The sequence below is a fragment of the Oncorhynchus keta genome, chromosome 7 (genome assembly GCF_023373465.1).
Source record: "Oncorhynchus keta strain PuntledgeMale-10-30-2019 chromosome 7, Oket_V2, whole genome shotgun sequence".
NCBI classification, from domain to species: Eukaryota; Metazoa; Chordata; class Actinopteri; order Salmoniformes; family Salmonidae; genus Oncorhynchus; species Oncorhynchus keta.
Genome location: NC_068427.1, coordinates 30,429,543 through 30,573,721, shown reverse-complemented (window position 1 = coordinate 30,573,721; position 144,179 = coordinate 30,429,543). Strand labels below are relative to the sequence as shown.

Here is a 144,179-nt window from a genome sequence, read left to right as displayed (position 1 = left end):
GAGATGGTAATTTGTCTCCGTTTTAACGCCGACCATGATGACGGTAACGAGTAGCGATAGGGAGCTTATAGTGCCAGTACATGTTTGCGTTGCTATAAATAGTGCACAATCTGTAATATTATATTTTACCTACTGTGGTCACATATTTGACATGGTCTCAAACAGTTTAATTTAAAGACCCTTGCGCCCTTCGGTCTCAACGTAGACTTTGATCTGAAGCCATTCTTGTGATTATTGTGACTTTGCCATTGTAATTGTTTGTAAACTTGTGTAGTTAAATTAATCTATGATCGTATACTGTCCATGTGTTGTTTGTATGCTGTTCTTTGTATGACATTTTAATATTTGATTATTAACCAATGATATTAGGCCACTCTTGACCATGATTACAGACACCTGTGTCTTTTGACACTATATAAACGAGTCATCCCGCAGTGCTTCTGATTATACCCTGATGAAGACAGCTTGGCTGTCGAAACGTTGCTTTTACATTTTTGCATCTGAGCTCCTAGAGTGTGCGGCTCTCTTTTATTTTCAAATGGTCTCAAACAGTATCATCCTACCTGTCCTCTGAGACGCTGATCACCCCGTCCTCCTTTGGAATTATGACCGCTGTGTTCACAACATCTTGGGAAGCTTCGATTTTGTTGAGCAGAACAGGAGTCCGAGTCTGCGGTTTTGGTTGTATTTCTGCCGCCATTCCGGAGGTGTAGGCCTAGCTGGTTTTGGCTATCCGTAACATAACGCCCTAGTCGAGCCGCAAAAGTGTTTTGTAGCAGCACTTTGAACACAGCATACGGTGTGTTGTGACAGCCAAAGACGCTGCTAGTCAGCTGACCACGCAGTTCTTCTTTGGGATTGGGTTGGCAGATTGAATCCAACGTTAAGGTGCAAACACTGCCACCTACTGTACTGGAGTGTAAGCCCAGTCATGGCCAACCTACATGAAATGATCTTCATTATTCCTCTTACTCTAAGTGAAAGAGCCCTAGACACCACCTCTTCCTTTGCTGACCAGTGCAAGCAATACAATTGCCTCCCCTTAATACTAGCATCCCACTCCCTTTGCCAAAGATTGAGCCCTTTTCCCCGGATCAAGGACTTGACTTCCTGCGACCAAGCGGGACCCAAATACCTACCCCTCTCCTCACAGCACTCTTAGCCACCGCATTGGCCTTCTCATTACCCTCCACACCCACATAGGCGGTAACCCAGCAAACGCTTACCACCACTCCCATCCTCTTCAATCCCATTAACAGCACCACCACCTCCACAAACAATTCTCCCCTAAACGACCTGCTCGTCTATACACTACTCGACACTGCAGCCTAATCAGAGCAGATCACCACTCTTGAGTGGCCATGAACTCGGCCACATACATTGACAAAATTAGTTATCCGCTTACATTTCTCTAACATTTAAATCTGGGATATACACCCCTGCCCCCACCCTACCACTGACTGAATCCTTTGAACCATCTGTATATATCCTTAAAAACAAATAAAAACAAATATCCATATACACAAAGGTATGTGGACATCCCTTCAAATGAGTTGATTCAGCTATTTAATCCACACCCGTTGCTGACTGGTGTATAAAAATCGAGCACACAGCTATGCAATCTCCCTTGACAAACATTGTCAGTAGAATGGCCTTACTGAAGAGCTCAGTGGCACAGTCATAGGATGCCACCTTTCCAACAAGTCCGTTTGTAAAGTTTCTGCCCTCATAGAGCTGCCCCGGTGAACTGTAAGTGCTGTTATTGTGAAGTGGAAACAACTAGGAGCAACACAAAGTTGTAGGCCACACAAGCTCACAGAACGGAACCGCCGAGTGCTGAAGCATGTAAAAATCATCTGTCCTCTGGAAGCAATGTCAGCACAAGAACTGTTCATTGAGAGCTTCATGAAATGGTCAAGCAGACGAACACAAGCCTAAGATCACCATGCGCAATGCCAAGCATCGGCTGGAGTGGGACAAAGCTTGCCACCCTTGGACTCTGAAGCAGTGGAAACACGGTCTCTGGAGTGATGAATCATGCTTCACCATCTGGCAGTCTGATGGATTAATCTGGGTTTGGTGGAGGAGGAATAATGTTTTGGGGCTGTTTTTCATGGTTTGGGCTAGGCCCCTTAATTCCAGTGAAGGGAAATCTTAACACTACAACATACAAATGACATTCTAGACAATTCTGTGCCTCCAACTTTGTTGCAACAGTTTGGGGAAGGCCCTTTCCTGTTTCAGCATGACAATGCCCGGTGCACAAAGTGAGGTCCATACTTGTCGAGATCTGTGTGGAAGAACTTGACTGGCCTGCACAGAACCCTGACCTCAACCCCATCGAACACTTTTGAGATTAATTGGAACGCCGACTGAGTCAGGCCTAAATCGCCCAACATCAGTGCCTGACCTCACTAACGCTCGTGGCAGAATGGAAGCAAGCCCCCGCAGCAATGTTCCAATATCTATTGGAAAGCTTTCCCAGAAGAATGAAGATTGCTTCTATAACAAAAGGGGTACCAACTCCATATTATTGAAAATATATGTTCGATGAGCAGGTGTCCACATATACCTTTGGTCATGTGGTGTCTCTCCACCCAGTCTCACATCCTCACCCCATTCTCTCCTGCCCTCAATCATGTCCAAATTACACTTGGTTTCGGAAACAGCCAGAGGAATGTTCCCCAATGCAATTGCCAGCCGCCTCTCTCTCTCCCCCAGTTCATATTCTACCACCTTCTGCCCGATTGTCCACCCGTACACCCTCTGCTTACACACTCCTCAAACCCAGCATTCCCCCAGTTATCTTGACTGCAGGATGTCCTTCTGAACTCCCTTTCAACCTCACCCAGTACGCTAAGTGGCAGTTCCCCACTATCTACCTGCACTGCCTCAACAGGTGTCGTCCTGAATGCACCCACACACAATCTCATAGCCCTTGACTGTATGCTATCCAGGAGCTGTAGTAGCGTTATGGCTGCCGATTGATATGCAAAGCACCCATAATCCAAAGATTACCTGATCAATGCCTGGTACATATACAACCGTGTTTGTTTATCCGACCCCTAATCATATCCTGCCACTGCCCTCATGAGGTTCAGCACCTTCCTACACTTCATTTCAATATGCTCAACATGTCTCTTCCACGTTGGCCTCTCATCAGACCACATAGCTGAATACTTAAACTCAGACACCCTAAATAGACATACCCAAAAGTAACTGCTATTCATGTGTAATGACATGATACTGACATGCAAAAACTTGGAATATTTGGTAAGACGACATCTGGGAGATTATGAGGAAACGATCAGAAGATAGGAGTTACATAGTTCAGAATACATAATAACCGTTGAATTTTTTACATTTTGAAAGTCAACTTTCATTGACAAGCTATAAGAAAATTATTGATGACTAGAGCTGGAAACACAGATGGCTTCCACAACATGTGAACAATATCATACAAAAATGTGATTGATAACAACTAGAAATTGGCAGATGTTTAAGTAAGTGATGTCAGGTGTCGTCACGGGACATTTCCAAGTGTCCCTAGAACTTTCCAAAGTGGCATATGTCTGTAAATTAGATCATTAAAGTGCCATTACATATTTGTAATCCCTAAATGTCATTTGTTCAGTATAAAAACACAATTTCTAACATATCAGCCTCACTAACACATTGTGGTGGTGTTATGGGGGTATCCAGGGTACATTCAAGTGTCTTTTCAACCTCTCCAAAGTGTTCGAATGTGGTAATTGCACTGTTTTTGCACACTGGATGTGGCTAAAAGTTTTGTTCACCATTAAAAAAAAATGGTTGTGAGGTTGCTTTGGGCCCCCAATTCAGCCATTTCCAAAACCAGCTGCTCTCGGAAGGCCAACTGTGAGAGGGGTTTGACTTTTTTGCTTTGGCTATCTGCTTATGCAGAATGAAAGCATTTACTGTATAAATGTCCACAAAGTGGTAAAAAAAAGGTCTTATACCACATCCTGGTCTAGTGGAGGACCTGGTGGTAGCCTATCAGAGCAACATAGGTTGCTCCATGCAACCTCCATGCTGGAATTGTAGTCATTCACAGAAACAGGGACATTCTTCCTCACCCGTGCCCCGTTATTGAATGCCTTATGCTGTGTGGGGAGCTTGGTTACTTCCCTAGTGTCCTTCCATTTCACAAAAAGCAGCGTGTTAGTCCTGATCCAACGGGCGGTCCCCTTCTCCACTCTCTTTGCCATGTCGTTTACCTTGGTCTTGGGGAAACCTATTCTGTTAGGACGAATGATGCCACAAGCCCCCATTTTCTTTTTCAAGAGGTCTATGAAAAGCATGGGACGAGTATAAAAATGGTCCCCAAAGAGCTTGTACCCACTGCCAAGTAAGGTGAAGTCCATCAGCTGCATGACAGAGTCATAACTAAGGCCCTTCCCAGTGGGTGTGATCACCTTGCCTTCATAGATGAAAAGTTCCACGTGTAGGCATAGGCTGAATCGGCTAGCACAAAGAGCTTGTAGCCCCATTTGGTCTGCTTATTTTTCATATATTGCTTCAAGACAATTCAAGCCTTTGAGGCAACCATGCGCTCATCTATAGATTAATTTTGAGCAGGCTGGAAGTACGTTTTGCATGCCCACCATGACTCTTGCAATACAATCATACCCTGCTGTGCCCTTCTTCTGGTCATTCTCCTGATCATTTTGTGAAGAGTACGGTTGATTGCCAAGAATCGGTTTTCACTAATGATGGAGGTGGGGAACTGGCACCAATAATGGGGACTTGCTCCAGTTGTCAACTAGTCTTGATACCTTTACCAGTCCCATGTAAATCACCAAGGAAATGTAGCTGAGCATGACAACCATGGTGACAGGTTTCTAGGACATCTTCCTTCCCCCCTGCTGCAACTGTGGGCCTTCCGGTCTTTAGGGTTTAAACCTAAATTGTTCTGGCTCCTCATCATCCTCAAGGACCGTATGCCACCGGTCCTCAGTTTCTTCTCCCTCTGTTGTGCTGCTTCCACTGCCTCTGGGGGGGGTTGTAGAACCATCAGACGGGTGATTGACATTGCAGTGGGGGTGAAGACCTTGACTGGTGGCAGCACTTGCTGGGGAGGGGTCTCTCCCTAACGTCGTTATCCAAATCCTCTGCATCCTCCACTGTGGTGAATAAAATAATGGGATATTGTTGTAAGTCACAGAATTACAGCTAACTAAATATACAAAATTACATTACTGTAAAGTAAAAACACCAAGCATAAACTTCACCTGTACAGTGACTCACATAGAAGGTGAAGGACACACAATGCAAACAGTAACACTTTGGAGACAATGGCAGAGGTGAGAACCACAAATAAACAATGGCCATGAGAGAGTAGTGGCCTCTACAAAGTTACAATAATGGAACTTAGAACAGGAAACAGTGAACTAATATGAAACAGCCAATAACTACTTTGGAATTATATAACATTAAAATTACTTGTTACATAGGCTGATGTAAACTAAATCCAAAGCACAGAAAGCAGACAACTTATAAAAAACTAAATACATATATGTTACGGAGTCTAGTTGATAGGTAATCGACTAGCCGGACTGTTCCCCGGGGACTCCAGTTGTTTCCATTCGTACAATGCACAAACAAGGCTATTGAACCAGACATTGGTGTCTGTCGTTATTCCTTTATGTAACATATCATACTGAAACATGGTATCAGAAGTGGCTCGGAAAACACACGTTTGTTATTTTTGTAGCTAAGTACAGTATAGGCGCAGTTACGTTCCATATGCGAACACACGCCGTTTCCTACTCACAACACTGATCAACTCGTTATGTAGTGATGCCTAGCTAGCATCACTACCTACGTCGATGACTGAAGGCAAAGAAATCTCATATTCCATTGCTATGGCAGCGAACATTCCGCCACCAAATCCCATGGTTCTCACAGGTTCTCACAGGTTCTCACAGGGGACTGGAATACTAATTGGGACAACTTCAGGGATGAATTCGAGGACTATGCGCTGGCGACCGGTCTACATGAGAAACCCAACGAGGTACAAGCGGCAACTCTGAGGAGTTTAATGGGCAGCGAATGCAGGCATATCTACCGGCACAATCTCACCCTCACAGCACGTCAACAGTGTGATGCAAAGGCTATATTGGATGCATTGGAGAATTACTTCAAACCCGCCAGAAACGTCATTTATGAGCGGTTCGTTTTCGGAAGCTGTAAACAGGAAGAGGGTGAGTCAGTACACAACTTTGTAACCCGTTTGGAGAGAAATCCGCCACTTGTGAATACGGGGGATTGAAAGTTGAATTGATTTCGTGACAAAATAGTGCTGGGAATTGCAAATGAGGATACACGCCGGCGTCTACTGAGAGAGAGAGACTTAACATTAGTAACTGCCATTGAAATGTGCCGCACTGCTGAAGCCACTGACATGAGAATGAGAGCAATGGAAATCGAAACCCCACGCTCCGACGTTGATACCGTTCACGCTGTTGCTAGGCAGACATTCAGACTAAACCAATCGAGGCAGAGCAATTCACCACGAACGGTGAACACAGAGAGCCCCGTAGCATGTAAATACTGTGGGAATACACACACACGTGGCAAAGAGCACTGCCCTGCCTACGGAAAACCATGCAGAGCTTGTGGAACTAATAATCATTTTGCAAAAGTGTGTCTCAAAAGCAAAAGAAGGGTGAGTGAGGGCAAGATTCACTGTGTTGATGATGTCATTCAATGTTCAGAGCTGAAAAGTGAAAGTGACATTTACATGCATGAATCCATTGGGGCTGTACACTCAAGAGGGAAGAAATGGTTTGTGACACTACGATTACACAACAATCAACAACAATGTCAACTGGATTCTGGTGCTACATGCAACGTAATGAGCTACAAAGAAAAAATCAATCTGGCACCTGACACACATCTATTGCCCAGCGATACTAGACTAAAGCTCTACTCAGGAGAGCTAATGAGCTCTATGGGCACCTTTGAGACCGAATGTGTTATTCGGGGACGCAAACACAAGCTGGAGTTTGAGATTGTAAAAACCAGTCAACATCCTCTCCTCTCAGGCTCTACATGCGAACGCCTGGGACTGATGCAGTTCACTGTACCAAATGACCTGCACATTGTGGATCATGTGCAGCATGGACCACTGTCCAAAGAACAACTACTTAGCAGATATGACGATGTATTCAACATGCCCGTTGAATCTGTGCCTGGGGAGGTACACTTTGAAGTGGATGAGAGCATTACTCCAGTCCAGTGTGCTCCTCGCAATGTGCCCATTGCAATGAAACTGGCTGTGAAGGCCCAGCTGGACAAGTATGAGGCCGATGGCCACATGACATCTGTGACTGAACCAACTGACTGGATCAGCAATATGGTCATAGTGAAAAAACCAGAGAAGCTGAGGGTCTGCATCAACCCAAAGCATCTGAACCAAGCACTGAAACGATCCCACTACATCATGCCGACACTAGAGGATGTCCTCTATAAGCTTCCCAAGGCCAGGATTTTCACCTTGGTGGATGCCCGAGATGCATTCCTTCAATGCAAGCTGGATGAAGAAAGCAGCCTCATGACTACCTTCTGGACCCCCTGGGGTCGGAAACGCTGGCTCAAGCTCCCGTTTGGTGTCTCGGTGGCGCCTGAGATATACCAACGTAAGCAGCATGAGTTACTGGCTGGGCTCAAGGGCATTGAACCCATCGCAGATGATGTCCTGATCATAGGCTGTGGTGACACAGATGAAGAAGCAGTACGCGACCACGATGTGAAGCTCCTGGCACTGATGGAATGCTGCCGATCAGTTAAGCTTCGCCTTGGCCTGAAGAAGCTGCAGTTCAAGGTGAAAGACGTCCACTTCCATGGCCACATTCTCTCGGCAAAAGGCCTGAAGCCGGACCCAGACAAGGTCAGAGCGATCCTCGACATGCCAAACCCGTCTGATGAAAAAGGAGTACAGCGTCTCATCGGCTTTGCAAACTATCTTGCAAAGTTCATGCCACACCTATCAGCAGTCTGTGAGCCTCTGCGCCGGTTGCTGGACAAAGACACACCATGGCACTGGCTACCCAAGCACGAGGCCGCAGTGCAGGAGATGAAATCTCTGGCTTCATCCATGCCAGTGTTGCGCTACTACGACGTCATGAAGCCTGTCACAATCCAGAGCGACTCCAGCCAAAGGGGACTTGGATGCTGCCTTATGCAGGAAGGCCAGCCCGTTGCGTTTGCCTCGAGAGCGCTCACCCCCACCGAACAAAACTATGCACAAATTGAGAAAGAGTGCCTCAGCATCGTCTTCTCCTGCCAGCGATTCCATCACTACTTATATGGGCGAGACCTGGTCATCGCTGAAACTGACCACAAACCACTCATTGCCATATTCAGTAAACCTCTCCTCAACGCGCCCAAGAGGCTTCAAAGCATGCTCCTGACTCTGCAAAACTACAGCCTGAAGGTCATTTACAAGCCAGGACCAGAGATGTACATCAGCGACACACTGAGCAGGGCAACAACACAATGTACAGGCAGAGGCACTGTCTATCAGCGGCAGGCCATCTGTTCGCTACAGCAGGAACAACAAGACGTTCAACAGATCAATCAGGCAGACTACTTAAACGTCACAGATCACCGCCTAGCCCAGATAAGGCAACACACTGACAAGGACGAATGCCTACAGTCACTGAAGTCCATGGCTCTCGCAGGTTGGCCATACCTGAAAGAGGAGACACCTTTCACAGTGAGAGAATACTGGACCTTTCGAGATGAGATCAGTGTGCAAAATGGCATCTTGTTCAGAGGTCAGAAGGTCATTATTCCCAAATCACTACGTCCAGAGATGCTTACCCACATACACTCCAGTCACGTTGGAGGTGATGCATGCTACCGCCAGGCTCGTGAAACATTATACTGGCCAAACATGCAAGCAGAAATTAAAGACTTTGTCAGCAACTGTACCACATGCAACGAGTACGCTCATGAACAGCAAAAGGAAACCATGATGTCACACGAACTGCCCACAAGGGCCTGGCAAATCGTCAGCATGGACTTATTCAGCCACAGACAAAAGGACTATCTTCTCATCGTTGATCACTACTCTGACTTTTGGGAAATTGAACTGCTCCCTGACTTGTCTGCAGAGACGGTCATAAAGCGCTGCAAGGCGCAGTTTGCAAGGCAAGGTCAGCCTGACAAGGTAATCACGGACAATGGCCCACAATTCACTGCACAGTTCAAGCGTTTCGCCTCAGAATGGGAGTTTGACCACGTGACCTCCTCTCCAAGACACCCAAAAGCAAATGGCAAGGCAGAATCAGCTGTCAAGATTGCAAAAAAACTGTTAAGCAGGGCCTTGCACGACAGCAACGACCCATGGAAAGCGATCTTACAATGGAGGAACACACCCACTGAATACATGGACAGCAGCCCAGCACAACGCCTTCTGTCCAGACGTCTGAAGACTACCATCCCCGTAGCTAACAAGCTACTTGAGCCCTGCGTTATGGTTGGCGTCACGGACAAACTGTGTCACAGAAAGCAGCTCGCTAAGTGCTTCTACGACCGGACTGCTCGGGACCTACCAGAGCTGGAGGTGGGTGAAACAATAAGGATGAAACCGCTGCCGGGAGACCACACAGGACTTTGGAGGCTGGGCACATGCCTGCAGAGAGTTGCACCACGTTCTTACCTGGTGGATGTTGGTGGCTTCCTCTATCGTCGCAATCGGGTGGATCTGCGCGTAGCAGAGCAGACAAACCAGAACACGCCATACACTCACCTAGATGAGCTGGATCACAGTCCAGGCCTAAGGGTAAGGGGTGCAGAATTGAGACATGGGCCAACTGAAGGTGAGGCTTCTACCCCACCAAGCTCTCCAGCTCGTGCCCCTAATCCTACCCCTGTCAGAACCAATACTTACTCACGGGTGGGTCGGCTGTGCAAGCCACCGGACAGGCTTACTCTGTAAGCAAGGGACTGTTAACTTGCCCTCGGTTAATTCAAATCTATATTTGTTCTTAAATAATTAAATTGAAATTAAAAAAGGAAGATGACAACTGAAGTAAAAAAGAAAATGTAATGCTTTTTCTATTGTTATGACTTGCCCTCTATTGTTAAGAATTTAATGTTATGCCTTTATGTTTGCACTTTCTATTGAAAAGGATGATGTTACGGAGTCTAGTTGATAGGTAATCGACTAGCCGGACTGTTCCCCGGGGACTCCAGTTGTTGCCATTCGTACAATGCACAAACAAGGCTATTGAACCTGACATTGGTGTCTGTCGTTATTCCTTTATGTAACATATCATACTGAAACAATATAGTAAATTAGCTATATAATGTCATGAAAATAAGTGTGGATCGCCACTTTTATTAGAAAGCAATCTTCGTCGGCCGAGTCGAAATCCTTATTGTCCAAATCGCTCCCCTGATCCGAGTCCGACTCTAGGTTTTTATTCAAAACTTCTATGTCGGTATTCTTATTCATAGCTGCCTTCTTTTAAGGTTCCGGTTCAATATTCTTCGTTTTTAACTTCTCCCATTTGAGAAGCCATCTTTTATGCTAAAGCAATTCAATTAAAGAGATTAAATCTGTTTACAATTTAAACAATGTATGTCAATGTAGCGTGCTCAGTGTGTCTCGTCTCTGAGCCAGGTATCAATCATTTGCATTACGAATAAAGGTTCTAAGCCTTGCTTTGTCCCACCCAGGTCAACTATATATCCCTGGAAAGCTTATCTCATTGGCTACAAGACTGTCAATATGCCATAGTAGCCAATCCCCTGTGTAATGGATACCTACAGCGCGTAAGCAGACAACATCATTTTTGATGCGCATTAAGTCATACATAATCAGATAACACTGGCAATAGCCTAGATTTGTTCCTACCAACCTAAGGATTAATTTGATACCCCCCGTGTAGCTATAGCTGAAACACAGAGCAAATCGAAGCTTACCTTGCAAGATGTTTGCTGTTTGGTGAAAATGTAAAATAAACATTTTGATTCTCGGGGCTGGTGATCAATAACGGTAGGTCACAAGCAGACAAATAAGATATCCTCATGATCTGTGGAGTCCCGGCTTTCAGTGTGTATCAACGTATTTTGTGTTTATTTCGTTTGTTCTTCACAACGCTAACCTGAATGTAGTTAGCAACCATCTTGAAACGAGGTCATTGGTTTGGCCTGCCTTTATACAGTTGCATGCCCATATATGGTAGTAAGTCACACCAACGATTTGAAAGCACCGATCAATAGCCAAGATACTCAGCTTTCCGCAGACACCCTGTTTTTGCAGATAGGGGTTACCGTTCTCATACCGGACTGAATTGAATAAAACAAATACAATCAAATAAGGTATTTTATATTTAAGAGGTTAAAACCTTCCTCCTAGAATACACCATAAAGCAAGACTTGGCCACAGACATCCTAAACCCGCTTATCAGAGACCAATCTTCCACAACTCCCACAGCTTCTTGCATCTTCCTCATTGCATACTTCCCTTCCCACCTCTCTCCCATTTATCCCCATCATGACATTCAAGGCCACACCCACTCCCTGTTCCATCTCCTTAAATATGTAATATATCATCAGGGAGAACATAATCAGACGAACCACACTTCCCTGAGGAGTAATGTTGTCCATTTCAAACCCCATTGACAATTCTGACCCCACCCTCACCAGTATGACAAGATCAAACAGGATTTCCATGATCCAGTTATACAGACGACCCTTAGTGCCCAATGCACTCAACTTGATCAACAATCCTTCCCTCCACATGGTATAGTAAGCTTTCTCAATGTAGAAGAAAAATACCATACTCATTACCTCTTTTATTTTCAGGGCCTTGGCGAGATCTCTGTACTAACTGTCACCAGGGCATCCATGGCAGACCTCCCTCTCCTGAACCCACTCTGTGCTACGCTCATCAAACCCCTGACTTCCAAGAGATACATCATCCTACTCACTATAATCTTTTCCATCAATTTACACATGTTCGATGTCAGCGCTATAGGCCTATAGCTGCCCACCCTAGCGGGATCTTTACCTGGTTTTACAAACGGCAACACAACCGCACGTTTCCACCCAGAAGGTATCAATTCAATTCAAGCGGATTTATTGGCATGGGAAACATATGTTACATTGCTACAAAAAAAAAGTTAAATAAACAATCAAAAGTTAACAGTAAATATTACATTCACATTAGTTCCAAAATAATAAAGACATTTCAAATGTCATATTATGTCTATATACAGTGTTGTAACGATGTGCAAATAGTTTAAGTACAAAAGGGAAAATAAATAAACATAAATATGGGTTGTATTTACAATGGTGTTTGTTCTTCACTGGTTGCCCTTTTCTTGTGGCAACAGGTCACAAATCTTGCTGCTGTGATTGCACACTGTGGTATTTCACCCAATAGATATGGGAGTTTATCAAAATTGGATTTGTTTAGAATTCTTTGTGGATCTGTAATCTGAGGGAAATATGTGTTTCTATTATGGTCAAACATTTGGCAGGAGGTTAGGAAGTGCAGCTCAGTTTACACCTCATTTTGTGGGCAGTGTGCACATAGCCTGTCTTCTCTTGAGAGCCAGGTCTGCCTACAGCGACCTTTCTCAATAGCAAGGATATGCTCACTGAGTCTGTACATAGTCAAAGATTTCCTTAATTTTGGGTCAGTGACGGTGGTCAGGTATTCTGCCACTGTATACACTCTGTTTAGGGCCAAATAGCATTACATTTTGCTCAGTTGTTTTGTTAATTCTTTCCAATGTGTCAAGTAATTCTCTTTTTGTTTTCTCATGATGTGGTTAAGTCTAATTGTGTTGCTGTCCTGGGGCTGTGTGTGTGTATCATCACCCTAGTCCTCCACATCCTTTTATACAACCGTAACACTGCTTCCATCACACTGACCGGTGCATGCTTAAACATCACATAACACACTATCTTCTCCGGGAGCAGTACGCCCGCAGGTTACAACGCCCTTGTCATCTCAAACATATAGAACGACCACTGAGTTATTGAACGTGGCAATAGATATGTGAGGAAGAAAAACTAGTATGGCGAAGCTGCAACATTGAGTGCGTTCGAGCAGATCACTTTGTCAAAGTCGCCTTGCAGAGTGTATTGCATTATGGGGGATAAAAAAAAGTGTGACTTTGGCCTACATGTACTACATGTATATCTACCGCTGCCGATAGTGAAAGTGTCTGCCGACGGACTGATCTACAAAGAACCTTGCATCATAATAACTACTCATTATTATTATTTGCAGGGGTGAAAGTAGAATTCAACTCTTCCCAGTACAGGTCCTCCTAAATCTGCATGTACTTAACGTGTGCCCCAACATTATTTATGGGTGTAACGCTCGAAGAGTGATGGGTGTGGAGTCAGGCACAGAGAGCAGAGGATTCAGGAAAAACACTTTAATGTCCAACAGAAAAACATACAATGGGTGACGCCAAACACAGGCGTAAATACACATACCCAACTACAAACTGGTACCTCACCGGACAGCGGAAAAACCCAACAATCATCAATAACATTTCTTGGCACCTCTTGACATAAACGGTAACAAGCCCGCACAAACACAGACGGGCTAACCGAACTAACCCCAACCCCAAAACCCCAACAAGGAACAGGTGAAACCATTTAGACAAAAAAGGGAAAAAAGGGATCGGTGGGAAGGGGAGCCACCTTCGGTGTCCCGCAGCGCTCGGACATCGGCCTCGAGGATGACCCGGAGGGCAAGGCGCAGGGCGATCCAGATGGAGGCGATGGAAATCCCTCAGCATAGATGGATCCAATATGTCCCCCACCGGGACCCAGCACCTCTCCTCCGGCCCGTACCCCTCCCAGTCCACGAGGTACTGCATGCCCCTCACCCGGCATGTCGAGTCCAGAATGGCCCGTATCGTGTACGCCGGGGACCCCTCGATGTCCAGAGGGGGCGGAGGGACCTCCGGAACCTCACCTTCCTGCAGGGGACCAGCTACTACCGGCCTGAGGAGAGACACATGAAACGAGGGGTTAATACGATAATACGAAGGAAGTAATAATCGATAACACACCTCGTTTATTCTCCTCAGGACTTTGAATGGCCCCACACACTGTGGACCCAGCTTCCGGCAGGGCAGGCGGAGGGGCAGGTTTCGGGTCGAGAGCCAGACCCTGTCCCTCGGTGCGAACACGGGGGCCTCACTGCGGTGACGGTCAGCGCTCCTCTTCTGCCGTCCACTCGCCTGACGTAATGATTCCTGGACGGCCCTCCAGGTCTCCTTAGAGCGCTGCACCCACTCCTCCACCGCAGGAGCCTCGGTCTGGCTCTGATTCCATGGTGCCAGGACCGGCTGGTACCCCAAAACACACTGAAACGGTGACATGTTGGTAGAGGAGTGGCGTAGTGAGTTCTGGGCCATTTCAGCCCAGGGGACGTATCACGCCCATTCCCCCAGCCGGTCCTGGCAATATGACCGCAGAAACCTACCCACATTCTGGTTCACTCTCTCCACCTGTCCATTACACTCCGGGTGATACCCCGAAGTCAGGCTGACCGAGACCCCCAGACGTTCCATAAACGCCTTCCACACTCGGGATGTAAACTGGGGACCCCGATCAGAAACGATGTCCTCGGGCACCCCGTAGTGCCGGTAGACATAGGTGAACAGAGCCTCCGCAGTCTGTAGGGCCGTAGGGAGATCGGGCAACGGGATAAGACGGCAGGACTTAGAGAACCGATCCACAACAACCAGGATAATCGTGTTTCCCTGAGACGGGGGAAGATCAGTGAGAAAGTCCACCGATAGATGGGACCACAGCCGTTGTGGAACGGGGAGGGGTTGTAACTTCCCTTGTGGCAAGTGCCTAGGAGCCTTGCTCTGGGTGCACACCGAACAGGAGGAGACATAGAATTGCATGTCCTTAACTAAGGCCTTAACTGGGCCACCAGTACTTCCTCCTAAGTCCCCGCCCTGTCCTCGAAATTCCCGGGTGAACCGATGAGGGTAGACTATGAGCCCACCGAATCAATTGATCACGAACAGCGAGCGGCACGTACCTACAACCCTCCGGTTACTGTGGAGGTGCAGGTTCCTCCCTTAGTGCCCGCTCGATGTCCGCGTCCACCTCCCATCTAAGAATCTAAATCTGGTGAAATACATGGCCCACCTTGCCTGACGAGAATTCAGTCTCCTAGCTGCTCAGATATTCTCCAGGTTACGGTGGTCAGTCCAGATGAGGAAAGGGTGTTTAGCCCCCTTGAGCCAGTGTCTCCACACCTTCAGGGCCTTAACCACAGCCAACAACTCCCTGTCCCCCACATCATAGTTGTGCACAGCTGGCCCGAGCTCCTTCGAAAAAAAAGCACAGGGGCGGAGCTTCGATGGCGTACCCGAGTGCTGTGAGAGCACGGCTCCAAGCCCAGCCTTGGATGCGTCCAACTCCACTATGAACGCCACAGAGGGGTCCGGATGCGCCAACACTGGCGCGTCGGTGATCAGTGCCTTCAAATGACGGAAAACTCCGTCCTCCTCTGCCGACCACTGCAAACGCACAGGCCCCCCTTTCAGCAGTGAGGTAATGGGAGCCGCCACCTGACCAAAACCACGGATAAACCTCCTGTAGTTATTGGCAAACCCTAAGACCCGCTGCACCTCCTTTACCGTGGTCAGAGTCAGCCAATTACGCACGGCCTTGACACGGTCACACTCCATCACCACCCCCGAGGTGGAAATGCGATAACCCAGGAAAGAAACGGCTTGTTTGGAAAACTCACATTTCTCCGCCTTCACGTACAGGTCATGCTCCAGCAGTCGCCCAAGAACCTTGCGCACCAGAGACACATGCGTGGTGCGTGTGGTGGAGTAGATCAAGATATCTTCAATATACACCACCACACCCTGTCCGTGCAGGTCCCTGAGAATCTCATCGACGAAGGATTGAAAGATGGCTGGAGCATTCTTTAACCTGTACGGCATGACGAGGTACTCATAATGGCCAGATGTGGTACTAAATGCGGTTTTCCACTCATCTCCCTCCCGAATACACACCAGATTATACGTGCTCCTGAGGTCCAGTCTTGTGAAGGAGACGGGTGACATGGAGGGCCGAATGTACCCCTATCCCAGAGCTTCCGTGACATATGTCTCCATAGCCAACGTCTCCTCCTGGGACAAAGGATACACGTGACGCCTGGGCAGTGCAGCATTTACCTGGAGGTTTATCACGCAATCCCCCTGTCGATGGGATGGTAATTGGGTCGCCTTCTTTTTACTGAAGGCGATAGCCAAATCGGCATACTCAGTGGGAATGCGCACGGTGGAAACCTGGTCTGCACTCTCCACCGTCATCGCACCGATGGAAACTCCTACATACCTGCCTGAACACTCATCAGACCACCCCTGGAGAGCTCCCTGTCTCCACGAAATCCTAGGATTGTGAATAGCCAGCCAGGGGATCCCCAACACCACTGGAAACGCAGGTGAATCGATAAGGAACAGACTAATACGCTCCTTATGCCCTGACCCTAATGGTCGACTATCTAAGGAGTGCACGGGGAAGGGGGGGTCTTCCTGTACTAAAGGAATCCTCAACCTCTGGGCGAGTCCGCGATCTATAAAGTTCCCAGCTATGCCTGAATTGACTAGCGCCTTATGCTGGTGAGAAGGAGAAAACTTAAGGGATCAAATTAATAAAAACCAACTGGAAGCATGTGACCAACTGGAAGCTCTGGGTGAGTGTGGTGCTGACTCACCTGGGGTGACGTGTTCTGCCTGCCCTCTCGACTCCCAGATGGACTCCTCCAGCACCGACCGGAAGTGTGCCCTCTCCGGCCACAGCTGGTACAGGAGGAGCCTCCTCCTCCGGTCTCCCTAGATGCAGCCCCCCCTAGCTCCATAGGTATGGGAGCGGGAGGGCCAGGAGGTGGAACAGACAGGACCCTTTCAGAACGTCCGCGAGCAGCCAGCAGATTGTCTAGCCGGATTGACAGGTCTATGAGCTCGTCCGGGGTGAGCGTAGTGTCCCGACAAGCCAGCTCCCTGCGGACGTCCTCTCTCAGGCTACACCTGTAATGGTCTATCAGGGCCCTGTCGTTCCACCCCACTCCAGCGGCCAAGGTCCGGAACTCCAGTGCGAAGTCCTGCACGCTCCTCGTCCCCTGCCTGAGATGGAACAATCTCTCACCCGCCGCTCGGCCTTCCGGAGGGGATCGAACACGGACCGGGTGAACTCCAGGTAGTGACCCCTCGCGGAGTCGGGCCTGTTCCAGACGCAATTGGTCAACTTCAGGGCTCTACCCGTCAAGCAAGAGACGAGGACACTCATGCTCTCCTCGCCCGAGGGAGCCGGCCGAACAGTGGCCAGGTAAAGCTCGAGTTGGACCAGGAATCCCTGGCACCCCGCCGCCGCTCCATTGTACTCCCTCGGAGGTGCAATACGCAGGGCGCTGGTACCGGATAGCGTTGGAGGAGATGGTAGCGTTGCAGGTGCGAGGGTTGGAGGGGAAGTAGGGAGACCACTCCTCTCCCAGCGGTCCATCCTCTCCATCATCAAATCCATCACTGATCCGATGCGATGGAGGATGGACGTGTGATGAAGGACACGCTCCTCCATCGTAGGGAGAGGGGTGGTCGCTGCTCCTGCTGACTCCGTACTTTTGTTGGTGCAGGCTTCTGTAACGCTGGAAGAGTGATGGGTGTGAAGTAAGGTGCAGAGAGCATAGGATTTGGGAAAAAAGCTTTAATGTCCAACAGAAAAATGTACAATGGGTGACGCCGAACACAGGCGTAAATACACATACCCAAGTACAAACTGGTACCTCACCGGACAGCATGAACACAATCACTTCAGAGGGCTCCTTTAATAGGGTACCCGCGCACATTCATCCACTGGCAACATATTTCCAGCTTCCAAACCTTGGTGAATGGAAAGTGACATCTGTTACACAAGACACCAAAAATTGTAATGACATTTGGCGATTGTCATTAGGGCAGAATTTATGCGTCCACTGCAGTTTGTGTGTGTCTCTGTGTAGGCCACTCATCTCTGCCACTCATCTCTGCCTTGTCAAAATGTCAGTGTTGAACCACATCGCATTTTTGAGTGTAGGCTGTACCACCCATTTCCAAGTCCATTCGCTAATTTTTCATGCTTCTGACATGCGGTAATGATAGAAAGTGGTGTAATAGTTTAAAGTTTTCTTGACATTTTGTTTGAATTATTGTGAGAGGCTCATGTTTTACCGGACCGTACCGCCTTACTTTGACCTCTGATTATTTGTAGTCAGTCAGTCACAATTTACTCATGATAAATTACAGTTTTGATCCTCTTGAACACAGCCAATGACTGCATAAACTTGACATAAATCATGTGATCAAACATGAAGTTTTGACTGCAGTTGACTGCAAGTTTCTGCAGTTGCTCTTCACCAGCTTAATCCTGCATCCAATGCCTGCATTGTGGGAGCAGTATTGTCAACCAATCATTAAGGTGTTTTTGTTTGACCCACGTGATTCATGCATACAATGGATAAATAAAAATGTATGTGATATTTTAGGCTCTTTCTCTCACTCTCTCAATTGACTGTATAATGTACACAGGTACAGATGAATACATCATAGGCACTGGGTCGGGAGAATAATGGCCTTTTAACTGCCAAAAGAAAAGGAAACACTTTGAGGGATATAAATAATATGTTATGGGGTGGGTGCATTTTCCTGCCATGGTTTAGGTCCACTTGTAGAATCTTGGCCAAGGCGCATTGAAGCTGTTCTGGCAGCTCCTGGTGGCCAAACACCATTTTAAGACACTAAATTGGTGTTTCCTTTATTTTGACAGTTACCTGTATGCGCTTGTGATCCACAGTAATGTAGAAACAATGGATCCTCTGTGGCCAAATATTACTCTCTGGTGTATTTTGAACATTGAAAGCGGGCTCCTGTTGTTGGATAAAAAAATAATAATAATGAATTTAAAAAACATACATCCTACCTCCTCTACTCTCCCCATCGGATGACTAGCAGAGAGTCAGTAGGCTGTCTACACTCATTGTGGGCTCCTGAATCCTCCTGTGGTTGGCAGTTGTAGTAAAAATATATAACATATATATTACATATATAATATATACACAATATATTCTGTATATATTTCGTTTTATTTATACATTTTTTGCTTCCTCTTGGGCCTCCCACAGGCCTGGGCCCAGTGGCTTCAGCCCTGGTAAGCCTCTGCATTAATCTGGCCCTGAATGTAAACACACATATGATTTCAGTGTGTGGTATGGGGTTGGAGAAATGTTTGTTTCGACATTATAAAGAAAAACCTTCATAAACAATGGCAATACTGCCATGTTGATCTGAACCTTGGTGTTGGAAAATCACTTTAGACTTTCGGCTGTCGCAGATGCAGCTCCCCAGACTTCACTCCTCTATTTTTGGCTACAGTTGGTTGCTTAGCCTTGGCACTCAAACAAGTACATTATCATCTTCTTCTTCATGTAATTCTCCACCAGACTAGACACTTTGTTGCGTATTGCTGCCTTTCACAGTTCAGAAAGTGCATTGCAAATTTGTTCACAAAAATGGGAAAAGGGAAATTGGGGAAAATAAGAAATTGCACCACCACCTACACTGAGTATACCAAACATTAGGAACACCTTCCTAATATTGAGTTGCACCCCATCCTTTTGCCCTCGGAACAGCCTCAATTTGTAGGGGCATGGACTTTACAAGGTGTCGAAATAGTTCCACAGTGATGCTGGCCCATGTTGACTCCAATACTTTCCACGGTTGTGTTAAGTTGGTTGGATGTCCTTTAGGTGGTGGACCATTCTTGATGCACACAGGAAAATATTGAGTGTGAAAATACACTTCGTGTACAAAACATTAAGAACACCTGCTCTTTCCATGACAGATTGACCAGGTGAAAGCTATTATTGGTGTCACTTGTTAAAAACCACTTCAATCAGCATAGATGAAGGGGGGGAGACAGGTAAAATAATGATTTTTAAGCCTTGAGACATGGATTGTGTGTTAGTTTCATTCAGAGGGTGAATGGGCAAGACAAAATATTTAAGTGCCTTTGAACGGGGTATAGTAATAGGTGCCAGGCGCACTGGTTTGTGTTAAGAACTGCAATACTGCTGAGTTTTTCATGCTCAACAGTTTCCCGTGTGTATCAAGAATGGTCCACCACCAAAAGGACATCCAGCCAACTTGACACAACTGTGTGAAGCATTGGAGTCAAAACGGGCCAGCATCCCTGTGAAATGCTTTGACACCTTGTAGAGGCCATGCCCCAATGCATTGAGGCTGTTCTGAGGGCAAAGGGGAGGGGGCTGCAACTAAATATTAGGAAGGTATTCCTAATATTTGGTATACTCAGTGTATATACCCTTGCAAATATCCAGCAAACACTCTGCACCAAAACTCTAAAGGACAGACAGGCTATCCTCAGTCTGTTGCAACATTATTGTGGAAATGATCATAAATAAGCGCTTGGTATTCAAAGGTTTTGTCAAGAAGAGCTTTTGTCAAAATTGACTTTTCGTAGTAGGTTTAGGAGAACTTACGCAGCAGGTTAGGAGAATTAACGTAGCAGGTTAGAATAATTAGGTTTAGGTTAGAAAAAGGTTTTGGTTGGCTAAAATGCAAAAACACATTTGATGTCAATTTGACAAAAGCTGTATTCCATCTAGGCATTATTATAGGGTAAGCATTAGAATAAGCCGCCTCAATATTTGCAGCCATGGGTGATAATATCTTTCTAGAAGCTGGACCGTCATCCGTATTGTGGAATAATTCTACTGTTAAGATAAGATTTGAATGGAGAAAGCTGATCCGAGAGTAGCCTTGCCTTTCTTTCGATCCTATCAGTATTTACACATGCCTCAACGATGCACTTAGCTCTGCGTGGTGTTTTGGGAAACGTTACATCTTTCGGCCATTGTAGAAAAGTGCATTGTTAAAACACTCATAAACTTAAGTTCCATCGCTATCGGAAACTGAGCCCATGCCAATTTATTTGTATTAGCCAAATTCTTATACACAAATGTGGATTTTTGAAGACTACCCACTTATTATTGATTTTTGAAGACTACCCACTTATTATTGATTTTTGAAAGAGAGCTTCATATTTTTATGCAGTCATTAAGATTTGTTAAAAACAAACATGCCCTGAAACTCATTGCTGCTGTCACGCCCTGGTCTAAGTATTTTGTGTTTTTCTTCATGTATTGGGTCAGGCCAGGGTGTGGCATGGAGTTTTTGTATTGTGGTGTGTTTTGTCTTGGGGTTTTGGTGTGTATGTATTTGGGATTGTAACTAGTGGGGTTATCTAGCAAAGTCTATGGCTGTCTGGAGAGGTTCTCAATCAGAGGCAGGTGCTTATCGTTGTCTCTGATTGGGAACCATATTTAGGCAGCCATATTCTTTGAGTTTGTCGTGGGTGATTGTCCTGAGTGTCTTGATGTCCTTGTTTGATGTTAGTTGACACAAATATAGGCTGTTTTCGGTTTTCGTTTCGTTTATTTGTTTTGTAGTGCATGTATTGATTCGTGTAACGTTGTTTAAATAAACATGGATCGCAATCGACACGCTGCAGTTTGGTCCGACTCTCCTTCACCATATGAAAACCGTGACAGAATCACCCACCGTAAACGGACCAAGCAGCGTGTCAACAGGCAGGAGCAGCCCAAAGAGGAGCTGCGTATTAAGGATTTCTGGACATGGGAGGAAATCCTTGACGGGAGAGGACCCTGGGCTAAACCAGGGGAGTGTAGCCGCCCAAAGGTGCAGCAGGAGAAGAGGAAACAGGAGCAGCCCAAAGAGGAGTACAGTATGGACTATACTTCTTGGGAGGAGATAGACAGGTGGGCGGTCGACCCAGGGAGAGTGCCGGAGCCCGCCTGGGATTCGATGGAGCAGTGCGCGGAAGGTTACAGGAGAATGAGGTTGGCGAAGCAAGCACGACGGCGCAGACGGAAGCCCAGGGAATCAGCCCCAAAAATTTCTTGGGGGAGGGCTTACAGGGAGTATGGCAACGCCAGGTAGGAGACCTGCGCAAACTCCCTGTGCTTACCGGGGGGCTAGAGAGACTGGGCAGGCACCGTGTTATGCAGTGGTGTGCACGGTGTCCCCAGTGCGGGTGCATAGCCCGGTGCGGTATATTCCAGCTCCACATATCGGCCGGGCTAGATTGAGCCTCGAGCCAAATGCAAAGAAGCCGGCTCTACGCATCTGGTCCCCAGTGCGTCTCCTTGGGCCGGCTTACATGGCACCAGCCTTGCGCTCGGTGTCTCCGGTTCGCCTACATAGCCCAGTATGGGCTATTCCACCTCGCCGCACTGGCAGGGTGACCGAGAGTATTCAACCAGGTAAGGTTGGGCAGGCTCGGTGCTCAAGAGCTCCAGTGCGCCTGCACGGTCCGGTCTATCCAGTACCACCTCCACACCCCAGCCCTCCGGTAGCAGCTCCCCGTACCAGGCTTCCTGTGCGTGTCCTCGGCCCAGTACCACCAGTGCCAGCACCACGCATCAGGCCTACAGTGCGCCTCGCCTCTCCTGCGCTGTCGGAGCCTTTCTCCTCTCCTGCGCTGCCAGAGTCTCCCGCCTGTCCGGCGCCGCTGCCGGAGTCTCCCGCCTGTCCGGCGCCGCTGCCGGAGTCTCCCGCCTGTCCGGCGCCGCTGCCGGAGTCTCCCGCCTGTCCGGCGCCGCTGCCGGAGTCTCCCGCCTGTCCGGCGCCAGAGCCCCTCAGCCCAGAGGCGCCAGAGCCCCTCTGCCCAGCGCCGCCAGTCTGCCCAGCGCCGCCAGTCTGCCCAGCGCCGCCAGTCTGCCCAGCGTCGCCAGTCTGTCAGGATCAGTTAGATCCACCAGTCAGCAGGGATCCACCAGTCTGCCAGGATCCGCCAGAAGTGCCAGTCAGCCAGGATCCGCCAGAAGTGCCCGTCAGCCAGGATCTGCCAGTCGGCCAGGATCCGCCAGTCAGCCAGGATCCGTCAGTCAGCCAGGATCCACCAGTCAGCCAGGATCTGCCAGATCTGCTAGTCAGCCAGGATCCGCCAATCAGCCAGGATCTGCCGGAACCACCAGCAAGCCAGGATCTGGTAGATCCATCAACCTGCCTGAGCTTCCTCTCACTCCTGAGCTTCCTCTCACTCCTGAGCTTCCTCTCACTCCCGAGTTTCCTCTCACTCCCGAGTTTCCTCTCACTCCCGAGTTTTCTCTCACTCCCGAGCTTTCTCTCACTCCCGAGCTTTCTCTCATTTCCGAGCTTTCTCTCACTCCCGAGCTTCCCCTCAGTCCCGAGCTGCCTCAGTCCAGAGCTGTCCTTCAGTCCCGATCTGCTCCTCAGTCCAGTGGGGTTCTGGGTGAGGACTACTAGGCCATGGTCGGCGGCGAGTGTGGTCTATCCAGGGATGCGAGGAGAGGGGACTAAGACATTGACTGAGTGGGTTCCACGTCCCGCGCCGGAGCGCCACCATGGACAGACGCCCACCCGGACCCTCCCTATTGTTTTGAGGTGCGTTCGGGAGTCCGCACCTTAGGGGGGTTCTGTCACGCCCTGGTCTAAGTATTTTGTGTTTTTCCTCATGTATTGGGTCAGGCCAGGGTGTTGGATTGGAGTTTTTGTATTGTGGTGTGTTTTGTCTTGGGGTTTTGGTGTGTATGTATTTGGGATTGTAGCTAGTGGGGTTATCTAGCAAAGTCTATGGCTGTCTGGAGAGGTTCTCAATCAGAGGCAGGTGCTTATCGTTGTCTCTGATTGGGAGCCATATTTAGGCAGCCATATTCTTTGAGTTTGTCGTGGGTGATTGTCCTGAGTGTCTTGATGTCCTTGTTTGATGTTAGTTGACACAAGTATAGGCTGTTTTCGGTTTTCGTTTCGTTTATTTGTTTTGTAGTGCATGTATTGATTCGTGTTACGTTGTTTAAATAAACATGGATCGCAATCGACACGCTGCAGTTTGGTCCGACTCTCCTTCACCATATGAAAACCGCGACAGCTGCCTTTGAAACATACAACCTATTATACCATGGCATTGTTGAATACTCATTTCTGACTTGCTTGAAGGGCATTCTTGAGCTGTGCATTATTTCACTATAATGCATGGTTTATTGGCACAGTAGAATTCAATGGCTATAGAATTCTATGATGAATTCAAAAGAACACAAAAAAAACGTTGATTTTAAAGAAAAATATAGCTAACAGTAGCTGGTACGGTGGAGGATTTTGATATATCTTTTGATTTATTTTGCGAGGATGATGATGATCAACCTTTAACCAAGAGACATTAAACTGTCAGTGACCAGGAAGTTGATGAGATAGAGGATTGAAGACATGACAACAACACAACGAACAATACATCATGGGCAATCGGTGCCCTAAAAGACTGGCTGCAGAAGAATCAACAAAACATCACTTTGCCTGCCGAAGCAGAACAGCAATCAGATTCCCTGTGCATTTTGGCAAATGTCCAGTCACTCGAGAATAGATGGATGAGCTTGTTGAAAAGCTGCTATATTATATGCCTTGCAGAGGATGTAGCTGGATGACTGTCTACAGTATGTAGAACTCAGTGGTTTCTCCATGCAGCGGTACAATCGGACGAAAGCGGCCCCGGGCAAGTCCAAGGGGGAGGAGTGTGCAACTTCATGAACAACAACTGGTGCGCTGCATCCAATGTGATGGAAATCTCTAGCTTTTGCTCACCTGATACAGAACACCTCATGGAAAGCTGCGCATCCTTTTATCTACCAAGAGTTATCAACTGTAATTATCACGGCTGTCTACATCCCTCCACAAACCAACACCACTTTAGCACTCAACAAACTGAATGGGGCCATAAACAAACAAAGGCAGCGTTTTACCAACACAACGTTCTACCAGCACATCTCCTACGCCGCTATGGGCACTAAAACTCTAGAACACTTTAATTCTACCCACAGAAACACATTCAAGGCCCTCCCTCATCCTCCCTTTGGCAAATTTGACCACGGATCTTTTCTCCCCCCACTCCTCGTATGTGGCAGGGCTTGCAGACGATAACAAATGACAAATGGAAACCCAGCTGTGAGATGCCAAGTGAATCAGAACTCCCAAACGAGCTAAATGCCTTATATGCTCGCTTCGAGGAATACAAAGGGTCTTACAGCTGAAGTCATAAGTTTACATATACCTGAGCCAAATACATTTAAACTCAGTTTTTCACAATTCCTGACATTTAATCCTAGTAAAAATTCCCTGTCTTAGGTCAGTTAGGATCACCACTTTATTTTAAGAATGTGAAATGTCAGAATAAGTAGAGAGAATGATTTATTATTTCAGATTTTATTTCTTTAATCACATTCCCAGTGGGTCAGCAGTTTACATACACTCAATTAGTATTGGGTAGCATTGCCTTTAAATTGTTTAACTTGGGTCAAACGTTTTGTGTAGCCTTCCACAATAAGTTGGGTGAATTTTGGCCCATTCCTCCTGACAGAGCTGGTGTAACTGAGTCAGGTATGTAGGCCTCCTTGCTCGCACACGCTTGTTCAATTCTTCCCACAAATTTTCTATAGGATAGAGGTCAGGGCTTTGTGATGGCCCTCCAATACCTTGACTTTGTTGTCCTTAAGCCATTTTGCCATAACTTTGGAAGTATGCTTGGGGTCATTGTCCATTTGGAAGACCCATTTGCGACCAAGCTTTAACTTCCTGACTGATGTCTTGAGATGTTGCTTCAATATATCCACATAATTTTCCATCCTCATGATGCCATCTACTTTGTGAAGTGCACCAGTCCCTCCTGCAGCAAAGCACCCCCTTAGCATTTTGCTGCCACCCCCGTGCTTAACGGTTGGGATGGAGTTCTTCGGCTTTGTCCTGAATACAAATCCAATACAACATATGAAATCAAATAAAATAAAATGTATTTATATAGCCCTTCTTACATCAGCTGATATATCAAAGTGCTGTACAGAAACCCAGCCTAAAACCACAAACAGCAAGCAATTCAGGTGTAGAAGCACAGTGGCTAGGAAAAACTCCCTAGAAAGGCCAAAACCTAGGAAGAAACCTAGAGAGGATCCAGGCTATGAGGGGTGGCCAGTCCTCTTCTGGCTGTGCCGGGTGGAGATTATGACAGAACATGGCCAAGATGTTCAAATGTTCATAAATGACCAGCATGGTCAAATAATAGTAATCACAGTGAACAGGTCAGGGTTCCATAGCCGCAGGCAGAACAGTTGAAACTGGAGCAGCAGCACGGCCAGGTGGACTGGGGACAACAAGGAGTCATCATGTCAGGTAGTCCTGAGGCATGGTCCTAGGGCTCAGGTCCTCTGAGAGAGAGAGAGAGAGAGAGAGAGAGAGAGAGAGAGAGAGAGAGAGAGAGAGAGAGAGAGAAATAAAGAAAGAGAGAATGAGAAATAAAGAAAGAGAGAATTAGAGAGAGCATACTTAAATTCACACAGGACACTGGATCAGACAGGAGAAATACTCCAAAAATATAACAGACTGACCCTAGCCCCCCGACACATAAAACTACTGCAGCTTAAATACTGGAGGCTGAGACAGGAGGGGTCAGGAGACACTGTGGCCCCATCCGACGAAACCCCTTGACAGGGCCAAACAGGCAGGATGTAACACCACCCACTTTGAAAAAGCACAGCCCCCACACCACTAGAGGGATCATTTCAACCACCAACTTACCATCCTGAGACAAGGCCGAGTATAGCCCACAAAGATCTCCGCCACGGCACAACCCAAGGGGGGGCGCCAACCCAGACAGGAAGATCACGTCAGGGACTCAACCCAATCAAGTGACGCACCCCTCCTAGGGAAGGCACGGAAGAGCACCAGTAAGCCAGTGACTCAGCCCCTGTAATAGAGTTAGAGGCAGAGAATCCCAGTGGCGAGAGGGGAACCGGCCAGGCAGAGACAGCAAGGGCGGTTCGTTGTTCCAGAGCCTTTCCGTTCACCTTCACACTCCTGGACCAGACTACACTCAATCATATGACCTACTGAATAGATGAGTCTTCAGTAAAGACTTAAAGGTTGAGACCAAGTTTGCGTCTCTCACATGGGTAGGCAGACCATTCCATAACAACGGAGCTCTATAGGAGAAATTCCTGCCTCCAGTTGTTTGCTTAGAAATTCTAGGTACAATTAGGAGGCCTGCGTCTTGTAACCGTAGCGTACGTGTAGGTATGTACGACAGGACCAAATCAGAAAGATAGGTAGGAGCGACCCATGTAATGCTTTGTGGGTTAGTAGTAAAACCTTGAAATCACCCCTTGCCTTAACAGGAAGCCAGTGTAGAGAGGCTAGCACTGGAGAAATATGATCATATTTTTGGCTTCTAGTCAAGATTCTAGCAGCCGTGTTTAGCACTAACTGAAGGTTATTTCGTGTTTTATCCCGGAAAGTAGAGCATTTCAGTAGTCTAACATAGAAGTGACAAAAGCATGGATGAATTTTTCTGCATCATTTTTGGACAGAAAGTTTCTGATTTTTGCAATGTTACGTAGATGGAAAAAAAGCTGTCCTTGAAACAGTCTTGATATGTTCGTCAAAAGAGAGATCAGGGTCCAGAGTAACGCTGAGAGTTTTATTTATACTTCACAGTTTTATTTGAGACGACTGTACAACATCAAGATTAATTGTCAGATTCAACAGAATATCTCTTTGTTTCTTGGGACCTAGAACAAACATCTCTGTTTTGTTTAAAAGTAGAAAGTTTGCAGCCATCCACTTCCTTATGTCTGAAACACAGGCTTCTAGCGAGGGCAATTTTGGGGCTTCACCATGTTTCATTGAAGTGTACAGCTGTGTGTCATCCGAATAGCAGTGAAAGTTAACATTATGTTTTCGAATGACATCCCCAAGAGGTAAAATATATAGTGAAAACAATAGTGGTCCTAAAACGGAACCTTGGGGAACACCGAAATGTACAGTTGACAAACCATGCACAGAGACAAACTGATATCTTTCTGACAGATAAGATCTAAACCAGATCTAAAGATCTAAACATTACTGAGTGCCACTCTCCTTTTTTCAAGCATGGTGGTGGCTGCATCATGTTATGGGCATGCTTGTATTTGTTATGGACTGGGGAGTTTTTCAGGATAGAAAGGGAAAGGAATGGAGCTAAGCACAGGCAAAATCCTAGACGAAAACCTGGTTCAGTTGGCTTTCCACAAGACACTGGGAGATGAATTCACTATGAATCCACTATTGAATTATTAGATGAATTAATATAACTGCACTGTCCGTTTTACACTGGCCATTACAGCGAAAGTATGCCATGCAATTGTTTGACGACGGTGCCCCACATCAAATATTTTTCCACCGGCACAGGTTTCATAAATTCACAAATAGCGATTAAATATTAACTTACTTTTTGAAAATCTTCCTCTGATTTGTCATCCACAAGGTCCCAGCTATAACATGAAGTTTCGTTCTGTTAGATAAAATCCTTCTTTATATCCCAAAGAATTTCATTATTTCCTTATACTTCCCATTGTAAGAGCATGGGCTTTCTCAAACAAAAATTCTGGTTGGTTTTTCTTTGGATTTTCTCCAACCATATCTGTTGTGTTATAGTCTCCTCCATCATTTTAACATTTCTACAAACTTCAAAACGTTTTATTTCAAGTGGTACCAATTCTATGCATGTCTTGGCTTCAGGGCCTGAGCAACAGGCAGTTTACTTTGGGCACGTCCGTCAGGTGGGAATTGAGAAAAAACGACCCTAGCCTTCTGAAGTTAAACAATTTAAAAGCAATGCTACCAAATACTAATTGAGTGTATGTAAACTTCTGACCCACTGGGAATGTGACAAAAGAAATAAAAGCTGAAATAAATCATTCTCTCTACTATTATTCTGATATTTCATATTCTTAAAATAAAGTGGTGAGCCTAACTGACCTAAGAAAGGGAGTTTGTACTAGGATTAAATGTCAGGAATTGTGAAAAACTGAGTTTAAATGTATTTGGCTAAGGTGTATGGAAACTTCAGACTTCAACTGTATGTTTTATTGTGTACAGGCTTCCTTCTTTTCACTCAGTCAATGAGGTTAGTATTGTGGAGAAACGACAATGTTGTTGATCAATCCTCAGTTTTCTCCTATCACAGACATTTACTCTGTGACTGTTTTAGTCACCACTGGCCTCATTTTTTATATTATTTTAATTATTTTGTTTACCTTTATTTAACTAGGCAAGTCAGTTAAGAACAAATTCTTATTTTCAATGACGGCCTAGGAACAGTGAGTTAACTGCCTGTTCAGGGGCAGAACGACAGATTTGTACCTTGTCAGCTCTGGGATTTGAACTGGTGAAATCCCTAAGCAGTTTCACAGTTAGGAAGGAGACCTTTATCTTTGGTGACTGGGTGTATTAGGTGTATTTATACACCTTTCAAAGTGTAATTAATAACTTCACCATGCTCAAATGGATATTCAATGTCTGCTTTTTAAATGTTTACCCATCCAGCAAAAGGTGCCCTTCTTTGCGAGGCATTGGTCTTTGTGATTGAATCGGTGTATGAAATTCACTGCTCGACTGAGGGACCTTACAGATAATTATATGTGTGGGGAGATGAGGTAGTCCTTTAAAAATCATGTTTGAGTCAATGCAACTCATTTTGGGAATTTTTACTCCTGAATTCCTGAATTTAGGCTTACCATAACAAAGGGGTTGAACATTTATTGTCTCACTGAGTAAGGCAGTGGTCAAAGGCACTGCATCTCAGCACTAGAGTTGTCACTGCAGTCCCTGGTTCAAATCCAACCTGCATCATACCTGGCTGTGTTTGGGAGTCCCAATTGGCCCAGTGTTGGCCAGGGAAGGCTCTCATTGTAAATAAGAATTGGTTCTTAAACTTGCCTAGTTTATGCAGTATTGTGTGTAGGCCCCACCCCTTCCATTGCCTCCAACCAATGTTGCAGTAAAGAAAAAAACGTACTTTCATTCCCAGCCAAAGGGGGGTGGAATACTCAGTAGGGTCTCTGCTCTACTAACTAAATATTTTGTTTTTGACGGGAACTGTATCGTTTTTACACTGCCCCCTGCTCCAATGCAATAGAGAGCAATAGTTATGTCATCTTTTTGTAGGCACTAACTGGTTCATTGGACAGTTCATTGTTATATGAGAAAATCTCATCAGCTAACATCACATTTTGTGAAATTTGAAGAATTTATGTAATTTTAAAAAACACATAAAGGCTTTATTTGTCATAAAGTTCATGTTAACAAACCATATAAGATCTCCTCAACCTAAATTAACCTTAGAGTTTATACTCAGCATTTATTCCAAAACTCTACTATTTTTCCATTCATTTTCCTAATAGGAATGGCTGAATAAACCAGAGGTAACAAATTTCAGTTTTTTAGGACTACAAAGCTGGGTCCTTGCTATCAGAGCTCCTTGGAACTCGACCCCAATTGAAGTTGAAATGTAAAATGGTTACACAAGGGTTAAGGTTCGGGTATGGGTTAAGTCTTGGGTTAGCGTTTAGGGTAGGAACGTCCCAAGCCCAAGGATATGTGATAGCACTAACACCCCCCCCCAAAAACGTACTACTTGTCTCAAGCTAAAGTGTAAAGGTCAAGTTTATATTTCTATGGCCCCTGTTTTATATGCCTCTGATATAAAAACATAAAGATTAAGTAGCTGATGTGTTTATAAAAATAAAAAAAGAATTGTATGTTAAATGCAGAGGGCTTGTCACCTCTGAGTTGTCATGGAGATAATTTCCGCTCGCAATTTGCCGCCCAGCAGGGCATTCTGGGATTACGGGGTCCCCCAAACTGTCATGGCGTCCTAGGAAGATGGCGACTGCCATACAACAGGCTTTCCTGGAGTATCTAATAATTTAAATTCAAGGCATTGGAGACATAGCTAGGTAAGAAAACGGTGTAAATGTGTGTTATACAACAACTATTGGTTGTCTATAGATATATATATTTTTTCAGATTAATCAAGACAAATGATCTATAGACGGCTAGCAATCTGGCTAACGTTTGTCGAGTGAGGCCGGGTGCTGATTACGGCGTGTCTTTGTTAGCTAACCTGAATTGGCTAGCCAGATTGCATTTTAATTTTCACACAATTATTAAAAGTAGTTAAGCTAAAGCTAGCTAACTTGTTGTTGGACCCTCGTTGATAACTAGAAAGCATTAGCGAGCTACGTTAGCTATATGAAGTTAACTTGATAGCACTAGCGATCTGACGTTACTTAACTACTTTGGTTGCTATGTAGTTAGCTAAGATAAATCGTAGCCAGTGATCTGCCTGGTTAACTATCAAGTGTTATTGCCAGTTGAGATGGGCGATTACAAAACGGTTGCCTGGCTCTGTAAGTGGGCCATTGGTTATGTAATGCTGCAGCAGAGTGTTTTTATTTTTGTTCTGTACCTATACTTAATGTAACCTTGTGGACACTCATAGCAGTTTTTTTTAACGGTAACGTTAGTATTTCATGTAATTAATCTGTATTGTCTTGACATTCGAGAAACAAACTGTTGAGTGCCCTGGAGTAACTGCTTTGTTTTTCCCAATAGTGACAGAGGGCCAAGGGAACAGTGGACTGACTGCCAGGGGCCAGCGATTTTTAGGCCATCAATCACCCCACAGAGCTGATAAAATGGAGTGTGCAGTTGACACACAGCCAGGTTTGTGATCATGATTTGCAGAAATATCCCTGTAATGTGAGGGATAGTTATTCTCATGTAGATGGTTATACCTAAATTTGGAAAATTCATGGACTGAGACATTTTCAGCTGACCTTTACTTGGCGATACTTAATTAATGATCATTTGGAAGGTACCAGTGAATTATAAAATGATGTTTGTGGTTGCTGGTGGAACTCTGAAAAACAAGGAAATATTCAGAAACATATTAAGAAGATATCCTCTTTCTGTGGAGTCAATATTTTTCTGAGTATTCTTGACAATTAGCATACTTCCAAATTGAGAATTAAGGAAGTATGCGCAAGTAAAGGTTTGTTGGAGGTTTCTTTACCATCCTTTCAATAGACCATCGGCTCAAACATAAACTAGCTATGTTGCTGGAAGTTCATGCTGGATTGGCTAGATCATGATATGCCAATGACACACACACCAGAGATTGCCATGCCTCTGCCTGGCCACTCTTTCATTAGGAATTGCTTTCACATGTTGTCCATGTGAACTCCCCATATTCCGAATCTAGCATAACAAAGAAATGTGATTGGTTAATCTGTGACTAAAGAATATGGTTGGCTAATCTTTAAATGAGGAATGTAATTTATTAATCCTTGCAGGCGGGGACGAGGCTGCAGAGCAAGAACACACTCTGGAGGAAACATCTGCAAAGGAAGGAAGTGAGACGCCGCAGAAGAAGAACAAGAAGCACAAAAAACACAAGAGCAAGAAGAAGAAGAAGAAACGTGGCAAGGGAGAGAGAGAGACGAGCTCAGAGTCGGCCCCAGAGTCCGATGTAGAAAAGCCGCCAATCAGAACCAGAGCAGGGTGAGGCTCCTCCCATTAGAACCAGAACTTGGTTTGACTCATCCCATGAGAACCATAACTGCTAGATTCTGCCCATTACAACCAGACCAGGGCTGCGTTCAGTTTGCGTGAACATTTGCTACTTTGCAGAAAGGCTTGTACTGAACGACACATTTCCCCAAAACTTTGTATGTTCTTGAACAGACTCTGATACGTTTGCTCCATTTGGTGGGTGTGCCGGGGTGTGGCTTGGCGCAATGATTTATGTGTTTAAAGGGAAAGGTGAATTTTGAAGCTACAACCCAGCCCATCCCTGTTTTTTAACTGACTTCAGTACAGCATCGTTTCTGTTCAGTTAAACGTTCTATTACGTTTTTATGTACTGAATGCAGCCAAGTGTTAGGCAGAACAGGGTCACCTCTAGATGGTTTCCACACTGGAATATAGGAGGTAAAGCAGCAGAAATGTAAATCCAACAGGCTCTTGTTTGTTTGGCTCTCAACCATTGGGACAATTGTGATTATAGTATTCATTATATTTGCGGCTATAATTAATATATTTTCTGTTTTTAGCTTGAGGAGTGCTGGCCCAGTGGCCTCCGATGCAGGAGTAGACACGAAAGAGGAGGCAACAAAGGACTTGATCACAGGTAAGGAGTTTGGGCCAGGTGTCGGAAACAAACCGATGCAAAGTGATTTTAAAAAAAATAATAAAAAAAAATTGATTTTTGTGTACCTGTCCACACAGCTATACCTGAGGTAGAAGGTGACGCTAAAGCCAGAAAACACAAAAGACATGCTGGGAAAAAGAAGAGAAAAAGGAGGAGAAAAGGGGAAGAAAAGCAGGAGAAGAACTCTTCTTCACACTCTCTATCAGAGAGCGAATCTATGTCAGGAACAGATTCTGAGTCTGAGGGGAAGCCAGCTGGCATGGTAGTGCAGGCTGTTCCCATGCAGTCTAAGGCCAGGCAAGAGGAGCGAGTTCCCTCCCTATGCATCACTTTGGCCCAAAAAGAGGAATCTCTGAAAGTGATGTGTCAACCCTCAGATAATGAGTCCGCGGATACAGGAGGAAAGACAGAAGAGAAGGTTTCCCCTGCTAACAGGGAGAACCAAACCATCTCTGTCACAAAGCCGGAAGATCCACGGAGCGACGGGAGCTTCAGCCACACCCAGGAGCTTCCTGACATCATCCCCAAGCAGGATGGCCAGAAGGAGGAAACCAACCCAGAGCAGAGGTCAAAGGTGAAGAACCAGGCTCCCTCCAGGTCAAGGTCAGGGTCGCTGACAGACACTAAGATGGCTAGATCGAGTCTTAGTCGTTCGCCCAGCCCTAAGCGGTCCAGATCAAGTCGCAGTCGTTCACGAAGCCCCGTGGGATTGTCTAGTCAGCCAGTGTCTGGCAGGGGCAGGTCTCGATCTGGCTCAAAAAGCATGACTCCCAAGAGGAAGCAGTCCAAGTCCCCCAAAAGGACAAGACGCAAGTCCCCATCTCTGTCCCCCAGGACAAGACGCAAGTCCCCATCTCTGTCCCCCAGGACAAGACGCAAGTCCCCATCTTTGTCCCCCAGGACAAGACGCAAGTCCCCATCTCTGTCCCCCAGGACAAGACGCAAGTCCCCATCTCTGTCCCCCAGGAAGACGCAAGTCCCCATCTCTGTCCCCCAGGAGAGGACGCAAGTCCCCATCTCTGTCCCCCAGGAGAGGACGCAAGTCCCCATCTCTGTCCCCTAGGAGAGGACGCAAGTCCCCATCTCTGTCCCCCAGGAGAGGACGCAAGTCCCCATCTCTGTCCCCCAGGAGAGGACGCATGTCTCCATCTCTGTCCCCCAGGAGAGGACGCATGTCTCCCAAGAGGGGACGCAAGTCCCCTTCTCTGTCCCCTAAGAGACGACGTATGTCTCCTCTGTCCCCCAGGAGAGGACGCAAGTCATCTCCTCTGTCACCCTGGAGAGGACGCAAGTCTCCTTCTCTGTCCCCTAGACGAGGGCGCAAGTTGTCTCCTCTGTCCCCTAGACGGGGGCGCAAGTTGTCTCCTCTGTCCCCTAGACGGGGGCGCAAGTTGTCTCCTCTGTCCCCTAGACGAGGGCGCAAGTTGTCTCCTCTGTCCCCTAGACGAGGGCGCAAGTTGTCTCCTCTGTCCCCTAGACGAGGGCGCAAGATGTCTCCTCTGTCCCCTAGACGAGGGCGCAAGTTGTCTCCTCTGTCCCCTAGACGAGGGCGCAAGTTGTCCCCTTCTCTGTCCCCTAGGAGAGGGCGCAAGTTGTCCTCTTCTCTGTCCCCTAGGAGAGGGCGCAAGTCCTCTCCTTTGTCCCCTAGAAGAGGACGCAAGTCTCTGTCTAAATCCCCTAGGAGAGGACGCAAACTGTCTCCATCTCCCAGACGAGGGCGGCGGTCTGAGTCCAGGTCACATGGCTGTGTCAGAAGGTCGAGGACCAGAACCCCCCCCCCTCGTCGAGGTAGACGTCCATGGTCCCGCTCGCCTGTGAGGCAGACTCGCCGTTCACGATCCAGATCTAGACGGCTCCATCGCTCCAGGTCAATGAGGAGAGGACGGCATTCCCAGAGCAGCTCCCCGTCTCGCAGAAAGAGGTCCCCCCCAAGGACACGACGGTCCCGGTCTCCGGTCAGGAGAGGTAGGCGGACTCGTTCCCGCTCCGTTGTGATCCTGAAGAGGAACAGGAAAGGTTCAAGGTCCAAATCCCCACGGGGCAAGGACAACAAGTCCCGCTCCCGGAGCCGCAGGATATCCAGGTCACCAGTTAAGAAAATATGTTCTCGATCACCGAAGCGGAGCAGGACAAAGTCCAGATCCCCAGGACGCAGTAAACCATCAACATCACGATCACTATCGCCGCGTAACCAGTCCAAGTCTCATACTCCTAAATCCAAATCCCAGAAAATAAACAAGCGTTCAATGTCAAAATCACCCACCAGCGACAAATCCAAGTCTGTCTCAAGCGACAGGCAATCTGAGAGTGTATCCCCAGAACGCTCAAGATCCAGGTCTACTGCCAAGGACCTAAAGTCTCCAAAAATGGCTGACAAGCATACTACAGACACGACTGTGAATAATGAAGCGTCTACTAAGCCTGTTGGGGAAGCTGTAGCTGCAGCAGAGCCCTGGAAGCCCCTCGCTTTGGCTGCTGCCTCCAGATCTACCACACAGGGCAAGCCAATGGCTGGGCATGCTGAAGAGAGCACCTCTGAGATTCCATCTGAAGACCATGACTCTGCAGAAGAAGAGCCAAAGGTGGCAAGAAGCCCAACAAGCTCATCTGAAGAAGAACCGGATGAGCATGCAACGTCCAGGTCTGTTTCACCAGAGACTGTTCCTGCTGATCGCCGTTCCAGGTCCTCACCTTCTAAATCTCCCATTAAGAAGACATTTTCAAAACAACGGCAGTCCTCAACTTCAGCGTCTCCTAGTAGGAAGTCCCGATCACCTGCTGGTAGGAAGATGTCTACCTCTCCCTCATGGAGGTGCTCCCGGTCCAAGTCCATCTCTCCCTCTCAGTCCAAGTCTGCCTCCAGAAGGAGACGTTCCAAGTCCCCAGCCAGGAAAAGGAAGTCTGTCTCCCCGCCTACCAGACGGAAGAAGAGGTCTAAGTCCAGAAGTCCGGCCCGGCGCAGGAGATCACGATCTAAGTCACCGGTACGGCGCAGGAAGTCACGTTCCAAGTCCAGAGTCAGGACCAAGCGCTCTAAGTCCCGCTCCCCAGCCAGAAGGAAGAGGTCCAAGTCTGCAGACAGGAGCAAACGCTCCAAGTCTCGTTCTCCAGGCCGGAGGAGAAGGTCCCGCTCCGGGTCGCGGCGGCGTCGGCCCATCATGCGGAATCGCTCGTTTGACCGACGCGATCGATGGAAACGGGAACCAAGCCACTCGCCAATCCTCATCCTCCGCAAACGCCGTTCCACATCTCGAGGCCGCCGCAGTGCCAGCAAGACCCCTCCTCGTCTCACTGAGCTGGGTAAGACTACACCTATATATAATCAGGGTTTGGCGGATTAATTGAAACTTGTAATCGGTTAGTGATTAGTTGCATGAAAAATAAAGTAATCGGTAAGGTAATCCTTTGATTACTCAAAATAGTAACAATCAATTTACATTGATTACTTTTGGTTTACTTTATCTTCTAACACTTAGGGCCCTATAAAATAGTTTACATTTTTTGTCCGATTTTGTTTCAGGATTTTCCAAAATTCAGTATTATTCCTTTTGTTTTTCTCAGGTTTGTTTTGTAAAAAAAATATAATTATCGAAATTGTATGTTCTAAGTTCACAACAATGCTTAAACCACACCAGGAGACTAGATTTTAATTTATTTATTAATATATAAAAAATAAATAAAAAATTGTGGGTGTAGAAGCACTTTTATGCAAGTGCGCCAGCCAGAGACCATTGTTTGGTTAGCAGTGTTTCTGTAGAGCTCATGTGATTGTCGAGTTGCGCTAAATAAATGGTAACTCTGTTTATGCAAATAATAATATCATTCTGCCAGGTAGGTATTGTCTACTTTGTTGTTAAAATTTAATTGAGAAGGTTTTTGGGAACGGCTTTTAATTTACCAGTAGACTCTCATTAGCATTATCGCTAACGGCTACACAGTGTAGACTACACATGCGAGCACAACACACACAGACAGTCATTCCTGTGCCGTTTCAGACTGTTTCAGGGTAATCATTTGTTGTTGGGCAAATTAATAAATTTTCTAATAAGTTCAATACATATTTTATATTGTTGAATTCCATTTTAATGTCTGGATACCGTCCGTGTTTACCGCCATGCAGCTTAAATAGCACCCAGACATATTTTAAAACGTTAAATTTTTATAAAATCTAATCTAGCATTTTTTTCATTTAGTAACATGATTATTTCCAAATTGGAACTAGTGTGGGAGCATGGCTTAAAAAACCTGTAATTCACATGTTCTATTTTATGTGCAAGAGCATAGTCACAGTACTCCGTGTAAAACGTTTGTTTCAATCGTCTTATAAAGTATTGCCTAAATCAGTGATGGTCATGGATGTGTGGTTTGACAACTAGGAAATTATTATTTTATATCAAAATAGGGTTCCAGATTCTATATTTTTTTAAATATTATTATTATTATTATTATTATTATTTTGTGTCTAAATCTTTTGGGGCAGTAATATCACATGCCTGGTTATTCTTTTAAAGTGTTTTCCTCACCATCTTAAATAAGCATGCCCCGTTCAAAAAATGCAGAACTAAGAACAGATATAGCCCTTGGTTCACCCCAGACTTGACTGCCCTTGACCAGCACAAAAACATCCTGTGGCGTTCTGCATTAGCATTGAATAGCCCCTGCGATATGCAACTTTTCATCCTGTAGCACTAATTCCAAAAATGTTTGACACTGTAGTCCATGGAGAGTAAGAGCACATCCTCCCAACTGTCCACTGCACTGAGGCTAAGAAACACTGTCACCACTGATAAATCTACGATAATCGATCATTTCAATAAGCATTTTTCTACGGATGGCCATGCTTTCCACCTGGCTACCTCCACCCCGGCCAACAGCTTTGCACCCCCTGCAGCAATTTGCCCAAGCCCCCCTTGCTTCTCCTTAACCCAAATCCAGACAGCTGATGTTCTGAAAGAGCTGCAAAATCTGGATCCCTAAAAATGAGCTTGGCGAGACAATCTGGACCCTCTCTTTCTAAAATGATCTGCCAAAATTTGTTTCAACCCCTATTATTAGTATGTTCACCCTCTTTCGTATCGTCTGAGATCCCCAAAGATTGGAAAGGTGCCGCGGTCATCCCCCTCTTCAAAGGGGGAGACTCTCTAGACCCAAACTGTTATAGACCTACATCCACCCTGCCTTGCCTTTCTAAAATCTTCGAAAGCCAAGTTAACAGATCACCGACCATTTTGAATCCCACCGTACCTTCTCCGCTATGCAATCTGATTCCGAGCTGGTCATGGGTGTACCTCAGCCACGCTCAAGGTCCAAATAGATATCATAACCACCATCGATGAAAGACCGTCTGTGCTGGTGTCTTCATCGACCTGGCCAAGGCTTTCGACTCTGTCAATCACTACATTCTTATCGGCAGAGTCAATATCCCTGGTTTCTCAAATGACCGCCTTGCCTGTTTCACCAACTACCTCTCAGACCATTCAGTGTGTCAAATCGGAGGGCCTGTTCCGACCTCTGCCAGTCTCTATGGGGGTGCTACAGGGTTCTATTCTCAGGCTGATTTTTTCTCTCTCTGTATATATCAATGTCGCTCTTGCTGCTGGTGATCCACCTCTACGCAGACGACAACATTCTGTATACATCTGGCTCTTCAATGCCACACAGCACTCCTTCCGTGGCCTCCAACTGCATTTAAATGCTAGTAAAACTAAATGCATGCTCTTCAACCGACTGCGTCCCGCACCTGCCCGTCTAGCGTCACTAATCTGGACGGTTCCGATTTAGAGTATGTGGACATCTACAAATACCTAGGTTAGACTGAACTTTCCTTCCAGAAAAAATTAGGTTGAGAATCGGCTCCTTCACTCATGCTGCCAAACATACCTTTGTAAAACTGACTATCCTAGCGACGTCATTTACAAAATAGCCTCCAACACTCTACTCAGCAAATTGGGTGGAGTCTCACAGTGCCATCCGTTTTGCCACCAAAGCGCATTATACTACCCACCACTGCGACCCGTATGCTCTCTTTGGCTGGCCCTCGCTACATATTTGTTGCTAAACCCACTGGCTCCAGGTCATCTATAAGTCTTTGCTAGGTAAAACCCTGCCTTATCTCAGCTCACTGGTCACCATAGCAACACCCACCTGTAGCACGTGCTCCAGCAGGTATATTTCACTGGTCATCCTCAAAGCCAACACTGTACCTGTACACAACCCATCTGTAAATAGCCCACCCAACTACCTCATTCCCATATTGTTATTTATCTTGCTCTTTTGCACCCCAGTATCTCTACTTGCACATCATCATCTGCACATCTGTCACGCCAGTGTTAATGCTAAATTGTAATTATTTTGCCTCTATGGCCTATTTATTGCCTTATCATCGTAATCTTCTACATTTGCACACACTGTATACAGATTTTTCTATTGTGTTATTGACTACGTTTGTTTATGTGTAACTCTGTTGTTTTTGTCGCACTGCTTTGCTTTATATTGGCCAGGTCGCAGTTGTATATGAGAACTTGTTCTCAACTGGCCTACCTGGTTAAATAAAGGTGAAATAAAATAATATGCAGTCCCTTAAGAAATATACACTTCTTGACTGTTTCCACATTTTGTTGTTACAGCCTAAATTTAAAATGGATTCAATTTAGATTTTTAGTCACTGCCCTACACACAAATACCACCTAATGTCAAAGTGGAATTATGTTTTTAGAATTTTTTACTTAAACAAATAATACAAGCTGAAATGTCTTGAGTCAATAAGTATTCAACCTAAATACGTTCAGGAAACATGTTGTTCTCTAGTTGCATGGACTCCCTCTGTGTGCAATAGGGTGTAACATGATTTTTGATTGACTACCTCGTATTTTTATCACACTCATACAATTATCTGTAAGGTCCCTGAGTTGAGCAGTAAATTTCAAACAAAGATTCAACCACAAAGACCACGGAGGTTTTCCAATGCTTTACAAAGATGTTCATATGGGTTAAATAGACTTTTTACAACCCAGGTGTGCAAAACTCTTAGACTTACCCGGAAAGACTCACAGCTTTAATCTATGCCAAAGGTGATTCTAAAATGTATTGACACAGGGGGTTGAATACTTACCTAATAAAGAAACATTAGTGTTTTATTTTTCATACATTTTATTTTAATTTTTTACAAATGTTCAAATTTTCAGTGTATTTTGTGTAGATTGTTTACAAAAATTGACCATGAAATCAATTTTAATCGTACTTTGTAACACAACAAAATGTGGAGAAAGTTGAGTTGTATATCCTTTTTGAAGGCATTATATAACAGTACAATTTATGTATAGGTTTATGCACCCACCTTCTATGTGCTAGAGCAAAAACCAAAACGTGCACCCGGGGGGGGGGGCTCCAGGACCGGGTTTGGGAAACGGGTCCAGATGAGTGTGATTGGGCCAGTTGTAAATGTTTTGGAAGTCTTATCTATTAATTCAATCACAAAAGAAGCTGTCCACCCTTGATGGTCGATCAGTAGAAACTCTGAGAGCATGTGAGAAGTCTTGATGGTGTGCTAAATGACAGCGTCGAGTTTTAATCAAATTTTCCTCTTGATATTAGAACATCATCCCAAAAGAAATCAGCCGTATATGCTTTTCAAAATTAACCAGAGTTGCTCAATTACTTCATTTGATCAGATTACGTAATCCCAGTTACATGTAATTCATTACTACCCAACCCTGGGCATATTATCCAATGTTCTGTTATTGTTTAGTACCCTCAGTTTAATGGTGGCTGTTCTAGAAACCTTTACAACAGATTAGGTAGTCTGAAATTCCGCTGTTGACAGATGTCTGTTCCCTCCTCTCTCTTTCCTCTCCCCTTTCTCTATTCCCAGACAAAGACCAGCTCCTGGAGATAGCGAAGGCCAATGCAGCAGCCATGTGTGCTAAGGCAGGTGTGCCCATCCCAGAGAGTCTGAGACCCAAGGCCATCCTCCAGCTGCCCCTGCCCAACCCAGCCCCAACTCCCCTGAATCTGCCTCTTCCCCTGCCGTTGCCTCTCAACATGCCCGGCATGGGCATGCCCAATATGCCCAACATGAACATGCACATGCCCAACATGCACATGCCCAACATGCACATGCCCAACATGCACATGTCCAACATGCCCAACATGCACATGCCCAACATGAACATGCCCAACATGAACATGCCCAACATGAACATGCCCAACATGAACATGCCCAACATGAACATGCCCAACATGAACATGCCCAACATGAACATGCCCAACATGAATATGAGTATGCCCAATATGAATATGCCTAATATGGGCAATATGTCCAATATGGCCATGAGTGCTGCCATGGCCAGTATGACAGCTGCCACCATGACTGCAGCCCTCACCAACATGGCCCAGATGTCAAACATGCCCCAGATGGCCCCCCTCCCCACTATCACCAACAAGCCCCAGATGGCCCCCCTCCCCACCATCACCAACAAGCCCCCTCCTAGCCAGGTTCCCCAAACAACCCTTCCCCCCCTTAACCTGGACCACATAGAGGAAGTGAAGAGGAAGGTGACTCAGCAGGCCAACATATACAGCATCAAGGAGCTCACTGAGGTAAGACTTATAAGAGGCTTCACTTGCAATGTATGTTTTAACAAAGATCTACTTAATGCATTGTCTATGTAGACTCCCCATATGGATTACAGCAAGCATTAAACTTTAGTTCAGACTCCTAGTCTTTGGTTTATGTAGTTGGGTATTTGAGGTTAGAAACAGAAGACTAGACTGTTTTTTGGGGTTCTATTGTACTACTGACTGTTCACATCACAATGATTTGTTTTTGTTTTAAAATCAATCTGTGTGTATATGTGTTTAGAAATGTAAGATGATAGCGGCGAGTAAAGAGGAGATGGCCATAGCGAAGCCACACGTGTCTGATGACGAAGATGAGGACAGGAAGCCACGCGGCAAGAGCTTCCTCAGTGTAAGAACTCCCATCCTTCATCCTAACATTCATCCAACATTCACACATATTAGATGCATAATGAGCAGAGTGATGACATTTTAACTTAGACTTTTCTCTTTATTCCGCAGTAACTTTTATTTTGGGCGGATCACATGAGGCGAAAGGCTCCCCATGGAAACATCACCGGGCGGACAGAAGTGCGGGTTGTTGTGGTTACAGAGAAGGAACAGTGTCAGATACTGCCAGCCCCTTTTCCCTGGACAATCATTCCCTCCCATCATGCTCTAGTTGTCTGGGTTTCCACATGCTTCCAAAGCCACGGTTGGATTCCAAAGCTACAAAGTAAAAATTGGCTACAAAAATTAGCTTTTTGGTCTTCATTTAGGATTAGGCATAAAGTTAGGAGTATGTTTCAAATCAAATTTGAAGAAGAAATTGTACAAATGCGTGGGGTTTAGCCATAATTATGACTTAGTGGCTATGGAAGCTAGTGACGACCCATTGGACAGATTAGAGTGTACAGTGTGCTTACTCCTAGCTTCTACACATTGGTCAGACAGCTGTCTGGACAATGACTGAAGATAAATGAAAGAAGGAACACACTTTCAAATTTTGTCGACTCTTTCTAATGTTAAACTTTTTGTGTTTAGTTTTTGTGTTCAGTGATTAAATTACCAGCTCACGGTTCCTTTAGTGACATTTTAACCTGTGAGTGAACTGCTAGGACTGCCCTCAGTGCGCGCACCCACAGACGTCAGTAATATGATGGTCAGCTGTTTTTGTAGTGATGGGCAGACTGACCAGGTGTCTCCATTGAGAAGACAAACTGATCAGGGCTTTGGAGGATCCACTCTTAATGTTTTGTCACTTCTAGTATTTCTCTATGGTGTTTTTCTGTTAAATACCTGATGTAATCTTTAGCTATTTTAATGACTTAAAATACATTTTAGGATTTCCTTGGTCAGTAGGGTATTATTTGGCTGGCTTTGTACATAATGTATTGATGATTATTAAAGGAAACCAGAAAATTACCTTTCTTGTGTTCTTTATGTAGTAGCTATTAAGGTCAGAAGTACTGATGTATATTATTTCATTCTAATCGGAGATTGGTTCAGACCTGGGACACCAGGTGAGACTTCTCTCTGACCTCTTACAGATATATGACTAACTATGAGCCATGTGACTAAGTTTTTAAGCCCCCTCCCATTCATTCCACATGGACAGAACCCTATTGACCTCAGCTAGAGTTCTACTGGGTCCTGAGGCACTGGAGCTCCTGCCTGGCACTTTGCTGGGTCCTAAAGATCCCACTGTTGAATATTACTTACACTTATTTGGGGTGGCAGCGTAGCCTAGTGGCGGCAGCGTAGCCTAGTGGTTAGAGCGTTGGACCAGTAACCGGAAGGTTGCGAGTTCAAACCCCCGAGCTGACATGGTACAAATCTGTCGTTCTGCCCCTGAACAGGCAGTTAACATCTGTCGTTCTAACCCACTGTTCCCAGGCCGTCATTGAAAATAAGAATGTGTTCTTAACTGACTTGCCTGGTTAAATAAAGGTAAAACAAAATTTGGGCTTTTCAGACTGCACGTTCTGTGCCTGCTATGATCATGACCATGGTGGCCCAAAGGCTCATCAAAGCTCTTTAGCATTGGAAATCAATGATGGGAGATCGATGGTGGAATGTTTTTGACAGCCGGACCATAGTGCTAGGAAAAGGGGTCATGCAATCGTTAGTCTGGTGAATTCTGGTGGAGAGATCAGAGCTGAACTGGTTTCAGTTGAAAAGTTGGAGGGGAGAAAATGCCAGACTTTTCTGAGGAAGGGCTGGACCACTACCTACTGAATCAAGTGAGGCTCATATGCTGCTACATAGTGTGTGGGTGTTGTGGTTATCCTGTGTGTCGATTGTCGTGTATGTGTGTAATTGTGGTTGTGTGTGTGAGGTGGACCTGCGGCACCGTACAGTCAGCAGGCGTGTTGAGGAGGTTCTGACGGTGCTCAGAGATCTGACCACTGAGGTCAGCAAGAAAGACGGACGCTTCCAGTCCATCGCCCACGCTGGAGTCAACAACGAGAACATCAAGGTAACACAACAACTTTAATGTCTTACACAGATGGGCATTCAGTATATCTGTCAATCTACAGAATTATGGGATCTTAGTGTGTTTGTGTGTGTGTGTGTACAGGACCAGCCTGCCATGGTGTCTAAATGGGCAGCCCTCCTGAGAGGCAGATGTTCCTTCAACCCAGCCATCCAGGTAAGGCCCACTGTGCTCTGTGTATTAATATTCTGTGTGTGTCTGTGAGGGATCTAATGATTGTGTGTGTGTGTGTAGGTCCTGACTTCCAGCCTGGTTTTGGTCAGTGTTCCGGTGAGGGGGTTGATTGGATATCATCAGCATGTGGCTCGTCAGTGGAGGTACTATTCTCTGACTGGCTCCATTCTCCCCACTCCTGTCCGCGAGCCAGAGAAACTCCACCAATGGCTGGAGCTGGAGAGCTTCACAAGCCCCGCCCAGGACTGGCAGGTGGGATATCATAGAGCAGTGAAAATAGTTAGCCAGTTAAATGTCCTAAATATTCTTAAATAACACTATTTGGTGTGTATGTCTTTTACAGCAGTGGTCATTAGTCGATCTTCAAACATTTCTGTCGCCAACGACAAAAACTTGCACTCCTATTTATATACAACTATTTATTGTGCAATTGGCAGTAGGTGCACTTGATTCAGAAGCCCTGCGTACTGGGTAGGCAAAGTGTTCCCATTTTGAACCATTTAATTTGTCAAGCGCCGCCTACCTGAATGACCAGGAGAGCTGTGGCTAAATCAAGTACTCCTACTGCGCCGGCCAATCGAATAGCTCAAATCACAGTGCTGACCGCTTCCCCCTACCCCACAGCAAAGTTTGATACTGGCCTATGTGAGATTTGGTAACTTTTAAAAACCATGACCAGAGAGACTGTCGAAGAATACATCAAAGAGCTGCTGTTTGAGTGAGTTAATGTTTTAAGGTTTTATTCAGCACGGTCAACATCGTTTTTATTCAACACTTACAAAACATAAAATCTGCTTCCCTCGACTTCCACTCACACTGCAGCTGCAATGAATGAGTAGCCAAGTGTATCAATAGGCCTGCATTTTTATTATTAGCAGCTCATCATGTCTATTTTAATATTGAGGATAGTTTTTTTTTCTGGTCATATAAACAACATTAATTTGTACATAAGCAGTGCGACTTGAGTTTCCCCATCAGGTGAAAGACTGTTTTCCAGGCCTCCCGGGTGGCGCAGTGGTTAAGGGTGCTGGAGCGCCAGCTGTGCCATCAGAGTCCCTGGGTTCGCGCCCAGGCTCTGTCGTAACCGGCCGCGACCGGGAGGTCTGTGGGACGACGCACAATTGGCCTAGCGTCGTCCGGGTTAGGGAGGGCTTGTTCGGTAGGGATGTCCTTGTCTCATCGCGCACCAGCGACTCCTGTGGCGGTCCGGGCGCAGTGAGCGCTAACCAAGGTTGCCAGGTACACAGTGTTTCCTCCGGCACATTGGTGCAGCTGGCTTCCGGGTTGGATGTTAAGAAGCAGTACAGCTGGTTGAGTTGTGTATCGGAGGACGCATGAGTTGGGGAGTTGTACGGGAGTTGTAGCGATCAGACAAGATAGTAGCTACTACAACAATTGGATACCACGAAATTGGGGAGAAAAAGGGGTAAAAATCCACAACAAAAAAAAGAAAGACTGTGTTCCCCTCTCTCTGATCAGTCTCACTGGAGGAAAAGAGTGAGCAGGGACCTTATGAGGCAGACCCTGCTCTCTCCCTCCCTCTGACGCAGGTATCATCAGTCCAATCAAATAAAGAAGCTAATTATTAACATTTATGCTCAGTAGTTCCTCGAAAGTTCTACATTTACATTTAAGTCATTTAGCAGACGCTCTTATCCAGAGCGACTTACAAATTGGTGCATTCACCTTATGACATCAAATCAAATCAAATCAAATCAAATTTATTTATATAGCCCTTCGTACATCAGCTGATATCTCAAAGTGCTGTACAGAAACCCAGCCTAAAACCCCAAACAGCAAACAATGCAGGTTTAAAAGCACGGTGGCTAGGAAAAACTCCCTAGAAAGGCCAAAACCTAGGAAGAAACCTAGAGAGGAACCGGGCTATGTGGGGTGGCCAGTCCTCTTCTGGCTGTGCCGGGTAGAGATTATAACAGAACATGACCAAGATGTTCAAATGTTCATAAATGACCAGCATGGTCGAATAATAATAAGGCAGAACAGTTGAAACTGGAGCAGCAGCACAGTCAGGTGGACTGGGGACAGCAAGGAGCCATCATGTCAGGTAGTCCTGGGGCACGGTCCTAGGGCTCAGGTCCTCCGAGAGAGAGAAAGAAAGAGAGAATTAGAGAGAGCATATGTGGGGTGGCCAGTCCTCTTCTGGCTGTGCCGGGTGGAGATTATAACAGAACGTGGCCAAGATGTTCAAATGTTCATAAATGACCAGCATGGTCGAATAATAATAAGGCAGAACAGTTGAAACTGGAGCAGCAGCATGGCCAGGTGGACTGGGGACAGCAAGGAGTCATCATGTCAGGTAGTCCTGGGACATGGTCCTAGGGCCCAGGCCAGTTGAAACTGGAGCAGCAGCATGGCCAGGTGGACTGGGGACAGCAAGGAGTCATCATGTCAGGTAGTCCTGGGGCATGGTCCTAGGGCTCAGGTCCTCCGAGAGAGAGAAAGAAAGAGAGAAGGAGAGAATTAGAGAACGCACACTTAGATTCACACAGGACACCGAATAGGACAGGAGAAGTACTCCAGATATAACAAACTGACCCTAGCCCCCCGACACATAAACTACTGCAGCATAAATACTGGAGGCTGAGACAGGAGGGGTCAGGAGACACTGTGGCCCCATCCGAGGACACCCCCGGACAGGGCCAAACAGGAAGGATATAACCCCACCCACTTTGCCAAAGCACAGCCCCCACACCACTAGAGGGATATCTTCAACCACCAACTTACCATCCTGAGACAAGGCCGAGTATAGCCCACAAAGATCTCCGCCACGGTACAACCCAAGGGGGGGGGGGCGCCAACCCAGACAGGCCGACCACAACAGTGGATCAACCCACCCAGGTGACGCACCCCCCCAGGGACGGCACGAGAGAGCCCCAGCAAGCCAGTGACTCAGCCCCAGTAACAGGGTTAGAGGCAGAGAATCCCAGTGGAAAGAGGGGAACCGGCCAGGCAGAGACAGCAAGGACAATTAGGAGGCCTGCGTCTTGTGACCGTAGCGTACGTGTAGGTATGTACGGCAGGACCAAATCAGAGAGGTAGGTAGGAGCAAGCCCATGTAATGCTTTGTAGGTTAGCAGTAAAACCTTGAAATCAGCCCTTGCTTTGACAGGAAGCCAGTGTAGAGAGGCTAGCACTGGAGTAATATGATCAAATTTTTTGGTTCTAGTCAGGATTCTAGCAGCCGTATTTAGCACTAACTGAAGTTTATTTAGTGCTTTATCCGGGTAGCCGGAAAATAGAGCATTGCAGTAGTCTAACCTAGAAGTGACAAAAGCATGGATTAATTTTTCTGCATCATTTTTGGACAGAAAGTTTCTGATTTTTGCAATGTTACGTAGATGGAAAAAAGCTGTCCTCGAAATGGTCTTGATATGTTCTTCAAAAGAGAGATCAGGGTCCAGAGTAACGCCGAGGTCCTTCAGTTTTATTTGAGACGACTGTACAACCATTAAGATTAATTGTCAGATTCAACAGAAGATCTCTTTGTTTCTTGGGACCTAGAACAAGCATCTCTGTTTTGTCCGAGTTTAATAGTAGAAAGTTTGCAGCCATCCACTTCCTTATGTCTGAAACACATGCTTCTAGCGAGGGCAATTTTGGGGCTTCACCATGTTTCATTGAAATGTACAGCTGTGTGTCATCCGCATAGCAGTGAAAGTTTACATTATGTTTTCGAATAACATCCCCAAGAGGTAAAATATATAGTGAAAACAATAGTGGTCCTAAAACAGAACCTTGAGGAACACCGAAATTTACAGTTGATTTGTCAGAGGGCAAACCATTCACAGAGACAAACTGATATCTTTCCGACAGATAAGACCTAAACCAGGCCAGAACATGTCCGTGTAGACCAATTTGGGTTTCCAATCTCTCCAAAAGAATGTGGTGATCGATGGTATCAAAAGCAGCACTAAGGTCTAGGAGCACGAGGACAGATGCAGAGCCTCGGTCCGATGCCATTAAAATGTCATTTACCACCTTCACAAGTGCCGTCTCAGTGCTATGATGGGGTCTAAAACCAGACTGAAGCATTTCGTATACATTGTTTGTCTTCAGGAAGGCAGTGAGTTGCTGCGCAACAGCCTTCTCTAAAATCTTTGAGAGGAATGGAAGATTCGATATAGGCCGATAGTTTTTATATTTTCTGGGTCAAGGTTTGGCTTTTTCAAGAGAGGCTTTATTACTGCCACTTTTAGTGAGTTTGGTACACATCCAGTGGATAGAGAGCCGTTTATTATGTTCAACATAGGAGGGCCAAGCACAGGAAGCAGCTCTTTCAGTAGTTTAGTTGGAATAGGGTCCAGTATACAGCTTGAAGGTTTAGAGGCCATGATTATTTTCATCATTGTGTCAAGAGATATAGTACTAAAACACTTGAGCGTCTCTCTTGATCCTAGGTCCTGGCAGAGTTGTGCAGACTCAGGACAACTGAGGTTTGGAGGAATACGCAGGTTTAAAGAGGAGTCCGTAATTTGCTTTCTAATAATCATAATCTTTTCCTCAAAGAAGTTCATGAATTTATCACTGCTAAAGTGAAAGTCATCCTCTCTTGGGGAATGCTGCTTTTTAGTTAGCTTTGCCACAGTATCAAAAAGGAATTTCGGATTGTTCTTATTTTCCTCAATTAAGTTAGAAAAATAGGACGATCGAGCAGCAGTAAGGGCTCTTCGGTACTGCACGGTACCGTCCTTCCAAGCTAGTCGGAAGACTTCCAGTTTGGTGTGGCGCCATTTCCGTTCCAATTTTCTGGAAGCTTGCTTCAGAGCTCGGGTATTTTCTGTGTACCAGGGAGCTAGTTTCTTATGAGACATTTTTTTAGTGACATCCAGTGGAACAGCCACTTTACAATAGTGCATCTAAATCGTTTAAGGGGGGGGGTGAGAAGGATTACTTTATCCTATCCTAGGTATTCCTTAAAGAGGTGGGGTTTCAGGTGTCTCCGGAAGGTGGTGATTGACTCCGCTGTCCTGGCGTCGTGAGGGAGTGTGTTCCACCATTGGGGAGCCAGAGCAGCGAACAGTTTTGACTGGGCTGAGCGGGAACTGTACTTCCTCAGTGGTAGGGAGGCGAGCAGGCCAGAGGTGGATGAACGCAGTGCCCTTGTTTGGGTGTAGGGCCTGATCAGAGCCTGGAGGTACTGAGGTGCCGTTCCCCTCACAGCTCCAACTTTCTACACCAACTTCTACACCAACTGATCTATTTTGTTATCAAAGGTTCCATTTTGAAACATAATATAATCTGAGAAGAAAACAATTGTCAATTGTTGGCATATAGCCAACATGCTTGTTGCTGTATTAGGCCTACTGTACAAACTTCATTCTTCATTCTTACAAAACTGTTTTTATAAGGGTAATGTTGTATAGGCTTGTTTAAAGTCATGTTTTTGACTGCGAACGTGATCTTCACTCTAAAGGTTGGTGACCACTGTTTTACAGGATGCCAAAGTGTGTGTTGAGGGAGACATTGTACCGGCCAAGGTGGTCAGTCTCTTCAGAGAACAACTAGAGACCGCCATACTGACCTGCAGCTTCAGTGGTGAGTGTGTGGCAGGGCAGGACAGGCCGTGGATTTGACTGATCAGATTTCCCACACACTGGAAAAACTTTCTGTCACATTGAATACCTCTACAAGCAACCTACACACACCCACACACTGGCCACAGTGTTGATAGGTGTTGATAGGTGTTGGGCCAGAGTAAAATCTATAAACTGACCGGGCCAAAGGCTTCCCTCGTAGCAAAGGTCAAAACACGCACACATTCTAACCTGATCGTGTGTGTGTGTGTGTGTGTGTGTGTGTGTGTGTGTGTGTGGTGTGTGGTGTGTGGAGTGTGAGCGAACGCAGGTAAGGTCAGCATCTTGGAGTCTGTGGGTTCGGTAGTGCGTGTTGCCATAGAGACGGTGGAGGGTGTGATGGAGGCAGAACTTGTTCCCACTGTGGAGCTGATCAACTATTGGCCGAAGAAGGCCCGCTGGCCCCGCCTTCTGCAGCGCTGGCCAACCACAGAGAGAGCTCGCTGCATCAAGGTCTCAGCTGGGAAACATGCTTAATAACCCTTATAACCTTCTACACCCTAACTTACTTTCTCTCTATCTCTCCCTCTCTCCAGTCGTTTGGGTTTAACCTCATGGCAACGTCTAATTACCACTGGCTGTTGTCGTTCTCACGGGCGGAGCAGGCATTGCTAGTGGCCGTTGATGAGGACGGTGGTTGCCGTAGGAAGTGTTACCGTGTTGTCAGACAGCTGAAGGAGGACACTTGGTGTCCCGGCACCAAGCCTGTCATCACAGCCTTCCACCTGCAGGTACCCAATCACAACGCAATGTCCCTGCCCAATGACTGCCCCCTTATCATACATCCTCAGTTAACCAATCAACTCTCACCCTTTCAGATGTTCAAGGCTATATTATATATTTCTGGTGTACATAGTCATCTCTCTCTGCGTTTATCCTTCTCACTCTCTGCAGACTCTGTTGTTCTGGTGCTGTGAGAAGTTTCCATGTGGGCGTGACTGGCGCTGTGTAAAGGAGTGTGTGCTGCGTGTAGCCAGGAAGCTGTTGAAGTGTGTGAGCCAGCGCTACCTGAGACACTACTTTGTCCGCTCCTACAACCTGCTGAAATATAGTAACACCACAGAGTTAGACCACACAGCCCAGAAGATCAATGACTTTATAGCCAACCCCAGCCTCTATGTCCACTAAACACTGATTATTAACACCAATTATAGCATGATGTTTTTATTGCTACTATTCTTGTCTATCCTAATGTTGCAAACATAAAATGAATACAAGGTTGTGTTCAGTTGGGCACAGCCTACCAAAACATTTGTAGCAGTAGTTTTTTACTTAGTCAAATTCCTGTACATGCAAATGTCTTTGGTGAATAAAGATGATTCTGATTCACAGCATAGTAAAACATTTTACATCAGGTAATGAACATCCTTATTGAACAAGTCAAATGTTTTTTTTAAAATTCTGTACCTAAATAAAGTAGTTTTCTTATATTGCATGCATTGTTGCTTCTGTTGAAATGGTGTTTTCCCCCAAAAAACAGTGAGAACTGCCTCTACCTTTATGATCCAGCAGAGGGCAGCATAGCTCCACTACCTGTTTGTGTGTCCTGCAGATGAGACGAGGGTTACTAAAAAGACCACAGGAGAGAGTTAGTCCTCACATTGCTTCACAGGTAGGGTTGCAAACGGAGGGTTTATTACTGTAAACTTTTTACATTTACCAGTAAACTACCAGAAATTTGGTCACTAAATGTTTTTTTGGGGGGGGGATTATCACGTGACATCTAGTGGCCTTTTGGTTACTTCAGATTATCACAGGTGTCTAATTATTGCTGGCCCCCTGTGTGGTCTTATCACATGTAAAATATATATATGTTTTTAAGAACTTTTGGACAATATGGGCACAGATATAAAAAATGAATGCTATATGAATAGTTTTAAATAAATTTGCCATAGATTAATTTAATTAACAAACTTACTAAATTCTGGTAATTTTACCGGTAGCGTTGCAGCCTTACTCCCAGAAGACACCTGATGCAGGCTTTATATTGGAAGACATACAGTATCTGACTGAATGGCAAGGGCGGCATGGTCCTCCTAGGCACCCGTTTTATGGATTTTATTAACTTGCCCTCATGCACTGAACTGTATTGGGCTGATGTATACATACCCAGTTTGTTTTGTTTTCCTGAGAGGATGGATACAACATCTGAAGGAAAATAAATGTCTGTAGCCGCCAGTTGATGTGATGAATGACTGCTGAGTAGGGGTCTTCATTGGTCCAATAACTGAATAACCGGGACGGGTCCTGTTTGATTGTCATCGGTTTTCGGGTCTATGTAACTACAGCTGATAGACCCGAATGGACCCGGCCACGGCTCTGAATAGCCTACAGCATATTTATTTTACGCTCATAAGGAATTTATTGACCTTTAGAAAGCTTAGCCAACATATTTTGTATTTTATTAGGATCCCCATTAGCTATTGCAAAAGCAGCAGCTACTCTTCTTGGGGTCCACATGAAACATTACATAGTACAGAACATTAATAGACATGAACGGCTCAGTTTAAAAGGCACACTTAGCCTACATATCAATACATACACACAAACTAACTAGGTCAAATACAGGGGAGGCATTGTGTCGTTGCTTTATCTGTTTTTTGAAATCTGTGGAAACAAATGCTGTTCATTTGAGCAATATGAGATGGAACAGTGTTCCATGCAATACTAGCCCTATATAATACTGCACGCTTTCTTGAAGTTGTTCTGGATTTGGGGACTGTGGAAAGACCCCTGATGGCATGTCTGGTGGGGTAAGTGTGTGTGTGTGAGAGCTGTGTGTGTAAGTTGACTATGCAAACAATTTGGAGTTTTCAACACAATATTTCATAAAAAGAAGTGATGCAGTCAGTCTCTCCAACTCTTAGCAGAGAGAGATCGGCATGCATAATATTTATATCAGCCCTCTGATGACAAAGAGGAAGACATGCTGCTCTGTTCTGGGCCAGCTGCAGCTTAACTAGGTGTTTCCTTACAGCACTGGACCACACGACTGGACAATAATCAACATAAGACAAAACTAGAGCCTGCAGGACTTGATTTTTGTAGTGTGGTGTCAATAAAGCAGAGCATCTCTTTATTACGGACAGACCTCTCCCCATCTTCACCATGACAGTTTACAATCTAAGGTAACGCCAAGTAATTTAGTCTCAACTTGTTTAACAGCCACACCATTCATTACCAGACTCAGCTGAGGTATTTGTATTTATTATGGATCCCCATTAGCTTCCTGGGGCATGACAAAATTAAGGCAGTTATACTATTTTAAAAACATTACAATACATTCATTACAGAATTCTCAACACACTGTGTGCTCTCAGGCCTATACTCTACTACCACAAAATCCGTGTGTACAGTTGAAGTTTACATACACCTTAACCAAATACATTCCTGACATTTAATCCTAGTAAAGATTCCCTGTTTTAGGTCAGTTAGGATCACCACTTTATTTTAAGAAGGTGAAATGTCAGAATAATAGTAGAGATAATGATTTATTTCAGCTTTTATTTATTTTATCACATTCCCAGTGGGTCAGAAGTTTACATACACTCAATTATTATTTGGTAGCATTGCCTTTAAATTGTTTAACTTGGGTCAATGTTTCAGGTAGCCTACCACAAGCTTCCCACAATAAGTTGGGTGAATTTTGGCCCATTCCTCCTGACACAGCTGGTGTAACTGAGTCAGGTTTGTAGGCCTCCTTGTTCGCACACACTTTTTCAGTTCTGCCCTCAAAATGTTCTATAGGATTGGGCTTTGTGATGGCCACTCCAATACCTTGACTTTGTTGTCCTTAAGCCAATTTGCCACAACTTTGGAAGTGTGCTTGGGGTCATTGTCCATTTGGAAGACCCATTTGTGACCAAGCTTTAACTTCCTGACTGATGTCTTGAGATGTTGCTTCCATATATCCACATAATGTTTCTCTGATGCCATCTATTTTGTGAAGTGCACCAGTCCCTTCTGCAGTAAAGCACCCCCACAACATGATGCTGCCATCCCCGTGCTTCACGGTTGGGATGGTGTTCTTCAGCTTGCAAGCTGCCCCCTTTTTCCTCCAAACATTACAATGGTCACTATGGCCAAACAGTTCTATTTGAGTTTTTATCAGATCAGAGGACATTTCTCCAAAAAGTACGATCTTTGTCCCCATGTGCAGTTGCAAACCGTACTCTGGCTTTTTTATGGTGATTTTGAAGCAGTGGCTTCTTCCTTGCTGAGCGGCCTTTCAGGTTATGTCGATATAAGACTTGTTTTACTGTGGATATGGATACTTTTGTACCAGTTTCCTCCAGCATCTTCACAAGGTCCTTTTCAGTTGTTCTGGGATGGATTTGCACTTCTCGCACCAAAGTACGTTCATCTCTAGGAGACAGAATGCGTCCCCTTCCTGAGCGGTATGATGGCTGCATGGTCCCATGGTGTTTATTCTTGCATACTATTGTTTTTACAGATGGACATGGTACCTTCAAGCATTTGGAAATTGCTCCCATGGATGAACCAGACGTGTGGAGTTCTTGACTCATTTCTTTTGATTTTCCCATGATGTCAAGCAAAGAGGCACTGAGTTTGAAGGTAAGGCCTTGAAATACATCCACAGGTACACCTCCAATTGACCCAAATGATGTCAATTAGCCTATCAGAAGCTTCTAAAGCCATCAAATCATTTTCTGGAATTTTCCAAGCTGTTTAAAGGCACAATCAACTTAGTGTATGTAAACTTCTGACCCACTGGAATTGTGATACAGTGAATTCTCAGTGAAATAATCTGTAAACAATTGTTGGAAAAATGACTTGTGTCATGCACAAAGTAGGTGTCCTAACTGACTTGACCAAACTATAGTTGTTCACAAGAGATTTGTAGAGTGGTTGAAAAACAAGTTTTAATGACTCCAACCTCTGTGTATGTAAACTTCCGACTTCAACTGTACATGGGTATGTTATCATGTGTGTGTATGCATGTGTCTGGGCCTATGTTCGTGTTGCTTCACAGTCCCCACTGTTCCATAAGGTCTATTTTTAGTAGTCATGGCTCTATGTAGTACTGTACGCCTCCCATAGTCTATTCTGGATTTGGGGACTGTGAAGAGACCTCTGGTGGCATGTCTTGTGGGGTATGCATGGGTGTTTGAGCTGTGTGCTAGTCGTTTAAACTGACAGCTTGGTGCATTCAACATACCTCTCACAAATACAAGAAGTGATGAAGTCAATCTCTCCTCTACTTTGAGCCAGCAGAGATTGACATGCATATTATTGTTTGCAGTAAAGGCCTCTTTTACCACTCTTGGGTAGCGGAATTACTTTAGCTTCCCTCCAGGCCTGAGGACAAAGACTTTCCTCTAGGCTCAGATTAAAGATATGACAGATAGGAGTAGCTATAGTCAGCTACCATCCTCAGTAGCTTTCTATCTAGGTTATCAATGCCAGGAGGTTTGTCATTATTGATCGATAACAAAAATAATCCACCTCTTTCACACTAACTAATTTGTTTTTTGTATGCATGAATATGATGTCTCACTGTTCATTGTTGGCATTTCCTGCCTTATTTTGCCCATTTTGCAAATTAAGTAATCATTAAAATAATTGGCAACATCACATGGTTTTGTGATGAATAAGCCATCTGATTAGATGAAATATGGAGTTGAATGTGTCTTTCTGCCCATAATTTCATTTAAAGTACTCAAAAGTCTTTATATCAGTGATCTTGGCTTTATAATACAGTTTCTACTCATTTTTGTTGAGTTTAGACACATCATTTCTACATTTGCAGTAAGTCAGCCAGTCAGATGCGTAGCCAGACTTAGTCACTCCTTTTGTCCCATCTCTTTCAACCATACAGTTTTTCAACTCATCAATCCATGGAGCCTTAACAGTTCTAACAGTCCGTTTCTTAACAGGTGCGTGTTTATCAATAATTGGAAGAAGCAATTTCATAAATGAATCAAGTGCAGCATCTGGATGCTCCTTATTAATCACATCAGACCAACAAATATTTTTAACATCATGAAGAAGGAGTGGACCAAAGCGCAGCGTGGTACGTGTTCATGGTATTTATTTAAACTGAACACTGAAACAAAAGAACAAAGTGGAACAAAACGAAACAGTTCTGTCTGGTGCAGACACAAAACAACTACCCAAAAAAACACAGGTGGGATAAAGCTGCGTAAGTATGATTCTCAATCAGAGACAACGATAGACAGCTGCCTCTGATTGAGAACCACACCAGGCCAAACACAGAGAAATAGAAAACATAGAACTAAAGAAACTAGAATGCCCACCCTAGTCACACCCTGGCCTAACCAAACTAGAGAATAAAACCCTCTCTATGGCCAGGGGGTGACAGTACGGATACAGCTTTAGAACAAAGTTCTACAGTATTAGTAAAAATGTGAGCGATACATGTGGACGATCTTGTTCCTGTAGTGTTTGTAAACACCCTGGTAAACTTATTAATAACCTGAACCAGATTACAGGCTCTGGTTACAGTGAGAAGCTTCCTTTTGAAGCAGACAGCTTGATGAAAACCAGTCAATATTCAGGTCCCCAAGAAAGTCTCTGTTTACATCACATACACTATCAAGCATTTCACACATATTATTTAAATACTGACTGTCAGCACTTGGTGGCCTATAGCAACACCCCAAAATAAAAGGCTTTAGATGTGCCAAGTTAACCTACAACCACAACACTTCAATAACACTTGACATAAGATCTTCTGGATATGACTCTGAATATATACAGCAACACGTCCCTCATAAGTATTTCTATCTTTTCTATGAATCTTATATCCTTGTATTGCTACTGCTGTATCATCAAATGAATTATCGGAGTCTCAGAAATGGCTAATAGATTAATGTTATTTAATGTTTGCTCATTTTTGATTTCATGAACGTTATATCGAACGCTAGATATATTAATATGGGGTATTTTCAGCCCTTTCCTGTGTAGCTTATCAGAGATAGACATAATATGGAAAAGATCAAACAAGCAAGATACAAAAAATATATTCAGCAGTCCATTAATCAATTGGTGTGTGTGTGTTGTGGGGTTGGAGCTACGAACCCATAGACTTGGCTCTCTCATCCCTTCCAGGCTTCTGCTATAGTGGATGTAAGCAATGTATCTGCGCGCTGTCACACCCTGACCATAGTTTGCTTTGTATGTTTCTATGTTTTGGTTGGTCAGGGTGTGAGCTGAGTGGGCATTCTATGTTACATGTCTAGTTTGTCTAGTTCTATGTTTGGCCTGATATGGTTCTCAATCAGAGGCAGGTGTTCGTCATTGTCTCTGATTGGGAACCATATTTAGGTAGACTGTTTGGTGTTGGGTTTTGTGGGTGATTGTCCTTGTTATGGTCTCTGTGTTACTTTGCACCAGTATTAGGCTGTTTCGGTTTTCGTGTTACGTTTATTGTATTTGATTCGTGTTTACTTTGTTTCATTAAACATGGATCGCAATAGCCACGCCACATTTTGGTCTGACTCTCCTTCACATACAGAAAACCGTTACACGCTCTCTGGCAGCTTTCATGGCCGGGATGAGTTATTTTGTCTTCTAGGGTACAGCTTCAGGATAGTCCTCGTTGATAAAGATATTGTAACAATGTGCGCTGAAGCAAGTCGAGAAGCAAGTTCAGGGAGTGAGTGTTTTAATAAAATAAATGGAACATAATACCAAACAAGAAACACGAACATCACACAGACATGAAACAGAAACAATGAGGCCTGGGGAAGGAACCAAAGGGAGTGACATATATAGGGAAGGTAATCAGGGAAGTGATGGAGTCCAGGTGAATCTGACGAAGCCCAGGTGCGTGTAACGATGGTGACAGGTGTGCACGATAATGAGCAGCCTGGTGACCTAGAGGCCGGAGAGGGAGCACACGTGACAGATATACGTTCCTCTCAAGTTCTTTGCTCTTTCCACAACAGCTACCTTGTCCTTGAACCTCAGGAACTTGGACCTGTCACCTGGGCCGGTGGTGGGTTTTACAGTCCTGTGGGCGTGTTCCATCTAAATCTTCCTGTGGTCCATCTTCAATTTCTCAGAGATCATTTCCCTCACTTTATCTTTAGAATCTGTCCAGGTCTCATGTGGAGATTCTGCAATTCCGTCCATGTTGTTCCACCTTGATTATCCCTCGAGTCTGATTTAATCGTCATTGTTATCATGGATTCACACACAGAACTGATGTCCTCTCTCAATGACTTACAGATTGCTGTCATCTTGTCATTCTCCTGTTTCAACTTGAGCTGACCCTGGGAAAACTGCAAACTGTTCATCAGGTCAAGGACCTCTCTGGTCAGGTTGCCCATTCTTTTATTAGTTGAATCCACCAGTATTTGGACAAAACACTTGAAGCTATTTTCTTGTTGTTTTAACAACTGCTTGTGTAACTATTTTTGTTTGTTTAAAAGATCCTTCACCTGTGATAGAGAGACACTGTCACGTTGTATAAATGATTGGAGACAGGCGCAGGAATACGTAATAGGGGGTTTTAACCTGTCTGGGAACAGGGTTCCGCTAACAGCCAATGAAATTGCAGGGCGCCAAATACAAATCAACAGAAATCTCATAAATCAAATTTCTCAAACATACACGTATTAGCCACCATTTTAAAGATAAAATTCTCGTTAATCCAGCCACAGTGTCAGATTTAAAAAATGCTTTACAGTGAAAGCTCCACAAACGTTATGTTAGGTCACCACCAAGTCACGGAAAAACCCAGCCATTTTTCCAGCCAAAGAGAGGAGTCACAAAAAGCACAAATAGAGATAAAATGAATCACTAACCTTTGATGATCTTCATCAGATGACACTCGTAGGAATTCATGTGTGTTTTTTTTAATAAAGTGTATATTTATATCCAAATATCTCATTTTACATTGGCGTGTTATGTTCAGTAGTTCCAAAACATGCAGTGCTTTTGCAGAGAGCCACATCAATTTAACTGTTATGCATGGAACTTTAGATAAACCTCTCCTTAATGCAACCGCTGTGTCAGATTACAAAACAACTCTAAGGAAAAAGAATACCATGCAATAATCTGAGTACGGAGCTCAGAGCCCAAATCAGCCAAAATAAATATCCGCCATGTTGCGCAGTCAACATTAGTCAGAAATAGCATTATAAATATTCACTTACATTTGATGATCTTCATCAGAATGCACTCCCAGGAATCCCAGTTCCACAATAAATGTTTGATTTGTTCGAGAAAGTTCATAATTTATGTCCATATACCTCCTTTTGTTAGGGCGTTTGGTAAACAAATCGAAACGTGCATGCAACTTCCAGCGGAAAGGTCGGACGAAAATTCCAAAAAGTTATATTACTCGACGTAGAAAAATATCAAACGATGTATAGAATCAATCTTTAGGATGTTTTTATCATAAATGTTCAATAATGTTCCAACCAGAGAATTCCATCTATAGAAAAGCTACCTCTTATGTGAATGCTCGTAACTGCTGGCATACCTCTGACTCATTCCCCTCTCATTCAGCCCCCCTTCACAGTAGAAGCATAAAACAACGTTCTAAAGACGGTTGACATCTAGTGGAAGCCTTAGGAAGTGCAATCCCACTGTATCTTCAATAGGGGATGAGTTGAAAAACTACAAACCTCCTGTTTGGATTTCTTCTCAGGGTTTTGCCTGCCATATGAGTTCTGTTATATTCACAGACATCATTCAAACAGTTTTAGAAACATCAGAGTGTTTTCTATCCAATACTTCTAATAATATTCATTAGCATCTGGGACTGAGTAGGAGGCAGTTTACTCTGGGTACGCTTTTCATCCAAAAGTGAAAATGCTGCCCCCTAGCCCAAACAGGTTTTAATAGTCCTCCCAAAAATACAACATGTCATGAAAAGGCACGGGACAATGCCCCCCCAAAAAACACGTATATAAAAACACAGGGATGTAACCAAAACAAAAGAGAGAGGGATGAAAAAACACAGGATGAAACCCGTAATAACAATACACGGGACAAGACCTGTAATAACAAGTGCACAACACCAGCAGCGGGACGACATCGGCCTTGAGGACGACCACAAGGACGTGGTACGGGTCGGTCAGGGCCAGTTGCAGCTGCCGAAGTTGTGTCGTCGTCAGATGGACCAGTTGCAGCTGCCGAAGTTGCGGCGGCGTCGGACGGACCAATTGCAGCTGCCGAAGTTGCGGCGGACGTGCCAGTTGCAGCGGCGTCGGACGTGCCAGTTGCAGCTGCTGAAGTTGCGTCGGACGGGCCAGTTTCAGAGAGCCTATATAGCCATAGACCTCCGGACATGATGCACGGAATGAGCAGCAGTACCGGAGGAATCCGTGACAGACACCACTGTCCTCAATGGTACTCCCGCTGGCTTTGGTCTTTGTTATGGTAGCTAGCAACGTAGGTTACACTGTTACTACTCGCAGTTCCAGACAGGGCAGGTCACAATGAAGATTGAAAACAACAAACAGCAGGGATCTAGGACCTATTTGTTAACCAGAAGAGCAACTTGGCTGACACACATTGTTTTGTCACTCAGGTCCAATCGGTCTGGATGTTGTCGTGTCTGGGTCTGATTGTTCTCGGGTCCGTTCGGGTCTGGGTCCCCCTTTTTCTTAAATGATCAGGTCCATTCTGGTCTGGTTCTGTTTGTCCTCGGGTCCAGGTCCAACTTTTTGGACCCGAAAATACCTTCATGGGCCATTTCACATATCCACTTTGGGGTGGCAAAGGGAGAATCATCTTTGTTGCGTGGCATCATTGGTACAGTTAGGGTTAAACTGAGCTGACATTGAGGGCTAAGGATTTGAGGTAATTGGGTGAGTCATGTGTCACAGTCCAGCTGGAATGGCCCCAGGAAAGAACACAGACATAGGTGGAGACAGAACACACTAATGTGATGTTATCTTGTGACTCAGTCATTTGATTGTTTTTTTAAGGTTGTTTGTCATGAAGCTGTTTGTGTGATTTAAAAAACAACATTCATACAGTATGTATTTTACCATGGTGGTGCTATCGAGAAAATGTGTGGTTTTGGCGAAGGCTGCTTTATCCTTTTTGTATCAAATAGAAGAAAGGTATTATGAAGTTATCACATCCCATTTATGTTCCATCTTGCCTGAGACACAGTTCTCCCAACTTGGATCCAGAAGCTAAGATGAGCTGTGCTGTGATTACTGATAGCCTGACACGTGTGTGTGTGTGTGTGTGTGTGTGTGTGTGTGTGTGTGTGTGTGTGTGTGTGTGTGTGTGTGTGTGTGTCCAAGCTGATGAGGGTGCAGGAATCTATTGGCTGCAGGCTCAATTCAACACTTTCCATTAGCATCTTTTGAGAGGGAGAGACAGAGAAAGAAAGACAGAGAGGGGAAGGGAGAGGGAGATGTGAACATCGTGTTTTTGTTATTAATTAACAATAACCACGTCTAGTACCGTATTCAGTTGCGGGGTTCGGACAATAAATACATAGGCTATTCCCCGGAGCTCACGGCGGAATATACCCCAGGCACGTCGCTGGCGCACGAGGCTCTGCAGTCCAGTGACACACGGTCCCGGGATTTCTCTCACCGCTCTCCTGTTCTCTCCCTCCTTCTTGTCTTTTCTTCGCGGTGAAGGATGAAATGCTCTGCCAGCTGACATTTTTTTACCGCAGCAGCCACATGAACAGACCAATGGAGCTATGACGTGTGTATCGGTGAGTCTCATTTATCACCCTGTTCTTCTGTGTGTGTGTGTGTGTGTGTTTGGTGTCCTGTAGGCTGTAACACTCATTACTATTCATCGGATGTTGCACTTCACAGTGAAAATGTTGTGACTAAAACCCGCTATAAAATGTATTTCACTATAGGCTGTACATAGATAATATAGCTGGATAGCAGATGGATAATGTTGCTTTTTTTTAGATATGTCCGGAGTCAAAGCGTCATGATCTAAGCTGCACAACCTGTGTCATGGCCACTGTAGCACCTGGGGGGTGTCACTGCAGCGAATGGAGAGGAATGGGCTCTGATTAAAATATACAGCCATATGCAGCTGATACAGGCCCAGACATAGGACGTTGCAGCTGCAGTAGGCCTACCAGTCACAGCTAAGAGATACATTTAGATGCAATTTGCTGTACAAAAATATTGACCTCCCCCCAAAAAAAAAAAAAAATTCCATTCAAATGGCATGTTTTGTCATGAATGGAAAAACCAATACAATATCACTACAATAAGAAAAATGACTTGTCCTAAACATTTTAATGCGCATGGGGTGGGGGGTAGAAACCAATAATTTAGAAACCAATAATTACAATGAGGAAGTAGCTAAGGAGTAACATTGGCGTATTTTGTATCTGTTTTTCCCACCTTAATTTGTGACAGGTTGTTGTCACATACTATGCTGCCAGCTCTAAGATTGTTGTCATGTTGATTTTGAATATAGGCAGAAAAGATTATTCCTCTGAAACAATAACGTAATTACACCATGCTATTGCCATGTTATTACCAGTTTATTCTGTGCTGTAGCCTGTAGTCCAATGTAAAATGCTACCAAGATTACTCTAGTTTACTTTGTAGTTGGGGCATGAGAGGAGAGCATGTCTCTCAGTTTCTATCATTCATTTTCAACTGGCAGTAGAAGTAGGAATTTGCCCAGTTCAGCCCACATGCTAAGTAAGAGGAGTCTCAATGTACAGTTGAAGTCGGAAGTTTACATACACTTAGGTTGGAGTCATTAAAACTAATTTTTCAACCACTCCACAAATGTCTTGTTAACAAAGTTTTGACAAGTTGGTTAGGACATCTACTTTGTGCATGACACGAGTCATTTTTCCAACAATTGTTTACAGACAAATTATTTCACTTATAATTCACTGTATCACAATTCCAGTGGGTCATTAGTTTACATACACTACGTTGACTGTGCCTTTAAACAGCTTGGGAAATTCCAGAAAATGATGTCATGGCTTTAGAAGCTTCTGATAGGCTAATTGACATAATTCGAGTCAATTGGAGGTGTACCTGTGGATGTATTTCAAGGCCAACCTTCAAACTCAGTGCCTCTTTGCTTGACATCATGGGAAAATCAAAAGAAATAAGAAGACCGCAGGAAAAGAATTGTAGACCTCCACAAGTCTGGTTCATCCTTGGGAGAATTTTCCAAATGCCTGGTACCATGTTCATCTGTACAAACAATAATATGCAAGAATAAACACCATGGGACCACGCAGCTGTCATACCGCTCAGGAAGGAGATGTGTTCTGTCTCCTAGAGATGAATGTACTTTGGTGAGAAATGTGCAAATCAATCCCAGAACAACAGCAAAGGAACTTGTGAAGACGCTGGACGAAACGGTACAAAGGTATCTATATCCACAGTAAAAGTCCTATATCGACATAACCTGAAAGGCCGCTAGGCAAGGAAGAAGCCACTGATTCAAAACCTCCATAAAAAAGCCCGACTACAGTTTGCAGCTGCGCATGCAGAGGGAACACCCCCTATCCACATCGATGGAACAGTCGTGGAGAGGGTAGTAAGTTTTAAGTTCCTCGGCATACACATCACAGACAAACTGAATTGGTCCACTCACACAGACAGCATCGTGAAGAAGGCGCAGCAGCGCCTCTTCAACCTCAGGAGGCTGAAGAAATTCGGCTTGTCACCAAAAGCACTCACAAACTTCTACAGATGCACAATCGAGAGCATCCTGGCGGGCTGTATCACCGCCTGGTACGGCAACTGCTCCGCCCACAACCGTAAGGCTCTCCAGAGGGTAGTGAGGTCTGCACAACGCATCACCGGGGGCAAACTACCTGCCCTCCAGGACACCTACACCACCCGATGTTACAGGAAGGCCATAAAGATCATCAAGGACAACAACCACCCGAGCCACTGCCTGTTCACCCCGCTATCATCCAGAAGGCGAGGTCAGTACAGGTGCATCAAAGCTGGGACCGAGAGACTGAAAAACAGCTTCTATCTCAAGGCCATCAGACTGTTAAACAGCCACCACTAACATTGAGTGGCTGCTGCCAACACACTGACACTGACTCAACTCCAGCCACTTTAATAATGGGAATTGATGGGAAATGATGTGAAATATATCACTAGACACTAGACTAAACACTGCTACCTAATATAATGTTACATACCCTACATTATTAATCTCATATGCATACGTATATACTGTACTCTATATCATCTACTGCATCTTTATGTAATACATGTATCACTAGCCACTTTAACTATGCCACTTTGTTTACATACTCATCTCATATGTATATACTGTACTCGATACCATCTACTGTATCTTGCCTATGCTGCTCTGTACCATCACTCATTCCTATATCTTTATGTACATATTCTTTATCCCCTTACACTGTGTATAAGACAGTAGTTTTGGAATTGTTAGTTAGATTACTTGTTGGTTATTACTGCATTGTCGGAACTAGAAGCACAAGCATTTCGCTACACTCGCATTAACATCTGCTAACCATGTGTATGTGACAAATAAAATTTGATTTGATGAGGACAAAGATCGTACTTTTTGGAGAAATGTCCTCTGGTCTGATGAAACGAAAATAGAACTGTTTGGCCATAGTGACCATCTTTATGTTTGGAGGAAAAAAGGGGAGGCTTGTCAGCCGAAGAACACCATCCCAACCGTGAAGCACAGGGGATGGCAGCATCATGTTGTGGGGGTGCTTTACTGCAGAAGGGACTGGTGCACTTCACAAAATAGATGGCATCGTGAGGATGGAAAATTCTGTGGCTATATCGAAGCAACATCTCAAGACCTCAGTTAGGGAGTTAAAGATTGGTCGCAAATGGGTCTTCCAAATGGACAATGACCCCAAGCATACTTCCAAAGTTATGGCAAAATGGCTTAAGAACAACAAAGTCAAGGTATTGGAGTGGCCATCACAAAGCCTTAACCTCTATCATATAGAAAATCTGTGGGCGGAAATGAGCAAGGAGGCCTACAAACCTGACTCAGTTACACCAGCTCTGTCAGGAGGAATGGGCCAAAATTCACCCAACTTATTGTGGGAAGCTTGTGGAAGGCTACCCAAACGTTTGACCGAAGTTAAACAATTTAAAGGCAATGCTACCAAATAGTAATTGAGTGTATGTAAACTTCTGACCCACTGGTAATGTGAAGAAATAAATAAAAGCTGAAATAAATCATTCTCTCTACTATTATTTTGACATTTCACATTCTTAAAATAAAGTGGTGATCCTAACTGACCTAAGACAGGGAATTTTTACTAGGATTAAATGTCAGGGATTGTGAAAAACGGAGTATAATGTATTTTGCTAAGGTGAATGTAAACTTCAGACTTCAACTGTATATATTCAGTGGGGCAAAAAAGTATTTGGTCAGCCACCAATTGTGCAAGTTCTCCCACTTAAAGAGATGAGAGAGGCCTGTAATTTTCATAATAGCTACACTTCAACTATGACAGACAAATTGAGAGAAAAAAATCCAGAAAATCACATTGTAGGATTTTTAATTAATTTATTTGCAAATGATGGTGGAAAATAAGCATTTGGTCAATAACAAAAGTTTATCTCAATACTATGTTATATATACCCTTTGTTGGCAATGACAGAGGTCAAACGTTTTCTGTAAGTCTTCACAAAGTTTTCACACACTGTTGCTGGTATTTTGGCCCATTCCTCCATGCAGATCTCCTCTAGAGCAGTGATGTTTTGGGGCTGTTGCTGGGCAACACGGACTTTCAACTCCCTCCAAAGATTTTCTATGGGGTTGAGATCTGGAGACTGGCTAGGCCATTCCAGGACCTTGAAATGCTTCTTACGAAGCCACTCCTTCGTTGCCTGGGTGGTGTGTTTGGGATCATTGTCATGCTGAAAGACCCAGCCACGTCTTCAATGCCCTTGCTGATGGAAGGAGGTTTTCACTCAAAATATCACAGTACATGGCCCCATTCATTCTTTCCTTTACACAAATCAGTCGTCCTGGTCCCTTTGCAGAAAAACAGCCCCAAAGCATGATTTTTCCACCCCCATGCTTCACAGTAGGTATGGTGTTCTTTGGATGCAACTCAGCATTCTTTGTCCTCTAAACATGACGAGTTGAGTTTTTACCAAAAAGTTATATTTTGGTTTCATCTGACCATATGACATTCTTCCAATCTTCTTTTGGATCATCCAAATGCTCTCGAGCAAACTTCAGACGGGCCTGGACATGTACTGGCTTAAGCAGGGAGACACGTCTGGTACTGCATGATTTGAGTCCCTGGCAGCGGATTGTGTTACTGATGGTAGGCTTTGTTACTTTGGTCCCAGCTCTCTGCAGGTCATTCCCTAGGTCCCCCCGTGTGGTTCTGTGATTTTTGCTCACCGTTCTTGTGATCATTTTGACCCCACGGGGTGAGATCTTGCGTGGAGACCCAGATCGAGGGAGATTATCAGTGGCCTTGTGTGTCTTCCATTTCCTAATAATTGCTCCCACAGTTGATTTCTTCAAACCAAGCTGCTTACCTATTGCAGATTCAATCTTTCCAGCCTGGTGCAGGTCTACAATTTTGTTTCTGGTGTCCTTTGACAGCTCTTTGGTTTGGGCCATAGTGGAGTTTGGAGTGTGACTGTTTGAGGTTGTGGACAGGTGTCTTTTATACTGATAACAAGTTCAAACAGGTGCCATAAATACAGGTAACGAGTGGAGGACAGAGGAGCCTCTTAAAGAAGAAGTTACAGGTCTGTGAGAGCCAGAAATCTTGCTTGTTTGTAGGTGACTAAATACTTGTTTTCCACCATAATTTGCAAATAAATTCATAAAAATCCTACAATGTGATTTTCTGGATTTTTTTCTCTCATTTTGTCTGTCATAGTTGAAGTGTACCTATGATGAAAATTACAGGCCTCTCTCGTTTTTTTTAAGTGGGAGAACTTGCGCAATTGGTGGCTGACTAAATACTTTTTTGCCCCACTGTAATTCAAGGTTTGTCTTTCCATCTTTGTCTGTCTCTATCTCTCTCCCTCCAGGCAGAGCAGTGTGACTGTGCGGAGAGAACTGGGAGGTGAGTGGCTGACCCAGGGAGGAGAAAGACATATTCTGAGACCATCGCTGTTTGAGTGTGTGCTAGACTCACAGTCGGAGTCCTGATCTAAACCAAACACCAACGCTCCCACCGTCCCTCCCACATGTCTCCCCCGACTCCCCCCATCCCTCTCCTCTTTCTCCCCTCCTCTCTACTGTGTGTCCTCTCCATGCTTCTGTCCCTGTCCAAACTGAGGGGCATCCTCCTCCCTCTCCTCTCCCTTATCCTGTCCCTCCCCCCTGCTGCTAGCCAGTCAGTCATCACCATGTCCCAGGGCAGACTGAGGGGTCAGTTAACCCCCATGCCCTCTGACCTGCTGGGCCCTGTGGTCCAGTACTTGGGGGTCCCCTATGCCCGCCCCCCCACCGGGGAGAGACGCTTCCAGCCCCCCGAGCCCCCCCTGTCCTGGCCGGGGGTGAGAAACGCCACCCAGTTCTCCCCCGTCTGCCCCCAGCCTATAGAGGAACACAGCCTGTTGACAGAGATGTTACCTGTCTGGTACTCTGCCAACCTGGACATAGCCAGCACATACCTGGCACAGCAGAGTGAAGACTGCCTCTACCTCAATATATACGTCCCTACTGAGGAAGGTATGTAGTATGTACAAACACACACACACCAATGCACTGCATCTACCTCAACTTATATTATGCATGCACCCACATGTTTCTTTACTATCTGCAAGAGCTGTTTAGCGCTCTGGAAATATGGCTTGTGTGTGTGTTTCCAGACATCCATGATGAGGGCGGTCTGCGGCCGGTGATGGTGTATGTCCACGGAGGTTCCTACTCAGAGGGGAGCGGAAGCATGATGGACGGCAGTGTCCTGGCTAGCTATGGAAATGTCATCGTCATCACAATCAACTACAGACTGGGAGTACTGGGTTAGTCACTTTCATCATCATCATTGTCATCATCATCACCATCATCACGTCGTTGTCATCATCATCATCATCAACATCGTTAAATTCTGCCTAATCACCTTTCTGTTACTCTCTCACTGGTTGAAATGTCACATTTCTGTGTTAACACTGGAAATCTAGCAGCCTGTACACAGCCAGATTCATCTCTTGTGTGTGTGTGTGTGTGTACGCCTGGTTAGAGGGGAGACATCAGCTCTGTGTTTATGGCTCACAGTAGGTGGAGTTCAATTAAACTTATGAGAGAAGGATGAGAGAGGAGAAGTAGGGGTGAGAGAGTAGAGGAGAGAGAGAAGAGAGGCAGGGTGAGAGGCAAGAAGGTGAAGGGAATGGGAGAGAGGGTGAGGGAAGGGGGAGAGAGGAGTGGAGAGGAAAGTATAAACTGAAAGAGGTAGTGAGGGAGTGGAGGAGGAGGAAAAGAGGGGCGGAGGAAAAGAGGGGAGGGGTGGGGTGGGGAAGAGGGGGAGGAGGAGGAAAAGAGGGGCAGAGGAGGAAAAGAGGGGCGGAGGAAAAGAGGGGGAGGGGAGGAGGAGGCAAAAGAGGGGCGGAGGAAAAGAGGGGAGAGGGGGAGGAAAAGAGGGGGAGGAGGAGGAAAATAGGGGCGGAGGAGGAAAAGAGGGGAGGGGAGGAGGAGGAAAAGAGGGGGGAGGAAAAGAGGGGGGGAGGGGAGGAGGGGAGGAAAAGAGGGGGGAGGGGAGGAGGAAAAGAGGGGAGGGGAAGATGAGGAAAAGAGGGGAGGGGAGGTGGAGGGAAAGAGGGGAGGAGGAGGAAAAGAGGAAAAGAGGGGAGGGGAGGAGGAGGGAAAGAGGGGAGGAGAAGATGAGGAAAAGAGGGGAGGGAGGAGGAGGAAAAGAGGGGAGGGGAGGGAAAAGAGGGGAGGGAGGAGGAAAAGAGGGGAGGAGGAGGAAAAGAGGGGAGGGGAGGAGGAGGAAAAGAGGGGCAGAGGAGGATGAGGAAAAGAGGGGAGGGGAGGAGGAAAAGGGGATGGGAGGAGGAGGAAAAGAGGGGAGTGGAGGAAGAGGAAAGAGGGGGAGGGGAGGAGGAGGAAAAGAGGAGGCGGAGGAAAAGATGGGAATGGAGGAGGAGGAAAAGGGGGAGGGGAGGAGGAGGAAAAGGGGGAGGGGAGGAGGAGGAGGAAGGGGGAAGAGGAAGGTGGGGAGAGGAGGGTTGAAGTGATCTGACATGATCATTTAAGGTCACATGTATCTTGTGGCACAGCCCTCAGTGACACCCACACGCTCCAGCTCATCATGTATATGTCTGTTAGTGACACACTCATGTCCCTAGTGTGGTGTGTGAATTAGTGACACACTCATTTTGCGTCTGTGCATGTGTTCAGTGACACGCAGATGTTCTGGTGTCCCAGGTCTACCCCAGGTCTGACTGAGGGTGGTGAGCCACGGTCACATGACATCATTAGTCACTGAGTCCTCAGGGTTTGGCTACACTGCAAAACATGTCTGTCAATCTCACCAAGTTTTTTCTTGTGTTAAGACAATGAATATTGTCTACAGTAAGGCTTCACAACTGCAGCCACATACTGGGTTAGCGTTAGGCTTAGGTTGTAACAGCATACTGTAATACTTGTTATTATTGATTTATTAAAATCATTAATGAGAGATTTATAAGTATCTGCCTTAGTAGCCAATCCCTAGTGAGCCGACTACATGTAGTCCCCGTAAGGAATAAAACCTAGTGTTTCCGTTTAGGTCCTAGCCCATATTTACATCCTGCTGTTCATATCATTGATGAAAAGTATTTTTAAACATGATATTCCTGTTTGATGTGTTATTTTTAAATATAATTTTACTTTTGATATTTACTAGACTTTCCTTTTATATTTTTGTGTATTTCTATGTGTTATTTCTTCAGGTTTCCTCAGTACGGGTGACCAGGCAGCTAAAGGCAACTATGGTCTGTTGGACCAGATCCAGGCTCTGCGCTGGGTGAAGGAGAACATTGCTGCATTCAGCGGAGACCCAGACAGAGTCACTGTGTTTGGCTCTGGGGCTGGAGCCTCCTGTGTCAGCCTACTAACTCTGTCCCACTACTCTGAGGGTAAGTAACCTCTTACCCCTGAACCCAACCTCTGAACCCTTACCCTTGACCTCTTAACTTCTGTCAGCCTGGTCACACTTCTCAAAGAGTCACCTCCAATTCCTGACCTATAACCTCTGAACTCTAACCTCTGTCAGCATGCTGTGTATCAGATCTGTTCCAGAAGGCAATCATCCAGAGTGGGACAGCCCTGTCCAGCTGGGCGGTCAACTACCAGCCAGGGAAGTATGCAAAGCTGCTGGGGGACAAGGTGGGCTGCAGCCTGGAGGACTCATCAGAGCTGATCGTCTGTCTGCAGGGGAAGACCTACCAGGAGCTGCTGGAACAGAACATCACCCCAGCTAAATACCACACCGCCTTCGGACCTGTCATCGATGGTGATGTCATCCCTGATGACCCCCAGATACTCATGGAGCAGGTGAGAAAATATAAAACACTCTATGGTTTATATACACTGTGTATACCAAACATTAAGAACACCTTCCTAATACTGAGTTGCATCTTGATACACACAGGAAACCGTTGAGCAGTTGCAGTTCTTGACACAAACCGGTGCGCCTGGCACCTACTACCATACCCTGTTCAAAGGCATCTTTTGTCTTGCCCATTCCCCCTTTGAATGGCACTCATACACATCTACACTGATTGAGGTGGATTTAAGTGATATCAATAAGGGATCATAGCAGTCACCTGGATTCACCTGGTCAGTCTATGTCTTGTAAAGAGAAGTTGTTTTTAATGTTTTGTATATTACTCAGTGTAGATTATACATGTATTACAAGTTACATGGTTTATTTGTTTTGGCAAGATTTCATTTTGGGTTCTGAGATGAGGGTTAAGGATGCATTATATATATATATATATATATATATATATATATATATATATATATACAGTGGGGAGAACAAGTATTTGATACACTGCCGATTTTGCAGGTTTTCCTACTTACAAAGCATGTAGAGCAAGTGTATCATAGGTACACTTCAACTGTGAGAGACGGAATCTAAAACAAAAATCCAGAAAATCACATTGTATGATTTTTAAGTAATTAATATGCATTTTGTTTTAAGGACATAACTCTACCATTCCAATTTACAATATCATTTAAGAACAAAATACCCTTTTCAAATATCTTTCCCATAAATACAGGTATTTTATCAACCAGCACATTTGAGTTCAGCCATAATATTTGTTCTATCTTTTCAGGGGGATGAAATTGAAATTGTAGCCAGCTCTGCAATAATTGTTTGAAAAAGAGAGATACTTTGAAAAAAGTATTATTTTCAATTAATCGAAAATGAGACATGGCAATCTGCACAAAATGGATGAGCTTTTCTTAGTAATCTACTTGAGAACCATTTAGGGTTCAAATAAAACTTTTGAATGAATAAACTTTTGAGTGAAGCTTTTAGAGAGAGGTTTAGTGCTTTTGTCACGATTGTTGTTGTATGAATCGGACCAAAATGCAGCGTGGTATGGTTCCATCATCTTTTATTAGAAGTGAAACACACAGAAAACAGTAAAGCGCAAAAACGAAACGTGAAGCTAATGTAGTGCTCACAGGCAACTATACATAGACCAGATCCCACAAAGCACAATGGGGAAATGGCTGCCTAAATATGATCCCCAATCCGAGACAAAGCTAAACAGCTGCCTCTGATTGGGAACCATACCATGCCAACATAGATATATAATAACCTAGATAACCCACCCTAGTCACCTAACCAACATAGAGAATAAAAGCTCTCTATGGTCAGGGTGTGACAGCTTTTATATTTTATAATCTCAACCCACCCAATTCATATTCATTATATAGATAGGCACGTTATATTTGATCTGGTTTAGCATTCCAGATAAAGCAAAATAGTTTTCGCTCATATGATTTGAAAAACGAATCCTCAGGAGTAGGCAGCACCATAAGTAAGTGATTAAACTGAGATATGACTATGGAGTTAATCAGGGCAATTTTTCCATAAATAGACAGGTATATATACACCTCTCCATTGTTGCAGGAGCTTGAGTATTTTTTTTACAAGTTTTCTATTGAAATTCATTGTGGAGAGCTTATTTATATATTTTGTGATATGAATACCGAGTATGTCTACTTCACCATCAGGCCATTTTATAGGTAAACTGCAGGGTAATGTAAAAGTTATATTTTTTAAGGATCCAATACGTAATATTGCACACTTGTCATAATTAGGTTTTAGTCCAGAGAGTACAGAAAAGTTATCTTCAATGAGACATTGCAGGGATCTAGCTTGCGGACTTAATATAAAACTTGAGTCATCAGCATACATGAACACCTTTGTTTTCAAGCCTTGGATTTCGAATCCTCTAATGTTGTTATTGGATCTGCTTTTAATAGCTAGCATTTCGATGGCCACAACGAATAGATATGGTGACAGCGGACACCCTTGTTTAACTCCTCTTGGCAATTCAAAACTCTCTGAGAAGTAGCCGTTATAAATCAAATCCAGTCCTACTTTATCAAATGCCTTTTCAAAATCCACTATAAATACCATTCCTGGCTTCTTATATGTTTCATGATGTTCTATTATTTCTAGTAGTTGTTGTATATTATCGTCAATGTATCGTCCATGTAAAAAACCTGTCTGATCAGGATGAACAATACCTGTTAAAACCGTTTTTAATTCTGAGTGCTATGTATTTTGCTAGTATTTTTGCATTACAACATTGAAGTGTTAGGGGCCTCCAGTTTTTTAGATAGACTGGAAAAGACCCATATCCGCCATCTGGGTCTTGTTTTAATAATAGAGAAATGAGACCTTCCTGCTGAGTACCTGACAGACTACCATTTCTATAGGAGTAGTTAAAACAATCTAACAATGGAGCTTTTAGTATATCAAAAAATACTTGATATACCTCTACCGGTATGCCATCAAGCCCTGAGGTTTTTCCAGACTGAAAGGATTTAATAGCCTCAAAAAGTTATTTCTCTGTAATTTGGTCTTCTCAGTGATCTTTCTGTACATTTGTTAATTTTCCATTTTTTATGTTATTTGGGAAGAATTCCTTACCATAATCTTCATTCAGTGGGAAAGGATGAGACGGAAAAGAGAACATCTGCCTAAAATAATTATCTTCCTCTTTTAAAATATCATTCGGAGAATCATAGATGACTCTGTCTTCAGTAACGAGTTTCTGCAAATAATTTTTTGTTAGCGTCCCTGTATTGGAGATTCAGGAAGAATTTAGTCCATATTCCATCCAAGTTTGCTTTATTTTTGTAATAGATTACATTAGATCGTTCTTGAATAAGTTCCTCAAGTTCTTTTTGTTTTTCCTCTAACTTATTTTGTATCTCTGTAGTATTGTTTTTATTGCTATCTATCTGTACTATTAGTTCATGGATTTCCCTTTAGCCAGAAACTGCTTTTTTATTATTGATGAATATTGAATTGAATGACCCCTGAAGGTACATTTAAAGGTATCCCAAACAATAAGGGGATTTGCTGAACCTATATTATAGGTTCAGTTATAAATTATTTTGTCTTAGTTAAAAATAAGTTGTTCTCCAGTAAACTTTGATTAAATTTCCAATATCCCCATCCACGTTGAAAATCTATAAGAGTTATGTGAATGCCAATTAGATGATGATCCGATTGCATTCTGTCTCCTATTAAAACTATTTTAACCTTTGATGCAAGAGAGAAAGAGACAAGAAAGTAGTCCAGACGACTAGCTTGATTAACTCTCCTCCATGTATATCTCACTAGGTCTGGGTTTTTTAGTCTCCAAATATCCACTATTTCTAATGTGTCCATAATATTTGCGATTTCCTTAAAGGCCCTGTGATGATAGTTTGTAGAGTGATTACCTTTACGGTCCATTGAGGTACTTAACACTGTGTTATAGTCTCCTACCATAATGATTAGATCATTTGTTGCCTGTAAGTTCAATAAATTGGTATACATTTTTTCGAAGAAGTGTGGATCATCCTGGTTTGGATCATATAGATTAATGAGCCAAATCTCTTTTTCATCCACTTGCGAATCATGACTATTTGCACATTCAATTTTTGTTAATTAATATCATCACACCTTTTGAGTTCCTTTGTCCATGACAGAAAATTATTTCACTACCCCATTCCCTTTTCCATGCAACTTCATCTCAGGATGTAGAGTGAGTTTCCTGTAAACAGTACAGTATATGTTATATTCCTTTTCTTTTAGCCATGTAAAGACTGATCTTCTTTTTTTATAATCTGCTAAACCGTTACAATTATAACTGGCTATACTTATTTCTCCCCTTACCATAACTAGATACTATTCTCAGTCTAAATTGACCATAATTAGTGCTTGTAAAGTTACTGCCATCAGAGGTATTATGAAGGTCAAAACTAGAGCTTTCAAATGTCTGATATTTAGAATTCAAGAAATAGGTTCTAGCAATATTTGTTTTATTCCCTTGCCTGTTTGCCTGTGAGCCAATGCCACAGATGTTAGAACATTGTGACAATATATTATGTGTGTAGCAAATCTGAATCTGATGTGTATGATATTGGATGTGATATAGGGAGAGTGTGTACGATGTCTGTATAAGTGTAAGACTATAATGTGTGATGTCCAAATAAATAATAACTCTGCCAATTTGCATGTTTGAGTGTCTATGTGTGTAACATGTAGTGCGTAGAGCCTTAATATTCATGATGATAATTGTAATCCATATCGTATCACCATCATAGTTGCATCATAATTATCTTTAACATAATTGAAAAACACATCCTAGCATTTCCATAGCAATTGACGTTTCACATGATCATGAAAAAGACCTTGCATTACTCTGGAGACGGCTTCACTACAGTACAAATGTGTTCCGTACAATATGTCATTATTCCCCAATGCCCCTATTCTGATATCTTCCCCTTGCTTGTTGTAAACAAATAAACTTGTAGACAAATACATAAAAAAGATAGACAAACAATAAACATATTAATGGGGCGGCAGGGTAGCCTAGTGCTTAGAGCGTTGGACTAGTAACCGAAAGGTTGCAAGTTCAAATCCCCGAGCTGACAAGGTTCAAATCCCCGAGCTGACAAGGTACAAATCTGTCATTCTGAACAGGCAGTTAACCCACTGTTCCTAGGCTGTCATTGAAATAAGAATTTGTTCTTAACTGACTTGCCTAGTTAGAAAAAAATAGAGGAGTGAAAGGGAGAGTGAGATCAGGTGTGTGTGTGTGTGTATGTATAAGTCCCTATGTGTAAGCAATCAGGTAATTGAGTATGTGTGTGTTCATATCCACTTCATAATGTTCTGGTATTTTTACAGTTTCCATTCCTTCTTTTTTTTTTCGTAACCTGAAGTCTCTGTAGAATTTAGTACAGCCACGGTGTTATGGAGCTGTCTGGGAATAGCTGTACATCTATAAAGAGTTTGTTCACAATGATAAGGCACGCCTACCATCCTCCCTTTGTTGTCTTTGTACCGGATACAGTCTCTTACGAAGTTCGTTTATCTCCCTTGGAAATTGGTAATTGAGACCGAATTTGGTCCCTTTAAGGTCCCTTCCCCTGCTTTTGAGCAGCTCCTTTTGTAGGTAGTGTTCAAATGATCGGTTGGGGACCCCTGGTCTTGTCGCTCTGAGCTCCAAATCTGTGTACTCGGTGGAAAGCCACCTTGTTTACAGTCTCTGTAGGAAGTTTCAAGTCGGATTGCATGAATGTTCTGATCGCGCCAGGATTATTGGATGCGTCCTCAGGAATCCCAGAAAAAAAAGATTTTCATGCATGCCACGACTTTGTATGTCTACTAGTGACTCCTTCATCACCCTGTTTTCCCTGAGTAGACAATCCATGTCGGAATCCTGTATTTTTACCTTGGCTGTGAGTGTCTTGTTTTCTCTCTTTGGAGCGTGAGAATTTCACTCTGTCTGAACTCCTAACTCCCCCTCAGCCCTGCTACCTCCTCACACAACTTCTCCAGTGTTGCATGGATTCCAGCCCTGCTACCTCCTCACACAACTTGTCCAGTGTTGCATGGATTCCAGCCCTGCTACCTCCTCACACAACTTTTCCAGTGTTGCATGGATTCCAGCCCTGCTACCTGCTCACACAACCTTTCCAGTGTTGCATGGATTCCAGCCCTGCTACCTGCTCACACAACTTTTCCAGTGTTGCATGGATTCCAGCCCTGCTACCTCCTCACACAACCTTTCCAGTGTTGCATCCAGCCCTGCTACAACAACTTTTCCAGTGTTGCATGGATTCCAGCCCTGCTACCTGTGTTGCTGGATTCCAGCCCTGCTACACACTTTTCCAGTGTTGCATGGATTCCAGCCCTGCTACCTGCTCACACAACCTTTGTTGCCAGTGTTGCTCACACAACTTTTCCAGTGTTGCATGGATTCCAGCCCTGCTACCTCCTCACACAACTTCCAGCCCTGCTACCTGCTCACACAACTTTTCCAGTGTTGCATGGATTCCAGCCAGAGCACTAGCCTCTACCTCAATGGTAAATCGTCCGTGTCTGTAGATTAATCTGTTTTTCTTTTTTGTCTGGTTAAAGTTATTTTGTGAGGTGGTCTTTCCATGATGGAGTATGTTGTTCCTCCATAGCGTAAAGCTGTTGGTACCTGTCGATTTCCCTCAGGATCTGCTTGGTATCCAGATTGGCTCTTTACTGCAACCAGTTGTTGAAAAGATAACAATGAGTCTTTCCCACGACAACGACAGGTGTCTGTAGTACAGCCATCTAGCACTCGCGGAATCCACGCAAAAAATGAACACAAACTTGCAGTCCCAGCCGTAAAGGCTAACCGTGTCGTGGAATCCTTAGCAACAAAACTTTAGTTCGGATTAAAATCGATTTAATGAAAATGTTTTAATATAAACAACAAACCAAGTGTAGACAGTACAATGTTCTGTTGCGCATAATATTGCATAATATTGTTATTGACAACCCTGTTCTTCACACACAGGGGGAGTTCCTCAACTATGACATCATGCTGGGTGTGAACCAGGGGGAGGGGCTTAAGTTTGTTGACGGGATGGTCAATGGGGAGGATGGCGTCTCCGGCGACGATTTTGACTTTGCAGTGTCAGACTTCGTGGACAGTCTCTACGGCTACCCGGAGGGGAAGGTAGGCTGCAGGAAAATGTCTATCCACATCCAGTGCTTCTATGCAGTTGCTGGAGGGCAAAGAATATGTTCAGCAAAAAGTAAAAATAGACTCTGCCTACTGCAATCCATCTATGCTCCCATGTGCTTTATTGACAAGGTATTTTTTATCCTTGCGGTAGGACACGTTGAGAGAGAGCATCAAGTTCATGTACACAGACTGGGCCGACCGGGAGAACCCTGAAACCCGGCGGAAAACGCTAGTCGCTCTGTTCACTGATCACCAGTGGGTGGCGCCGGCGGTGGCCACAGCAGACCTCCACGCCCAGTATGGATCGCCAACATACTTCTACTCCTTCTACCACCACTGTCAGAGTGACGTGTCGCCCGCCTGGGCTGACTCCGCCCATGGAGATGAGGTGCCGTATGTGTTCGGTCTGCCGCTGATCGGCCCCACGGACCTCTTCAACTGTAACTTCTCTAAAAACGACGTGATGCTCAGCGCCGTGGTCATGACATACTGGACCAACTTCGCCAAGACAGGGTGAGATAAATGTCTTGTATAACTCTTTCTCTAAGAAACATCTCTTACTTTCCTCTAATGAATGGTAAAGTAACTATGATTAACCTTTAAGATAACTTTTCCTGACTGTGTTTTTCTTCTCTGTCTCAGAGATCCTAACCAGCCAGTGCCCCAGGACACCAAGTTCATCCACACCAAACCCAACCGCTTTGAGGAGGTGGCCTGGGCCAAGTATACCCCCAAGGAACAGCTTTACCTGCACATCGGCCTGAAGCCACGCGTCAGAGACCACTACAGGTAGATACGATAATCACAGACCATTACAGACCACTACAGGTAGATACAATAATCACAGACCACTACAGGTAGATCAAATTATCATAGACCACTACAGCTAGATCAGATCATCACAGATCACCACAGACCATTACAGACCACTACAGGTAGATCAGATCATCACAGACCATTACAGACAACTACATGTAGATCAGATCATCACAGACCACTACAGGTAGATGAGATCATCACAGACCACTACAGGTATATCAGATCATCACAGACCATTACAGACCACTACGGATAGATCAGATAATCACAAACCACTACAGGTAGATCAGATCATCACAGACCACTACAGGTAGATGTTTCCCTGCCTGCTTTTCTTGCTGCTGCCATATCTTGTTGAATAATGTATAATGAACCACTTTGCACTATTAGCACTTCATGCTAGCAGCACTTGCCACTTTCCCCTTCTATCTGTTTAATGTATAATAACTATAATTTATAATGTACGATGTTATCTTATGTTATTGGGTATATTTTGTCAGATTCCTTGTGAAATGTAGTTTTTCTTTTTATGGATGATGATTCTGCTGCAAAACAAAATACTTTTCTCTACCTCCAGAGCCACCAAGACAGCGTTCTGGCTGCAGCTGGTTCCCCACCTACACAACATCAACGAGTTGCTGCAGTATGTGTCCTCTGCAACCCACAGCCCTCCCCAGGACACAACTCCTCACTCCTACACCAAGCGGCTGTCTAAAGGCCTGGGCTTGGGAAGCACGCGCCACCCCAACCCCCCGTCCACGCCCCAGGCTCCGGCACTGCAGGGGGAGGAGCTGCAGGTCCCCCACCCTGTCATGGAGGACTACTCCACTGAGCTGAGCGTTACCATCGCAGTGGGAGCCTCACTCCTCTTCCTCAACATCCTGGCCTTCGCTGCTCTGCTCTACAAGAAAGACAAGCGCAAGATGGAACATCGCAGGCCGCCACGCCCACCTCCACGCCATGATATCATCAATGCTGACATCACACACCAGCTGCAGGGGGAGGGGCTTCTGAAGCAGCTGGAGGCTGAGGCCCTGCATCAACACAACACCCTGGAGATACACGACACACACAACATACACCACACGCTGGAGGCTCTTGACACGCTGGACACACAGGACATCTACAACACTCTGGACACCCTGCGACTGACCTGTCCACCTGACTACACCCTGACCCTGAGACGCTCCCCTGATGATGTGCCCCTGATGACTCCCAGGTCTCTGCCCATGACCCCTGGCTCTCACCCCGCCACCCCCATGACCCCCATGACACCTGGATCTGTTGTGGGGATGCAGCCCATGCAGGGCTTTAGTCCTTACAGTAACACCCACTTGCCCCATACGCACACGCACACACACCCCAACACACACACACACTCCACCACACGCGTATAACCACAGACAGAGATGGAGCAGGACAGTTTCTCCAGTCCAACTAAGACGACGATCCAGTCTGCCGTGTTGCATGTGTAGAACACTGAGGGAGTGGAAGTGATGAACTCTGAGAGAGGGAGTAATGTGCATCAGTAAATGGAACATTATAAATGGGAACATCCAAAATGGCTGCCAATATGGTCCATACATCATGGAAACATTGCTTGTCTATAAGCTGCATCAAAAATGGTCTGGGTTGCCGTGTGACTTGCTCTGGAGTGGTGCTTCTGGGTTGTGCAGCTCAGATCAGACTACTGACTGAACCACTCTGGGAAGAACCAGTGAAATTTGAATGTAGACATTTTCAATTGCAATGAAATCCTTCAGAGGCTCAACGTTCCCTGCAGCTCTGTGCTCAGCCTGGCCATAGATGTGGTCTGAAGGATAGGAAAAGACAGACAGTGTGAACAACAGACAGACGGGGAAAGATTCCGACTCTATTCCTGGCCTTTAGGTCAAAGGCCTCTGAAGGGTTCAACAATAACAAGTTCAACAGTCCAAAGGTCACATCTACCAACCAGCAGTCTGTTCAAATATGTAAATAACTTGTAAACATGATGGAGAAAAGATTGTAAGATTTAAAGGTTTTACTGTTTTATCGCATCAAAATATGTTATTTAAGGCTTTAATTTGAGTTGATTATAAATGTATAGGTCCTCAGAACAAGATGTCATTTTACGCTTACTTCTGACATCTTAACCCTGACCCTAATCCTAACCCTGATTATATCTATGCCCACCCCCTTCTCTGATCCGAGACTTGTACTTGGACATGGAACTGGGTCTGTCCTTGGCCCTCTCTCTGTCATGGTCCCTTACCTTTGTCCTTAGGCTAAAGGCGTCAGCATGCTTTAGTTCGAATGAGGGTGCTCGCATAATCCCTTAAAATACCTTTGTTTGAAAAATAAAAAATAAGCGGCAATAGTATTGTTTGTCCATTTTGAGATGCCGTAGCCACTTCCCCAAAATAGTCAAGAAATCTTTCATTAATTTTGACGTTTTTTGTCAAGGAGATCTAATTCACGCAATTTGACACCTAACTAAAATGTATGGTGCAGTATTTCTCAAGTGAAACAATCTGCATCAGAATGAGTCGTTTCGAGTTGAATGACAACAGGCACTTCATTGAACAATTCCGACGAGGGGACGTAGGCTTCGGCTTGCCTCGCGGAAAACATTTAGTGTGCCTGAACAGTTGAAGAAACCCTTGCCAAAGTCCAAAACAAACAAAAACATTGCAGTGTTGTTATAATATATGTACAAACTGTTCTGAACTGTTCTGGAAGCATGCGGACGCCTTAACCCCTGACCTGTAACCACGGACCCTGACTTCTAACCCTGATCCACATTCTAACCTCGATCCTCATCCTAACCTCAACCTGTCTATGAACCCTTATTTCAGTCCCATACCCTAGACCCCTTACCCGAAACGCTGACTTCTAACCCAGAAACTTAACTGATCAGTTGACCTGAAACCGAAATTCAATCATGCTGAAGTATAAAACGTTACGATTGAATTCCGTCCCGACACATATTCTGCATTTGTGAGCTTTTTGAACCACAAACGTAACCTAAGTAATATCATATACTGTATTGTATTTAAAGAAAGCTGAAACAGTGGATCTGAAACGAGGAATCTTATTTGAAATGCTACCATAGGCTAGATTAGAAGATGTCTTTTTATAGAATTATTTTCAGTTTCTGCGTAAACGGATGGAAGGAGTCTTTGCTGTATGAGAACTTTCTGCTGCATTTTGTTAAATAAAATATATCTGTATCTGACCATTTATATGCTTCTCATATACAGTGCCTTCAGAAAGAATTCACACCCCTTGACTGTTTCCATTTTTTTGGTGTTACAGCCTGAATTTAAAATAGATTAAATTGAGATGTTGTGTCACTGGCCTACACATAATACCCCATAATGTCAAAGTGGAATTATGTTTTTAGAAATGTTTACAAAATAATTAAAAATGAAAAGCTGAAATGTCTTGAGTCAATAACTATTCAACCTCTTTGTTATGGCAAGCCTAAATAAGTTCAAGATTGAAAATGTGCTTAACAAGTCACACAATAAGTTGCATGGACTCACTCTGTGTGCAATAATAGTGCTTAACATGATCTTTGAATGACTACCTCATCTCTGTACCCCACACATACAGGGGCTTCTGAAGCAGCTGGAGGCTGAGGCCCTGCATCAACACAACACCCTGGAGATACACGACACACACAACATACACCACACGCTGGAGGCTCTTGACACGCTGGACACACAGGACATCTACAACACTCTGGACACCCTGCGACTGACCTGTCCACCAGACTACACCCTGACCCTGAGACGCTCCCCTGATGATGTGCCCCTGATGACACCCAGGTCTCTGCCCATGACCCCTGGCTCTCACCCCGCCACCCCCATGACCCCCATGACACCTGGATCTGTTGTGGGGATGCAGCCCATGCAGGGCTTTAGTCCTTACAGTAACACCCACTTGCCCCATACGCACACGCACACACACCCCAACACACACACACACTCCACCACACGCGTATAACCACAGACAGAGATGGAGCAGGACAGTTTCTCCAGTCCAACTAAGACGACGATCCAGTCTGCCGTGTTGCATGTGTAGAACACTGAGGGAGTGGAAGTGATGAACTCTGAGAGAGGGAGTAATGTGCATCAGTAAATGGAACATTATAAATGGGAACATCCAGAATGGCTGCCAATATGGTCCATACATCATGGAAACATTGCTTGTCTATAAGCTGCATCAAAAATGGTCTGGGTTGCCGTGTGACTTGCTCTGGAGTGGTGCTTCTGGGTTGTGCAGCTCAGATCAGACTACTGACTGAACCACTCTGGGAAAAACTTGAAGAACCAGTGAAGTTTGAATGTAGACATTTTCAATTGCAATGAAATCCTTCAGAGAATCAATGTTCCCTGCAGCTCTGTGCTCAGCCTGGCCATAGATGTGGTCTGAAGGATAGGAAAAGACAGACAGTGTGAACAACTTCAACAGTCCAAAGGTCACATCTACCAACCAACAGTCTGTTCAAATATGTAAATAACTTGTAAACATGATGGAGAAAAGATTGTAAGATTTAAAGGTTTTACTGTTTTATCGCATCAAAATATGTTATTTAAGGCTTTAATTTGAGTTGATTATAAATGTATAGGTCCTCAGAACAAGATGTCATTTTACGCTTACTTCTGACATCTTAACCCTAACCCTAATCCTAACCCTGATTATATCTATGCCCACCCCCTTCTCTGATCCGAGACTTGTACTTGGACATGGAACTGGGTCTGTCCTTGGCCCTCTCTCTGTCATGGTCCCTTACCTTTGTCCTTATGCTAAAGGGGTGAGCATGCTTTAGTTCAAATGAGGGTGCTCGCATAATCCCTTAAAATACCTTTGTTTGAAAAATAAATTGAGATGCCGTAGCCACTTCCCCAAAATAGTCCATTTTGAATGACTACCTCATCTCTGTACCCCACACATACAAAATCTGTGGATTTCAAACACAGATTCAACCACAAAGACCAGGGAGGTTTTCCAATGCCTCGCAAAGAAGGGCACCTATTGGTAAATGTGTAAAAATGTAAAAAGCAGACATCGACTTTGAGCATGGTGAAGTTATTCATTACACTTTGGATGGTGAATCAATACACCCAGTCACTACAAAGATGCAGGCGCCCTTCTTAACTCAGTTGCCGGAGAGGAAGGAAACCGCTCAGGGATTTCACCACAAGGCCAATGGTGACTTTAAAACAGTTACACAGTTTAATGGCTGTGACAGGAGAAAACTGATGATGGATCAACAACATGTGGTCCTTCTGTGGCTCAGTTGGCAGTTGGTAGAGCATGGCGCTTGTAACGCCAGGGTAGTGGGTTCGATTCCCGGGACCACCCATACGTAGAATGTATGCACACATGACTGTAAGTCGCTTTGGATAAAAGCGTCAGCTAAATGGCATATATTATTATTTATTATTATTATTATTGTAGTTACTCCACAATACTAACATAAATGACAGAGTGAAAAGAAGGAAGCCTGTACATCATACAAATATTCCAAAACATGCATATTGTTTCCAAAAAGGCACTAAAGTAAAATGTAACTTTATGTCCTGAATACAAGGCATTATGTTTGTGGCAAATCCAACACATCACTGAGTACCACTCTTCATATTTTCAAGCATGGTAGTGACGGCATAATATTGTGTGCTTATATTCGGCAAAGACGAGGGAGTTTTTTTGGATTTAAAAAATCAGAATAGAATTAAGCACAGGAAAATCTGTTGCTCAAGGTGATTCTAACATGTATTGACTCAGGGGTGTGAATACTTATGCAAATGGGATATTTCTGAATTTAATATTCAATACATTTGCAAACATGTCAAAAAAACATGTTTTCACTTTGTCATTATTATGTGTAGGTGAGACTTAAAAATTTTTTTTTTTGGAATTCCGATCTGTTTCACCTGTCCTTGTGCTTGTCTCCATCCCCTCCTCCCCTCCCATCTTCCCCACTTATCAACCAGCGTTTTGTGTTTCTCAGCTCAGCCCTTGCCTGTCTTGACCCTGTACCCACCCGCCTGACCACTCTGCCTGTCCCTGACCCTGCCTGCCTGCAGTCCTGTGCCTTTGCTCCACCTCTGGATTACCGACCTCTGCCAGACCTGACTCTGAGCTTGCCTGTCGTCCTGTACCTTGGCCTCTACTCCGTATTATCGACCCCTTCCTGCCTTGACCTGTTGTTTGCCTGTCCCTGTTGTTACAATAAACATTGTTACCTCACACAGTCTGCACTTGGGTCTTACCTTGATTCCTGATAGTACGAACTGGCCATGACTGACCCAGCAGACTTGGACCAGCTCCGCAATATCATCTCCTCCCAAGGAGCCACCATTGGTAGGCACGAGGAGTTGCTTTGCGATCTGATGGAAGGGTTCCAGGACATGGCCGAACGTCACGACGTAGCCTTGGACGCATTGTGGGAACAATTTCGTGGGTTGCTTAAGACGCAGCCTACCACGATGGTAACCTCCCAACCCCTCAGTTACCCAGCTGGTAGCGGCGCCGTCACCCCGGTTTCCCGGGAACCCCGCTTACCTCCCCCGGAGCGCTACGATGGAGATTCCAGAACCTGACGGGCCTTTCTCTCCCAGTGCTAACTCGTTTTTGAGCTGGAGCCTTTTTCGTTCCCCTCGGACTGCTTGAAGATAGTGTATATTATTATGCTGATGTCCGGGAGGGCACTCGCCTGAGCCACGGTGGTGTGGGAGCAACAGTCTGCCTCAGTCTGGAGGTATTCGTGGCGGAGATGAGAAGTTTTCGAGGCTCCGGTGTCCGGGAGAGAGGCTGCCTGGAAGTTACTCCAGCTTCGGCAGGAGGCCCTCAGTGCGGCAGACTATGTGGTGGAGTTCCGCACGCTAGCAGCAGAGGGTACCTGGAACCCGGAAACGCTGTTCAACATGTTCCTGTACAGATTATCGGAGGAGGTAAAGGATGAGCTGGCAGCCAGAGAACTACCGACGGATCTCGACTCACTCATCGCTTTAACCATCCGGATCGATGGTCGGCTATGGGAACATAGGAGGGAGAAGAGGACCGATTGCGGTCCCAATCGCTCACTCAGGGATCCCACCTTGCATCTGATGAACCCAGGCGTCTATGTCCCCGTGAGAATCCAAGCTTACCCGAGTCCCTCCAAGAGCCTCCGGAGACTGCCGATTCACCTCTTCCCGAGCCGATGCAGCTAGGCTATCTCCATTCAACCGTGTACGCAGACATGAGACCCAGAGTTGCCTGTATTGCTGTACTGCCAGTCATTTTGTATCTACCTGTCCCTTCAAGAGACCTAGCTCATTCGTTGGAGTAGTACACTGGTGGGTCTTAAAGATAATTGTTATTCTCCCCTTACTCGCCCCTCTCTCCATACCACCTTGCTGTGGGGCGACCAGTCCAAGTCTCTCCAGGTACTGATTGACTCGTGGGCCGATGTGAGTCTCATGGATGTTACCCTTGCGTCCGACCTGGGCATTCCTACTCAACCCCTCTCCATTCCCATTGGTGTTAGAGCGCTATAGGCCAGGTCACCCACCAGACCACCCCTGTCGACCTACGAGTGTCGGAGAACCACAGCAAGACAATCCAATTCCTGCTGGTTGAGTCTCTGCAGGTTCCTGTGGTATTGAGATTCTCTTGGCTCCAGCGATACAATCCCTCCATTGACTGGGCTACTTGTGCCATCGTGGGCTGGAACCCATCCTGCCACACTCACTGCCTGAAGTCAGCTCTGCCTGCCCAGGGACGTCTTCCTGGGGGCTTGGAAATTGCCCCGGACCTGTCCGCCAGCTCCGCAGAGTACCATGACCACAGGGAGTAGTTCAGTAAGGCCCTGGCCACTTCGCTTCAACAGCACCGACCAGTATTCAAGAAGGTCAAGCCTGAGGTGCTGGCACGCCGCTATAGTGCCGCGGCTACACCCACGGAAGTCGAGACCTTCACTCCCCGCTCCAAGATCATTAGCCCCTCTACTGTTCGTCCTCTGTTGCCAAAACCTTCCGTATTCCTCCAACTTTTTCTGTGTCTAGAGTCAAAACCATGTCTGACTGCCCCTTGTCTTCTGTTTCTAGGCCCACCCCCCCTTATCATCGATGGCCAGCCAGCGTACACGGTGAGACACCTCCTGGGGGTTCGACCACGGGGCAGGGGTTTCCAGTACCTGGTTGACTGGGAGGGTTATGGCCCAGAGGAGAGGTGCTGGGTGTCCCCTGAAGACATCCTGGACCTGGCCCTCATTGCCGGCACCCCAGTCAACCAGGTATTTGCCCAGGCGTCCTTTTAAGGGAGGAGTGTGTTTTCTGTCTGTCTGGGCCAGTTCTTCTTGTTTGTTCAAGTCAACCAGTGTTTTGTGTCTCAGCTCCTGTTTTTACAGTCTCTCTTTTCTCGCCCTCCTGGTTTTGACCCTTGCCTGTCCTGACCCTGTACCCGCCCGCCTGACCACTCTGCCTATCCCTGAGCCTGCCTGCCGTTCTGTACCTTTGGTCCACCTCTGGATTACCGACCTCTGCCTGACCTGACCCTGAGCCTGCCTGTCATCCTGTACCTTGGCCTCTACACTGGATTATCTACCCCTGCCTGCCTTGACCTGTCATTTGCCTGCCCCTGTTACAATAAACATTGTTACTTCATTGTACACATTGTACACATTCTGTACTTGGGTCTTACCTTGATTACTTATAGTTCACTTTAGATCCTCATGGGGAGTTATGAGAAGAAAATCATCAGTGCTCTTTCTGGTGGAAATTAAATTGTCGTTCTGGAGAGGAATTTTGAGGGAAAATGTGAAGCTGGAGATTAAGTGATTAAGCATTCGCTCTACATCCAACGAACAATAGCTCACAAGGGCTGAATTACAATGACTCTCTTCTCCTCTTTCTCATTCATCACTAGCCACCCCACCCCCCTTTTTGCATCGCTATTTTCGGATTGTGCCCTCCTTTGAATGGGAGCATGATGCTGTAACCTTGCAGAATAATACCTTATTTTCCTTCTGACACACTAAAGGGGAGTTTTTCTATTTACAGAGATGAAATAATAGGAGGCTTTTCACAAGGCACATTTTCCTGCTTAGGCCAGATCTAAAAGCTAAGCTGCCCTGGTCTGGAGCAGGGTCACTGTCTGTTTGGTGTTAGCCCCAGAAATCTCCCCAAATTTCCAGTGTGAAATGTAAAAATATTTAGTAGGCATCAACATTTATTTAGTTTCTCGTGGACGTAACTGGTACCGTAGAATCTGTTAATTATGGAATGGAATGCGTGGGATAACAAGCAGCAGTAATTCTTGTGTATGGGTTTTTCTTCACTGGTTATTTGGACAAATCATAATTTTGCAGGTGTTAGCATCTTTTTAATTTCTGAAGGGGAGGGGATATTCACCCGTAAGTTGCAAAGAGAGAGGGTGAAGCTCCTCATTCTGGTTCCGGTCCTTGTTCTAGCATTTCTTGATCCCCTCTCTTAACATGTATAGAGCCACAACTTAATTGAGAAGCTGACCAATTACGTGAGACTTTAGTTCTGGGTTAACCCGAGATTAACATTTATTCTCCAATTACACTGCATCACCATTACTACATTTGTATATTTTTTCTAAGTAATTTGTTTGTTCTGGTGCCTAGTAAGGCTGGAGTTGTCACAAAATACTCAAAAACCCAATATAGAGTTCTTGAAACTTCACGATTTATACTTCTTTCTTTCTCTCTATCCATCTCTTCCTTCTCTCACATCCTGGCAACAGTAACTACACTAAGGGACCTGAACAGAATGCCTTTTCCCATGGAGCCCTTCTCTGCCCTAGATAGATACTGTTGCCCATGCCGCACGCATGTGCACGCACACACACACACACACACACACACACACACACACACACACACACACACACACACACACACACACACACACACACACACACACACACACACACACACACACACACACACACACACACACACACACACACACACACACACACACACACACACACACTATATATATATACAGGTCGGGTGAAGGTGCTGAAAGTTTTCTGAGAACCGAAGTGAAACTCGTAAATGCGTTATTATATCTGAGATTACATTTTCATTATGTATGAAATGGTAATAGAGTAATTCCATGTTAAATCCTTTAAGAAGCCTTATTCCCTTATTCTGAGTTTGTGTTTAATTGTTGCCTGAGGCTTAGTGACCAAGCTGTGCTTTGATGCTGGAGTTTGTTTATCTTTAAAACTGCATCTCTGTTCTATTTCTGTTCTGCTGCCGCAGCTGATACAAGAACTAAACAGATTTTTTAAAGATGAAATGAAACTGCAGCCAAAGCTCTTGGTGCTGTGCATCCGGCTTGTAGGGCCTTTATTGAGATACTCAATAGTCCATCAGGTCTACAGACAATTTTATTAACATAGGCATTAGTCCTTCAAAGCTAACTCAGTAGTTATGACATTTATGAACCATTAGGCCATCAGAAATAATCTTTCTGCAGGGATAATGTAGTTTATTAGTCCATTAGAGACAAATCCACCAAATAGAAATACACAAAGACAGAAAATGTAGGTCTGAAATAATATCCTTAAACAGCGACTGCCTTTAAAAAGCAACCAATCCCTTTGAAAACGGCCTATGTGGCATTGACATGAGTTAGAAAACACTTATTCCAGTGTCAAAATTGACTACAAAGTGTAAATAGGATAATTTTGGTCATAAAGTCAGTCTCGCCTAAAACTGAGTTTGGAGCATCTGTGAGTCACGACAAATAAATAAAGGCTGGGTTTTGATTCGAAGATGTTAATTTGCCCACTAATATGGAGTGAACAGCTGCAAGATTGCCTTTTTTAGTTGAGAAATACTACACCAATGAAAGATAGATGTAGAACTGCACAGCTAAAATGTCCAAATTAATTACAGATTGCTTGAGTTATCTTAGAGTCATTCTGGGGATTTTGAGGAAGTGAAATAGGCTTCCGCGTGCGTCTACAGTGTCTCATGGGGGACAAACATCATTAACCAAACATGGAATAGGTCAAGAAACACTCCTCCAAGACTGAAATCTCATTTTTCAAATAAGCAACAGAAAAACACACGTAACAATTGGCGTGTTCAGTGGCTCTTTAACTGTACTGTACATAACAATCCCCAACTCTCACACATTGAGAAAAAGCTCCATAGTCCAAATATGTAGGGCTAAAGTATACTCTATTGTATTAACAATGTATGAGGGGACACTATGGTCTAACTGCTATATGTTTGGACTTCGGAGTCAAAATGAATGAATAAACCATTCAAGTGGTTGTCCAACTATCTGTGTGCTTCTAATATCAACAAATGCCACTAGGTGTCCGTCTTGCTTCATAATCCCAAGAGGATAATAATAAACCAGGTGAAATGTAGCCTGATGACTCACACTAAATTATTCTGTTGCTCTGTCTGAGACTGCCATCATTGGTCGTTTGTGGTGACCAGGGGCGTTGTACAAAACAAAGTCATCAGCGATTGGATCGGCTCGAACCAATCAGAGTATTAAAGCCAATGATGAATTTTCAAACTACCGCATTACCAAACTTTGTTCTGGCTATTGACCAACCCATCGTTTTGTGGACCAATCAGACGGCTCTGAATGTGTTCGTATTTGGTGAAGGGTCAGGAAGGTACTCAGATCCAGACTCATTGCAGAGAAGAAACAAATGTTTGCGGGTGTGGCGTAGCATTTGACCGGAGCAAGGAGTCTGGGTAGCCAGGCAAAGTGAAATGTTGAATAAACGGACAATTGCACAAGAGTACAATATAAAAAATCTGTGAAAATATTTTTTTATTTTTTATTGTACCCTAAATCTTTCCAGCTGAGCCTAAATGTTTGATAACTATTCAGTAATAGGTCACACTCTATACAAATGAGCCCAAAAGGGTTTATATATAAAAAAAGTACAGTAGGATTTACTGCTTCACAGATCATGTGTGTCTATGTTCAGTTCACAGGGCCCTGTGTGGGTGTGACTGATGTGTGTGTGTGTGTTCTGGCTGGTGTACGTGTGTACCATTCACATTGCCTGTCCTCTGGTGGATGAGTGTGTGTGTGTGTGTGTGTGTGTGTGTGTGTGTGTGTGTGTGTGTGTGTGTGTGTGTGTGTGTGTGTGTGTGTGTGTGTGTGTGTGTGTGTGTGTGTGTGTGTGTGTGTGTGTGTGTGTGTGTGTGTGTGTGTGTCATTCAGGAAGTTTGGCTTTAAAAGCTTTTACTGTTCTCAAGGCAAACACTCACTGTCCAAGTGAAGAAACACACACTTCCCATCTGAATAAAGAGAGTGGACCTCTACAGCAGTGGGGAAACTGTCAGTGAGGAAGATAGAGTAACTGGGTTTACAGAGATCAGAGGTGACGACCTCTAGACAGACAGAGTAACTCCACCCATTGAGGTCAGCCTCTATAACTTCCACCTCTTTGATGTCTCAGCTACGTGTGTGCGGGTGTGTGGGTGTTTGTGTGTGTTTGTGTGTGTCAGTCAGTCAAGTCAGTCAGTCAGTCCTCTTCTCCTAGGGCCCCTTGGTTTAGTGGGCTGCTCACCCACTCTGGAGGGGCTGTGGCATTAGGGGTAGTTTTAGTGTTAGGGGTCCTGGAAAGTGGTCAGCTCTAATGTGGGGCATCATTCAGATGGTGTGTGTTGCAACTTTACTAAACAGCTGTAAACAGAGTAACTGTAAGTGATTATATTACTCACTAAATCACCACACACAGTCTTGTGTGTACAGTAATCTTCTAGGGTCAGGACTCAGGAGAGGAGAGAATCACTCTCCTTGCTCCAAAGACATACGACAGCTGTAGCAGTAGAGAGAGTCGGTGTGTGACATGTGCTGACAGGTCCTGCAAAGCCTCTGGTTGTTTTTATCTTTTTACCGTCAGTGACCAGCAGCCCTCCTCTTCTCCTGCAGACACCCTCCTCTTTCACCTGCAGAAACCATCCTCTTTCTCCTGCAGACACTCTCCTCTTCCTCCTGCAAACACCCTCCTCTTTCTCCTGCAGACACTCTCCTCTTTCTCCTGCAGAAACCCTTCTCTTTCTCCTGCAGACACCCTCCTCTTTCTCCTGCAGACACCCTTCTCTTTCTCCTGCAGACACCCTCCTCTTTCTCCTGCAGAAACCCTCGTCTTTCTCCTGCAGACACTCCCCTCTTTCTCCTGCAGACACCCTCATATTTCTCCTGCAGACACCCTCCTCTTTCTCCTGCAGACACCCTCCTCTTTCTCCTGCAGACACTCTCCTCTTTCTCCTGCAGACACCCTCCTCTTTCTCCTGCAGACACCCTCCTCTTTCTCCTGCAGAAACCCTCCTCTTTCTCCTGCAGACACCCTCCTCTTTCTCCTGCAAACACCCTCCTCTTTCTCCTACAGACACTCTCCTCTTTCTCCTGCAGCAACCCTTCGCTTTCTCCTGCAGACACCCTCATCTTTCTCCTGCAGACACCCTCCTCTTTCTCCTGCAGACACTCTCCTCTTCCTCCTGCAAACACCCTCCTCTTTCTCCTACAGACACTCTCCTCTTTCTCCTGCAGAAACCCTTCGCTTTCTCCTGCAGACACCCTCCTCTTTCTCCTGCAGACACCCTTCTCTTTCTCCTGCAGACACCCTCCTCTTTCTCCTGCAGAAACCCTCGTCTTTCTCCTGCAGACACTCCCCCCTCTTTCTCCTGCAGACACCCTCCTCTTTCTCCTGCAGACACCCTCCTCTTTCTCCTGCAGACACCCTCCTCTTTCTCCTGCAGAAACCCTCCTCTTTCTCCTGCAGACACCCTCCTCTTTCTCCTGCAGAAACCCTCCTCTTTCTCCTGCAGACACCCTCCTCTTTCTCCTGCAGAACACCCTCCTCTTTCTCCTGCAGACACCCTCCTCTTTCTCCTGCAGACAACCTCCTCTTTCTCCTGCAGACACCCTCCTCTTTCTCCTGCAGACACCCTTCTCTTTCTCCTGCAGACACCCTCCTCTTTCTCCTGCAGACACTCCCCTCTTTCTCCTGCAGACACCCTCCTCTTTCTCCTGCAGACACCCCCCTCTTTCTCCTGCAGACACTCTCCTCTTTTTCCTGCAGAAACCCTTCGCTTTCTCCTGCAGACACCCTCATATTTCTCCTGCAGACACCCACCTCTTTCTCCTGCAGACACCATTCTCTTTCTCCTGAAGAAACCCTCCTCTTTCTCCTGCAGAAACCCTCTCTTTCTCCTGCAGACACCCTCCTCTTTCTCCTGCAGACACCCTCCTCTTTCCCCTGCAGAAACCCTCCTCTTTCTCCTGCAGACACTCTCCTCTTCCTCCTGCAAACACCCTCCTCTTTCTCCTACAGACACTCTCCTCTTTCTCCTGCATCAACCCTTCGCTTTCACCTGCAGACACCCTCATATTTCTCCTGCAGACACCCTTCTCTCTCTCCTGCAGACACCCTCCTCTTTCTCCTGCAGAAACCTTCATCTTTCTCTTGCAGACACTCCCCTCTTTCTCCTGCAGACACACTCATAATTCTCCTGCAGACACCCTCCTCTTTCTCCTGCAGACACCCTTCTATTTCTCCTGCAGAAACCCTCCTCTTTCTCTGCAGACACCCTCCTCTTTCTCTAGCAGACAACCTCCTCTTTCTCCTGCAGACACCCTACTTGTTCTACTGCTGACACCCGCCTCTTACTCCTGCAGACACCCAGCTCTTTCTCCTGCAGAAACCCTCCTCTTTCTCCTGCAGACACCCTCCTCTTTCTCCTGCAGACACTCCCCTCTTTCTCCTGCAGACACCCTCCTCTTTCTCCTGCAGACACTCTCCTCTTTTTCCTGCAGAAACCCTTCGCTTTCTCCTGCAGACACCCTCATATTTCTCCTGCAGACACCCTCCTCTTTCTCCTGCAGACACCATTCTCTTTCTCCTGAAGAAACCCTCCTCTTTCTCCTGCAGAAACTCGGTGCTTTTTCCTGCAGACACCCTCCTCTTCTCCTGCAGACACCCTCCTCTTTCCCCTGCAAACACCCTCCTCTTTCTCCTACAGACACTCTCCTCTTTCTCCTGCAGCAACCCTTCACTTTCTCCTGCAGACACCCTCATATTTCTCCTGCAGACACCCTTCTCTTTCTCCTGCAGACACCCTCCTCTTTCTCCTGCAGACACCCTCCTTTTCTCCTGCAGACACCCGCCTCTTACTCCTGCAGACACCCAGCTCTTTCTCCTGCAGAAACTCTCCTCTTTGTCCTGCAGACACTCCCCTCTTTCTCCTGCAGACACCCTCCTCTTTCTCCTACAGACACTCCCCTCTTTCTCCTGCAGACACACTCCTCTTTTTCCTGCAGAAACCCTTCGCTTTCTCCTGCAGACACCCTCATATTTCTCCTGCAGACACCCTCCTATTTCTCCTGCAGACACCCTCATATTTCTCCTGCAGACACCCTCCTCTTTCTCCTTCAGAAACCCTCCTCTTTCTCCTGCAGAAACCCTCCTCTTTCTCCTGCAGAAACCCTCCTCTTTCTCCTGCAGAAACCCTCCTCTTTCTCCTGCAGACAACCCTCCTCTTTCTCCTGCAGACACCCTCATAATACCTGCAGACACCCTTCTCTTTCTCCTGCAGACACCCTCCTCTTTCTCCTGCAGACACCCTCCTCTTTCTCCTGCAGACACTCCCCTCTTTCTCCTGCAGACACACTCATCTTTCTCCTGCAGACACCCTCCTCTTTCTCCTGCAGACACCCTTCTCTTTCTCCTGCAGAAACCCTCATCTTTCTCCTGCAGACACTCCACTCTTTCTCCTGCAGACACCCTCCTCTTTCTCCTGCAGACACCCTACTTGTTCTACTGCTGACACCCGCCTCTTACTCCTGCAGACACCCAGCTCTTTCTCCTGCAGAAACCCTCCTCTTTCTCCTGCAGACACCCTCCTCTTTCTACTGCAGACACTCCCCTCTTACTCCTGCAGACACCCTTCTCTTTCTCCTGCAGAAACCCTCCTCTTTCTCCTGCAGACACCCTCCTCTTTCTACTGCAGACACTCTCCTCTTACTCCTGCAGACACCCTTCTCTTTCTCCTGCAGAAACCCTCCTCTTTCTCCTGCAGACACCCTCCTCTTTCTCCTGCAGACACCCTCCTCTTTCTCCTGCAGACACCCTTCTCTTTCTCCTGCAGACACCCTCCTCTTTCTCCTGCAGAAACCCTCGTCTTTCTCCTGCAGACACTCCCCTCTTTCTCCTGCAGACACCCTCATCTTTCTCCTGCAGACACCCTCCTCTTTCTCCTGCAGACACCCTTCTCTTTCTCCTGCAGAAACCCTCCTCTTTCTCCTGCAGACACCCTCCTCTTTCTCCTGCAGAAACCCTCCTCTTTCTCCTGCAGACACCCTCCTCTTTCTCCTGCAGAACACCCTCCTCTTTCTCCTGCAGACACTCCTCCTCTTTCTCCTGCAGACAACCCTTCGCTTTCTCCTGCAGACACCCTCATATTTCTCCTGCAGACACCCTTCTCTTTCTCCTGCAGACACCCTCCTCTTTCTCCTGCAGACACTCCCCTCTTTCTCCTGCACACACCCTCCTCTTTCTCCTGCAGACACTCTCCTCTTTTTCCTGCAGAAACCCTTCGCTTTCTCCTGCAGACACCCTCATATTTCTCCTGCAGACACCCACCTCTTTCTCCTGCAGACACCATTCTCTTTCTCCTGAAGAAACCCTCCTCTTTCTCCTGCAGAAACCCTGTGCTTTTTCCTGCAGACACCCTCCTCTTCTCCTGCAGACACCCTCCTCTTTCCCCTGCAGAAACCCTCCTCTTTCTCCTGCAGACACATTACATTACATTTACATTACATTTAAGTCATTTAGCAGACCTCTCTTTCTCCTGCAGAGCCCTCCTCTTTCTCCAAATTGGTTCTCAGACACCTTATTTCTCCCAGTGGAACAGCCACTTGCTCTAAATCTTGTTCTCCAGACACCCTTCTCTTTCTCCTGGGGGGTGAGAACCCTCTTACCCTTTCTTACCCTATCCTAGGTATTCCTTGAAGAGGTGGGGTTTCAGGTGTCTCCGGAAGGTGGTGATTGACTCCGCTGTCCTGGCGTCAGGAGTTTGTTCCACCATTGGGGGCCAGAGCAGCTCCTGCAACAGTTTTGACTGGGCTGAGCGGGAACTGTCATACTTCTCTCAGTGGTAGGGAGGCGAGCAGGCCAGAGGTGGATGAACGCAGTGCCCTTGTTTCCTGCAGAAGGGCCTGATCCTGCAGAGCCTGGAGGTACTGAGGTCCTGCAGACCCCTCACAGCTCCTGCAGAAACCCTCACCATGGTCTCCTGCAGATGCGAGCTTCTCCTGGAAGCCAGTGGAGAGAGCGGAGGAGCCCTCCTCTTTCTCCTGAGAGAACTTGGGAAGGTTGAACACCAGACACTGCTCGTTTCTCCTGAGAAACCCTAGGGGTTTAATGGCTGCAGGCAGGGAGCCCAGCCAACAGCTTGCAGTAATCAAGACAGATGACAAGTTCCTGGATTAGGACCTGCCTCTTTCTCCTGTGACAGGCAGGGTCTTTCTCTGCGGATGTTGTAGAGCATGAACCTACAGGAACGGGACACCGCCTTGATGTTAGTTGAGAACGTCAGGGTGTTGTCTTTCTCCTGCAGATCACTTTCCAGAGGTTCTTAGACAACGCTCTGGGAGGAGACACAATGGAGTTTCTCCGTGAGACGAGATCATGGAACCTGCAGACAGTCCTTTTCCCTGGAGGAAGAGGAGCTCCGTCTTGCTGAGGTTCAGACTTGAGGTGGTGATCCTCCTGCAGACACACTGATATGTCTGCCAGACATGCAGAGATGCGATTCGCCACCTGGTCACCAGAAGGGGGAAAGGCAGAAGATTAATTGTGTGTGCAGACACCCTCTGCATAGCAATGATAGGAGAGACCATGTGAGGTTATGACAGAGCCAAGTGACTTGGTGTATAGCGAGAATAAGAGAGGGCCTGCAGAACAGAGCCCTGGGGGACACCTGGTGAGACACCCTCGTGGTCCTGAGACAGATTCTCCCACGCCTCCTGGTAGAGCGACCTGTCAGGTAGGACGCAATCCAAGCTGGGCCCCTTACTCCTGCAGAGATGCCCTTTCTCCTGGAGAGGGTGGAGAGGAGGATCTGATGGTTCACAGTATCGCAGAAAGCCGATAGGTCTCCTGCAGAAGGATGAGAGCAGAGGAGAGAGAGTTAGCTTTAGCAGTGCGGAGACACCTCCTTGATACAGAGAAGAGCAGTCTCAGTTGAATGACTAGTCTTGAAACCTGACTGATTTGGATCAGAAGGTCATTCTGAGAGAGATAGCGGTAGAGCTGGCCAAGGACTGCAGACACGCTCAAGAGTTTTGGAGAGAAAAGAGAGAACCCTCCTCTGGTCTGTAGTTGTTGACATCGGAGGGATCGAGTGTAGGTTTTTTCCTGCAGAAGGGGTCTTTCTCCTGCAGACTCCCTCGCTCTCTCCTGAAGACGGGAGGGACGTCCCAGCGGTCTTTCTGAGTTGAGAGCGAGGTGAGGTAAGGGAGAAGGTCTCCTCCTGGAAATGGTCTGGAGAAGAGAGGACACCCTCCTCTTTCTCCTGCAGACAAGCGGGCAGGTTGTTTCTCCTGGACCGGCCGTCACAAGACGCCCCTCTTTCTCCTGCAGATTTCATCTGGAGAGAGACCCTCTCTTTCTCCTGGAGAAAGAGGTCAGAGCATAGGGTAGGGCAGTGTGGGCAGAACCTGCAGACACCCTCGTTTGACTTAGCAAACGAGGATCGGATGTCATCGAGAAACTCTCTTTTCCTGCAGACCTCCTCTTTCTCCTGCAAATGGTTTTCTCCCTGCAGAAGTCATCTGCAGAGAGACACCCTCCTCTTTCTCCTGGGAGGATTCAGGAGGGAGGAGAAACCCTGGCAAAGAGCTTCCCTGGGTTAGAGGCAGATGCTTGGAATTTAGAGTGGTAGAAAGTGGCTTTTCTCCTGCAGAGACAGAGGAGGAAAATGTAGAGAGGAGGGAGCAGAAGGATGCCAGGTCTCCTGCAGACACCCTCATATTTTCCTCCAGAAACCCTGCTCGGCTCCTGCAGAGCCCTCCTCTGTGAGCTCGCTGCATGAGTCGTCTCCTGCAGCCACGGAGCTCCTGCAGGGGAGGACCGAGCCGGCCTGGAGGATCCTGGACATAGGAGTCAAAGGATGCAGTAAGGGAGGAGAGGAGGGTTGAGGAGGCAGAATCAGGAGATTTCTCCTGGAGAAACCCTTTGAGCAGAGGGAAGAGAAGATAGGATGGAAGAGAGAGACCCTCCTCTTTCTCCTGCAGAGAGAGCGAAGGTTGGGACACCCGCGATACCATCCTGCAGACACCCAGTGTGGGAAGTGTTGGATGAGAGCGAGAGGGAAAAGGACCAAGGTAGTGGTCGGAGACTTGGAGGGGAGTTGCAATGAGGTTAGTGGAAGAACAGCATCTAGTAAAGATGAGGTCACCCGTATTTCCCTGCAGAAACCCTTGTTTCTCCTGGGGGAAGGTGAGAGGGTGAGGTCAAAGCAGACAGGAGTGGAAAGAAGGAGGCAGAGAGAATGAGTCAAAGGTAGACACCCTCCTCTTTAAAGACGCCCAGAACTGTGAGACAGCCGTCCTCAGGAAAGGAGCTTATCAAGGCATCAAGCTTTCTCCTGAGAACTCTCCTTTCTCCTGGAGGGCGATAAATGATAAGGACCCTCCTTAAGCTCCTGAAACCCTCTGGTAACTCTGACAGCATGGAATTCAAAGGAGGCAATAGACAGATGGGTAAGGGGAGAAGAGAAAAGACCACTTGGGGAGAAACCCTCCTCTCTCCTGGTGCCACCACCCCGCTGACTCCTGCAGAAGCTCTCGGGGTCCTGCAGAGAACACGTGGGCTCCGAGGAGAGAGCAGTAGGAGTAGACAGTGTTATCTGTGGTGATCCATGTTTCTCCTGCAGACAGTGCCTCCTGAAGTCAAGGGACTCCTGCAGGGAGGCATAGGCTCCTGAGATGAACTCTGCCTTGTTGGCCGCAGATTGGCAGTTCCAGAGGCTACCAGAGACCTGGAACTCCACGTGGACACCCTTCTCTTTCTCCTGGGACCACCAGGTTAGGGTGGTCTTTCTCCTGCAGACACCCTCCACGCGGTGTGGAGCGTTTGTATGGTCTGTGCAGAGAGGAGAGAACAGGGATAGACAGACACATAGTTGACTCCTACAGAAAAGGCTCTAATGCAAGGAAATTTTCTCCTGACAAGCGGACTACACGTCTCCTGTTCAGAAAGTTAAGCTCTCCTAGCAAGAATCTTATTGACTAAAATGATTAAAATGATACAGTACTGCTAAAGTAGGCTAGCTGGCAGTAGCTGCTTTCTCCTGACACTACACTAATCAAGTCTTTCTCCTGCAGTGTAATAATTTCTCCAGTGCTGCTGTTCCTGGGGCTAGCTGGCTAGCTCCTGCAGTGTTGTTTCCGTTACGTTGAGTTAAAAGAACAGACAATAGCTGGCTAGCTAACCTAGAAATCGGTCTAGACTACACAATTATCTTTGAAACAAAGACGGCTCCTGTAGAAACCCTCTCTTAGCTAGCTACGATCAAACAAATCAAACCGTTGTCTCCTGTAATGAAATGAAAATGTGATACTACCTGTGAATGCGACCGGGTTGTTGGGTTCTATTCAGTAGACGTTGGCTAGCTGTTAGCTGTTAGCTGTTGGCTCCTGCAGAGTCTCCTACGTTAAGGACGACAAATAGCTGGCTTTCTCCTGCGAACCTCAGTGAATTAAGATAATCACTCTCAAGGCTACACACACTAAACTACACAATTATCTTGGAAACAAAGACAGCTATGTAGCTCCTGCTAACACTGAACTAATCAAGTCGTACAGTTGAGTGAATAGCCTACAGTGATGCTAATCTGTGTGCTTAGCTAGCGTTGCTAGCTCCTGGGCGAATAGCAGTGAAGGCTACGTTAGGGCAGACACCCCTCCGATAATTAATGCAATTATCTCCTGAGACAAGGACGGCTATGTAGCTAGCTAAGAAGAATGGCTAAGATTATCTCCTAGCTAGCTAACAGTAAACTCCTGCAGAAAGTCCTCTCCCAGAACCCTGAGTGAATAGCACTACAGTGATGCTTCTCCTGCAGCTAGCGTTTCTCCTGCAGACACCCTCTCTTTCTCCTGCAGAACCCTCTGAAGGCTCCTGCAGAAACCCTCCTCTTTCTCCTGCAGAACCCTCCTCTTATCTCTGCAGACACCCTCCTCTTTCTCCTGCAGAAACCCTCCTCCTATCTAGCTCCTGAAGAATTGCTAAGATTCTCCTGACAAATCAACCTCCTGTTGTACTATAATGAAATGCAGAAACCCTCCTCTATACAACCTGCAGACACCCCTCTTTTCCTCCAGACACCCTCATCCGCTCCTCCTCTTTCTCCTGCAGACACCCTCCTCTTTCTCCTGCAGACACTCTCCTCTTTCTCCTGCAGAAACCCTCGTTTTCTCCTGCAGACACCCTCCTCTTTCTCCTGCAGACACCCTCTCTCTTTCTCCTGCAGACACCCTCCTCTTTCTCCTGCAGACAACCTGCAGACACCCTCCTCTTTTCTCCTGCAGACACCCCTCTTCTCTCCTGCAGACACCCTCCTCTTTCTCCTGCAGACACCCTCCTCTTTTCTCCTGCAGACACCCTTTCTCTTTTTCTCCTGCAGAAACCCTCCTCTTTCTCCTGCAGACACCCTCCTCTTTCTCCTGCAGACAACCCTCCTTTCTCCTGCAGACACCCTTTCTCCTGCAGACTCCTGTTCTCCTGCAGACACCCTCCTCTTTCTCCTGCAGACACCCTCCTCTTTCTCCTGCAGACAACCCTCCTCCTGCAGACACCCTCTCCTGCAGAAACCCTCCTCTTTCTCCTGCAGACACCCTCCTCTTTCTCCTGCAGACACTCCTCCTCTTTCTCCTGCAGACACCCTCCTCTTTCTCCTGCAGACACCCTCTTTCTCCTTTCTCCTGCAGAAACCCTCCTCTTTCTCCTGCAGACACCCTCATTTTCTCCTGCAGACACCCTCCTCTTTCTCCTGCAGACACCCTCTTTCTCTTTCTCCTGCAGAAACCCTCCTCTTTCTCCTGCAGACACCCTCCTCTTTCTCCTGCAGACACCCTCTTTTCTCCTGCAGACACTCCTCCTCTTTCTCTGCAGCAGACACCCTCTTTCTTGACACCCTTCTCTCCTGCAGACACCCTACTCTTCTACTGCCACCTCCTCTTTCTCCTGCAGACACCCTTCTCTTTCTCCTGCAGAAACCCTCCTCTTTCCTCCTGCAGACACCCTCTTTCCTTTCTACTGCAGACACCCTCCTCTTTCTCCTGCAGACACCCTCTCTTTCTCCTGCAGAAACCCTCCTCTTTCTCCTGCAGACACCCTCCTTTCTTTCTCCTGCAGACACCCTCCTCTTTCTTGCAGACTCCTGCAGACACCCTTCTTTCTCCTGCAGACACCCTCCTCTTTCTCCTGCAGAAACCCTCCTCTTTCTCCTGCAGAAACCCTCCTCCTCTTTCTCCTGCAGACACCCTCCTCTTTCTCCTGCAGACACCCTTCTTTCTCCTGCAGACACCCTCCTCTTTCTCCTGCAGACACCCTCCTCCTGCAGACACCCTCCTCTTTCTCCTGCAGACACCCTCCTCTTTCTCCTGCAGACACCCTCCTCTTTCTCCTGCAGACACCCTCCTCTTTCTCCTGCAGAAACACCCTCTCTTTCTCCTGCAGACACCCTCCTCTTTCTCCTGCAGACACCCTCCTCTTTCTCCTGCAGACACCCTCCTCTTTCTCCTGCAGACACCCTCATCTTTCTCCTGCAGACACCCTCCTCTTTCTCCTGCAGACACCCTCCTCTTTCTCCTGCAGACACCCTCCTCTTTCTCCTGCAGACACCCTCCTCTTTCTCCTGCAGACACCCTCCTCTTTCTCCTGCAGACACCCTCCTGCAGACACCCTCTCCCTGCAGACACCCTCCTCTTTCTTTCTCTGCAGACACCTTTCTCCTGCAGACACCTTTCTCCTGCAGACACCCTCCTCTTTCTCCTGCAGACACCCTTTCTCTCCTGCAGACACCCTCCTCTTTCTCCTGCAGACACCCTTCTCCCTCCTCTTTCTCCTGCAGACACCCTCCTCCTGCTTTCTCCTGCAGAAACCCTCCTCTTTCTCCTGCAGACACCCTCCTCTTTCTCCTGCAGACACCTCTCTCCTGCAGACACCCTCCTCTTTCTCCTCTTTCTCCCTGCAGACACCCTCCTCTTTCTCCTGCAGACACCCTCATCTTTCTCCTGCAGACAGACACTCCCCTGCAGACACCCTCTTTCTCCTGCAGACACCCTCCTCTTTCTCCTGCAGACACCCTCCTCTTTCTCCTGCAGACACCCTCCTCTTTCTCCTGCAGAAACCCTCCTCTTTCTCCTGCAGACACCCTCCTCTTTCTCCTGCAGACACCCTCCTCTTTCTCCTGCAGACACCCTCTCTTTCTCCTGCCTCCTCACCCTGCCACCCTCTTTTCTCCTGCAGACACCCTCCTCTTTCTCCTGCAGACACCCTTCCTCTTTCTCCTGCAGAAACCCTCCTCTTTCTCCTGCAGACACCCTCCTCTTTCTCCTGCAGACACCCTCCTCTTTCTCCTGCAGACACCCTCCTCTTTCTCCTGCAGACACCCTCCTCTTTCTCCTGCAGACACCTTTCTCCTGCAGACACCCCCTCTTTCTCCTGCAGACACCCTCCTCTTTCTCCTGCAGAACCCTCCTCTTTCTCCTGCAGACACCCTCCTCTTTCTCCTGCAGACACCCTCCTCTTTCTCCTGCAGACACCCTCTCTTTCTCCTGCAGACACCCTCCTCTTTCTCCTGCAGAAACCCTCCTCTTTCTCCTGCAGACACCCTCCTCTTTCTCCTGCAGACACCCTGCAGACACTCTTTTCTCCTCTCCTGCAGAAACCCTCCTCTTTCTCCTGCAGACACCCTCTCTTTCTCCTGCAGACACCCTCCTCTTTCTCCTGCAGACACCCTCCTCTTTCTCTCCTGCCTGCAGACACCCTCCTCTTTCTCCTGCAGAAACCCTCCTCTCTTTCTCCTGCAGACACCCTCCTCCCTTTTTCTCCTGCAGACACCCTCCTCTTTCTCCTGCAGACACCCTTCTCCTCCTGCAGAAACCCTCCTTTCTCCTTCTCCTCCCTGCAGACACCCTCCTCTTTCTCCTGCAGACACCCTCCTCTTTCTCCTGCAGACACCCTCCTCTTTCTCCTGCCTCTTTCTCCTGCAGACACCTCTTTCTCCTGCAGACACCCTCTCCTGCAGACCCTCCTTTCTCCTGCAGACACCCTTTCTCTTTTCTCCTGCAGACACCCTCACTCTCCCTCTTTCTCCTGCAGACACCCTCATCCTCCTGCAGACACCCTTCTTTCTCCTGCAGAAACTGCTTTCTCCTGCAGACACCCTCCTCTTTCTCCTGCAGACACCCTCCTCTTTCTCCTGCAGACACCCTCCTCTTTCTCCTGCAGAAACCCTCCTCTTTCTCCTGCAGACACCCTCCTCTTTCTCCTGCAGACACCCTCCTCTTTCTCCTGCAGACACCCTCCTCTTTCTCCTGCAGACACCCTCTTTCTCCTGCAGACACCCTCCTCTTTCTCCTGCAGACACCTCCCCTCTTTCTCCTGCAGACACCCTCCTCTTTCTCCTGCAGACACCCTTCTCTTTCTCCTGCAGACACCCTCCTCTTTCTCCTGCAGAAACCCTCCTCTTCTTTCTCCTGCAGACACCCTCCTCTTTCTCCTGCAGACACCCTGCAGACACCCTCCTCTTTCTCCTGCAGACACCCTCTCTTTTACTCCTGCAGCAGACACCCTCCTCTTTCTCCCCTCCTCTTTCTCCTGCAGACACCCTCCTCTTTCTCCTGCAGAAACCCTCACTCCTGCAGAAACCCTCCTCCTGCAGACACCCTCCTCTTTCTCCTGCAGACACCCTCTCTTTCTCCTGCAGAAACCCTCCTCTTTCTCCTGCAGACACCCTCCTCTTTCTCCTGCAGACACCCTCTCTTTCTCCTGCAGACACCCTCCTCTTTTCTCCTGCAGACACCCCTCCCTCTTTCTCCTGCAGACACCCTCCTCTTTCTCCTGCAGACCCCTCTCTTTCTCCTGCAGACACCTCTTTTTCTCCTGCAGACACCCTCCTCTTTCTCCCTGCAGACACAGACACCCTCCTCTTTCTCCTGCAGACACCCTCCTCTTTCTCCTGCAGACACCCCCTCTTTCCCTGCAGACACCCTCCTCTTTCTCCTGCAGACACCCTCTTCTCCTTCTCCTGCAGACACCCTCCCCTCTTTCTCCTGCAGACCCCCTCTCTTTCTCCTGCAGACACCCCCTCTTTCTCCTGCAGACACCCTCCTCTTTCTCCTGCAGACACCCTCTTTCTCTTACTCCTGCAGACACCCTTCTCTTTCTCCTGCAGAAACCCTCCTGCAGACACCCTCCTCCTTCTTTCTCCTGCAGACACCCTCCTCTTTCTCCTGCAGACACCCTCCTCTTTCTCCTGCAGACACCCTCCTCTTTCTCCTGCAGACACCCTCCTCTTTCTCCTGCAGACACCCTCTCTTTCTCCTGCAGACACCCTCCTCTTTCTCCTGCAGACACCCTCCTCTTTCTCCTGCAGAAACCCTCCTCTTTCTCCTGCAGACACCCTCCTCTTTCTCCTGCAGACACCCTCCTCTTTCTCCTGCAGACACCCTCCTCTTTCTCCTGCAGACACCCTCCTCTTTCTCCTGCAGACACCCTCCTCTTTCTCCTGCAGACACCCTCCTCTTTCTCCTGCAGACACCCTCCTCTTTCTCCTGCAGACACTCTCCTCTTTCTCCTGCAGACACCCTTCTCTTTCTCCTGCAGACACCCTCCTCTTTCTCCTGCAGACACCCTCCTCTTTCTCCTGCAGACACTCTCCTCTTTCTCCTGCAGACACCCTCCTATTTCTCCTGCAGACACCCTCCTCTTTCTCCTGCAGACACCCTTCTCTTTCTCCTGTAGAAACCCTCCTCTTTTTCCTGCAGAAACCCTCCTCTTTCTCCTACAGACACCCTCCTATTTTTCTGACTCTCCCTCTCCTCATTTTTTACCTCACACACATGAACAGTCCCATTGTAAGGGTTTATGGCTGGAGCTGACACACAACACACACACACACACAGACGGATAGACACACACACACACACACACACACACACACACACACACACACACACACACACACACACACACACACACACACACACACACACACACACACACACACACACACACACACACACACAGACACACACAGACACACAGACACACAGACACACAGACACACACGTCAGTCAGATGTTTCCAGACTGGAATGTCTGCGTGTCTTTCCAGCGAAAGGTTTTGCTTTCAACTTCAGTGAGAGCCATCACACATGGAAAGGTGCTTTATATGTTGGACAGTTTAGATGATTGGCAGATGAAGCCCATCCTAAATAATTCTGCCTATCCTGTCTGACCTATCCAGAGCCAGAAGTCACAACGCACGTGCATGTGTGTATGTGTCATGCCAATCCAAACCCTACCCCTTGGCTTGTCTTTGTCACATTTTGAAATGGGGATGTACTTCCTGAACTTGTCCAATAAGAAACCCACAGTTTTCAGAGTCTGTGTTAATATGCAGGGTTTTGGACCTCCCCAGGTCGAAAGTGCTACCTTGTGTGAATCATTAGATGTTGGTGGTTGGCAGGGTTGTCCAGAATACCATTATGTTTTCTATAGCCACATCTGCCTGGGCTAATATAATACTATCTGGGGAGTGAGTTTAATAACAGTTAAGCAGAGCCTCTTACTAACAGGCTAATAACCCTCTGCCTCTCAGTAACACTGGCCTCATTCATTCTCCTTTCTTCTCCTCCAGTGACTTCTACTGTTTCTCTGATTTTCACTGGCTGAGTAAATTAAATTACTTGATTTACTACGCTTAACATTTCTGAAAATTCAATCTGAACTCAGTTAGAAAACCATAAACAAGTAACAGACACATAAAATGACTGTAGTTGTTCAAATGCTGCAGCCATCACAGCATAGAAACCCAGGGAGGAGCCCACAGCCTAAATTACTTTACCATCCTCAAGTCTAGTCTTCATCCACTGCCACCACAGATGAATTATGCTCAACATTACAACCAATGCCATGTCTCTCTGAGCACCAGCAAAACTGATGTTGGAGTGTTGTAACAGGGTTCTAACCGTGATGTGAATGTAAGTGGCTCTAAGTAGTGATGTCATTCATACATAGCTGCAGGTGAGGCCTGATTTCCTACCACTTCTGTGTTTAAATTAGCACTATCATGTGCTATTAGTGGTATTAACTAAAGTAATATGGTGTTAGTGGTTATAAAAACTAAACTGCTATTTAAGTGGCTCCACGGTAATAAGTTTGAATGTACAGATTTAAAGAGGAAAAATACTAATAAAAGACCTGGCAGACTACAATCAGATTACAATGAATCTAATTCAGTATGTGTGTGTGTGGCTTTCATTTTGTGTTTGTTTTTCTCTTCATTTTAAAAGCTTCCACATTAACTGGATACACATGTCAACAGCTAGCCTTGTGTCCCCTCACAACCCCTCTCTCTCTCCTCCTCTTACCCTCTTCTCAATCTCCTCTCCTCTCTCTATACTCTTAGAATTAGTAGTGACTCGAGGAACCCTGGATATCCTCAGGGAACCCCTGGAGTTCCTCAAGAAACCATTTGCATCTTCGGTTAGTTGAGGGGTTCTTGGAGGGACATTCAATGGTTCAATGTAGCAACGTGTTCATGGAGAAATCCTGGAGTGGAGGCGTGACTTAGTCGGGGCGAGGCTTAGTGGAGGCGTGACTTAGTAGGGGCGAGGCTTAGTGGAGGCGTGACTTAGTCGGGGCGAGGCTTAATGGAGGCGTGACTTAGTAGGGGCGAGGCTTAGTGGAGGCGTGACTTAGTAGGGGCGAGGCTTAGTGGAGGCGTGACTTAGTAGGGGCGAGGCTTTAAGATAGATATATTTTCCCCAACCATTTGACTAAATGTCATTCTTGTTAATCTGTTCTGTTGTATTGTTTTTGCATGTTAAGGTTGAAAACTGACAGTGTTTTAGCTTCAATGAGGCTAACAGAGATGTATGAGTTCCTCAAGAGCCTGTGCAAATCCTAGAGTTGGAACAGTTACCACTTTATTACTGTATGTAATCAGCAATGTTACAACTATTCATATTATATTAGAATATGTAATACGTATAAATATTCAAGGAACATTTTAATTTGCAGTGTACAAACTTAACATGATGAACAAGAATTACATTTATGCTTACAGGTGACCAAAAATGTAACCCCTCCCATCACAAAAATATTCAGTTTTTAACATTTACACTGGGGTTCCTCAAAGACCCTTTTCAGAGGAGTTCCGCAAGGAACCTTTTTCAACTGGAAAGGTTCCACCATTTTGGCAACCCAAAAGGTTCTTCCAGGCACCTTCATTTCTAAGAGTGTCGTCTGAAACAGAGCTGATATAGTGTATATCAAGTATAAAGTATAATCTGGCCCAGAGGAGAGAAGACACAGCAGGAGGAGGAATGTGAATGGATTTGGACAGAAAACTATTTTCCCCTGGAGAACATTTTACACTATAAACGTCCATTCCATCAGGATTAAGTAGTTTAGATATCTCAGTCCATGCAATCTCTGGGCTCTGAGAGGCCAGCAGTGGCTGTGTAAAAACAACCAGGATAGAAACACAACTGCTTGATTATTATTGTTCTCTGCACTTCCTGTCCACTGGAACATTTTTCAGACTTTAGAAAGCCATGAGAGACTGTCCCTCGAGGTAACTCCCTAAAACACCCTCTCGCTTTTTTTTTACACACACACACACACACACACACACACACACACACACACACACACACACACACACACACACACACACACACACACACACACACACACACACACACACACACACACACACACACACACACACACACACACACACACACACACACACACACACACACACACACACACACACACACACACACACATATTCAAAGCAAGTAAAATAGGAATGGTAGGGATGGAAAGTGTAGTGAAATATCCAGGGTTGGGTAGGTTACTTTCTAAATGTAATCTGTTACAGTTGGTAGTTACCTGTCCAAAATTGTAATCACTAACACACGTTTTGGATTACCCAAACACAGTAATGTAATCTGATTCGTTACTTTTAGATTACTTCCTCTTAAGAGGCATTAAAATAAGACAAAAATGTATGTTACCAAGTGAACAACATCTATTGCAGGATAAATCAATGTTAAAGTTTACATAGCTGGCCATATATGGATGTTACATTTTAATTTATGTGTTGGTTATGTAGACTTCTAATCCATCGCTTTCTACTACATATAACAACACGATTAAATTATATCTTTACATTAAAAACCAAAGTTTATCAGAATTCCAGTCATTCCAATAAATGTTATACCCCTTGATCTTCAAGAATAGGACTTGGAAATATGGAAGTATAGGTTAGCCAAATTGTTTTACCTGAGCATAACCCCAAAACTAAAGATTTATTAGCCAGCCCTAATCAGTTGTTTATGATTTTGTTGTTTTATTGACGTGTCCCTTTCTGTGTATAGATAGTGGCATCCCCCTCTCCCTCTCACTCTCTCCTACACCCAGGTTCTGTTATCTCAGGCCATACATTCCTGGTGGAGACTCTCTCCTACACCCAGGTTCTGTTATCTCAGGCCATACATTCCTGGTGGAGACTCTCTCCTACACCCAGGTTCTGTTATCTCAGGCCATACATTCCTGGTGGAGACTCTCTCCTACACCCAGGTTCTGTTATCTCAGGCCATACATTCCTGGTGGAGACTCTCTCCTACACCCAGGTTCTGTTATCTCAGGCCATACATTCCTGGTGGAGACTCTCTCCTACACCCAGGTTCTGTTATCTCAGGCCATACATTCCTGGTGGAGACTCTCTCCTACACCCAGGTTCTGTTATCTCAGGACATACATTCCTGGTGGAGACTCTCTCCTACACCCAGGTTCTGTTATCTCAGGCCATACATTCCTGGTGGAGACTCTCTCCTACACCCAGGTTCTGTTATCTCAGGCCATACATTCCTGGTGGAGACTCTCTCCTACACCCAGGTTCTGTTATCTCAGGCCATACATTCCTGGTGGAGACTCTCTCCCCCTGGTCATACAAAGAAGAAGACGTAGAGAGAACAAATGATTTCACGTGGCCGAACTCTTAAATCCCCAAAATGGGAAAATGAAACAAAATGCCCACTTGTGAGGTGGTAATGGAACCTTTTAGGGAGTTTTATTCCTCTGCTGGTAGCGTGACTACAGCTCAAGCTCATTACCATAACGCACAATGCGCAAAAATATTCCAAAAAATATTTAACCTCCACACATTAACAAGTAAAATAGCTCAAATGAAAGATAAACAAGTTGTTTATCTAGCCAGCAAGTCAGATTTCTAAAATGTTTTACGGCGAAAACATAGCACATATGTATGTCAAACCACCACCGCAGACATAGCTCATTAGCATAGCCAAGTAGGAAAAAATATGCAATCAACAAACGCAGGATTAAAAGAAAAATCATTTCACTAACCTTTTGAAATCTTCATCAGATGACAGTAATATAACATGTTACACAGTACATTCATTTCTTTTCAATAATATGCTATATATATCCATAAATCTCTGTTTACAATGATGCATCGTTCAAAAAATGCTACCCAAATGTCCTGAGAAATGACGATAGCCCCGGCAGATAACGTCAGCTAACAAGGAATACACATCATAAACTTTGACTAAATATGCATGTTTTACATATGTATAGCAAGATACACTTCTTCTAAATGCAATTGCATTGTTACATTTAATTTTAACGTTACATTTTGCGTTCACTAGACTATAATATGGAGTCGGCGCTCCCACAGTAGCATAATGACTCCTCTATCTTGGAGTCGACAGAAACCCAAAATTAATACATTAAATATTTCCTTACCTTTGTTGTTCTTCCATCAAACGACCTGTAAGGGATTATACTCACCAAATTAGCGTTCAGTTTTCAAGTCTGCGTCTTTCGGTTCTCAAAATAGCCTGATTTTGGTAAAAATGTAGTCAAAATTGAAGTGGTTGCGCACCAAAACTTCGAAAGTATATATAATATGTTGAGTAAACTTGTCAAACTATGTTCATAATTAAGCTTTAACATGTTATAAAGGTCTACAGCAATTGTGAGGACTAAGCGAAACGCACACGTCTTTTAATTGATCCTGAGGGAAAGAGAGAAAATCTACAGAGCGCGCTTTCAGGGCACTGTTTTTTTGGCGTGACCGAGACCTTTCGGTACGCTCAACGTCTCGTGAGCGCGCGATTCACACACTGACAAGCCCCATAGAAGGCAGCCTTCACGCTGAACACGTAGAAACTGTTCCCAGAGCGGTAGCCTTTTGGGAAGTGCGTTAAATATGACGTCAAAGCAGAGGCAACTTTTTCCATTACAAGAGAGATTTTGGGAGAATGCATGCCCTGACACTTCTGTTTTACATAGAGACAAAATTTAAACGGATTTAGAATTGTTAGAGTGTTTTCTATTCGATAATATTTTTAATATGCAATTATTAGCAACTTTTGAAAAAAATGTATCCTGTTTTATATGGGTACCCAAATCCTCCAGAAGGGGCAGTAAACCGTGGTATCCTGAACAGGTTAAGGAACGGGTATGATGAGTGTGTTTCATTTGGTGACCTCAGAGAGTTCAGGAAACACACATAACTATATCTCTGAATGTGTACATTTCTCAATTATGGGTTTGCATCTAATTCTTGTATAAAATGAATGAGTAAAGATGAAACTATTTGTGAAATGATGTAATGTGATGTTAAACCTTAATGTGACAGAATTGTATTCCCTTTAAAGTTTAACTATGTCGTTGGCCCGCCCCCCTGAACACAGGCGTCATAGAACTGCCTTTTCTACTGTTATGAATAAAACACCCTTCGGAGGAAATCCTCTTCAGACCACGCATACCTTGGTGTAAACTGAGGTGGCACAGGTTTGAGTTTAGACTAAGCAAACCCACAACGTGAGCTGTGATTGCAAATAGTTATTGAGTTCCTAACCATACCACGTGGAGCATTGGCTACACTGCTATTATGTAAACCTGAGACGAGAATACCGACAACCGCCGAAACATATTAAAATATCTGAAGTTATATTAGGAAAATTATAACTTTGTAATCTGAAGATTTACCTTGGTGCCCCGACTTCCTAGTTAATTACATTTACATGATTAGCTTAATCACATAATAATAATTACAGAGATTTGATTTGATTAAATAACAGTCTTCACTTTTAATGATGCCAAAGACACAACATTGTCATAGAGGACTGATCGGATCATTGACTCGAGTTGAAAAAAAATGCTGCGCTCATGCAATAGCATGCTTTGATCAATAATAAGTGATATCCATTTCGCCATAGACTACACCACTGCTGTCATGCTTGCCTCCAAACGTTTATTCAAGTTAGGTAATCTTTGGATGCCGACAGCAGTTGCACCATTGGAAGAATAGCTTGGACTGTAGCCTACAAAAGCCTATTCCTACTCTTTTCCCGCGATCCATCAAACACATTTGGTGTTTCATCATAGTGGTCTCTGACTTGTGGTCAGACTCGCTCAGGTGGAAAAAAATTAAACTTGCACCTTTTTTCAACGCTGATTTGAATGTCATTGAGAAAACAGAGAAGTGTCAAAGATTTATTTCCGCAAAACATCCTTTCTGATTTTAAAAGTATCTGTAATTTGATTACAATATTTTTTTCTGGTAAGGTAACGGATTACAGTTACCGTTTTTTAAATAATCCCTTACATGTAATGGATTACATATAATTCGCTACCTCCCAACCCTGGAAATAACATACTCAAGTAGAAGTCCTGTTACTTTAATGAAATTTTACTCAAGTAGACTTTGAAAAATACAAAATAAAAGTACAAGTACTCGGAAAAGCTACTCAATTACAGTAACGAGAGTAGTTGCAATTAGTTACTTTACACCTCTGCACACACACCCTATCCTTATCCACAGCTCAATCACAGTACAGGCAGACCAGAGAAGATGATCTTCAAAGCTGTGCGTTTAGCTTTCACTGCTGAGGAGAACGGAGAGGAGAGAACGGGAAAGGAGAGAACAGGAAAGGAAAGAAAAGGAGAAGATTAACAGAGTTAAAAATATATATATATATTTTACCTTTATTTAACTAGGCAAGTCAGTTAAGAACAAATTCTTATTTTCAATGACGGCCCAGGAACAGTGGGTTAACTGCCTTGTTCAGGTGCAGAACGGTGGAGGAGACACTTTTAAGAGTACAGTATATAATGGCCATGGCCCCAAAATGTAATTTCCATGTGCTCTCTTTCCTCCCTGCTCTCCCCTCTTTGCTCTCCCTATCTCTCTGTCTCCCTCGCTCTCTGATCTCCACCTCTTCTCTCCTTTCTCCCCCTCTCTACTCTCCCTCTCTGTCACGGTTTTCTAATGGTGAAGGAGAGTCGGACCAAACTGCAGCGTGTCAATTGCGATCCATGTTTATTTAAACAAAACGTAAACACGACTAAACACGAACACTACAAAACAATACACAAAACGAAAACCGAAACAGCCTATACATGTGTCAACTAACATCGAACAAGGACATCAAGACACTCAGGACAATCACCCACAATACAACCAAAGAATATGGCTGCCTAAATATGGTTCCCAATCAGAGACAACGATAAACACCTGCCTCTGATTGAGAACCACTTCAGACAGCCATAGACTAACCTAGAACACCCCACTAAGGTACAATCCCACTATCTACACACCACATACAAAAACCCATGTCACACCCTGGCCTGACCAAATACATGAAGAAAAACACAAAATACTACGACCAGGGCGTGACAGAACCCCCCTAAGGTGCGGACTCCCGAACGCACCTCAAATCGATAGGGAGGGTCCGGGTGGGCATCTGTCCATGGTGGCGGCTCCGGCGCGGGACGTGGACCCCACTTCACAATTGTCTTAGTCCGCCTCCATGGCTTTCTCACCATGGCCACCCTTATCAATGACCCCACAGGACAGAGGGGCAGCTCTGGACAGAGGGGCAGAAGCTCTGGACAGAGGAGCAGAAGCTCGGGACAGAGGGGCAGAAGCTCGGGACAGAGGGGCTCTGGCGCCTCTGGGCTGAGGGGCTCTGGCGCCGGACAGGCGGGAGACTCCGGCAGCAGCGCCGGACAGGCGGGAGACTCCGGCAGCAGCGCCGGACAGGCGGGACCACCTGCAGGGAGGAGACAGAGAGACAGCCTGGTGCGTGGGGCTGCCACAGGAACCACCAGGCTGGGGAGACCTTCAGGAGGCTTGGTGTTAGGAGGAGCCTGAAGGACCGGGCTGTGGGGGAGCACTGGAGCTCTGGTGCGCAACCTTGGCACCACTTCCCCAGGCTGGACAACTACTCTAGCCCGGACCCTCCAGAGCGCAGGCACAGGTTGAACCGAGCTGTGGGTAACCACGGGAGATCTAGTGCTTACTACACGCACCTCTCCCTTAGGCTCCACTCCCACATTTGCCCGGCACGAGCGGAGCGCAGGCAGAGGACGCACTGCACCCTCCCAGCGCCCCGGAGACAGAGCACGCAGAGCCGGCGCAGGATAACCTGGACCAAAACTGCGTACCGGCGACCAGACCCGCTGAGCAGGCACCATACGCCCTGGCTCAATGCCCACACTCGCATGGCACTTTCGGGGGGCTGCCCTATAGCGCACCGGGCTATGGGCATGCACAGGCGACACCGTGCGCTTAACCGCATAACACGGTGCCTGACCAGTAATGCGCTGCTTATAATAAGCACGAGGCGTGACCTCAGGTCTGCTACCTGGCTTAGTACCACACCTCGTCTGCCCCTCCAAAAAAATGTTTTGGGGCTGCCTCTCGTACCTGTTGCACTGCCGTGCTGCCTCCTCATATTGCCGGCTCCTCTCTCTGGCTGCCTCTGCTCTCCTAGCTGCCTCCACCTGTTCCCATGGAAGGCGATCCTTTCCTGCCAGGATCTCCTCCCAGGTGTAGCAACCCTTGCCGTCCAATACATCCTCCCATGTCCATTCCTCCAGTGATGCTGGCCGCTGTTGTTGTTGCTGCTGCTGCTGTCGTCGCTGCTGTTTACCACTCCGCTTGGTCCGAGTTGGGTGGGTGAATCTATCACGGTTTTCTAATGGTGAATGAGAGTCGGACCAAACTGCAGCGTGTCGATTGCGATCCATGTTTATTTAAACAAAACGTAAACACGACTAAACACGAACACTACAAAACAATACACGAAACGAAAACGAAAACAGCCTATACATGTGTCAACTAACATCAAACAAGGACAATCACCCACGACAAACTCAAAGAATATGGCCTAAATATGGTTCCCAATCAGAGACAACGATAAACACCTGCCTCTGATTGAGAACCACTTCAGACAGCCATAGACTAACCTAGAACACCCCACTAAGCTACAATCCCACTATCTACACACCACATACAAAAACCCATGTCACACCCTGGCCTGACCAAATACATGAAGAAAAACACAAAATACTACGACCAGGGCGTGACACTCTCCCTCCCCATTCTCTCCTCTCCCCCTCTCTAAAGTAGCCAGGTGGTCACAATGTTTTAAAAAATCCTTTCTTTTGTACAGTAAATTACTGGCAGCACAGAAGCCAGTAAATTACTGTAGATTTACAGGACCTTTACAGTAACACAAATGTACAGCATATTACTGGAAAACCTGATTACTGTAACATGTATTTCTAGAATGTACCGTGCATTACTGGAAGTAAACTGTTACAAATTTACGGTGCAGGTAACTAGTGCCAACGACCGGCAGTATTTCTGTTAGATTAATTTGATATAGGTATTTCAATACTTTCAATACCTATTTTTCAATTAGCATTTCACTGTCCTGAGCTGCAATACACGTAGCCTATTTTGTAACAGTTAAATTTGAATAAACGTATCTCATATTTTCGAATACAAGTACAGTGGCTTGCGAAAGTATTCACCCCCCTTGGCATAAAATTGATTTTCTGGGGGTTTGCATCATTTGATTTACACAACATGCCTAACACTTTGAAGATTCAAAATATTGTAGTTGTGAAACAAACAAGAAATAAGAAAAAAAAACAGAAAACTTGAGTGTGCATAACTATTCACCCCCCAAAGTCAATACTTTGTAGAGCTACCTTTTGCAACAATTACAGCTGCATGTCTCTTGGGGTATGTCTCTATAAGCTTGGCACATCTAGCCACTGGGATTTTTGCCCATTCTTCAAGGCAAAACTGCTCCAGCTCCTTCAAGTGGATGGGTTCCGCTGGTGTACAGCAATCTTTAAGTCAAACCAAAGATTCTCAATTGGATTGAGGTCCGGGCTTTGACTAGGCCATTCCAGGGCATTTAAATGTTTCCCCTTAAACCACTCGAGTGTTGCTTTAGGGTCATTGTCCTGCTGGAAGGTGAACCTCTGTCCCAGTCTCAAATCTCTGGAAGACTGAAACAGGTTTCCCTGAAGATTTTCCCTGTTTTTAGCGCCATCCATCGTTCCAATTCTGACCAGTTTCCCAGTCCCTGCTGATGGAAAAACATCCCCACGGCATGATGCTGCCACCACCATGCTTCTCTGTGGGGATGGTGTTCTTGGTGTGATGAGAGGTGTTGGGTTTGCGCCAGACATAGCATTTTCCTTGATGGCCAAAAAGTTCAATTTTAGTCTCATCTGACCAGAGTACCTTCTTCCATATGTTTGGGGAGTCTCCCACATGCCTTTTGCCAAACACCAAATAGTTTTGCTTATTTTTTTCTTTAAGCAATGGCTTTTTCTTTTCTTTTTTCTTATTTTACCCCCTTTTCTCCCCAATTTCATGGTATCCAATTGGTAGTAGTTACTGTCTTGTCTCATCGCTGCAACTCCCGTACGGACTCGGGAGAGGCGAAGGTCGAGAGCCATGCGTCCTCCAAAACACAACCCAACCAAGCCGCACTGCTTCTTGACACAATGCACATCCAACCCGGAAGGCAGCCGCACCAATGTGTCGGAGGAAACACCTTTACACACGATCTGGTCAGCGTGCACTGTGCCCGGCCCGCCACAGGAGTCGCTAGTGTGCGATGAGATAAGGATATCCCTACCGGCCAAACCCTCCCTTACCCGGACGACGCTGGGCCAATTGTCCGCCGCCCCATGGGCCTCCCGGTCGCGGCTGGCTGCGTCAGAGCCTGGGCTCGAACCCAGAATCTCTGGTGGGCAATGGCTTTTTTCTGGCCACTCTTCCTGTAAAGCCCAGCTCTGTGGAGTGTATGGCTTAAAGTGGTCTTATGGACAGATACGCCAATCTCCCCTTTGTAGCTCCTTCTGGGTTATCTTTGGTCTCTTCGTTTCCTCTCTGATTAATGCCCTCCTTGCCTGGTCCGTGAGTTTTGGTGGGCGGCCCACTCTTGGCAGGTTTGTTGTGGTGCCATATTCTTTCCAATTTAAAAAATTGATTTAACAGTGCTACTTGGGATGTTCAAAGTTTCTGACATTTTTTAAATAAACCAGCCCTGATCTGTACTTCTCCACAACATTGTCCCTGACCTGTTTGGAGAGCTCCTTGGTCTTCATGGTGCCGATTGCTTGGTGGTGCCCCTTGCTTAGTGGTGTTGCAGACTATGGGTGTAAGGGTTTTCTAGGTGTGGTGAAGGAGAGTCGGACCAAAATGCAGCGTGTAGATTGCGATCCATGTTTAATGGAAAAAACACACGTAAACACGAATCAATACAAAACACTACAAAAACAATAAACGTAACGAAAACCGAAAACAGCCTATACTTGTGTCAAATAACACAGAACAAGGACATCAGGACACTAAGGACAATCACCCACGACAAACTCAAAGAATATGGCCTAAATATGGTTCCCAATCAGAGACAACGATAAACACCTGCCTCTGATTGAGAACCACTCCAGACAGCCATAGACTTTGCGAGAACACCCCACTAGCTACAAATCCCAATATATACATACCAAAACCCCAAGACAAAACACACCACAATACAAAAACCCCATGCCACACCCTGGCCTGACCCAATACATAAAGATAAACACAAAATACTTCGACCAGGGCGTGACACTGGGGCCTTTCAGAACATGTGTATATATACTTATATCATGTGACAGATCATATAACACTTAGATTGCACACAGGTAGACTTTATTTAACAAATTATGTGACTTCTGAAGGTAATTGGTTGCGCCAGATCTTATTTAGGGGCTTCATAGCAAAGGGGGTGAATGCATATGCACACACCACTTTTCAGTTTTACATTTTCAAGTTATTTTTAAAAAATTCACTTCACCAATTTTGACTATTTTGTGTATGTCCATTACATGAAATCCAAATAAAAATCTATTTAAATTACAGGTTGTAATGCAACAAAATAGGAAAAACGGCAAGGGGGATGAATACTTTTGCAAGGCACTGTATATACTTGTAAGTAGCCCGCTTAACTACATCATTCTCGGTAACGGTAACATAATGTTTTTAGTTGCTATGACTGTGGTATATTCTTGTTTACCTTTATTTTAATACACAATAAGTCACACTGGATAAGAGTGTCTGCTAAACGACGAAATGTTCATGTAAATGTCAAAATGAACACTTGCAAAGCACACTGCTTGGATATTATTCTAATGACCTCTACCGCCAAACAAGCCCACATTTGATCAAAATATAAATCATTTGAGGGCGGAGCTCATTAGAATAATACCCAGCAATGTGCTTTGCAAATGTTAATTTTTAACATTTCCATTTTGGTAATTTAGCATATGTTCTTGTCCAGAGCAGCAGTCAGTGCCTTCATCAGAGCTTGATAGAAAAAACACATATCACAGGCATACCAAGTAAAACATTTCAATGTTTCAAACATTTCAAACAATATTGTTGTAGTTAAGGATACATTAATCTTCAAAATAACCTGAATTTGCAATAAAATACCTTTTGGATGTACTGTATTTTTAGCCAACTATTTTACTGTAATATTCGCAGAAACTTGTAATCAGCTTTCTGTAATTTGCTGGAAAATGCAGAGCAATGACACAATACTGTAAGAAACTGAATGCTACTGTAATCACATTATTATTTTTACTGTAATTGTACGGGATTATTGCAAGCAAATTGGCTGCTAGGTATTTGTATATTATAGCATATTTATTCATATTGGTGTTTTATGTCACTTGTACTTCTTTCTAGAGGCCTAAAGAAAGGCTTCCAAACTGTCTGGGATTACAGGGCAAAACAGATCAAAAGGATATGGCTTAATATTCAACAATTAAAGGTTTAAGACTCAGTGTCACTTTGATATGTCCCTTATATACACAAATTTAAATAAGTTTTACCTAATTTCTACCAGCATGCCACATGGGCAACAAGAGGGAAAAAACTCTAGAGCACCTTTACTCCACACACAGATGCATATAAAGCTTTCCCTCGCCTCCATTTGGAAAATCTGACCACAATTCTATCCTTCTGATTCCTGCTTACAATCAAAAACTAAAGCAGGAAGTACCAGTGACTGAAGTGGTCAGATGACGCGGATGCTACGCTACAGGACTGTTTTGCTACTGTTTTTCTAGCACAGACTGGAATATGTTCTGGGATTCTTCGACAAAAATTGAGGAGTACACCACCTAAGTCAACGGCTCCATCAGACGGTAGTGCGTACGGCCCAGTACATGGGGCCAAGCTTCCTGCCATCCAGGACCTATATACTAGGAGGTGTCAGGAAAGCCCGAAAAATTGTCAAAGACTCCAGTCACCCAAGTCATAAACTGTTCTCTCTGCTACTGCAAGGCAAGTGGTACCGGAGCGCCAAGTCTAGGATCAAAAGGCTCCTTAACAGCTTCTACCTCCAAGCCATAAGACTGCTGAACAATGAATCAAATGGCCACCCAGACTATTTACATTGACCCCCTCTCTGTTTTTACACTGCTGCTACTCGCTGTTTATTATCTAAGCATAGTCACTTCACCCCTACCTACATGTACAAATGACCTCGACTAACCTGTACCCCCGCACATTGATTCAGTACCGATACCCCCTGTATATAGCCTCGTTATTGTTATGTTATTGTGTTACTTTTTGGGATATTTTTTCTTTGGTTTATTTAGTAAATATTTTCTTAACTTGTACTGCACTGTTGGTTAAGGGCTTGTAAAGTAAGCATTTTGGCACATTTGACTAATAAAGTTTGATTTGATTTGAATTTGAGAGAAATAAGCTTTTTGTGCTGATAGAACATTTCTGGAATCTTTTATTTCAGCTCATGAAACATGGGACCAACACTTTACATATTATATTTTTGTTCAGTGTACATTAAATTGTCTGGGCACAACTACCACATATCACTTAAATTGGTACAGCACTCTCACTAATGGGTGCAACAAGTATAGCGTCTTACACCCCTTAAAATGTGTTAATGAGACATAACAATACCATGCACCCACAAAAGGCTTTTGACGCTCCAAAATTAAAGTATGGTACAGTATGTTTTGGGGCTGTACTGAATTGCAGTAAATTACTGGCATTACAGTAGCCATTAAGTTGCTGTAGATTTACAGGACAAAAATAAAATAAAATAATACAGTATGGTACTGTATTCTGAGGGGTACAGCATTCTCACTAATCGGTGCAACAAATATATCCTCTTACATGGCACGCCTCAAAATATGTTAATGAGCCAGAGATTATATCGCCACCCACAACATTTCCCCACAATGCACTATAATTCACTGTACTTTACTGTAAAATGTTATAGCAGCATAGTGGAATGCCAGTGAGTCCCCATAATGCATTGCTCTTTACAATACTGTACAGTAATATAGAATTACGGTAGTACATTTACAGCAATTTCTTAGTGTAATGATAAATGTCGGTCTGCTCCCAGAGCCCAGCGCTACTAAACCACCTGTCTGCTGTTTGTCAAGCCAGTTTACAACATGATAGAGCAGCATTTAATCTGTTCTTATATAAAAACATGTTTATCCAAGAGACTCCAGGAGACCTGCATTGCATAAGCCAGTTAGCCCTCTCTCTCCAAATCTAGAGCTCAACTCTCATATTCATCAATGTCTATGGTCCCCAGTAAGCGAATGGGAAAGTCTTGATAGCAGCTGCGGGTTTTATAGTTATACTTTGGAAAAGGAGCTTGAAATCTGTTCCAACTCTGCTTGACTGTTGGTAAAAGCCTGTCTCACTCCTCTGCCAGGATCTAATGATAACAGTGAGAATATCTATATTGTAAACTCTGTACAGCCTGAGGCGGGTGGGCTTCTCAGAGCCTCATCTCTCGGCAACCCAGACTCACGCATATCCTAGAACAGCAAAGTGTCTAATTTTATGAAGTATGTTTGCTCACGCATAGAATATTTTATCGGTTTTATAACGATAACTCTCTTGCGGATTGGAGTGAAATAATGAACTACTTTAGCCATGATGGCTTTGGGAACCCCCACTGGATGCTAATAGAAGTAACAGTGGTGATAATACAGGGTCCTAGCAACAGAGGTGATAATATCTCAGAGACAATGTTTGATACTGGCATGTGTCAAATCAAATCAAATTGTAATTGTCACATGCTTTGTAAAAAACAAGTGTGGACTAAGAGTGAAATGCTTACTTGTGGCCCTTCCCAACAATGCACAGAGACAGAAAATATATAAATAATATAAAAGTCAAACACATAATAATAAAGGTAATAACAGATACACAATGAGTAAGGATAACTTGATATTATACAAGGGGAACCATCCCCGAGTCAATGTGCAGGGGTTCGATGTTATTGAGGTAGATATGTACATATAACTAGGAATAAAGTGACACATAGTTAACAGTAGCAGCAGCATATGCGATGAGTCAAAAAAGTTTCTGCAAAAATGGTCAATGCAGATACAGTGCATTCGGAAAGTATTCAGACCCCTTGACAGTTTCCATATTTTGTTACATTACAGCCTTATTCTAAAATTATTTCTTTTTATTTTTCAGACAATACCCCATAATGACAAACCAGAAAGCAGGTTTTTATAGATGTTTGCAAATGTATTAAAAAAATTAAAAAAACAGAAATACCTTATAAGTATTCAGACCTTTTGTTATGAGACTCGGAAATGAGCACAGGTACATCCTGTTGCCATGAGGTCGAAGGAATTGTCCATAGAGCGCCGAGACAGGATTGTGTAGAGACATAGATCTGGGGAAGGGTACCAAAACATTTCTGCAGCTTTGAAGGTCCCCAAGAACACAGTGGCCTCCATCTTTCTTATACGGAAGAAGTGGTCACTCTGACAGAGCTCCAGAGTTCCTCTGTGGAGATGGGAGCACCTTCCTGTTAAAACGGCCAGCTTCAGTCAGCTGATTCTAGCCATCCTTTATGGGTAATTCCAGTCGTGCAGCTTAGTCTCCTATTCAGAGGACCCACAGATTTGTTTGTGTCTTATTGGTCAAGGTCACGCCAAATAGTTATCACCACATCTTGTTCAGCCTATCAGCAGCCTTGATTCCCGGGATTGCAGTTTCAGTTGGTCTATGACCCCAGCATGCTGTGTGGTCTGAAACATGCTTTCCCCATCCTGATGAGCAGTTCCACAGTTTTCCCTCCTGCTGAACTTTTCCTCCTCGGCACTGAATCCCTGTATGACTGATGTTTTATTGTGCATGCATCTAAACGACCACATAGTCAATGTCAGTTCTCACTGGACATGATTCGCAGTTATCTAAACCATGAGTGGTCAGATGTGTGTGTAAATGTGGTGTGGCAAAGAAGGGGGTCGAGTGATAAGTGGCAGATATGTGAGAGCAGAACTAATAAACGGGCTCTGCCCGATCACTAAAATGGCCACCCCTGTCAGAACTACAGAACACAAAATGGCCGACTGCCAAAACTACAAGTCCCAGAAGCAAGGGGAACCCTCAGAAGGTGGAGCCGACTCACAGATAAAGGGTCAAGAAAAACCAGGAAGAGGAAGAGAGGGTGCTGGAAGGATCTATGAACAATAGAGAAAGAGACTATAGAGATTGTCTGGATTTACCGTGTATGAGCTGGATTGTTTTGGACTTACCTGTTGGCGTTTGGACCTGGACCTACCGAGAACCCGATTCGTGTACCGAACCCTGCTATCCTTGACCTCGCCTACGGCCTGGGTGGACCAGGATGGAGAAACAAACGAACAGGTACTGTCCTGTTCGAAAGAACTCTCATTCTTGGGTGATTTGGTGACAGTTTACCACTTAGTTTGTGACAAACGCTCCTAACCTTGAAGAGGTTTGCCACAGTGGACATCTTCTTCCATTAAACTCCCATTAACCTGGACATTCTAAAGTGGTTGCTACTGGCCTTAAGTCAGCACCTAATGTTTCTTATTAAATTCATGGTTCTTCGATTCTCTACAACGCTACCACTATTTTTCACAGCCATCTCTGTAGCACTTCAACAATCAGACCAGTAAAAGGCACATGACAGCCCACTTGGAGTTTGCTAAAAGGCACCTAAAGGACTCAGATAATGAGAAACAAGATTATCTGGTCTGATGAAACCAAGATCGAACTCTTTGGCCTGTATGCCAAGATTAATGTCTGGACGAAGTCTGGCACCATCCTTACGGTGAAGCATAGTGGTGGCAGCATCATGCTGTGGGGATGCTTTTCAGCGGCAGGGACTGGGAGACAAGTCAGAATTTAAGGAAAGATGAACGAAGTAAAGTACAGAGAGATCCTTGAAGAAAACCTGCTCCAGACCTCAGACTGGGGCGATGGTTCACCTTCCAACAGGAAAACAACCCTAAGCACACAGCCAAGACAACACAGGAGTGGCTTCGGGACAAGTCTCTGAATGTCCTTGAGTGGCCCAGCCAGAGCCCGGACTTGAACCCGATCTAACATCTCTGGAGAGACCTGTAAAATGCTGTACAGCAATACTCCCCATCCTACCTGACAGAGCTTGAGAGGATCTGCAGAAAAGAATAGGAGAAACTCCCTAAATACAGGTGTGCCAAGCTTGTAGCGCAATACCCAAGGAGACTGTAGTCTGTAATTGCTGCCAAAGGTGCTTCAACAAAGTACTAAGTAAAAGGTCTGAATACTTACGTAAATGTGATATTTCAATCAAATCAATCAATCAAATGTATTTATAAAGCCCTTCTTACATCAGCTGATGTCACAAATTGCTGTACAGAAACCCAGCCTAAAACCCCATAGAGAAAGCAATGCAGATGTAGAAGCACCGTGGCTAGGAAAAACTTAGAGAGGAACCAGGCTCTGAGGGGTGGTCAGTCCTCTTCTGGCTCTGCCGGGTGGAGATTATAACAGAACATGGCCAAGATGTTCAAACATTCATAGATGACCAGCAGGGTCAGACAATAATAATCACAGTGGTTGTAGAGGCTGTCAGCACGTCAGGAGAAAATGCCAGAGTTAGAGACAGCAGGTGCGGTAGAGAGAGTCTAAAACAGCAGGTCCGGGACAAGGTAGCACATCCAGTGAACAGGTTCCATAGCCGTAAGCAGAACAGTTGAAATTGGAGCAGCAGCATGACCAGGAGGACTGGGGACAGCAAGGAGTCATCAGGCCAGGTAGTTTGAGGCATGGTCCTAGGGATCAGGTCCTCCGAGAGAAGAGAGAGAGAAGGAGAAAGAGAGAAAGAGAGAGAGAGAGAATTAGAGGGAGCATACTTAAATTCACACAGGACACCGGATAAGACAGGAGAAATACTCCAGACTTAACATACTGACCCTAGCCCCCCTGACACATAAACTACTGCAGCCTAAATATTGGAGGCTGAGACAGGAGGGGTCGGGAGACACTGTGGCCCTGTCAGATGATACCCCGGACAGGGCCAAACGGGCAGGATATAACCCCACCCACTTTGCCAAAGCACAGCCCCCACACCACTAGAGGGATATCTTCAACCACCAACCTACTACCCTGAGAAAAGGCAGAGTATAGCCCACAAACATCTCCCCCACGGACCCGAGGAGGGCACCAACCCGGACAGGAAGATCACATCAGTGACTCAACCATCTCAAGTGATGCACCCCTCCTAGGGACGGCATGGAAGAGCACCAGTAAGCCAGTGACTCAGCCCCCGTAATAGGGTTATTTCATTTTAAAAAAAAATGTTTTGGGGGGGCTGTTTTAACTGTTTCATTATGGGGTACTGTGTGCAAATTGATGAGGGAAATCAATTTTAGAATAGGGCTGTAACGTAACAAAATGTGGAAAAATTCAAAGGGTCTGAATACTTTCCAAATACACTTTTGTCCGGGGAGCTACAGTATTTTATTTAACTATCTATTTAGCAGTCTTATGGCTTGCTTGGGGGTAGAAGCTGTTCAGTGTTCACCTCAGAGACACTATTTCAGTGTCCACCTCAAAGAGCTGTCTGTGTTGGGTGAGTATGTATCCGTTTTAGATTAGAGTCTGCAGCCTATAACCCAGAGAGGAAGTAGAGGTGGGACAAGGTCCAGGAGGAGAAAACAGAGGGATAGGCAGATCCTTCTATCACCCAACATCCAACCCACCTCACATACCCTCATCTGTCTGGATGGTTTATCACTTACTGGAATTGCAGTAACAGCACTACTCTCCTAGAAAGATGCCTCGTATATTTTCTGCAGAGTCAAGTTAGCAGACCAGTGATCTCTGAGACATTGTAAACTACTGAGGACAGTGTGCTAGATAGAGTATGATTCACTGACTGCAGAGGGAAATCATCAGTATGTGTTGAAATCTCCTGTACAGTATGAACACAAAAACATATGTTGGACGAATCAATCATCAGACAGTATCATTCCCATCTCTCCTCACTCCCTCTCCCCCTCACTCACTCTCATCTCGCCTCACTCCCTCTCATCTCTCCTCACTCCCTCTCATCTCCTCATTCCCTCTCCTACTTTCTCATTCCCTCTCCTCTCCTGTCCCCCCCCCTCTCTCAATGGGTCTGCTGTGTCTGCCAGAGAACTGAGCTGGTTTTACATCCAGTTGTAGGTGGGGCGCAACACACACACACACACGCAAGCATGCACATACTCACAAACACACATGCAAACACACACACAGAGTCAGCTGGTGTTCTGGTGTTAATTTAGTCAACAATAACTATAAAAATAAAATACCCGTCAACTACCGATTTTTCCTGAACCCCCCCAAAATATGATGCTAACAAGACAAGATGAAAAAACGATAACTATTACAAATAATTTCTCATTTTCAGTCAGGAAAATGTGATGACACAAGAATTCCCACGTGAGACTAATGGCCATTTAATTTGACATAAAACTCCATTAAATCTGTTTTGTCCAATCCTAGACATGCATGCATGCAGAATTTTTCATGCAGTCCTCTCTTTGGCAGAATTGCCACCTTTCTGTTGGAGGTCTGATTGAGCTGATCTCCCTGGCTCTCCCACACAGCTCCCAGGCAGTCACTTCAGTCACTCGTTAACCTTTCGAACTGATGCGAAACCAGGACACTTGACTTGTAACTAACCTCAACTAGAAACAATATTTACTCTTTTACTTTGTTGTTAGCCATTTTTGCTTTGATCTCATCAGACGCTCTATTTTTCCATGCGCACAGTTATTCATTCATCTGTTGCCACTCTCGCGCTGCGGTTAAATTAGAGACACATGCACAGGGTCATTAGTCACATGCATGTCATTGCAGTACAGTGACATTTTAAACTCCAAACAGTGCAGGTCAAGAGAAGTGAATGGGACAATAATATAAATAATAATATATTCACTGAACAAAAATATAAACGCAACATGCAACAATTTCAAAAGATTTTACAGAGTTACAGTTCATATAAGGAAATCAGTCAGTTGAAAAAATAAATTAGGCCCTCATCTATGGATTTTGCATGACTGGGAATACAGATATGCATCTGTTGGTCACAGACACCTAAAAAAATATTAGGGCGTGGATCAGAAAACCAGTCAGTATATGGTGTGACCACCATTTGCCTCATGCAGTGCGACATATCTCCTACCCATAGAGTTAATCAGGCTGTTGATTGTGGCCTGTGGAATGTTATCGCACCCCTCTTCAATGGCTATGCAAAGTTGCTGGATTTTGGCGGGAACTGGAACACGCTGTCGTACACGTCAACACAGAGCATCCCAAACATGCTCAATGGGTGACATGTCTGATGTGTATGCAGGCCATGGAAGAACTGGGACATTTTCAGATTCCAGGAATTGTGTACAGATCCTTGTGACATGGGGCTGTGCATTATTATGCTGAAACATGAGGTGCCTTGTTACGGTATCTCTGTGCATTCAAATTGCCATCAATAAAATGTTGTGATGCAGGTTGGATGTACTGGAGGCGGCTTATGGTAGAGAAATGAATATAAAATTATCTGGCAATAGCTCTGGTAGACAATGTTAAGGTAAGATTTGAATGGAGAAAAAGCTGATCCTACTAGTATTGATATGGTCTAACGACGCACTAAGCGAACGTACTCTCCACACACACACACACACACACACACACACACACACACACACACACACACACACACACACACACACACACACACACACACACACACACTTGTTTTTTATCCTTGTGGGGGCCTAAAACTGATATCCATTCAAAATCCTATTTTCTCGAACCACTAACCCTGAACTTAACCCTCACCCTAACCTTGACCCCTTAACCTAACGCTTAACCCCTAACCATAGGTGTGTAACGGTCCACCAAAGTTCCAAATCAAATCAAATCATCAAATTTTATTTGTCACATACACATGGTTAGCAGATGTTAATGCGAGTGTAGCGAAATGCTTGTGCTTCTAGTTCTGACAATGCAGTAATAACCAACAAGTAATCTAGCTAACAAATCCAAAACTACTACCTTATAGACACAAGTGTAAGGGGATAAAGAATACGTACATAAAGATATATGAATGAGTGATGGTACAGAGCGGCATGGGCAAGATACAGTAGATGGTATTGAGTGCAGTATATACATATGAGACGAGTATGTAAACAAAGTGGCATAGTTAATTAAAGTGGCTAGTGATACATGTATTACATGTATTACATACTAATTTGCCAGAATGTTACGTAATTATGACATAACATTGAAGGTTGTGCAATGTAACAGGAATATTTAGACTTATGGATGCCACCTTTCACTGAAAGAATAAACGTCTTGTTTTTTCGAGATGATAGTTTCCGGATTGTATTTCTGTGTGTTATTATGTTATAACTAAGTCTATGATTTGATAGAGCAGTCTGACGGAGCGATGGTAGGCACCAGCAGGCTTGTAAGCATTCATTCAAACAGAACTTTTGTGCATTTGCCAGCAGCTGTTTATGACTTCAAGCCTACAAACTCCCGAGATTAGGCTGGTGTAACCGATGTGAAATGGCTAGCTAGTTAGCTTCAAACGTCACTCGCTCTGAGACTTGGAGTGGTTGCTCCCCTTGCTCTGCATGGGTAACGCTGCTTCGAGGGTGGCTGTTGTCGATGTGTTCTTGGTTCGAGCCCAGGTAGGAGCGAGGAGAGAGACGGAAGCTATACTGTTACACTGGAAATACTAAAGTGCCTATAAGAACATCCAATAGTCAAAGGTTAATGAAATACAAATAGTATAGAGAGAAATAGTCCTATAATTCCTATAATAACTACAACCTAAAACTTCTTACCTGGGAATATTGAAGACTCATGTTAAAAGGAACCACCAGCTTTCATATGTTCTCATGTTCTGAGCAAGGAACTGAAACGTTAGCTTTCTTACATGGCATATATTGTACTTTTACTTTCTTCTCCACTTTGTTTTTGCATTATTTCAACCAAATTGAACATGTTTCATTATTTATTTGAGGCTAAATGGATTTTATTGATGTATTATATTAAGTTAAAATAAGTGTTCATTCAGTATTGTTGTAATTGTCATTATTACAAAAACATTTAAAAAATTGGACGATTAATCGGTATCTGATTTTTTTGGTCCTCCAATAATCGGTATCGATATCGGCGTTGAAAAATCATAATCGGTCGACCTCTAGAGAAAACCCCCTAAATGATATTTTTTCAACTTTAAATTTGACGACTTTTCCTAGAGTGACCCGAACATTAGAAAAAGTGAAAGCCTGTGTTCATATTTCCATGAAAGCTGTACACCACCAGGGCACAGAGATTGTCTTAGGGTCATTTTTTACCCAGGAGTTATAAAATAATTTACACACCACAAAAACCACAAAGACAGACAGACAGACACACACACACACACTGAGAAATTGAGATTATGTGTGCTACTGATTGAACTATAATAATAATAATATATGCCATTTAGCTGACGCTTTTATCCAAAGCGACTTACAGTCATGTGTGCATACATTCTACGTATGGGTGGTCCCGGGAATCGAACCCACTACCCTGGCGTTACAAGCGCCATGCTCTACCAACTGAGCCACAGAAGGACCACCAGCAGCTCCTGAAGGGAGGATCACCATGGTTGGCACAGTTAGAAAGAACAAGCCTGAGCTCCCCCCTGCACTCCTCGCAACAAGGGGGAGAGAGGCCCTCTCATCAAAGTTTGCCTTCGCCTCCACCACCACTCGAGTTTCTTACCTCCCAAAGAGGAACAAGAATGTGGTCCTCCTGAGCACACTGCACAAAATGGCTGAGATCAGTGATCGTGTAGACAGGAAGCCAGCCTTCATTTTGGACTACAAGCACAAACAAAGGAGGCGTGGACAACCTGGACAAGGTGATTGGAATTTACAGCTGCAGGAGGATGACTGCCTGCTGGCCCCTGGTCATCTTCCATAACATCATTGATGTATCCTCATACAAAGCCTTCGTGATATGGAACAAGATCAACCCTATCTGGATGCCTGATAAGTGGAACAAGAGGACAAGAGGGTGTTCCTGGAGCAGCTGTGAAAGGCACTAACCCCACACATTCAAAGAAGGGAGTGCCTCTCCCGCACAACAGCCTTTACAGCGCTTGTGAAAGCTGTTCAGGGGGTTGAATCTTGTCCTGATCCACCTGAGGCTGCAGCTGGGGCAGGCAAGAGGAGGAGATGCCAATTCTGCCCCCCAAAGAAGGACTGTAAAACAAATAATATGTGCTGCACATGTGAGAAATACATCTGCAAAGTCCATGCACACACACTTGCATACTGTCCTGTGCTAATTATGAGTTGATTGATTTTGCGCTGTAACTCTGTGGTTCTAAATAAGTAGGTGTTTAGTAAACTGTCGAAAACATTAACTCTCTTGACCATGCTGCAGGTAATATGTTTGCGCCATTTGCACACACTGTATATAGACTTTATTTGTTTCCCTATTGTGTTATTGACTGTATGCTTGGTTACTCCATGTGTAACTCTGGGTTGGTGTTTGTGTCACACTGCTTTGCTTTATCTTGGCCAGGTCGCAGTTGTAAATGAGAACTTGTTCTCAACTAGCTTACCTGGTTAAATAAATAAATAAATAAAAAATATATAGTTGGTCAGAAGTTTACATACACTTAGTAAACTATAGTCAGAAGTTTACATACACTTATGGTGGAGTCATTAACATTTATTTTCAACCACTTTTTGGCAAGTTGGTTAGGACATCTACTTTGTGCATGACACAAGTCATTTTTCCAACAATTGCTCACAGACAGATTATTTCACTTATAATTCACTGCATCACAATTCCAGTGGGTTAGAAGTTTACATACACTAAATTGACTGTGTCTTTAACCAGCTTGGAAAATTCCAGAAAATTATGTCATGCTTTTAGAAGCTTCTGATAGGCTAATTGACATCATTCGTGTCAATTGGAGGTGTACCTGTGGATGTATTTCAAGGCCTACCTTCAAACTCAGTGCCTCTTTGCTTGACAACATTGGAAAATCAAAATAAATCAGCCAAGACATCAGATAAATTAATTGTAGACCTCCACAAGTCTGGTTCATCCTTGGGAGCAATTTCCAAACGCCTGAAGGTACCACGTTCATCTGTACAAACAATAGTACGCAGGTATAAAGACCATGGAACCACGCAGCCGTCATACCTCTCAGGAAGGAGACGCGTTCTGTCTCCTAGAGATTAACATACTTTGGTGCGAAAAGTTTAAATCAATCTCAGAACAACAGCAAAGGACCTTGTGAAGATGCTGGAGGAAACAGGTACAAAAGTATCTATATCCACAGTAAAATGAGTCCTATATTGACATAACCTGAAAGGCCACTCAGCAAGGAATAAGCCACTGCTCCAAAACCGCCATAAAAAAAGCCAGACTACGGTTTGCAACAGCACATGGGGACAAAGATTGTACTTTTTGGAGAAATGTCCTCTGATCTGATGAAACAAAAATAGAACTGTTTGGCCATAATGACCATTGTTATGTTTGGAGGAAAAAGGGGTAGGCTTGCAAGCTGAAGAACACCATCCCAACCATGGAGCACGGGGGTGGCAGCATCATGTTGTGGAGGTGCTTTGCTACAGGAGGGACTGGTGTACTTTACAAGATAGATGGCATCATCAGAAAGGAAAATGATGTGGCTATATTGAAGCAACATCTCAAGACATCAGTCAGGAAGTTTAATAACTTCTTCGGGATTGGTGTCCCTTCCATGGGATGGTTGAGCTAACGTAGGCTAATGTGATTAGCATAGGGTTGTAAGTAACAAGACAATTTCCCAGGACATAGACATATCTGATATTGGCAGAAAGCTTAAATTCTTGTTAATCTAACTGCACTGTCCAATTTACAGTAGCTATTACAGTGAAAAAATACAATTCTATTGTTTGAGGAGAGTGCACAATTTTGAACATGAGAAGTTATTAATAACAAATTCGGCACATTTGGGCAGTCTTGATACACAATTTTGAACAGAAATCCAACGATTTATTGGATCAAACTAAAACTTTGCGCATACACTGATGCCATCTAGTGGCCAAAATCTAAATGGCACCTGAGCTGGAATAATACATTATGGCCTTTCTCTTGCATTTCAAAGACAAAATGCAAAAGAAAAACAAAATAACTGTTTTTGTTTTTTTCATTGTATTATCTTTTACCAGATCTATTGTGTTACATTATACTACATTCCTTTCACATTTCCATAAACTCAAAAGTGTTTCCTTTCAAATGGTACCAAGAATATGCATATCCTTGCTTCAGGGCCTGAGCTCCAGGCAGTTCGATTTGGGTATGTAATTTTAGGTGAAATTTGAAAAAAAGGGCTAAATCCTTATTAAGCTTGGTTGCAAATGGGTCTTCCAAATGGACAATGACCTCAAGTATACTTCCAAAGTTGTGGCAAAATGGCTTAAGGACAACAAAGTCAAAGTATTGGAGTGGCCATCACAAAGCCCTGACCTCAATCCTATAGAGAATTTGTGGGCAGAACTGAAAAACCATAAGCGAGCAAGGAGGCCTACAAACCCGACTCAGTTACCCCAGCTCTGTCAGGAGGAATGGGCCAAAAATCACCCAACTTATTGTGGGAAGCTTGTGGGAGGCTAACCGAAACGTTTGACCCAAGTTAAACAATTTAAAGGCAATGCTACCAAATGCTAATTGAGTGTATGCCACCTTCTGACCCACTGGAAATGTGATGAAAGAAATAAAATATTAAATAAATCCTTCTCTTTACTATTATTCTGACATTTCACGTTCTTAAAATAAAGTGGTGATCCTAACTGACCTAAGACAGGGAATTTTTACTAGGATTAAATGTCAGGAATTGTGAAAAACTGAGTTTAAATGTATTTGGCTGTATGTAAGGGGTATGTAAACCTCCGACTTCAACTGTAACTGTTTGTTACATGCAATATTTGCTTTGTAGACTTCACTGGACAGGTGTTGCTCTCCTGTTTTGTGATTAAAGAATATATATATCAAAATGGGGTCGTGGGTGAAAAACATTTAGGAACTCCTGATGTAGTGCCTGTCTTGGCCGCATCAAACCGAGAGCAGCAGTTTAACTAAAATAGCTAGCTAGGTAGGCAGTGGCTAAGGGTGCTGTACTGCAGCGCCAGCTATGCCATCAGAGACTCTGGGCTCTGTCGCCTAGGCTCTGTCGTAACCGGCCGCGACCGGGAGGTCCGTGGGGCGACGCACAATTGGCCTAGCGTCGCCCGGGTTAGGGAGGGTTTGGCCGGTAGGGATGTCCTTGTCTCATCGCGCACCAGCGACTCCTGTGGTTGGCCAGGCACAGAGCACTAAAAACTAACCAAGGTTGCCAGGTGTGTTTCCTCCCCTGACACATTGGTGCGGCTGGCTTCTCATTTATTTCCATTTTCCATTTTTTTATTTTTTTTTATTTTTTATTTCACCTTTATTTAACCAGGTAGGGTTGGATGCGTGCTGTATTAAAGAAGCAGTGCGGCTTGGTTGGGTTGTGTATCGGAGGACGCATGACTTTCAACCTTCGTCTGTCCCGAGCCCGTACGGGAGTTGTAGCGATGAGACAAGCTAGTAGCTACTAAAAACAATTGGATACCACGAAAACGGGGTAAACATTTTTTTTTACAAAAAATAGCTAGCTAGGATAATCGAGGCTGCATGTGCCTTCTCCCTGTGCTACAGTACCAAAAAAACAACACCTCCATTCAGATGTTTAAGTAACATCATAAGTAACATCACACATGGAGTAAACAATTTAGCAAGTCAATAACACAGTAGAAAAAAATGCATGTAGAGATATTGGTGTGCAAAAGAGCAGAAAAAGTAAATAAATAAACAGTATAAAAACAGTGGGAATGGGTAGAAAAGGGTGAGCTATTTACTAATAGTCTGCAGCAGCTCTTCGTCATTCTCATTTATTTCCATTTTCCATTGATTAGATAATCCAGTAATTTCCTATTTTACTTTGCCACACGTGCAGGCTCTATGATTGTAGTGCCAAGTTGATGACTACACACACCACACAAAGGCTTTTCTCGTTGAGCAGTGGCGACATACTGTTAACATTTTATCCACAAATCTCTGTCCATCGCTGGTGCAGTCTACTGTGAAGCCAAAATGTACCCAAACCTCTGTCCATCGCTGGTGCAGTCTACTGTGAAGCCAAAATGTACCCAAACCTCTGTCCATCGCTGGTGCAGTCTACTGTGAAGCCAAAATGTACCCAAACCTCTGTCCATCGCTGATGCAGTCTACTGTGAAGCAAAAATTGACCCAAACCGGAGATTTAAAAGATGATGCAGGATCCTCCAATTCTGGTTTATCGATCCCACCACTCTCCATCGTATAGAACTAGTTCCCAGGTGCGCCTCACAAAAGGATAGTTTGAAATGCTCCAGTTATAATTAGAATTTTGATTACAAAGTGCATATAGGATCTCGTTGCTTTAACAGAATAGCCTACAATGTTTTTTCAGCTCAAATTTACTCAAGAGGCAATGGCATACAACGTAGAAGCGTAGGCCAAGTGTTTTTTTTTATATACAGTATATATATATATTTTTTTACATATTCATTCGGGTTCACGGTGCGGACTGAACCGAGGTCCCCATACCGAACGGTTCATTACAAATACAAATACGTGTAAAGATACATCCCTACCTAACCTTAATTGTAACCCTGACCCAAATTGTAACCCATACCCTAAACCTAACCCCTAAACTTAAAATAGCTGTTGTCCTCATGGGGATTTCAGGTCCCCACAAGGATATAAGAATAAGACCACCTAACCACACACACACACACACACACACACACACACACACACACACACACACACACACACACACACACACACACACACACACACACACACACACACACACACACACACACACACACACACACACACACACACAGAAACTCTGCCTAATGGAACAGCTGGGTAAAGGTTGGAGAACCCACACCTGCTTATCCTTGGGATTGAAGCTCATTCTCACACTTCATATCTTCTCTGATGCCAACCTGCTGTTGGCCTGAGCCTTGTATGGTTAGCCACATAGGGCTCTAGCCAAAAGTAATGCACTCTATAGAGGGAATGAGGTGCCATGTCGGTGTCTGCCTCTGCATGTTTACCCTGTAAGGTCCATTAGGGGTTTGGGTTAAGGGTTAAGGGTTTGGGGGTTATGGTTTGGGGGTTAGGGGTTAAGGTTAGATTCTGCTCCTTCATGCATCTTTGAGTGTTTTTGTCCATGGCAGCCTGCCATTAGCATGCAGAACCATGTTGCTGAACATGCCTCTCTGTGCTTGTTACTGTGTTTACTATGTGTTTTTACTGTGTTCCACCTTTCAATCAGGCCAAGCCCTGGAGCCCTACCATGGCACCCTGATGTGACAGACGGAACATTACCTCCCCAGATCACGGCTTCACCTTGTCACACACACGCACGCATGCACACACACATGCACGCACGCGCACACACGCGCACACACACGCACGCACGCACGCACTCTCACACACACACACGCACACATACCCATGTAACATCTCCAACTCGTTACCCTAATCAACAAATAACCTTCAATTCATTGCATTTTCATCTCTTATGAAAATGAAAAGGTACCAGTAAATACACTTACACAATAAAATGTTATTTTTCAAATGATCTTTCTCTAACATTTTGGAGACCCCACTGCAGTTTCATAGGGTTGCGACAACAACTTTGAATACCACTGGCCTAACCTTATCCTTGTCTTGGGAAAGCTGTGGCTGCGTTTGATATGTTTTCCACTCCACAGTGTTCCAGCTTTTACAGCCTCCTGGCTCCATGGAATAGACTTGTTATGCCCACTGACCAGTCTAATGGGATGGACAGTAGTATGCAAAGATCTAGAGCAGGAAGAACATTCAGACTGGAGAAGTCATGTGCACTTATAAGGAGTCGGTTGAGGAATCAACTGTATTTAACAGTCCCCTGGAGGAAGTTGAGCCTAAAGTATGACAGTTTTGGTTCCTATTGCTTTGTTCTCCATATCTGTGATAGGCTGGCTGGTGTTTCCAACAGATCTCTTTGTGAGGCTTCCTGTTGTTCCTGGTGTAATGATGACCATGTGGAGTCATCAGTTCTGTCAGCAGCTCCATCTGGACACTAGCTGGGACCGGGACCGGGACTGGGACACATGGTGCCTGTCCCAATTACTGTTATTACTGTATTGTTACTATATTACTGCTATCACAATAGAGACAGAAGATGTTGCTTTGAAGCATCATGTAATAATTTCAGTAAGGCCATTAAACAGAACTTTAATAGGTTATTAGACTGGAATAGCTTGACTAGACTCTCTTTCTCTCTCTGTCAGTGTTGTTGTCATTAAGTTCTTCCTCTCAGTGTTTCAGTGAGGACAGTCTCTGTTTCAGCCTCTGGGAAATCATTCCGCTGTTTCCCATTTTCCCAGAAGTCATAATTCTCTGTTTATAGAGCCACAATATCCAGGCCTCCAATTAGTTAATAGAGCTGGAATCCCTTTCATGTTAAAAAGGAAATACTTAGGAAATTCAATGTGTTTAATTATATCAAGACTGGAGCACAATGTGTCCGTGACAATGAACTTCTGTCCTGTAGGCTACTACAGAGCCCAGAATAACGTATTGGTTTGTTATTGCTCTTTAGACCGCGCTTCTGTCACGTGTCCTTGTTAGTAGCTTTACTGACTGGATCGCTAAACGACACACATTAAAGTAGCCTTATTCACAGCATTCTGTTCAAACCGATTAAATTGAAGTGTTGACTCACTGAATGTTAATGTTAATGTTCTTGAAACCTGGAAGGCAGGGCTGTAGTCAGGCATACCAACATAGACAGATAGAGGAGCCAACAGAGCTGCTCCCGAGTTGTTCTCCCTGCTGTATAACTGTGACCAATGGCGTACTGTCACAATAGTATTGTCAGTATAGAGCAATGTGTCTGCTGTAGCCCTGAAGCCTCTCTGTTATGTGTAACTAGTTGTTGTCATGCTGATTTAAGACTGTGTGAAGAGGGAGGGCATGACTAAAGGAAGCCTGACATCCATGGAGGCAGCGGCCCCCAGGCAGACCTCCAACCTAACCCCCCTACTTCTACCCCTGTCCCAGCCTGCCCCCTACTCCTAACCCAGGCCCAGCCTAACCCACCTAATTCTACCCCTGTCCCAGCCTGCCCCCCTACTCCTAACCCAGGCCCAGCCTAACCCACCTAATTCTACCCCTGGCCCAGCCTGCCCCCCTACTCCTAACCCAGGCCCAACCTAACCCCCCTAATTCTACCCCTGTCCCAGCCTGCCACCCTACTCCTAACCCAGGCCCAGCCTAACCCACCTAATTCTACCCCTGGCCCAGCCTGCCCCCCCTACTCCTAACCCAGGCCCAGCCTAACCCATCTACTTCTACCCCTGGCCCAGCCTGCCCACCCCTACTCCTAACCCAGACCCAGCCTAACCCACCAACTTCTACCCCTGTCCCAGCCTGTCCCCCCTACTACTAACCCAGGCCCAGCCTAACCCACCTACTTCTACCCCTGTCCCAGCCTGCCCCCCTACTCCTAACCCAGACCCAGCCTAACCCACCAACTTCTACCCCTGTCCCAGCCTGTCCCCCCTACTCCTAACCCAGGCCCAGCCTAACCCACCTACGTCTACCCCTGTCCCAGCCTGCCCCCCCCTACTCCTAACCCAGGCCCAGCCTAACCCACCTACTTCTACCCCTGTCCCAGCCTGTCCCCCCTACTCCTAACCCAGGCCCAGCCTACCTCCCTACTTCTACCCCTGTCCCAGCCTGTCCCCCCTACTCCTAACCCAGGCCCAGCCTACCTCCCTACTTCTACCCCTGTCCCAGCCTGGTCCCCCCTTCTCCTAACCCAGGCCCAGCCTAACCCCCCTACTTCTACCCTTGTCCCAGCCTGGCCTCCCCTACTCCTAACCCAGGCCCAGCCTACCTCCCTACTTCTACCCCTGTCCCAGTCTGGCCTCCCCTACTCCTAACCCAGGCCCAGCCTACCTCCCTACTTCTACCCCTGTCCCAGTCTGACCTCCCCTACTCCTAACCCAGGCCCAGCCTACCTCCCTACTTCTACACCTGTCCCAGCCTGGCCCCCTTACACCTAACCCAGGCCCAGCCTACCTCCCTACTTCTACCCCTGTCCCAGCCTGGCCCCCCCTACACCTAACCCAGGCCCAGCCTAACCCCCCTACTCCTAACCCAGGCCCAGCCTACCTCCCTACTCCTAACCCAGGCCTAGCCTGGCCCCCCATTCTCCTAACCCAGGCCCAGGCTAACCCCCCTACTCCTAACCCAGGCCCAGCCTACCTCCCTACTCCTAACTCAGGCCCAGCCTGGCCCTCCCCTACTCCTAACCCAGGCCCAGCCTAACCCACTACTCCTAACCCAGGCCCCCCTACTCCTAACCCAGGCCCAGCCTAACCCCCTACTCCTGACCCAGGCCCAGCCTGGCCCCACCTACTCCTGACCCAGGCCAGGCCTAACCCCCTACTCCTAACCCAGGCCCAGCCTACCTCCCTTGCCCCAGACTAACCTTCACTCCCTGCCCCAGCCACAAAGACCACTGACCCAGCCTTACACCCGCGGTCAAACAACCACCCCTCATCACTGTCAAACGCTCGCTAAAAGTCGCTCTGGATAAGAGCGTCTGCTAAATGACTTAAATGTAATGTAAATGTAAAACACTTCAGCGAGCAGGCCTTTCTAATATACCTGGCTCGGGTATCCTGGAAGGATATTGACCTCATTCCGTCAGTAGAGGATGACTGGTTGCTCTTTAAAAGTGCTTTCCTCACCATCTTAAATAAGCATGCCCCATTCAAAAAATGTAGAACTAAGAACAGATATAGCCCTTGGTTCACTCCAGACTTGACTGCCCTTGACCAGCACACAAACATCCTGTGGCGTTCTGCATTAGCATCAAATAGTCCCCGCAATATGCAACCTTTTAGGGAAGTCAGGAACCAATATACACAGTCAGTTTGGAAAGCTAAGGCTTTCCACCTGGCTACCCCTACCAACAGCTCTGCACCCACCGCAGAAACTTGCCCAAGTCCCCCCCCCGTTTCTCCTTCACCCAAATCCAGACAGCTGTTGTTCTGAAAGAGCTGCAAAATCTGGATCCCTACAAAGGTACAAAGCAGCTTGGCTAGACAATCTGGACCCTCTCTCTCTAAAATGATCCGCCTAAATTGTGCAACCCCTATTACTAGCCTGTTCAAACTCCCTTTCGTGTCGTCTGAGATCCCCAAAGATTGTAAAGCTGCCATAGTCATCCCCCTCTTCAAAGGGGGAGACACTTTAGACCCAAACTGTTATAGACCTACATCCATCCTGCCCTGCCTTTCTAAAATCTTTGAAAGCCAAGTTAACAAACAGATCACCGACCATTTTGAATCCCACCATACCTTCTCCACTATGCAATATGGTTTCCGAGCTGTCCGGACCTCTAGCAGTCTCTATGGGGGTGCCACAGGGTTCAATTCTCAGGCCGACTCTTCTCTGTATATATCAATGATTTCGCTCTTGCGGTTGGTGATTCTCTGATTCACCTCTACGCAGACAACACCATTCTGTATACATCAGGCCCTTCTTTGGACACTGTGTTAACAAACCTCTAAACATGCTTCAATGCGATACAACACTCCTTCCGTGGCCTCCAACTGCATTTAAATGCTATTAAAACTAAATGCATGCTCTTCAACCGATTGCTGCCCGCACCCGTCCGCCCGACTAGCATCACTACTCTGGACGGTTCTGACTTAGAATATGTGGACAACTACAAATAACAAGGTGTCTGGTTAGACTGTAAACTTTCCTTCCAGACTCACATTAAGCATCTCCAATTCAAAATTAAATCTAGAATCGGCTTCCTATTTTGCAACAAAGCCTCCTTCACTCATGCTGCCAAACATACCCTCGTAAAACTGACTATCCTACTGATCCTTGACTTTGGTGATGTCATTTACAAAATAGCCTCCAACACTCTACTAAGCAAATTGGATGTAGTCTATCACAGTGCCATCTGTTTCGTTACCAAAGCCCCATATACTACCCACCACTGTGACCTGTATGCTGTAGGCTGGCTCTCGCTACATATTCGTCGCCAAACCCACTGGCTCCAGGTCATCTATAAGTCTTTGCTAGGTAAAGCCCCGCCTTATCTCAGCTCACTGGTCACCATAGCAGCACCCACCCGTAGCAGGCGCTCCAAGCAGGTATATTTCACTGGTCATCCCCAAAGCCAACACCTCCTTTGGCCACCTTTTCTTCCAGTCCTCTGCTGCCAATGACTGGAACGAATTGCAAAAATATCTGAATCTGGAGACTTATATCTATCTCCCTGTCTAAGCATCAGCTGTCAGAGCAGCTTACTGATCACTGTACCTGTCTGTACCCATCTTTAAATAGCACACCCAACTACCTCATCCCCATATTGTTATTTATACCTTTTCTTTGCTCTTTTGCACCCCAGTATCTCTACTTGCACATCATCATCTGCACATCTATCACTCCAGTGTTAATGATAAATTGTAATTATTTCGCCTCTATGGCCTATTTATTGCCTTACCGCCCCAATCTTACTACATTTTCACACATTGTACATAGATATTTCTATTGTGTTATTGACTGTACATTTGTTTATCCCATGTGTAACTCTGTGTTGTTGTTTTTGTCACACTTCTTTGCTTTAACTTGGCCATGTTGCAGTTGTAAATGAGAAGTTGTTTTCAACTGGCTTACCTGGTTAAATAAGGTGAAATATAAATAGAAAAAAATAAACACCCTCCTGGAACCAGGCCTCTGACCCCTGCCTTTCACCTTTACAGCCAGGCAGACTCCCAGCCCTGACCCCGTGGAGCTCCAAACCCTGACTAACAGCCCTGACCCCATATTCGGACCATGAACTATCGCAAACTACAGATTCAGACGATACCCAGAAACCGCTCAGAGTGAAATGAGACCATACTTTCTGTGCCAGTGCTCTGCTCTGTTCTGTTGACATCATGCCATTACAGCACACAGGCCAGACAGTCAGACACTAATAAGAATTCCAGCAGCATTTTGATGGTAACCTCATATTATAATGGTGGCTGTGTTGGACCAAGTGGGACTGGGTCGCTGCTTGGCTGTTATGTAACAGTGTGGAACTGAGGGACTGTCTAAATGGGTTTGGGCCTAATGCTTTCTACAGCCTGACTGGATGAATTACACAAGAACAGGAAAACAGCTACAGAACTCCAGGTATCTACAACAGAGACATCTCAGACAGAAAGAAAGAAAGGGAGCCAGAGCTGGGACAGAGAAATCAAGGATCCCCCAGATCCAGGGCCAGGGTGGGTAACAGGTGAAAGTCTCACTTTCCATTGCAGATATAATTTTAGAGCTCCTTACATTAATTTGGATATACATTCATTTGGATGTTATTGATACATTGCGAAAGTCACTCAAAATATTACATGTTTTTAACGTTTCTAAAAGAATGAACGGCTACACACAGTTATTTAGGTTTTAGGAGTCTGATTCTCAGTTTCTTGTCTCCAGCGCCGCCCCTCCTCAGCTCTCCTACTCTCCTCTCCAAGCGTCACCCACTCAGACACTCTCCTCCCCAAATAGTTTTTACCATCCATTATGTCTGATTCCTTCCCTTCCTTTCAGCTGCACAGGGGAACAATACCTGCTCTGTCGGAATAGCAAGAACATTTGAATCTATCCGTTATTTTATCCATCCAAACAAATATTTTTTTTTCTCACAAAAGCAAGGATATTTTTTTGTTGTTGATTGTTTTCACCTCTCTTATATTCATTGCATAAAGTTGTAGATTATTGAAACGTTAGTAACGTTTTGAATGCCAATATTATATTATTAAACATACCTGGAATTACATGAATGCGTTGCCGAATCGTCATTTGGATAAAAATGAGACTTGAAGGGATTTTGGCTGTAACGAAATGAAGAATCTTGATATCTTCGGTTTGAAGGATTGCAAGGTAAATTGACAGTAATCATTCTGAGCTCCCAAATGAAATGCTTATCCTACTATTCATAATATGACGGGGGGAATTGCTGTCAAATTGCCACCAGATGCTAAAACTTTTTTCAACTATGTATTTCCATGCAATGTAAAGGTGTAAAGTTGTGTCCTACATATAGATGCATCAATTTCATCACTCTCTGTGACAGCGTTTAGCAGTGCGTTAAAGAATAGAGAGGTCAGTATCCGTTTCGACTATAGAGGTAGGTCAGTATCCGTATAGAGGTCAGAGGATGATCGTTAACTGCTCGCCTGTGGAATGATTAGAGGACAGGTTCTTTGATGCAGACTCGCGCGTAAAACAATAGGAAACAGTTGGAGCTGCTGCTCGGATTTGATGCGTTAAATTCGGCCTATTAGATACCGAGGTTTCAATCTGTATATCTGTATATTTGACGGATATTGACGCGCTTTCAAACCTCAATAGCTTTCAAACCACTTGAGCCAGTCTCCAAATAAGTGTCATTACGTTGGAAAAATTGCGCACAACATTGCCCAGGTCTTATTTTCACGATTCGGACATTAATTAGGTTTCCAAAGCTAATAAACATGTGGAAATGTGAGCAGCATTTTGTATTCCTAGTTTAATTAGTTAGGGAGCGTAAACAAAATACAAACTTTTTACATTCGAATTTCAATAGCTCATTGGTCATGTGACCTACTTCACTCAAACAAGGTCCAGAATGTCCACTGACTACCTTTCTATATTGCACACCCTTTAGTTTGTCCATTTGAAACTGACAAGATTTTACATGAATTCTTCTCAATTTAAAATTTCAATAGCTCCTTGGTCATGTGACCTAGTGACGTCAAACATGGTGCAGAATGTACCCTTCTATATTGCAGACTCTTGTTTGTGTACTGTAAAGTCACACGGTGTAACGTACATTTTTCATAGTTTTACATTTCAACAGATCCTTGGTCATGTCAATTACACACCTAAGAAGCGTGCAGTGGATATACACCCATATTGCATAACCTCTAGTTATGTCTCTTCTATGTTGTTGTACATTAATATTAGTTTGACAATTAGGGGGTTCAGTTCAGTGTTGTGTTTACCCTTTTTTTAGTATTTATCTATAATGATTGGTAGTTCTAAGTACTTATTTCCCCTGTTTTTTATTTTTCCACACTATTTAACAGCGGTACACAATAGGAGAGACAGATAATATCTCCTTTCGTCGTTAATATCAACCATAAAGGAAAAGGGCAAAGTATGAGAGTCATGCCATTAATTGTCCAAAGCAGGGATGGAGAGTGAGCTAGTGAGGTAATGCTGCAGTGGGCTTGCTGGTCAATACATATACTGAACATGTAACCACAGTAATGGTGGCCAGAAAATCAATGAATAAAAATTGAATATTGACAAATTAAACAAATTGTAGCCCTTTAATCTTTTCCAACATGTCAGATACTTTAACTTTAAAATAAGTTTGAAACATTTCACAGTGTGAACTTTCTCTTTATCCCTGGTTGATGTACATTTCAGAGCCTCTTCAGTGTGGATGGGGTATAGCATACATTTTCAACAACAAAGACTACACTTCCAGTTTGTCTTCATTCCTAGTTACAGCACATGGAACCACCGTTGGCATGCGAAACATTCTAAAACAAAACGAAGCATAACGCGTTATAAATAATATCAAATATCAATGCAGTATGACAAACGACGAATTAGTCATCCATTGTGGTATATCATAAATTGTCTTACATGCCGTCACTGTTGTCAAACGATTATAAACATGTTAAATGAAGTTACTAACCCAGGCTGTCTTTGTGCCACATCCAGGTTCTTTATCAGTGGCACACATGAAGCAGTTGTTGGCTTTGTTGAACTCTGAAATCATAAGCATGAACTGAACATATGGCTGTCTCACACGACTACATAAAAATAAAGAATATACATTTACTTTGAATTAAATGTCATTACATACCAGACATTTTTAGTATATCCTCAGCCATTTCTTTTTGCAGTTGCTCCATGTGTTTTTGAAGGTTCCATATGAATTTGAGAAGGGATGTTGGGGAAGTTCTGTGCAACTTCCTTGGCCATCTACACCAAAAAAATAAAATAGTTTTTGACCTAATTGTCACATAACAGCTAACCATTCATTATTGAAAATATAACTATCAAACCTGCATTACAAAGACCCAGCAGCTGAAGGTGTCCTGCTGCATGGTGTGAGTTATTTCCCCTCAGTTCCACTTTATGTCCACGAAGTCGTCTTTTCCATGGTAGGATCTTCTCATTTTGAAGTATTCTCTTTTTTATGTAAACATAATGGAATTATGATTAGTTATAGGCAAATGAATGCCGTTTTCCTTATCACTATAATCTATTAGTAATTTAGTAGTAGAGGTCATTTCCTTTATGCCCCATTCTACACACAGCCTAAATTATAGGCACTGAACCAATTTACATGACAATAATGAAAGTAGCATATAGGATCCAACCCTATCACAGAGCGAATAAATGTAGAGCTTAAGAAAAAAATAATTAAGGGACAGTTTCATCAGTACGTGCTTAAAGAAAGTCATATCACAAAGATCACAGATGACAGTGCCCATCAGATCTATGACAATAGAGAATGAATTGTAAGAACCAAAGTGTGTTTGTCAAAATAATATCTGAAAATGTCAGTTGTTGAACATAATACTTCTATTTGCAATAGCAATTTATGAAAAATGCAGTTGAGGAATATTCCATGTACCAACACTACATGTAGGACAGACATAAGACATTCCCACATACAGTATTTATTTTTTTGAAATTCTTTTTTTATTTCACCTTTATTCAACCAGGTAGGCCAGTTGAGAACAAGTTCTCATTTACAACTGTGACCTGGCCAAATTAAAGCAAAGCAGTGTGACACAAACAACAACACAGAGTTACACATGGGATAAACAAGTGTGCAGTCAATAAGACAATACAAAAGTCTATATACAGTGTGTGTAAATGAAGTAAGATTATGGAGGTAAGGCAATAAATAGGCCGTAGTGGAGAAATAATTACAATTTCACAAATAAACACTGGAGTGATAGATGTGTAGAAGATGAATGTGCAAGTAGAAATACTGTGGTGCAAAGGAGCAAAAAAAAATATATATATATAAATAAAATAAATAACAATGATGAGGTAGTTGGATGGGCTATTTACAGATAGGCTATGTACAGATGCAATGATCTGTAAGCTGCTCTGATAGCTGATGCTTAAAGATAGTGAGGGAGATATGAGTCTCCAGCTTCAGTGATTTTTGCAATTCGTTCCAGTCATTGGCAGCAGAGAACTGGAAGGAAAGGCGGCCAAAGTAGGAATTGGCTTTGGGGGTGACCAGTGAACTATACCTGATGGAGCGCGTGCTATGGGTGGGTGCTGCTATGGTGACCAGTGAGCTGATATAAGGCGGGGCTATACCTAGCAAGGACCTATAGATGACCTGGAGCCAGTGAGGACCAGCCAACATGAGCATACAGGTCGCTGCGGTGGGTAGTATATGGGGCTTTGGTGACGAAACTAATGGCAATGTGGTAGACTGCATCCAATTTGTTGAGTAGAGTGTTGGAGGCTATTTTGTAAATGACATCGCCGAAGTCAAGGATCGGTAGGATAGTCAGTTTTACAAGGGTATGTTTGGCAGCATGAGTGAAGGAGGCTTTGTTGCAAAATAGGAAGCCGATTCTAGATTTAATTTTGGATTGGAGATGCTTAATGTGAGCCTGGAAGGAAAGTTTACAGTCTAACTAGACACCTTGGTATTTGTACACATATACCAAAAATGTACCTAAATCAATTTTGGAAAAAGGATTTTACTCACAATAGATGTAGGAATGTATTTTTCCAGTTAGAAATAGTAGGCCATGCATCAAATAACTATTTTCATCAGAAAAATGAACCCTCAAATACACTTGCATTTTGTAAGTTGTCTGCAGGTGGCTTGTTTTGAATGCACTGAAATATCAGGTCATTATCAGGTTATGGAAACGGTGTTCTAATATTCAACGTAGAAGGATTTGTCTTAATGTACAGTATATGAAAGTGATGCTATGAAAATGATTCTTTCACCTTATCAAGATCACTCTGACTGACAAATCACTGCCTATTGCTGTGATTAAAAAGAGCATATGAAACATTGTTTTCCATGAGGCCTACCTGTGCTCCTTCCTTTACGCACCT

The 144,179-nt window shown here is 45.1% G+C and overlaps 6 protein-coding genes across 7 annotated transcripts in view; 5 read left to right on the top strand and 1 right to left on the bottom strand.

The window, feature by feature from the left end:
- LOC118386283 (WD repeat and FYVE domain-containing protein 2-like) overlaps positions 1–1,911 on the bottom strand; it is a 19,980-nt gene extending 18,069 nt beyond the window's left edge. The window contains exon 1 of one of the 2 annotated variants that reach the window (XM_035773908.2): positions 564–1,911. In XM_035773908.2, coding sequence (XP_035629801.1) covers positions 564–700 — 137 coding nt within the window. In that variant the 5' untranslated portion in view covers positions 701–1,911. The remainder of the gene's footprint in view (positions 1–563) is intronic. The other variant, XM_035773910.2, reaches the window with a different exon arrangement.
- A 28,822-nt stretch (positions 1,912–30,733) lies between these two features.
- LOC118386280 (serine/arginine repetitive matrix protein 1-like) lies at positions 30,734–34,204 on the top strand. The gene is made up of 5 exons (XM_035773904.2): positions 30,734–30,886; positions 31,545–31,655; positions 32,285–32,492; positions 33,044–33,120; positions 33,219–34,204. The coding sequence occupies exons 2-5, from the start codon at positions 31,628–31,630 to the stop codon at positions 34,202–34,204; spliced, it is 1,299 nt and encodes a 432-aa protein (XP_035629797.2). The 5' UTR covers positions 30,734–30,886; positions 31,545–31,627.
- On the top strand, positions 34,134–43,122 carry LOC127931121 (serine/arginine repetitive matrix protein 2-like). The gene is made up of 4 exons (XM_052522569.1): positions 34,134–36,441; positions 41,012–41,739; positions 42,002–42,109; positions 42,220–43,122. Exons 1-4 carry the CDS (start codon positions 34,281–34,283, stop codon positions 42,220–42,222), a joined length of 3,000 nt encoding a protein of 999 aa, XP_052378529.1. The 5' UTR covers positions 34,134–34,280; the 3' UTR covers positions 42,223–43,122.
- Positions 43,123–43,843: 721 nt separating this feature from the next.
- mab21l3 (mab-21-like 3) lies at positions 43,844–51,392 on the top strand. Its single transcript, XM_035774230.1, has 8 exons — positions 43,844–43,940; positions 44,036–44,176; positions 44,279–44,350; positions 44,429–44,620; positions 49,825–49,924; positions 50,234–50,415; positions 50,499–50,693; positions 50,857–51,392. Exons 1-8 carry the CDS (start codon positions 43,893–43,895, stop codon positions 51,088–51,090), a joined length of 1,164 nt encoding a protein of 387 aa, XP_035630123.1. The 5' UTR covers positions 43,844–43,892; the 3' UTR covers positions 51,091–51,392.
- A 9,844-nt stretch (positions 51,393–61,236) lies between these two features.
- On the top strand, positions 61,237–81,253 carry LOC118385843 (neuroligin-4, X-linked-like). Its single transcript, XM_035773000.2, has 9 exons — positions 61,237–61,639; positions 66,939–67,584; positions 67,725–67,877; positions 69,786–69,971; positions 70,124–70,389; positions 76,914–77,075; positions 77,236–77,597; positions 77,727–77,873; positions 78,481–81,253. The coding sequence occupies exons 2-9, from the start codon at positions 67,098–67,100 to the stop codon at positions 79,298–79,300; spliced, it is 2,583 nt and encodes an 860-aa protein (XP_035628893.2). The 5' UTR covers positions 61,237–61,639; positions 66,939–67,097; the 3' UTR covers positions 79,301–81,253.
- A 58,391-nt stretch (positions 81,254–139,644) lies between these two features.
- LOC118380718 (matrix-remodeling-associated protein 5-like) overlaps positions 139,645–144,179 on the top strand; it is a 34,081-nt gene continuing 29,546 nt past the window's right edge. Inside the window, exon 1 of the mRNA XM_052522568.1 lies at positions 139,645–139,961. The gene's annotated coding sequence lies outside the window, so the exon portion shown is untranslated. The remainder of the gene's footprint in view (positions 139,962–144,179) is intronic.

Coding starts and splice junctions, on each gene's coding strand:
- LOC118386280 (XM_035773904.2), top strand. CDS start 31,628: ATGGAGTGTGCAGTTGACACACAGCCAG. Junction 32,493..33,043: donor CCAATCAGAACCAGAGCAGG/GTGAGGCTCCTC, acceptor TTCTGTTTTTAG/CTTGAGGAGTGCTGGCCCAG. Junction 33,121..33,218: donor AACAAAGGACTTGATCACAG/GTAAGGAGTTTG, acceptor CTGTCCACACAG/CTATACCTGAGGTAGAAGGT.
- LOC127931121 (XM_052522569.1), top strand. CDS start 34,281: ATGTCTCCATCTCTGTCCCCCAGGAGAGGACGCATGTCTCCCAAGAGG. Junction 36,442..41,011: donor TCCTCGTCTCACTGAGCTGG/GTAAGACTACAC, acceptor CTCTATTCCCAG/ACAAAGACCAGCTCCTGGAG. Junction 41,740..42,001: donor GCATCAAGGAGCTCACTGAG/GTAAGACTTATA, acceptor ATATGTGTTTAG/AAATGTAAGATGATAGCGGC.
- mab21l3 (XM_035774230.1), top strand. CDS start 43,893: ATGCCAGACTTTTCTGAGGAAGGGCTGGACCACTACCTACTGAATCAA. Junction 44,351..44,428: donor CCTTCAACCCAGCCATCCAG/GTAAGGCCCACT, acceptor GTGTGTGTGTAG/GTCCTGACTTCCAGCCTGGT. Junction 44,621..49,824: donor GCCCCGCCCAGGACTGGCAG/GTGGGATATCAT, acceptor ACTGTTTTACAG/GATGCCAAAGTGTGTGTTGA.
- LOC118385843 (XM_035773000.2), top strand. CDS start 67,098: ATGTCTCCCCCGACTCCCCCCATCCCTCTCCTCTTTCTCCCCTCCTCT. Junction 67,878..69,785: donor CTACAGACTGGGAGTACTGG/GTTAGTCACTTT, acceptor TTATTTCTTCAG/GTTTCCTCAGTACGGGTGAC. Junction 77,076..77,235: donor ACGGCTACCCGGAGGGGAAG/GTAGGCTGCAGG, acceptor TCCTTGCGGTAG/GACACGTTGAGAGAGAGCAT.